The 144,179-nt window shown below is 43.7% G+C and overlaps 2 protein-coding genes and 1 non-coding gene across 4 annotated transcripts; 1 reads left to right on the forward strand and 2 right to left on the reverse strand.

Moving 5' to 3' along the window:
- Positions 1–3,618: 3,618 nt before the first annotated feature.
- LOC127683883 (small nucleolar RNA SNORA48) lies at positions 3,619–3,762 on the forward strand. Its single transcript, XR_007977669.1, has one exon. It is a non-coding gene; the product is annotated as a small nucleolar RNA SNORA48 (small nucleolar RNA).
- Positions 3,763–8,492: 4,730 nt separating this feature from the next.
- Positions 8,493–22,068, reverse strand: Slc25a31 (solute carrier family 25 member 31). Its single transcript, XM_052178736.1, has 6 exons — positions 21,834–22,068; positions 16,182–16,309; positions 12,418–12,535; positions 10,829–10,983; positions 9,875–10,000; positions 8,493–8,772 (listed from the first exon to the last, which is right to left on the reverse strand). Exons 1-6 carry the CDS (start codon positions 22,066–22,068, stop codon positions 8,572–8,574), a joined length of 963 nt encoding a protein of 320 aa, XP_052034696.1. The 3' UTR covers positions 8,493–8,571.
- Positions 22,069–27,168: 5,100 nt separating this feature from the next.
- Positions 27,169–98,758, reverse strand: Intu (inturned planar cell polarity protein). 2 transcript variants are annotated; one of them, XM_052180592.1, is made up of 16 exons: positions 98,508–98,758; positions 77,496–78,043; positions 67,341–67,426; positions 57,296–57,499; positions 54,926–55,044; positions 51,195–51,284; positions 50,557–50,634; positions 46,723–46,912; positions 43,296–43,349; positions 40,295–40,357; positions 39,022–39,243; positions 38,020–38,484; positions 36,810–36,907; positions 34,212–34,401; positions 31,987–32,144; positions 27,169–30,330 (listed from the first exon to the last, which is right to left on the reverse strand). In XM_052180592.1, the coding sequence occupies exons 1-16, from the start codon at positions 98,597–98,599 to the stop codon at positions 30,219–30,221; spliced, it is 2,769 nt and encodes a 922-aa protein (XP_052036552.1). In that variant the 5' UTR covers positions 98,600–98,758; the 3' UTR covers positions 27,169–30,218. The 2 variants fall into 2 exon arrangements, with proteins under 2 accessions (XP_052036552.1, XP_052036551.1); XM_052180591.1 differs by lacking the exon at positions 98,508–98,758 and adding an exon at positions 90,841–91,034.
- Between the last annotated feature and the right edge of the window lie 45,421 nt (positions 98,759–144,179).

The raw sequence follows: 144,179 nt of genomic DNA on the forward strand, positions 1-144,179 counted from the left end.
GAGGATAGAAGCTTCTGGGACTAAGCTTATGTTAGCCAACAGGTAGTAAGCCTTGTAGATGACAATTACTTCAGGAGAATAAACGTTACTTTTACATGCTGCCTCCAAGAAACATACCTTACCATCAACTATATGTAGATCAAGAGATGGAAAATGGTATCCAAGCATTGGGAACTAAAAAGCACAGGTGTATTTTAACATCTGACAATAAACAGAGTAAATGAAAACTAGTCAGAAGAGATAAGGAAAGTCTCTTTATATTCATCAAAATAATATTACAATTCCAATTTCATTTAAAAAATTGTACTTCAATACAGTGATACTGGGCCACAATAATAATCCATTCTCATCAAAGACAGGTCATCTAAAAAAAAATTAAGCAGAGTTTAAACACTGGAGTTAAATGATAGCATAAATTATAGGGACCTAAAAGGCAGCTACAGAACTTGCTGTCCCAAACTTGATAATACACATTATCTCATCAGTCCAGTGAAACTTTCTCCAAAAGAGATCAAATATTTAGGAGATGAATCAAGTCTCAACAAATAACACCCAGCATTCTACCTGAACACTGCAGATGCCAACAGCCAGGGAAATTGGAGAGTGCACACATAAACTCATTTAGACTCCATTCACTATTGAAGAATAAACGGGTCATCAGTGAAATCAAGAAGGCAAAAATGTAAAATCCTAGAACCGAATGAAACTGAGAACACAATAAACTGAAAGCTATGAGGAGCAATGTGGTCAGTCTTAATGTTTATAGTGCTAAGTGGCTGCACCAAAAAGTCTGAGCGATCCCAAGGTACCAGAGAGAAACAAGGGCAAACAATGCTCCAAAGCAGATGCGGGAAAATCAAATATTAGAGGCAAAATTAATGAAATAGAAACAAACCCCACAATCAATGAGATAAAGAATTGGTTGTTTGAAAGATTAACCAGATTGATAAACCATTAGCCAAATTATCTGAGGATGAGGAAGAAGGAAGAGGGGAAGGGGAAAAGGGGAGAGAGGGAGATGGAGTGAGACAGACAGGCAGAAAGCACACAAACCCAAATCAAAGGAAGAGTTCAGAGGGGACATATTACGACAGAGACTGGAGGAATTCAGATAATCACAAAATACTTTAAAAAATTATATCCTGTGGAGGCATGTTCATGCATGTCTCTAAACTCAGGAGGCAGAGGCAGGCAGATCTCTGAACTAAAGGCCAGTCCAGTCCACAGAGCAAGTTTCAAGACAGTCAGGGCTACACTGAGAAACCTTGTCTCAAAAACAAATAAAAAATCATATTCTAATAAACTAAAAAAAATTTTAGATAGATGAATTGTTAGTACATATGACATAGCAAAGTTAAGCAAACACTAATAATTTTAACAGACCCATAACAATAAACAATATACAAAATATAAATAGAAAAAGTAATTAACACTTTGAAACCTCCTAACTCACAAAAGTCCAGGACAGATGGATTCAACAGACTTTTCAGAGAATTCTACCAGACTTTCAAAGAAAACTAACATTAACACTCCTCAAATTATTCTGCAAGACAGAAAAGGCAGGAACACTTTCAAGTTCTTTTAATAAAGCTAATATGACCCATACCAAAAGCCAGATAAAACCCAACTAAAACACAGGCTTATATGCTCCAAAGCAGATGCGGGAAAATCAAACATTAGAGGCAAAATTAATGAAATAGAAACAAATCCCACAATCAATGAGATAAAGAATTGGTTGTTTGAAAGATTAACCAGATTGACAAACCATTAGCCAAATTAACTCCCTGTGTTTGTCACACGGGAGTTGAAAATACTTTCAAACTGAATTCTAGAACATGTCCATCACAATCAAGTTGGTTTTACTTCACAGATGCAAGGAGGGTTCGACATACATCAATAAATATAATCCACTACATTAATATAATCAGAAAAGTTCAGTAGAATTAAGGCATACAAGTGACATATAAGTACAAGGTGTCACCATAATAGAACAACATGCAACAACCGCAGAGATAGGCTCTAAGCATTTCTGCTAAAATCAGGAACAAGACAAGGATGTCTCCTCCCTTCTACCGTACTAGATTTAGTACCTGAGGGCTTACAAATTTTTTTGTATTGTTTTATGTGTACTGGTGATTTGGCTGCATGTGCACCCCTGGTGTTCACAGATCAGATGAAGGTATTGGATGCCCTGAACTGGAGTTACAGGTGGTTGTGAGCCACCATGTGGAGGCTGGCTATAGAGCAGCCAGAGCTCCAAACCACGGAGCTATTAACTCCAGGCTCAGTCCTTGAACTCATGTGTAGAACATCAAGATAAGAGGTGACTAAGGAAATATAAATAGGAAAGGAACTTAAAGTATCCCTATCTGCAGATGGCATCACTACAAGAAACTTCTACAACTGTTAATTATCAGATAATTAATTCTTCTAATTAAAGATATCCAGCTTAATGAGCATCATTTGTTAAAGACGCTATCTTTTCCCCAATGTGTATTTTTGGCCTTAAAAATCAGACGGCTGTAGGAGTGAAGGTTTATATCTCGGTCCTCAATTGTGTCTATTGCCACAGAACCAGTAGTGAGAATTTTAGTTTCTTAAAAACCCAGCTATCCTATGTGAATGTTTTTGTTTTAATCCTTTCCCCCTCCAACCTTCTTTCTTGCTTACCTAGTGCTGGGGGGGTTGGAAGGGATTGGGGTGGTAGATAAAAGTAGCTGAAAAGTATGGTCACAGAACCAGTACAATCCCCACCAAAATCCCAGTGCAATTCTTCACAGAAATTGAAAAGATTAAGCTCACAATAAAAACACTGCTAGAGGAATCATCATCCCTGATTTCAAGATATATTACAGAGCTACAGTAATAAAATCAGCATGGCACTGGCACAAAAACAGGCACACTGATCAATGGAATACAAATGAGGACCGAGATATAAACCTTCGCTCTCCTACAGCTGTCTGATTTTTAAGACCAAAAACACACATGGGGAAAAGGGAGCATCTTCAACAAATGATGCTCGTTAAACTGGATATCTACAAGTATAAGAAACAGATCCTTATTTCTTGCCTTGGAAAAACTCTCAACTCCAAATGGATCCAGGACCTGGATGTAAAACCTGATACTTCAAATCTTACAGAGGAGAAAGTAGGTTATAAGCACAGGAAAACACATTCTGAACAGGATCCTGGTAGAACAGGCTTATTAACACCTGACAGGACACCTCAGGATCCTGGTAGAACAGATTTATTAACAAACACCTGACAGGACACCTCATTACATTATAAAGCTTCAGAACAGCAAAGAATGCAAACATTCAAATGAAGCGTATCTTCAGAATGGGAAAAAATCTTTACCAATTAGAAATCTGACAGAGGGTTGGGGTCTACAATACACAAAGAACTGCAAAAACAAACAAACAAACAAAAGCAACACAACAAAAACAAAGAAACAAACTAAAAAAAACCTTCCAACTAAACATGAAAGAAGCAACCAAATTAAAATTTAAAGTATGGTATTAAACAGAGTTCCAAAGAAATACAAACAGCTGTGAAATATTTTTTCAAATGTTCAACATCTTTAATCATTAGGGAACTGTAAACTAAAATTATTTTTGAATCTCCCTGGCAAGGGCAAAGAGATACCTTGTTGTTGGTGTTGCTCTTGTGTTACCCAGGGACATAGCAGATGGCAGCCCTTTGTTCATCCTAGCTTGATGCCTGGGTTTGGTGGCCAAAGCTGTTTTATGCCTAGGACTCATAGAAGTGGATTTAAGTCAAAACCAAATCCACATGGCACAGCCTGGGAGGAGGAAGACAGTGACCTATCGGCCACCATGTTATCCACAGACCTGCCTTCTGGAGCATGACACAAATGAGCCATTAATACCCGATTTTTACCATGCCACACAGCATGGATGGAGGATGTCACCCTGTGACCTGCCAGCCATGGCCAGCCTGCAGCAGAAGCCACCACAATGTGTGAGTCTGTGTTGTACAAGTGGGAGAGAAAGAAGTGGAGCAGCTTGAGCATTTTGGAGAGGAAACTGGAGACTCAAGGGTAGAGAGGAGTAGCCTATTGTGAGTGTCCAGCCCTGCCCGCTAAGGCCATGGTGAGGTCTGAGTCTGAGGTGACTGAGGACCATGTCTGGTTCTGTGGCTACACAGTGGCAGGGCTCCATGCTGCTGTCTGGTTCATGTTACCACTAGAGAACATGAGGCATGTCCTGAGTGTGGCAGCCACAGGGGACCACGTGGATGTGCAGAACTCATGCTGCTCATCATGGATGTGGCACTCAGGAGAGTGGGCCCGGAACAGTGGAGCTGACCATGGTGGCATGTGAGTGAGTGAGCAGGCCCTGAGGGCAGGAGTGTGGGAGATTTGACCCTGGCACTCATCTGGCATGGCGGGAACACAGCAGAGGTGATGCCCCTGCTACCCCAGGCAGTCAGAAAAGCCGCCCACAGGGTCATGAGCTAGCTTTGCCCCTCACCAGCTTCAGCACTTGTGGGACCCTGCACCTCACCTAGACAGCAGAGTAAAACTGACCCTGGGTGGTAGGAGTGCAGGCAAGCCAGCCCTGAGTGGGAGAGCCGCCCTGCCACTCTTCTGCCAGCGGTGGTGATGCCTTACCCCCATTGTCCCTCAACACCTATGGTAGTAGGGAGAGCTGGCCCTGGGGTCCTGAGAGCAGGAGAGCTAGTTCTGTCCCCTTGCTGGCTGCTGCACTCAGGAGAGCGGGCCCTGCTCCCCACTTGGAGAGCAAGGAAGAACTGGTCGTGCCACTAGTCGGCTGTGGTGTGGGCACAGGGGTGACACGCCACCCCACTCCGTACCATCACCACCTGTGGCAGTTAGGAGAGCTGGTCTCAGGGCCATGAGCAGGAAAGCTGGTACAGTCAGCACTTGGCAGAGTAGGCCCTGTACGTAGGCTGGGCAGCACAGTAGAGCTGGCCTTGGGGCTTTCCCTGAGGACAGGAGAGCAGGAGAGCGTAGTGTCAGGTGGCCTAGTGGAGGCAGTGCTGGAGCTCACCCTGTGGTATTTGTAGGAGAGAGCAAGTATGCTGACCAGCTTGGCCACCACTCAGGTACAGCTCCAGGACTCTGAGTTGGCCCACCCCAAAATCTGCATCATCTGCAAATGGTTAGGATCCTGCTGATGCAAAGCTGTAGGATCTCCAAGACCCAGGGCGAAAACAGGATAACCAGGAGGAGTCCCAATGAAGACTCAATATTGATGTCACAGAAGCCAGAGATCTCAAACCAGACCAATGACTCGTTGCAATGAACATTTGGGAGTGAGGACATGTGGATGGGGGGATATACTGTGGGACACAATGTGACATAGCTTGCACGATGAGATGTTCCCCATGCTTTGGGGTTTTTTGTTTTTCATTTTGGGGTAGGCTGAAAGCACAAAGGGTGGATATGAAGCTACAAGGAGATAAATGAGACTGGGGTGCATGATGCGAAATTCAAATAAAATGTTAAAAAAAGATTTGAGTTTCTAGCTTCAATCAGGAGCACCAAGATTAAAAAAAAAAATTGACAAATGCCAGTGGAAGATGTGGAAGATGGGGACACTTATTCACTGCTGGGAGATCTACAGCCACTATGGAAATCAAGCCTCTGGTTCTTCAAAACCTCAAACTAGATCTGCAACCACCCGCTCTCCCTGTACCAATCCTATTCCTGAAGGACTCCATCCTCTGAACATACTTGTTGTTCCATGCTTGTTGCTAATGTAGTCAACAACAGCCAAGAAAAGGAAACGGTCTAGATGTGCATCAGTTAAGTGGATAATGAAAATGTGCTACATATACAAAATGAAATATTATCCTGATGTAAGAAAAATAAAATTGTGGAATTTACAGGTATGGATGGAGCTAGAAATAATCATTCAGTTAGGTAACCCAGACACAAAAAGACAAATACCATGTGTACTCTCTCATATGTGGACCATAGATTTAAAGCTTCATGTATGTGTATCTAAATTGGAGTACCCACAAAAGGCAGAAAACTAGTAAGGGGAGAAGATTTCAAGGAAACAGGGAGTAACCACTTTCTGACTGGATTTAAAGCTAGCTTCACAAGGCAGAACTAATGCCTGATATCTTTACCTGCGACAAAAACCTGTTGCTGGCTAGGTCACAGGCCTGGTGGGAAAACCTTATACTACTAATCAGCTAAATGAAGATGATAAACTGCCACTCAGTTCTTATCTAGACATACAGATGAGTGTTTCTCTTGACCCTTTTCAGAGAAGCTTTTTTTTTTACAGTAGAGAGCAATTGTAATAGAGACCTACAACTGGTCAATATGTGAAGATGTCTATCTGTCTGTCTGTCTGTCTGTCTATCAGCTATCTCAAATCCCAGTAGTTCAGGAATCATGGTAGAAAAGGAGTCTCAAAGAGACTGCATGAGTTAGAGGTCTTTGCTAAAAATGGTATTTGCTAGATTTGTTATAGTTGTGATGAAATGCACAAGACCTGCACAAGATGAAGTCACTCAGAATCCAAGCATGAATGGTGGGGGTGGGGATCTTCAAGTACTACCACCTGCTGAGGAGCTACAGTAACTGGTGGCTGCTGAAGACTCAGTTTCTGAGATAGCACCCCATGCTCACTAAATGGACTCAGTGGGTTTAAAACACTTGTACAAAAGTTGGTAAAAATAGTCCTGATGAGGAGAGGGGAGAAATTGGAGGGGAGTGCATTTGATCAAACGCATGATATTTATGCATGAAATTCTCAAACAGTAAAAACAAAAGAAAACAAAAAACAAACAAAAAAACCTGCCTTCCACAGCACTATTTTATAGAACTGATTAATATATATATATATATATATATATATATATATATATATAGTTCGGGTTCAATAACACGTGAATAAATTGCACTTTGCTGAGTCCCATTCACTTAGATACACATGAACAGAAACTATACATATCTTAGTTTAAATCCACTGTTTAATTTTAGTCTGCATATTAAATAGCCCAGGAAAAATAGTTGCTCTAACTTCTCAGAGGTTTAGAAGAATGTAAGGAAACTTCTGGGACAAGATGGTGTGAAATTCACCACTGACAATCTGGTATCCACCCGAAGCAGGTTTTTGCTGTGCTTTCCCAGCATCATTCTTAATATCAACAATTCTGTCCCTCTGAAGTCTACACTGTTTTGTTTGTTGTAACTGATCTCTGATTAACAACAGGTTGGTGTCATATAGGGCTCAGTTCTGTCCAGGATGCTAAGACTCTAACTTTTCTTTCTTGACTATACCCTCATTGGAGTCTAGTAATTTAGTGGTTTCTTTGGTCTTTACCTGTGCCATTCAGAAGATTTCTTTTTTCTAAGCATGACTCCACAAGTAGTAATAATTTAGTTCATCTTTATGTGGGAAATTATTCCAAGTAAGATATTTTAGTTATTTCTTTGTTCTGAAAGAAAGTATTTCCCTTTTGTTTCTATGACTTCTGTTATATTCACCACTACAAGAAACTATGCTAACAGTTCCTAAGAGTTATTTTTTCCTTTGAGTAAGGCCATTATTTTAAATAATTGTCATTGAAATATATCTGGCATAAGCAGCAGGAAAATTTTCTACTGTTATGCCAACTTGTAGCCTGACAAAATTCCATAAAATAGTTTATCTCTACTGGCTTAACATTCTTTTACCCACCAAACTTTAAAATCTTGTGTATTTGGAATGTACGTGATTTCACATCTCTGAAAAAATGAGAATGTCCTACAAAACCTTGGAAACGGCATCTAACCCTTCTCCTTAGAGAAATGTTTGTTTTGAGACAGTGTCTCTAGGAACTGGCTTGAACTCTGGATGCTCCTGCTTCAGTCTCCTACAGTGCTAGGATTATGTGCACATTCCACCACATCCAGCTTGAAGACATCTTCTGTTGACTGGCTGTAAGCAGCTCCACTTTAACAAAAATGTTCTATGGTGTGCCTACAATAGGTAAAGTTAGTGTATGTGTCTGTGTGACCTGTATGAGAGCTGGGGAAAAAGGCTCATTACAATAGTTTTGAACTTGCTTTATTATCAATACAGAATACAAAATCTAATGTTCAGAGGAAATTTCTTTTTCAAAGAAATACTTATACTAGCAAGACTAAACATTAGCAAATAATCCAACCTATACTTTTCAAATAGTTTGATAGTGTCACTAAGTCATTATCAACTATTTCAACTATTTGTCATACCATACAATTTCTAAGAGATGGGATTATTGCTGTACTAAGCAAACCAATGTTTAAAGACACTTCCTCAGATTTCACATTATATGGTGTTCATCACAAGTATAAGAATTTTTTTTAACAGAAGTTAACATACACTACCTATAAAAAAAATGCCTCACTATATGATTCTGGGTCTAAGTGAGAAGAAAACTATTTTTGTCCTGACCTTTAATACTAAAATCTTGAAAAAAAATCTTTTCTTTATTGCAGAACAAATACTGTTAAGAGACAGACAGTAGTAACACACTATCAAAATATATACAAATGGCAGCTATGTAATTTTTATGTATTTTACATTAGAAATATGCATTTCCAAATTTAATCTCCTGATGAACTACCTCCAACATCAATGTTGAGGAACTCTTTGATTTTATCATATAACACCAAGACCAAAGCACCCCCTGTACCACGAAGGATGTTGGAGAATGCACCACGGAAGAATGCAGCAATTCCTTCATGATTGTATATTTTCAGAAAGCAGTCTATGGTTCCTTTATATTGCCGTTCAGATTCCCCACTCTATGTTAAAAAGACAAATAATTTTCTATTAGTTTATTGTCTTTTAGGACATTTAGGACATCAGTACTATAAATGAAAACTAATACTATGTTGAGCTACTGCAAATATAATACTGCGAAGAAGTGAAGAGTATTCACACTTTTCAGAATCACATGAAAACTGACCATACATCATTCGACAAATGTTATGGGATGACATGACATAAATCATAGCTTAATCTTACCACATGTCAATCAACTGAAAAACTCAGAACAAAATTAACACTAGGAAAATATGTATGTTTAGAGATTAGGAATTTTTTTATTTTTAAAGAAAACTTGGAAAACTGAAGAACCCCAGGTCTCTTTAAATTAAATCTGGGCTAATTATCATTAGGAAGAGACTGATGAGTTTTAAAAGCTTTTTAAAGAGCATAAACATTAAAAAGTAGGAAAAGCGGGGTGGTGGTGGTACAAGCCATTCCCAGCACTTGCAGAGGCAGAGAAACAAAGGAAGAGGTGGATCTGAGGTCTTGAAAGCCCAAAATACAATTACCCCCTACAAGTAGGAACAAGTAAATAAATGTAAGTCATAAAAGATGTAGGAAACAAACAACAGAGTATATGACGGGGAGATGGCTCAGGGCTTGTAAGTGTGAGGACGTGACTTCAGATCTCCCAAAGCCACCTTGAAGTCAGGGCACATCTGTCATCCTATCGCTCTTACAGTGAGACAGATTCCCAGAACTCGCATGGCGGCTCACAGCCATGTAATTCAGTTCCTGAGAATCAAATGCCCTCTCCTAGCCTCCTTGGGCATACAGGTGGTACACAGGCATACACGAAAGAAAAACACCCATACACATCAAATAACAGTTATTCAAAAAATGTAAAAAGATGAATATAGTCATCCAGTCTCTGTCATCCCGTCTATACTCCCAAGACTTCAGGAGTAGAAAGGCATTTCTGTTTTCACAGCAGAAAGGAAGGTGCTTTGCTGGCCGCTGGCTCTTTTATAGTAGGAAACAAACTGACTTTCAGCTAAAAGGTCTCTGAAACTCAAAAACACCACATTTTTGTTTGTAAGATACATACTGTGTCAGTTAAACTCACAAATACATTACCTGCATCATCATACGTCTTCTAACTGTGTCAAAGGGATAGGAGAGTATTCCAGAACAGGTAGTCACGATTTGAGCAATGATAAAAGAGACAAGAAATGGGGTTTCCTTTGGCTTTGGCAATAAGCCCTAGGAGAAAAATGCATCAAGTAAGCAATAATCCATTTTCCAAAGTTATCTTAAATTCTTAAAGGGTAGTTTTATATATAAAGATGAAATGATATTTAATGTGCAATTAAACAAAATATAAAAACAAACAACTGGAGCTGAGAAAGAAGGTCAGTAGTGCCTTCCTATCAAGCAGACGCCCTGGATTTGGTATTCAGATTCTTTTGGGAACATGCTACAGTGATTAAGAGCAAAGATGTTTTGCTTGTCATTTAATGAGTATGTTTCTTAGCAACCATAGGACCACGACGTTGTAGAGCACTTGACAAGGTTTCTAGAACTAAGTAACAGTTCAAAACTGGCAGCCATTGTTATAATCTGTCTTTTTCCTGCATTAAAAAGTGCTAATAAAGTCTGAACTCAAAAGGCAAAATACAAAGGAACCCTAAAAATACCACACAGAATCCAACAGCAACCAGTGCGAAAACTAAGCCACATTTAATTAACCCTTCCCTAGTTTCCACACTGATTTTCTGCATATAAAGTGATAATAAAATTAACATAAATCAGAAAAAGTTAGAATGTCTTTTATCTGCTAAAGATATAGAAGTTGAACAGGACACTTTCTGTGACATCCTGTGTATGATGCAAAAACCTTAAATGTCTCATTATTGACAAAATGGTAAATTAATAGTTATAACTTAACTAATTGTGACAGTGAAGGATTAATAAAATTTCTTTTGTCCTATTTTATCATTTTATGTGTTTAATTATATATTAGAATACACTGATTAGAGTAAAAAGAACAAACCATGTATTTATTAGACCCATTTAAAGTCACTCAATTACCTTAACAGTGTCATAAGCTCCAAAATAAGAGGCTCGGTAAACAATGATACCCTGAACGGAGACACCAAACCCTTGGTATAGGCCAATAATCCCATCTGACCTGGCTATTTTCATAATGCAGTCACCCAAACCCGTGAACTGCCGTTGCTCAGGACCTAAAATAAAGCGTTGAAAACTATTAGGTAACATTTATATCAAACATCTTAGTCAAAGTAATTAAACATTTTAAAGAGTCAAATGATGCAAAATTTCTAATTAAAGGACACAAATAATCTTCCCATGCAACCAAAGAAGGTTTCAAAAAGTACTTCAAAAGAAATTACCTGAAAATATTAATCAATTACAAAAGTAATTTAAGCAATATTTCATCCAAATTAAGAAATATTTCATTATAAGAATTAAGAAATATTTCATCCAAATTGTCAGGAATTATGGAAAAATTCTTCGGAGGAAACAAAGGCAATCTCCAGTGTGAGAGCTGTTTATCACCCAGAGAAAAATCACTAAAAACAATGAATACAGAAGGATCTATGATTCAAAAAGTCACAAGCAAGCTTTGGTTCACTATTGTTAAATGTTCATTTCCATTTTCTCTAATTTTAAAGTGAAAGAAAAAAGCAGTTACTCTAATCCTGTTGACTACATATCTGGTGCAGAATAAATTCTGTAGACTATGGACTGGAAAGATGGCTCAGCAGTTAAGAGTGTTTGCTGTTCTTCCAGAGGACATGCGTTCAATTCCCATGACTTAGGCTTGATGGGTCACAGGTGCCTGCAACTTAAATCCCAGAGACTCCAACATTCTCTTCTGGCCTTTACCAGTACCTGTATGCACATGGCATTTACTCACAGATACACAAAATTAAATCTCAAAAAACTTGTATTTGGTAACAATGTTGGCACACAAATGGTTCAAAGTATAAAGAAATAGTTAATGCCTATAAAGACTGTACCATGTTTAATCCCAGCACTCAGGAGGCAGAGGCAGGAAGATCTCTTGAGTTCTAGGCCAGCCTGATCTACAGAGTAAGTTCTTTTATTTATTTATTTATTTATTTATTTATTTATTTATTTATTTAGATATATTTAATTTACATTTCAAATGTCCCTTTTCCTGGTCCCCTTCACCTAAAAGTCTCATAACCCATCTCCCTCCTCCCGTTCCCCAACCCTCTTCCCCTTCCCTGTCCTGGTATTTCTTTACACTGCTGCATTGAGCCTTCCCCAAACCAGGGGCCTCTCCTTCCTTTGATGTCCAACAAGGCCATCCTCTGCTGTCTATGTGTCTGGAGCCATGGGCCCCTCCATGTGTACTCTTTGGTTGATGGTTTTGTCCCTGGGAGCTCTGGGAGTACTGGGTGGCTCATATTGTTGTTCCTCCTATGGCCCTGCAAACCCCTTCAGCTTCTTGGGTCCTTTCATTAGATCCCCCCAGTGGGGACCTGTTCTCAGTTCAATGGCTGGCTGAGAGTGTCCACCTTACAGAGTAAGTTCTAGGACAGCCAAGTCTACAGAGAGAAACCCTGTCTCAGAAAAGAAAAACAGCGCCTCCCCCCCAAACCAAAACAACAACAAAAAAAACTCTGTACCTTTTCCAATATCAACACCTAATCGTGTTCTGGCAAAATCTAGTGGATATACCACACACAAGGATGTTGCTCCGGCAGCCCCTCCAGAAGCCAGATTTGCTAGAAACCACCTCCAGAACTAAAACACAAATTTCAAAAGCATTAAACTATAGAATCTAACTGTTCAAATAGCTAATGAACTAATTTTCACAAAGGTTAAAAATGCCTAAGATTTATAAGCTGCTCTTATAAACATGTATAACAATATGCAAAACGTTTCCCTCATATCCATGCATTCCCTCCCCCACCCCACTTCCATGCTGAGGAGAGAGCCCAGGATAGCATCAAGGGATTATGGGAAAAGAACAGATTATCCAAACTGGAACTGTTAAGGAAAATGCAGGGCAGAAGGCCTTTGTAACCAATAAGAGCAAAGAGAAATAGTCAAGTCATATTCAGTCTTCTGTTACACTCAGTGCTGATATTTCTAGTGTTAGTTTTTAGTCTTGGACAGTTTGAAACTCCGAATTTTATCCTGGCCTAGCAGACAGTTGCTTTCTGTTTTAACATCTACTTCTTTTATGAAACATCTGATCTCCAGTCCTGTAAAACTCGATAGCCATAACCTCTTCCTATCACAATTTTATGTCAGAGAACTAAAGGACCAAACTAAAATGTGTCACTGTAACCAGACTTTTATTTTAAAACAGTACTTAAAATTTTCAACTGTAGTTATTTATATATACTTACATTCCTACAGATTATAATTCTTGAGGCCAATTTTTTTAATTTAGTTACAATTCGTACTTTATACAATATCTCCTTGAATACAATTCAATAAGTTAGATTCAGAGTTAAATAACCATCATCACACTTTTAAAATATTTTTATCACCTCCAAAGAAATCCTATATCCTTTATAAGTCAGTCTACATACTCCCTAACTTTGGAGCCCCAAGAACTTATTTTATCTCTATAGTGCTAACTGTGGAGATTTTATATGAATAAACCAAAACAACATGCAGAATTATCTGTGGTAGTTTTGTTTTCATTTGATAATGCTTTTGAAGTTGATTCATGTGGCAACATCTTCTACTACACTTCATCCTGTTTAACTGCCAAATGACAGTGCTTTATGGATGATACATCTGAGTTCTGTCAACCAATCGTTCCCACTGGCTGCATGCCAGATGCTTAGGTCATCTATTTTTTTCATAGAACAAGTCATGGGATTTTGCCCAGAGACATATATTCAATAAATAATTGTTTTAATGAAATAGATAGGTAATGCTAGAGATTTCCAACTCTCACAGCTCCTTTTAAATGAAATGTATCTGAACTACTGTGTATCATGTTATATAATCACAGGCAGATAGATAACTGGATCGAGAGATTGCATGAGACACTGGGGTAGCTAAAGCAACATAATCTCGCAGAAAAACATGAGCTTGTCTAGACTTTCTTAGGGATTGGACATAAGACATTAAAACATCTAGTTATTAGAGTAGAAATGGAAATGTTAATTTTTGATATTTGATACTTTTGAAGTTTTTTTTTTAAAGCTAGAGATTAAGACTTGTTTCCAGAGAGGAGGAAAATCACATATCTACAAAGATACATATGTAGTGTTTCAGGTACTGCTGACATACCATGGGTCCCAAATTAAGATCCTCTGACCTAAAGAAAGGCCATTAAAGATCACTGTGATATTAACCTTATATTGCAAACATATCTGTACATAATTATATAACATATCTTTTATCACTAAAATAGGGGAGCAGCACTGAGAAAGACTGCTTATACAAAATATACCCATGAAAAGCAGGTAAGAAGAAAGGCTCCCATAGGAGGTAATCCAGGAGATAAAGGGCGTCCCTTGAGAGGCCATTTGCTCAAGTCCAAGTGCCACTCCTCACCCCTTTTGTCTGATCAAATTCAATTCTACTTATTATCAGTCAAGCAAACATGACACAGAACATAAAGATTTATAACCTGCATCTTAAATTCTAATAAATCTATTTTTTCCTTCATGAATAAAAAAAAGAAAACTGACTTGGGGTAGATAATTGCTATTTTATTATTCAAAACAGTTCATATAGTGCATGTAGAACTTATGAAAATATGGTAGGCAAATATAAGCAAAAGGAGAGAGGGAGACAGACTGACTGTTCAGGCAGAGTAATGATCCTGAATTTATATAACTACACCTCCAACACCACATTAACCATGAAACTAAACAACCCAAGAATGGCTGTTTATCAATAAAAGTTTCAATGATTATGTTACTAATTTAAGATTTTACAATATTGCACTTTCATCCTCTTATCTTTAGGCCATTCAATTCTAATCAGCAAAGGTATTTAATATTTCAGTCTCCTTAGACGTGCTTTATTACTTAACACAAAAATTCTCCTATTCTGAAAAATGTTCCATGATACATGAGAAGAATATTAACTCTGTGTTGGATGGAATGTTATGTATTTTTTTGTTTCGTGTCCATTTGGGCTGACATGGAATTTAATTCGAGTACTTATTTACTGTTTTTCTTTCCGGGATTCCATCCACTGTTCAAACTGGGATATTGAGATGATCAAAATACATGAGTTTTGTCCTCTATACTGTTGATGCAACATATCACACCTAAAACTTCTTTTAAGTTGCACTATCCTTGCATTCTGGGATGAATCCCACTTTGTCATAAAGAACAGTTTCTTTTCATTCTGATGTGCTGCTGGACTTCATAAGCTAGAATTCTGTTGAAGGCTCCCCTCCCCATCTGTGCCCAATAAGGACACTGCCTTCTTGTTTCCTTTTTGTTGTATCCTGTTTCTGCTTGGGTATGATGGCTACAAATGAGGTGACTGGCTTACATATTTACTGTATGTTTTAGTTTAGTCTTAATTATTAAAAAGTTTACCATACTATTAAACTTCCCACACCCTTATATATTTTCTGTTTGCTATGTGTGTGTCTGTTCATGTGAAGACAATTCTGGGTGTGATTCCTCAAGTGCTATCTGTCTTGCATCCCCGCCCCCCCCCCCCCGCCCCCCCATTCAGTGTCTCTTACTGACCTGGCGTTCACTGATTAGGCTAGGATGGCTTGTCAGTAGGCCCCAAGGATAAGATTCTTCCCCAGCATGAGGACTATGAGTGCATACCACCAGGCTCTAATTCTTTTTAAATGTGAGTTGTGAAGTTTAAACTCAAACCCTGCTTCTGCAGCAAATATTTTGTCTAAGCTATCTCTCATATTATACAATTTTCTGTGGGCTTGACCTCTCTTCTTGTCTTTGCTTCTGTGTTGGATATTAATCCCGGAGTTCCACACATGCAAAGCAACTACTATTGAACTACAGTCCAACAACTCCTCTGACACTTGATTTTCTTAAAAGAAAGACAATTTACATCTTTAGGGAATAAGCAAGCCACTGGGGTAAGAAATACAAATCTGATGGCAGCTCCTTTATGCTTATAAAAAGCAGTAAGATATGAATTACATTTAATGTTTACTCTGAGGTATATGGCATAACGCATTTAGACAAATGATCCCTAGTTACTGAAGCAAAGAGATTTCATGAAACTTGTTGAAGATAATATACAAATTTTATATATTGTTATTACTTAATATATGCTATCTTTCAACATTAAATGTGTTCTATTTTTTATTATTTTTACAATTATTTTATCATTTTTACTAGAGAATCTGCACTCAAAATAAGACATTATAGGAAAGACAAATTCAATAGTTTCTTAGAAAATTTTAGACATATTGAAACATAATTACCTGTTTTTCTTTGTTAACACCAGACATGAAAAGTTGTTTGTATTTGTCCTTAAAAGCGAAGTTTAAGGCTTGTGTTGGAAAGTATCGAATAACATTTGCCAAATTGCCACGCCAATAACTTAAAAATCCTACAGAATAAAACACATAAATCCATTTTGCATTAGTAAAGAATTTTCTGAAACATTTCTACTGAAGGAAGAAAATGCATTAACTATGCAGCCCATCCCAATTTTGTTCACTTTAAACAGAAAATCTGAAGAACTTAACAAAAGAAGTCATTAGCTAAACAAATGTAACAGGATTCCTCAGAGAAAAGCAGAGCTCACTGTCAGCTCTGGCCTCGCCCTGAAGCTTGATGCCAATTCCTGCAGTAATAAGGCTGTTATCTGTGAGTACACTAGACCACACAAACAGATCCACTTATGAGTCAACAGAGCCACAGGAAGTAAAGCAGGTAACACAAACTATGCTGCCTTCTTTTTATGTTCTGGAACCAAGTTGAAAGAGGGCTGGAGTTTACCAAAAGGGTAGATGAGAAATGTTGGGTGGAGTAAAAGGAGTTGGTCCACTTTATTTCAAAGTAGTCTCTCCTGGTCTGTTGAAGTAAATAATTTCCACACTATAATTCTCCATGTACTGCCCAACCTTCATGACTCAATCAACATGTGCATAAAGTTATCCTTATATTCCAGACCCCTCTACAGTATGACAGCTAACTCTTCCATAGTCTTGATTATTTTTAGGAGATGTCAAAGTGTCAAGTGTTTGACTGTGCACTTTTGAATAAGGCATCTCTAGTCCAAATTTGGAGACTGCCCCAAACCAGGTCTTTAAAAACAAACATTCTAAAAACAGTGATTTCATAAAATGAAATGTGTACTGGCTGGCTTTGTGTGTCAACTTGACACAGGCTGGAGTTATCACAGAGAAAGGATCTTTAGTTGGGGAAGTGCCCCCATGAGATCCAGTTGTGGGGCATTTTCTCAATTAGTGATTAAGTGGGGAGGGTCCCTTGTGGGTGGTGCCATCCCTGGGCTGGTGTTCTTGGGTTCTATAAGAGAGCAGGCTGAGCAAGCCAGGGTAAGCAAGCCAGTAAGAAACATCCCTCCATGGCCTCTGCATCAGCTCCTGCTTCCTAACCTGCTTGAGCTCCAGTCCTGACTTCCTTTTGTGATGAACAGCAGTGCAGAAGTGTAAGCTGAATAAACCCTTTCCTCCCCAACTTGCTTCTTGGTCATGATGTTTGGGCAGGAATAGAAACTCTGACTAAGACAAAATGTTAACTTATTCCAGACTTGAAAATGAGGAGAATGCAAATTAAAGCCACAGTTATTTTGTATTTGAAAGCTACTTTTAAAAAGATAAAAGTATTAGTAAGTATGTAGAGAAAATGATGAACCATTGTATAATTTATGAGATTCTCTGTAAAACTAAAGGCAGAAGTACCATAGGGCCTACAATCCCACTACTTAGCACTTATACAGAGTAACTAAAATTAGGATGCTAAAGATGTCTGCCTTTCCATGTGTAGCATGACACACAATAGCCAATACACAGGATGCCTAAGCATCCATCAACAGATAAAGAAAATGAAGAATATATACACAACAGAATCATCGTTCCTTAAAAGAAAGTCCTAGCATTTCCAACTACATTTATAAACATGAGGGTATTATGCTAAGTGAAATAGGAAGGCACAGAAAGAAAAATGCCACATACTATTACTTTATGTACAATTTAAAAACATCTAATAGAAGCAGACAGTAGAATGGTGGCTCCCACAGGCTGGGCAGGGGTGTGTTCTGGGGGTAAGCAGAGAAAAGTGAGATGTTGGTTATATAGGATGAGGAAGTTTTGGATATCTAACACAAAGTATGGGAACTTTAAAAAATTATTATTTTCTTAAGACAGGGTTTCTTTGTCTAACCTCAAATGTCCTCGCACTAGCTCTGTAGACTAGGGTGGACTTGAACTCACTGAGATCTGCCTCTGCCTCCCCCTTTAAAGAAATATGACAAACTTTGTTAAAGTAAACAAATAGCTCCCACTGGGATGGGAGGAGGTCCCAGAATTGGGAATCTATAGAATGGTGACTATTGTTAATAATGCTGGTATATACTTCAAGTTTCCTAAAAAAGTAGACCATAAACATTTTGAAAACAGACAAAATGATTTAATTATATATGGTGATGAATTTGCTTGATTGTGGTCAGAGGACTGAATTAACCAGAGCCAGGCTGACTCCACAATAGGCTTCAAGCTGGCAGTTTGGGAAACTAGGCCTAAATTCTGTTTCCCAGAAATAAGAACCTGGATCCACAAGGTCAGCCAACCAGACTCGGGCAGCCAATCTGAGGATACCTTGTCATCTGGTCTTAAGCAAAAATGGGTAGCTAGAATGACTACATGGGTAGCTAGAATGAGTACATGGCTCACACACACATTGATGATCACTTTGGAAATGACTAATTTGCTGGAATTCTGTAATAATGATTACTACATCAGATGTTCATTTCACCAAACAACAGAACAGAATCTTGTAGCTTTGGTTAATATACTGAATAATTTTCATGAATAAAATATCTTTAAATCAACACAGGACCAAGAGTGAGCATCACATTTGTAATTAATGGTGTAGTGAATCTTGCCTTTCTTTTTGAAAGACTTTACTATACAGAAGAACAGGTTGTCCTTGAACTTGCAGAAGTCCTCCTGACCCTTCCTTGTGTTTCATTCTATTTTGATTTACAAGTATATTCCTCTGAACTGTACACACAAAATTTTCCAGATAAAGTTTCCTAAATGCCTGTAGGTGGCAATACTCTCCCTGCTGTGAATCATCCCTTAGCAGGGGCTATATCCTGATGCACGTAACAATGATTCACATATAAGAACAGAAAACTTCTCAAAGTTCTGCTTATGATTAATCACATCTGGGAAGGTAAAGATAATGAGGACCAGGAAAACATATAAAATTAACTCATGTTACAAGAGTCATATTTCAGTTTTTTAAAAAAACACACTTGTATTTAAAGTTTCAGAAAAAAAACTTAAAAATACTTAAGATACAATTACATTGGGAAGCCTGACTTAAACACTTCACCTAAATATTTAAAGTAATAAGTCAAAAACAGATAAATTACCTTTTTTTGAAATAAGCCTCCAAACGCAGCCTGGGTAGGCCCTTGAACTTATCCTGTTCCAATATCTATATAGGCATTCTATTTTTAAATTTTTAGTTATAAGCCTGATTTGGTGGGGCAAGCCTTTAATCTCAGCACCCAGGAGGTAGAGACAGGCAGATCTATGAGTTTGGGGCCATCCTGGTCTACATACTGAGTTTCAGGACAGCTCAATCAATACACAGTAAGAGCCCATCTAAATTTTTTTCAGAAAAAAATATTTGATGTCTATAACTGTTATGATTGTATTCATGTATGTACATTATATGCATGCCTGGTGCCCACAAAGACAGAAGATGGCATCAGACCATGGGACTAATTATAGATGGTTGTGAGCTGCCATATGGGTAGTGAGAACCAAACCTGAGTCCTCTACAAGAGAAGAGGTGCTCAGCACTGAGCTCTCTTGCCAGCCCTGCAGATGGGTATTCTAGAAACAGTTCAGATAGGCCCTACCCCTAATCTGCTCTATTCTACTCAACAGTTACGGACAGCTGTTATCACATCTCAATAAAGTGCCTTCCTCAATTCCCATTTCCTTTTTTCACATTATGCTTTGGCCTGCTGCCCAGGCTGCTCCCAGCATTTTAGTTAAGCAATACCTCCCTTGGATAGAGACTGTTGTCTTGCTTTATTTTAAGAAAACTCTACCACAGAGCTAGTAGCAAAAGAAAGGACTGCTTTGAAGTTGATGCCACTTCATTTCTCGTTCTGAACAAACAACAAATCTATTTTCTTTTTAAGGTTTCTACAGGGTTTTCAATAGAACCCAAATTACTAATGGATATTAAGATTTCTGATAAGCTGGGTTACCTAATATAGGAACCATTTTTTAGCAATGGTTCATGAAGGGTGTTCATCATTTATTTTATCAAATCATTTCAATGTTATGAAAAATCTTCACACCCAAAACATAAAAGCCTAAAAAAATTAATACTTGATTCTATGATTTGTTTGTATTTTGTTCAATGTTGATGTTCTTTTCTGTTTTACTTTGATTTTAAAATTATCATGTTAGGGCTGATGAGATTGCTCAACAGGTAAATGCACCTGATAACCTGAGTTCTATCCCCAGTACACTTATAGAATGGAAGGTAAGAACTGTCTGCTACATTTTTCTCTAACTCCACATGCATGCATGGCATATGTGAATGCATAAAGACACACAAAGTACATTTTTAACAAATTTTTTAGAACTTATAATAAAATTCTATTTGCCATGATTACTCGTACGTTCTGTGCAGAGAAGACTGCCTTATTGAAAGGCCTGATTGTCAGAGGTTCTCGAAAGTAAGCACAACTTTTCACTGATTAGGCATCATAATACTCAAGAGGCCACAATGCATCTGTATTTGTACTTCTTAGAAGCTTCCCACTTCAGGAAATATCTAAGCCATTTGAATATCACTTAACATACATTATCATGCAACCTGAGCCAGGCACAAGTACTCAAGGTACAAAGACTGACCGAACAGACCTATAGGGAAAGAGCAGGCTAGGTCTCACCAGCACACAGGATGCACTTAAGGCCTTTTTGGCCTTGGGAACCCATGTTAGATGGGTCAAGACACTAAATTCTGGCCGGTTAGTAAACAGTTTTGTAATCCCATGACTCAAAATAGGCAGGAAGACTCAAGTTCTGCATTAGCTTGGCCTACATAGAGAATTCCAGGCTAGCAAGGGCTACATAGACCCTGTCTCAAAAAACAGTGGTCCTGCACATTCACCAAAACACCACCACCCTCCCCCACAACCACCACCACAACCACCACAAACCAAGAAACAAGAACAAACAGAAACATCTGCTAGGCTACAGCTGGCAGCTGCTTGCACCCTATTTAAACACACTTTTCTGATTGACCCCCCACACACACCTTCTTTTAGGTCACTTCCTTTTCTCGTGGATGTTTTCCCTTTCCTTTTGATCACCCCTTCTCTAGAAAACATTCCTTTCCACTTAGTCACCAATTCCTCTGCAGCACCCATTCTGGTGTCACCCCACTGGCAGAGTGACCCTCTTTGAATGACCCCTTTTCCCTGGGTTACCCCTTATCTGAATGACTTCCCTTTCCAATAGGTCAATCCTCTTCCTCGGGATCACTTCTTCCTCTGGTCACCTCTTTTCTGGATGACTCCCTGATTTAAACGATAGTCCCCTTCCTCTGGACTCCTTCAGGGTCACCCTGTCCCCTAAATGGCGTTCTCTAGACGACGCTTTTTCTGCTGTGTCATTCTCTTCCTCTACATCACCCCCTCCTCTGGTCACCTTCTGTATGATTCCCCCCTTTTGGTGACCCCTCTTTTCTCCGGGCCACCCTTTCTCTGGATAAAGCCCCCTTTCTTCTGGACCACCCTGTCAGCATCACCTCCTCCTCTGGGTGACCTCCTTTTCCTTTGGGTCACCCATCCAGGTGTCACCCCACACCCCGGCCCCCCACCCGTGTCTGGGATGCTAAGGCTCCACGCGTACCTTGCTCACGAGGGATGCGCACCAGGCAGTCGATCATGCCCTTGTAGCGCGCCTCGGGGCTTATCTGCTTGGAGGAAGCCTGCACCTGCAGCAGCAGCTTCACTCGCTCGATGGGTGCCACGGCTGTCTTCGACACGGCGGCCGCGACCCCGCCGGCCAGCAGGTCCTTCGCGAAAGACACAGGGTCGAACAACGCCTTCTTTGAGGACTGCTTCTTGGAGGATTCGTTCGACATGTTGGACGGAGGACAGGACAACCGGACAGCTGCAGCGCCACACCAACACCCAAGCGACAAGGGCGAGAACCGGAATACCGCTTCAGCTTTATCCTGGCGGGAAAGCAGCGCTGAGGATGCTGGGAGACCAGCGCATCCGGCACGGGCCGAAGAGCTGCGCAGGCGCGCCCAACGGCCTTGGCGCCTGGCGTGGGGCATGTGACCACAACACGTGTTTCCAGTTGCGCATGCTCAGTGTACAGCGGCTTTTGCAAGTGGTGCAGGGGGCATTGAGTGCTCCTGCTAGCCCGGTGGGCCTTCAGCCTACATATACCCTGCGGTTACCTGAATGTTATTGAGTCCTCGGTTAATTTGCCTCCTGCTTTACTTACCAGGGAGCACATGCTGGCCAGATGCTGCATGCCTGTAATCCCGGCAGGTGCAGACGCTCATGGCCACACGGGAAATTGGAGGCCATCCTGGGCTACGTGAGCCTGTGGCTTAGACTAGACGTCCACATTCTGTTTTATCAGGGACTGTTTGTCTAGTCACCCTGGACTCGCTGGTTCCTCCTCAGAAGTCAACATGTTCCTCTGTTACATTTTAATTAAACTGAAATGTCTATTGAATAGTGGTTCTAGATTGAGATGAACTTTGAAGGGAGATAGGACGGTCAGTGTTGTGTTGTTGGTTTGTTTAATGTATTAAGCTAGGTCCTAATCATTAAATTAGATTTTATGGAATATTTAAATCCCCTGGGGGAACTTTAGTTTTGTTTAGTTTAGTTTAGTCTCTTTGTAGCCCTGGCTGTTGAGAAATTTGAACTCCTAGAGATTACAGGATTAATGGCTTGCGCCACCACGCCAGGGGCTCCCTCCGGGGGAATTCTGCTTTGCAGGTTTAAGAACCAATGACTTTCTAAAAGAACAATTCGCAAGCGTTTTTTTCCCCTCCACAGAACCTTACTTTTAAAACGTATTAAAGTCGCCCTTGTGGGGAGCAACAGTGTCAACCGGCCAGACTCCTCCAGAGCTCCCGGTCTGGACCACCAACCAAGGGAAAGCACATGAAGGGACCCATGGCTCCGGCCGCATATGAGGCAGAGGATGGCTTTGTTGGACATCAGTGGGAGGAGAGGTCCTTGGGCCTGAGGGTGTTAGATGCCCCAGAGTAGGGGAATGCCAGGGCGGGAAGGTGGGAATGGGTGGGTGAGCACTCTCATAGTGCCGGGGGGGGGGGTGGAGGGGGGAGAAGGGAGCAGGAATCTGAAGGGGAGACCTAGAAAGGGGATAACATTTGAAATGTAAATAAAGAAAATATTCAATAAAAGAAAAAAAAGAATTAGGATAAAAGTATTAAAGTCTACAGAAAACTTTTTTGTTGTTATTGTTAAATATGCTGACAAATACATTAAAGATCTTTTAAAATGTATGCGTATCCTGTTAAAATAATGAGAAGTCAATTGCAAAGTACATTCATAGATTTAGAATCTTTCATCATTTTTAAAATTGTGAATCAGGATTTTACTCCAGCCCTGGCTGGCCTCCAACTTACAGCAAAATTCCCATCTTAGCCTCTGGAGTGTGAGCCACTGTGCATAGTTAAAAGTATATTTTTATTTTTAAATAATCTATTCTTTGATGGTTTCCTATATTTAGTGAATTTTAATCGTTTTCACCCTGGTTCATTGAAGGGAACCATGGCGTTGGCCTGGTCTGGCTGCCTCACGAGGCATGTGTCATAGGTTTTTCAGGTTAGAGTCCTTGGCTCTTGGGACAATGTTTCAGGAGAAACTAAAGTGGTCCTCAAGTCAGGGAAACATTCAGGCCACACTGTATTTGTCTGTGTTCCCTAGAAGTCAGTGAAGCATACAGAGGCTTGACAGGACAATTGTATTAAACATGAATGTTTTTTATACCTTGTATGACCTGCAAACATCATTGCATCCTGGCTACTTACATGGTATTGATCCTGGCAACCACCATTATACTCTATTTTTGATAAGGATATAAACAAATCTGATAGCTTGGAATAAACTTGTCATATTCTCAGTCTTGGTGTGTCTTACAATAAACCATACCTGATTAAGATTCATTTCTCATCAGCCATCTTTCCTCCCTCCCTTTCCCCCTACCCACTCCTCTACTGATTTGCACTCCACTGATTTGCTTAGGATTGTTTGTGTGAGCATGGGTGGGAAGAGCAGGGACTACTTTTCAGTGGTACACCTCTGAAGATAATGGCACTCTCACCCCAAGAAGCTCTTAACCAGCATTTGCCTCTTGAGGAGGATGGGACTTCACGAGCCTCTTCCAGAATCCAAGAAGAGGCAATGTTGGCATGGCGCATCTAAATGCAGGTAATTGCAACTGCAGTGGGTTCATGAAATGCACTGCTAGGTTGTGTCCAGAAGATGGGGATACTGAGGCATGCCTCATCCTCTGGCTCTGACACTCCTGCCCCTGGCCTGTCATGTTCCCGGAACCTTGGACGGGTGACACAGACACCTTACCTAGGGCCAAGCACCACCCTGTCACTCATTCTTAGCACTCAGATCAGTTCTGAGTTAGTACCGTGTTAACCACCACCTGCAGCTGTAAGAAGCAGCTGATCTAGGGGTAGAAATGTGAGAATGTGAAAAGTTTTTTAAATGTCCATTTAGCATCAGGTGGTGGTAGCACATACCTTTAATCCCAGCACTTGGGAGACAGAGGCTGGTGGATCTGTATTTAAGTTCGAGGCCAGCCTGTTCTACAGAGGGAGTTCCAAGACAGCTAAGGTTAAACAGAGAAACCCTGTCTTAACACACACACACACACACACACACACACACAGAGTCCATTTAGCAAAAACAACAATAGTAGGTTCCTCCACTAGGGCCCATGACTCCCTCAGCCATGGGTTCTTGACCGGGTATACAGCGCCAGTTGCTTCTTGTGAAGTGGACCTCAAATCCAACAAGAAAGCACTTGGTTATGAAGTCACTACTACATACCTGTGGGCACATCTTTCATTGTACGTTGGCATTCTAACAGGGCTCACTGCTGTTTGAAACTGTTGGTGGCTCATCTCCCCACGCAGGCTGTACAATATCTTCCTGAACTATGGAGTCTAGCCATCAGGTAGGAAGCCTAAAAATACATTTTCCAAAATTTAAAAAAAAAGTGTGTAGGTGTGTGTATATATATACACGTGTGTGTGTGTGTCTCTGTGTGTATAGAGGACAATATTGTTCTACATTTTTTAAAAATTTAATACTTGACAAAAAGACAGTTGAAGTAAACACCTTTGCTTTTGTTTTCTGCAATATTACACATGTAGCTCCTAGAAAATTTATCCCATTGTATCATTAGAGCAGAATGCCAATAAAAACAACCACTCAGCACTCAACACCATTCAGAGAACAGTTGTAACTTCATGGACTCCTGAAAGGGCTCATCTCAACAGGGCTGCCCTTACCCCACACTTGAGGCCTCTTCAGAAGCTGACGTCATGTTCCAAGCTTCCCTCGGTGCTACCCTGAGACTGTCTCATTCTTTCCTATCTGGCTTTTCTTCTTCTTTTTTTTTCATCCAGACCCTATTATGGCAGCACATACATATTCCTAATTGCTTTCTAAAGCCTGTTTGATATGTCTTGGTTGATAATCTGTCTTGTGTTTCAATTGATACGACCTATCAAGAACTTTGAGACACTTTCATTGGGAGCTGGATGAGTTTTGGCTTTTTTGAACAAAAGGATCTAATTTTCATTGGTATCTCAAAAATGTTTGAGATACCAATGAAACCTTCCTAATTTTTGTGTCTAGTGAAGAGGTGGGGTCAGGACTGTAGACCAGGAATCTTGTTAACATTCCGATTCCTGCTCGTGTCAGTTGGCAAGCGTCCCTGGCTCCGTGTATCTCCATCTGGCCCTTCCCAGTGACTCACTAGCTCCGCTAGCATTTTCAGCTGGTATCTGTATTTCATATAATGTGTCTAGATTACTTTTCCTTAAGCAACTACTTTAATCATCACCCATAGATTTATATTTTAATTCATCTTATCACATTGATTTTATGTGAAGTCCACTGCAAATTCTAGAAATGGTCAGCTTATCTGCCAAGACCTGTAAGGTGAAATGTCTCAGCCTCTTACAGAATGAAGCACTTCAACAAGAGAGTCACAAAACTTTAAAGAGGCATTCCTAAATTACTCTCCGAGTGAAACAGGACTTCTAAGGCGAGGCTCTATCTCTGTCACAGGGGCATAGAATCTCTGAGGACAGAAAACCGAGTCTGCTGCCTTCTTCTGTGCCATTTCTTCTGCCTTACCCTCCACACTCACATGTGCCCCTACAGCTGGCAGCATTGTTGCTTATTCTTCTAGATATCATCTGCATCCACTTACCTGCGTCCACATGACCAACGAGAAAGGACTCGCTTAGGAACACTACCTACGGGAACTTAGTCAAGTTTTCCAAGTTTGGACCTGAAACTGATTGATTGGCTGTGTGTCAATTTCCTGATTCAAGGAAGGGACAGAGTGTTGGTGACTTCGTGGATACAGAAGGGCTTGGGCTAAGAGCCTCTGTGCTGCTTCCTCCTCTCTCATCAGTCAGCATGGCTGCGTTGTTTCAGTTTGGTCTGAGGTCCCTTCAGGAAACCCTTCCCTGGCCACCCTGTTTGCCAGATTCACCACACTTTCTTATTTCCCTGTTAATTCTCTTAGCATTCGAGAATATACTTTATCTTTCTTGTGGTCTTCCTCTGCCATAGGAACACAAACTCTGTTAGGAAGAAAGCCTTACTCTGTTCACGGCTACATCTGCAGTGCTTGGCAGTGCTTGGCAGTGGGTAGACAGGAAACACTTGGGTAAGTGTGTATAAAGGCAATGTAATGATAGCAAGATGGTTCAGTGAGTCAAGGTAACCACTGCCAAGTAAGATAACATGGTTCCAGCCCTAGGATCTAGAGGGTAGGAAGAAACAAACTCTAGTTGTACACCTTGCCACTCGGGCCATGGTGCTACACACACACACACACACACACATACACACACACACACATACACACACACACACACACACAGAGACACAAATAATTTTTAAAGGCCAAAATAATACTGCAAACAAACCTCCAAAACATTTTTATTTAAAACTCTGGGTAATGTAGAAAAATAGCTTTAATTGCATACAGAAATAAAACTCTTCATAATTAAATTAGCTCATATGGTTTGGTGTGTAGGTTCAAGTTTTAACAGAACTTACCATTTCAAAAACAGTCCAAAATATAAATCCTTATCCTTAAAACTATAGTGCGAAGTCATTTTCTCAGATTGCTGCTGTCATGTTGTGGTTGTGCAGTAACAGGTAGGTATGACTTAACTGTGGCCTTTTGGTTCTCAAGCCGTGACCACTTAATGATGATAAATGGTAGCCACAGGTTACGCTTCATCGTTCACAACATGTGACAACCATGGTTTAGGGAGAGCATACGGAAACGAACAATGGTTAAGGCAGACTAAACTTAGTAGACTGGTTTCACGGTTTTTTCATTTTGTGTCAGAAATATTTAAAAGGTATTATTTTACAATCAACCTGTATCATCGTCCAGAGTCCCTTGGCCCCTTGGTACAAAGCGTGAGATGCTCCCTCCCTCCCTAGGTACAGTTCTCTGACAAGACAGAAACAAAGAAAGCTGAGGAGTGAGAGAAGAGAAAGAAGAGGGAAAGGAGCAGCAAGAGTCTAAGAAGCGTGAGCCAGGAGTGAGAAAGTGCTTGTGGTTTTATTGCTTGTTACAGAGCTCAGCCTGCCCTCTGCCTCAGCTTCCTGAACACTGGCGTCTAGGCATGAGCCACCAAGACAGAACCATTCTATGCATGCTAGGCAGACAACGCATTTTACTTTCCTACAGTAATGTTCTTCATAACATTACTACCAGGATGTGATTAAAACCTGACTCAAGGAGGTTTCTCTGAAGGCCATCATTATAGGATCTTCAGTTGACATTGTCCCTTCCCTGAAAACAAGACAGACAGGGACTCTACTGTCCAACAGCCAGACCGATTGGCTTTCAGATGTCAGTCTGAATTTAATTACAGACATGGTCTGCTAGGTTTACCTTCAATATTCACTTGGAAATGAAAAGGAACACAATACTCATTCCTTAACAATGCAATGTCTCTTCAACATGGACTTAGGGTTCACATGTACTATACTGCCAATGGTCCATCTTTAACATCCATGCTGTGTTTGTCTTTTACATCACGTTTTGAACAGTGTGCTCATGGCTATCTGACACAAAGAAAGCACCAACAGATCGAAATTTAAATGGAAAAAAAAGTTCCCTCTATTAAAATCCCAAGTCTTAAGTTTGTTCTGTTTGAACACCTGAGGTGATCAATTACCTACATTCATCATCATGATCAGCAAGAGAAACAGCTCAGGATTTGAGGCTAGATCCAGAAATGGTAAGACATTCAATAAGTCAGTTTTAGAAACGCTGTAACACAAATGTCTGCGGTCCAAGACAGAGGAGAATCTGAACTAAGTTGACTCAGTTAAGTGGGGAGATATTTCAAACTGGTTTTCTACATTTTCAGGTGCATAATTTTCTTATCTGACTTGAAAGCCAAAATTTAGGTCCAGAAGTCATTGGTGATATAAACAGCCGGTATCTGTCACCCACACTGTGATGAGAATCTTACAATGATGACCAAGGCAACTGAATATTTTGTAAGACCAAATGGCTCAGGGGTGCACTGGTATGTTTTCTAGTTTTAAGCTGGAGGGCTCGTGTTTGAGGGAGGGAACATGTAGGGACCAACTTCAGATTGGCTTTAGATAGCTTGCCTTCCAACATATATAATCCCCGAAGCAGAAACTATCCAAGACTGTAAAATGTGGGGTGATATTGAGCCTCTGGGATGTCTACCTGGGTAGATGGTAATTATAAGTTTAGTATTTACTATACTTTTCAACACACTAAATTCTCACAGCCCAAGAAATTCTGTCATGTCAGCCTTCTGTAATGCTGAAGCTCACATTAGCTATAGTCAGGGAAAGCGAGTCCTCTCCTTTGGGAAAACCCAATACAGACTAATGCTGCTTTGTAAGACAAAAATTAGTATTTTATAGAAGAAGTTACATATGGTATCTTTAGCACATCCCCCCCCCCCCCAGTGTTTTAAAAAGGATTTCACTTTCTAATTGTGTGTGGGGGTAGCTGAAAAAGACAAAGGGCTCCCTGGAGTTACAGGTGTTTTTGAGACCTACTGTGGGCTAGGAGCTGAACTCAGGTCTCTTCCAGTGAGGTACCTGCTCCTGGCCTCTGAGCCATCACTCTAGCCCCCATTCAGTGTTTTTAGTATGATTTGATAAGAGTTGATATAAATGTATGTGAACCAGAAAAAAAAGCAATGGAAGTTTACAGGTGATTACAAATGTGCATCTTGAGTCAAATAAAGTTTACCACAAAGAATAAAGAGAATCAAATAAATATAAATTAACTTTAACTGTCATCCTCTCCCTCTTCCTCTGTGGTGAGGTTATCTACTAAAATAAAAAATCTACTAAAATAACAAATCAATGCAGACACTTTTGATTTGTTAAGAAATTAGAACACAGGCACTGTATATTTAGCTACTGACCAATAAGCAAACAACACGTTTTTCTTAACTCCGAGTTTCAAAATCCTATTGCAATAACAATATGATTAGTCCACACATACTCTGAGGTGTAACTGATGCAAGGGCTCGCTCACAACACAGCACTGACTACAGAACAAGACTACAGAACCTTGTCATGTCTTCAAGTCATGATTCCTTCACCATCAGTCAGTACTGGGTTTTATGAAAACAAACAATGATAAAGATATGACCCCTAAATAAACATCTCCTATATTAATTTTTATTAAAGAATTCACATTATTTAAAACTATTCAATAAATTAGCATGGTAGACCAAAATGGCAATAAATTAGCAATCTTGTCTCTGAATTTTGATCAAGTATCAGCTCAGTTGTCTTATATAATACCACACATGAACTGCTGCACCAACCCAATAGTATCTCAGTATTTAACAGTACAGTACTGGACAATGAATGCACCGCGGCTTATCTCTGCATGATGACTCCTGCCATTCTGGCGCTGTCCTGTGGTCCATCTATGTGTCGCTTGGCATCACAAACACAGCTACAACGTGAGCCCAAAGAACAACTTAAATGCCATTTCAATGGCAATTTCTGAGACCGAGTCATGAAAACAGACATAGAGTTCCTGAGGTTTTGGGTTAAGGAAGAGTCTCCTGCAGAAAGAAAAACACACGGTACTTTCAGATTATCAAGGTGATACAGGCCCTTCTGTTTGTTTTCTTTCAGTTTTGGGAGAACCAGTCGTAAACTGAAGACAAAAACAAAACAAAACAAAACAAAACAAAATACCACTGCCTCCAAAAATTCATGAATCTAAATCTACAGAAAACAGAATACAGCCCAGTTTTTAAATAAATAATATATGTCTTAATTAACATTACTGTCTTAGAGTGTAGAAACTCCTGTTTAATCAATGCCCATCACCATACCCCTCAGTCTTAAATAGGAAACCTATTTATTATTACCATCTAAGCAATACTGGACGTATCATTTGAAGGGAAGTGGCCATTAAATATTCTATTGGCCCTTATAATTTAAACTGCTATTGTTGTTAAAAACATTGTATTGTAACAGTGATAACTCATTTGCAGATAAGATTGGACTAAGACTATGAGAACGTCTTCAGGAGTCCTGTAGTATGGCTGTATGGTCTAATCTATTATGTATGCATATATATCATTCATATTTACATATAAATACATAGATATATTTCAATATTGTATCTGTAACACATAGTGAGTGCACATATTTCATATTCCTTTTACAAGATGTAAGGCTGGAGATGACGGCTTTCTCTGCCTCCGGGTTCATCACCCACTCACTCACCCGCCCGCCCCTTTTGCCCAACACAACTCCATCTCCTACACCTTCATATTTGACCAAGTTTCTATTGAGCGCCAGGACCAGCTACAGACAGACATCACTAGTGGGGAGGACGAGTAGAAATCCTGGTTTCATGAAGCTGGCCTTCTTGTCTCTGCAGCAAGGCACCAGACAAGAAAGCAGAAGGCAGAACCAGAAGAACTGCAAAGGGGGTGGTGCAGGGAGACAGGGCGCCACTTCCGCTTCCGTGGGGTAGGGTAAGGAGGCTCTTCATGGGTCCCCTCTGAGAAGATAACCTGTCAGTGACGATGGATATAAAAGGGGAGGGGGGACCCTCAACAGAAGGAACATAGAAAGAGCTGCCCAGTGGCAATGAGGCTGGCCCACAGTGGACAAAGTGACACAGACAGAAGGGTCTTGAAGGAGTGCACGGAGGTGAGGGATAAAAGGGAAGAGGGAAAGAAAGGAGAGTGAAAAACAGGAAGATGCAATGGGACAGAGCAAGGAATGTGGGAGTGTCCTCTTAGGGATTCAGGGAGGTCTCTGAGCAGCCTTGATCCTGATTTTCCCTCCTCCTTTCCTCCCTTCCTCCCTCTCTCCCTCCCCCTCTTCCTTCCTTCCTTTTCTTTCTTTCTTTCTTTCTTTCTTTCTTTCTTTCTTTCTTTCTTTCTTTCTTTCTTTCTTTCTTTCTTTCTTTCTTTCTTTCTTTCCTTCCTTCCTTCCTTCCTTCCTTCTTTCTTTCTTTCTCTCTCTCTCTCAACTTCAATGTTTTTTGATTAAATCCTTCCCCCAATCATCCTCTCTTATCTCCACTGAAGGACACAAGGGAGGTAATAGGGAAAAAAAAAACCCTCAAAATAAAAAAAAATCAAAACTCTAAAATATATTAAGAGATTTTTATTTTTATTTTGATGAGCCCCAGGCTGACCTCTGCTTCCCCCCATCCTGACCCTATTTTCCCATCTGTGCACTTTCCCCACACTTACCCTACCACCCAGTACGACATGACTGGGGGTGGCTTTTTCTGATCAGTCCAGTTTTCAGGTGAGCATTCAAACAGCACACCATGTTCTTTCACAGGGCTCAGAGAAGACACTGAATTTGCAGACTCCGAATGATCTCCACCACTTAGCGCTTTCTTTTTCTGCAAATAAGCATCAATTATGAGTGCCAACTAGTATTGATAGGGTGATTTTGGAATGTTTGGAACCGGGAATGTAGCTGAGTGGTAGAGTGGTGGTCTGGTATGCCCGGGGCCCTGGTTTAATCCCGGAAACTAGAAAAATAAAATGGTTTTCTATGTAAAAATGTTCATGTAAATATTTGACGATGATGATATTGGCTGATTCTGGTACTAAGAGTCTACAATGCTATTCTTCTTGTTAACCTGTACAAAATTCCTATTCTTCTTCAATTCTTGATTTAAACGTTATCTCTCAAGACAGATTATAAGCTTTCACCCTAGGCAGAGAGCAAGCACTACTTGTGCTTCTTTTTTCAAGATGGACTCCACTATATATATCCCTGGCTGGCTGGAGCTGGCCCTAAGTTCGCTTACTGTCTTTCATTCTGCAGTGGTTGGCTTAGACATGTGACATCATGTTTGGTTTATTATTATTTTTCCTTTTTAGAGATAGATGTATGTGTGTGTGTGTGTTCTTGACATAGGATTTCTCTGTGTAACCTTGGCTGTCTTGGAACTCCCTCTGTAGAACAGACTGGCATAAGCGTTCACGCCAGTGTGTGCTCACAGTGGCCAGCTGTTCCTCAGAAGCTGTGTCCCCCAAACAGCCACACAGCCTTCTCCCTCTCCATTCATGTCTGTTCAAAGCTTGCTCAATGGGGTCAGAGGGAACTTGTAGAACACTAACCTGCATCATTCAGCCTATGATTAAAGTCCCTCTTTAATCCACTGGACTTTCTATTTATTAATTTATTTAGCTCCACCATTAGGAGGCAGGCTTCAGGGAAAGGCTGTAGTTTGCTTCCTTTCATAGCACCTATGATAGGGTCTGGTGCAGAGGATGTACCTTAACAAGTAGTTTAAAAGGCCAGTTTCTGTTGTTGAATATGACCACGTAAGGTGAGAACATTCCCAGAGCATCCGCCACTATCTTAATATGGGAGGAAAGAGCCCCAAGAATTGAAAGCAGGAAGGGCTCGCTGGTCCAGCATAACCTTGTTCTAATAGTTTCTAAGAACCTGAGAGCATGGGAGACAGAACGATACTGTTGAATGGGCCCCGAAATTGATGTAATCTAGAGTCAGGGCTGCTTTTTCCCAGCCCAGTGTTTGCTTAAACCCAAGTTCTTCACAAAATGGGTATGCTGCATACATCCCAAGTGTTTTCGGAGGGGTGCTCCTGGACAGCTGATAGATTGGGTACAACCCCCTCCTCTTCTCCCTCCCTTCCCTTCTCATGATTTTAAAGATTTACTTTTTATTTGTGAGCATATGTGTGTGCCTATGTGAGTTTACAAGCACCACATGTGTGCAGCAGGTGCTTGAGGAGGCTAGAGACCGTCAGGTCACTTGGAGTTGAAATTACAGGTAGTTGTGAGTTGTCTGATGTGGGGCTGGGAACAGAAGTTCAGGGCCTTTCTGCAAACACAGAAAGTGGTCTTAACTGCCAAGCCACCTTTACAGTTCTCCCTTCTGTGAGACAGGATCACACAGCTCTGGATACCTTCAGACTTACTGTGAGTCTGGAGATGATTTTTTTGAATTTCTCATCCTCCATGTCAGGAGCGTTGGGGATCACAGGTGTGTACCAGTTTATTCACAGTAGGAGATGGAACCTACGGCTTCCCAGATAAGATAAGCACTTTACCAACTAAGCTGACAGCTGCAGACCTAGCCGTAAACCTCTCAATATGTTTCTATAATCAGAGTTCAATACTAGTTGCTTGGCCACCACAAGAATTCATTCAAGTGATCCTTTAAGTATCTATACTATTACTATTTAAGCATGGGGTGCAACATTAAATGAAATATCATCCCAGATTGAAAGAGTAGCCACCAACTAACAAGTGGTGAAACTACAAATATTAGATGGGTGGCTAGCTGGTAATATAAACTACCTTTTCGTACTTCACCATGGGAAGCTCAGTCCACTGTTTCCAGAGGTGAGATTCCAGGCCACAGAACTGGACTAAGTGAAGCACTGCTGGGCGCACTGACTGAGGAGAGCAGAGAGCTGGTGTTTGCTTACCTCCTCCTTCAGTGTCTGCTGGAAAACTGCTCGGATAGAGAGACAGCAGCGATGGAAATTCTTGATTAGTTGAGAGTGGACAGAACCCCCGAGCTGAGCCACCTCCTCGTGGGTGGGGGTGATGAAGATGCCTTGCACCGTTTCTAAGGCAACGTAGTGGAAGAGTGTGTTCTCAGGACCGGATGTCAATCTTGAAAAAGGGAGAGAGAAGGGAATTTAAGTAAATTTAGAATAATTACTTCATTTTGAGATTTGTAGAGTTCTCACAAGACTATGCAGAATCCTATTAGCAGCATGGTTATAGATGGAAAACTGAGCCAAATGTTCAATTCCCTGTCCTTAGCTAACGCACATTAGGCTGGTGTTAGCTCCTTGATGGAGACGAGCAAAGCCAGCTATGGATGGATAAACGCCGAGTCATTTGTAAGGAACTTCAAGTCTCTTCACTAAACAACCAAATTGGCTAAGCCCTCTTTGTCCATGGCTCGTAATGGATAACTGAGCTCATGTTTGGCACGGATCTCAACGAGTCATAAAAATGGTCTCAATTAAGAGCAGGGCACATAGAGAATTATCGCCTAGCAAACTAAACTCATTGAAATCAGCAGCACCAAACTTCTTTGCCATGATAACAATACTGACGATCCTGGAGAAATATAAGATTATGAGCACAGCCACCTAGGGTTTGCCTGACCCTGTAGCCTGTTCTTTCTGTACCCTGCCTCTCCTCTCCACTGCTGAGTGTTAGGAGTTGGGAGACCAATGTAGTAAAGCCAGGGACCTTCATGCAAAGAGGTAACATGGAGAGAGGGGGTGGGGTGGGGGTGGAGGGTGGGGGCAGCTGGGATTGTAGAAATAGAGAGTGGATGTGACTTTGCCATTGAATAAAATGCTTGGTGTAAAAGATATTTTTTACGTCATGTATTTACAAAGGTGGCACATACAAGTTAGAGTAATACAATACATTTATCTAATAAAATGCTTTTAAGATGAACTCTCCACATCTTTGGTGAATAGATTAGACATGTTCGGCATCTTTTAAAGAAAGAGACCCTATTATATATACATGTGGATTTGCAAAAGTCATTAAACTTGAAAGAAAGTTTCTTTTTACTGGACATAATGCCAAAACAATGTGTGTATTTTAAAAAATATGGTATGTCAGTAATGAAATGACCTCAAAATTTGAAGTTAACTGCTAAATGGAAGACTGGGGTTTTTAAAGGGATTTCAGCTTACCATAGAAGGTTGGATTCACATTTATTTGTTTAAAAGTGTTTTAACTATTAAAAATTAAACACACATGTAAGTATTGAATACCAAATTCCAACATATTAAATTTTCAGAGTGCTATTTTAATCAGACAAGCATTTCTTGGCAACTGCTATTGCACTTAGGAGATATTTCTATGACGAAAAAGGTGGTCATGCATCCACTTTCCTGTGTAAATGAATTCTCACTCTACATGTTTCATTGCTTAAGTGCAACTACTGTTCTTTTACCAGCCGGTCCCACACATGACATCAACATTAAACACCAGGCAAGAAGATTCTGGCAGATTAGGTAGCTAACAAAATAGCCATAAAAGAAGATCTAGCTCAGTCAGTGAAATGCCTTACAAACATGAGGACCAGAGTTCAATTCCCAGCACCCATGCTAAAAACTGGGCATGGTGGTGCACCTTTGCAACTTCAGCTGTGGAGAGACAGAGACAGGTGGAGCTCTGACCTCACTAGCCTAGCATGCTTGGTTAGCACCAGGCAGTGAGAGACCTTCTGTCAAAAGACAAGCCAGAAAGATCCTGAGAAATGACAATCAGCGTTACCCTCTAGCTTCCACAGCAGCATACACAAGTGCACCTGACTGTATGACACTTTATAAGGTAAACACTGACTATATAACACTTTATAAGGTAATTGTACATTCCTTCTTTGTTTAGGTCTTTTTTTTTTTTTTTAAACCTCGGAATTCCTTGAACAGTGTAAGCTGGAGTTTTATCTGTTTGCTCAGGACCAGATTTTAGGACTCATATTCTGAAAGGGAGACACACGGGGAGAAGTTAGTGCAATGTGTTCCATGGAACCATAGAAGAGGAGTGAGTGAAGGGAGCAGAGAGAGCAGCGACCTGGGCTGCCACAGAGCTCTCACGGCGTGCCAGCTGGAACCAGGAAGCGGGGATGGCCTGGCCCAGTTGTCTTGAATTTGGGCAAATGGCCAACCCTTTGTTCTCTAGAAGTCAGCATTCTAGGCTGTAAGGCATTAGCAGATATCACTTCCAGGCACAGGATTAAGGATAACCAGGCATCTACTAGAGTGTAAAATTAGTCTTTAAATTCTAATTTAAAAAGTAGACATCGAAAAAGTATGTTGTCTGTGGGAAAGAGGTAAAGAGTGACTCACATTTTAAAATACTACTTTTGACGTTTCCATTAGAGTATGAATATATTCATTTACCTAAATGTGTAGTGAAAGATTACAAAAACACTATAGATATGACCTCATATCTGTGAGATATCATAATTACACTCCATGGATCACCACTGCACTTTGTCAAAGACAAGGAATTTTATGGGAAAAGGCATGCTAGAAGGTTCTTACTTCATCATGTTAGAGACTTCCGATTCTTTTTCTGAAAGTTCTTTTTTTGAAGTCCCCAAATGAAACGGATTTGGAAGTGTTGACTTCTTTTTAGCAAGCTGTAAGATAAGTTTGTCAGTTTGTATTTAAGAATACAAGCGTGCAGCAGAAATGATTCGAAAATTTAAAACCTAAGAGCACTGTTTGTGTGCCGCTCCCTTTAAGTATTTTTTGGTGCAAATCTGCATCTCTTATTCTTTGCTAGAGAGGTTTCCAAGGTCAAGTCACAGTGAAAACTCTCTCTCTCTCTCTCTCTCTCTCTCTCTCTTTCTCTCTCTGTGTGTGTGTCAGACCCTAGTCTCATTCTTAGCAGCTGATTGGAGCTTCCATACATAAATTATCCAAATCCTCACGATCGCTGTCTGTTTCCTGCAGATTTTACCAAGTGAGATAACAGGCCACAGCTAGGGCGCAGAACACACTTGGAACAAACACATTCTGGGCTGGCTCCAACGGCATCCCACTGCTCTCCGATGGGAGAGGGGTGAGCTATGCTTGTGCCTGTCACAGCACTCAGAAGCACGGGCGCCCATTTGCTCTGGCATCATCTCTAACCTCCTGACAGCAAGTTGCAAAACCATGTGGAGAGACTATCAGCATCCCGGGAGTAAGTGTGAAGCTCCCCAGGGTGGTGATGACTGACAAATGTGGAGGTATCTTAGAGTGTGTGGGGGGCGGAAGGTCAGGGAAGTCATAGCCTCAAGGACGAACATTCTCTGCTCCACAGTCACATGTTTAATGTTTGTGACATTCATAAATGCAGATTAAGGACCTTACTTATTACAAATAGGCTTCTCTTCTTCCCCATTCCCATCATCCGTTTCTGTTAAATGTTTACCCGGCTACTGACCCAGACTGCCACTGAGACTGCCCCACAGCGAGGACACCCTTCTCAATGCAGAGGAACGGCTGATGCGCGACAGTGTGTGTGGCTGAAGCGTCTCTACCTGGAAGCACTGTCAGAGAACTGTCCTAGGTGCCACGGGCTTACGTCTTGGCACTGGATCTTTCTTTCTCTTTTCAATTCTAGGTCTTTGGGTTTTTTTGTTTTTTGTTTGTTTTTTTCCGTTACTGGAAAACTCCCACCATTTCAAATAAGGAAAGCTCTCCCTATTTAAAAATATTCTCTAAGTTACTGCTCACAGTGCAGACATGTCCAATGGGCACACACCTTGAGCAAGGCCACACTGTCGTCTTCGGACTCCCTTTGCTTCCGCACTGCGTCTGGGGTAGCGTGTGGGCTCAGACCAACACTTTCGTCCCCTTCACCAGGCTCACGTCCTCCACCGATCCTGGAGGGACTGGGCTTCCGAGCCTTGAAGGAATAGTCACTGAAAAGGGTTCTTCTGCATGTTGGAGAGGTTGCTGTTTTAGAAGGCCCCTGCAGTCTACTGAGGATAGGCGAAGTAGTCAAACCCTCTGCCTTTTCTCGGGGCACGGTGAGGAACCAGTCAGCACCAGACAAGCAGGGCCCCGGGGGTGTGGCTAGCTGTTCCTCCAGGCGGGGGTCGACTCCTTCCAGCTGGTGAAGGGTTGCTCTGACCTGATCTACATAGATGCAGTCTGGACCAGGGTTCCCGGTAGCTTTAGATGCACAGCCTCCAGCTTCTAAGAGCACACACAACATATAATGTCTCTGCAAAGGAAGATTGGTACATGCTCAATTGAAAATATTTAGTAAGTCCATATGTCTGTACATGCTTGTAAATACTAAAGGCATATGGGCCTTTGCACATGCTCTTCTCTCATTCCACCTAAGACAACTTTCAAACAGCCTCCGCTACCACTGCCCTCATCCACACAGGGCTTCCGGACAGGAGAGCCCAGGCTGGCCTCACACTCAATCTCGCAATGCTCGTGCCCCAGCCTTCCAAGAGCTGGGATCACAGAGATCACTGACATGGTGGGCTTGGCTCTATATTGGTTCATGAAAGGATAAAACCTCTATAGCAGGGAACAAAACAGCTTCAGACGCTGACAGATTCCTACACTGAATTTTACTACTATTTCTTCATGAGTATCAAACAGATACAGAAAGGAGAATAGAGGAGCATTTAACATTTTCTTGGATAAGTAATTAACACATGTAACTGAGCATGTTTGTTTGTGTTCTTCAGCAAGTAAGTTTAAAAAATATATAAAATGAAATTCAAAAAAGAAGTACATTACTCACCAATCCGACAATGAGTAAGAAATATCTCCCTTCAGGTTCCTGGAAGGCCTCGGGGTCTGAGTCTGCAGGGGGCTGGAGGTGGTGGCGTGGGAACACCTCTCTCCATATTATCAGCTGGCCAATCCTTTGCTTTGCTGCTAACGGCAGCAGGCAGTACTGGCGGCAGTACGCAGCGATGTCCACAGCATCGTCCTTAGGCAGGTGGCTGCACACCATATAACCCTGGGATGAAATCACGGAGAGCCAAAGTCAGCTAGGAGCAGAGAATAATGATCTCATATTTCTAACGTTGCATAAACACCTCAATAGTAGGCTTAAAATAATGCAGTTTTAAACAACCTAAGCTAAGACTCGTCAGAAGTCCATGCTATTATTGATCTGAGTCAAGCTACAGACCAAGTTTGACAACTGAAGGGACAGACAGACAGACTACCGCACAAAGCGAGGTCACCTCAAGTAGGACAGATTATCTTGGTTAAACTGGGACTAGAAGGAGAAGTGGGTCAAGGCCAGCACGGACATTCTCATCTGTGTGCCTCCTGGACCATCTGACTCTGCTAAGTATGTTACATACTGTCTTTATCGATATGTTTAAGTGAAATACTTAACTGTCTTAGATTCCTTGAATGGAAGGAATGCTACAGGATGCAATATATTTCACTTCTGAAGAAGAGGTTAAAAAGAGCAAGAACACTACTGCAAAAGGAAATTAACAACATATTGCTGATCCCAGGAGCCCCACACAGGAGAAGGAGAAAACAACTCCTTCAAGTTGTCCGTGGCCTTCATATAAGTCTGTGGCTCACATGTGCACATGCACTAAATAAATGTAATTTTTAAAATTCTGAAGACAGGAACATTCTGCTCTTCTGTTTTATCTATCTTTTTCTTCTCCTCCTCTTCCTCCTCACCCTCATCCTTCTCATCCTCTTCTTCTCCTGGAACTCACTCTGTAGACCAGGCTGGCTTTGAACTCAAATATCCACCTGCCTCTGTCTCCCAAGTGCTGGGATTAGAGGCATGCGCCACCACTGCCCATCGTATCATCTTTTTTTAAGTAGCTTTTCACTTCTACATGCTTGGAAACGCCTTAGCATACAGTAAAACATGAATATTCATCATATTTACAAATCTCTGGGGTCTTATTTCCAGATCATAGTCTTGTCGCAAAGTGGTAACATTTCTTCCATGCATGTAAAAGTTTAAGAAAATCTACTTTAGGTCTATGTATATAGCAGTTAGATATTGATAAATCTTTTAAGCTTCAACTTACTTTGTAAAACAGAGAAGACCCCAAAATCGTATACAGCCGTCTCATGTCATAGTAATCCTCGGACTGGGGGGAAATTCACAGGTGATTTATAATTAGTATTTATTTATTCATTTCACGAAGAAGATAAAAAATATTCTGGACGAGTTGCAATAGTTGAAATAAAGATGATATTCATTAGAAACAACTTGTTACAGTACCTATGACATCAATGCTAGAGGACTGAAGTGAAAGGCCTATGTGTTTACTTGTCTGACAGTTTTACAAGTAAACACATAGTAGAACACACAGCATTTGCTATTTCATAAGGGACTTTGAAACTACCTCTGTTGTGACAGGAAAGCTCGTATCAGTATTTGATATTACCATGCACTACTTTTGAAAGCACAAACTGGCACACTCTGTGGGAGAGTGTGCGGTATTCAAAGAAATCTGAACACATTTACTATCTGAGTAATCCCTCTTCCAGGGATCTACAAGATGACCGAGTGAATCAAGACATTTTTGTAAAGGTTAAAAGTGAATAATTTGGAATACAGAGAAATTACAGCTAACGCTACATTCAGCGATGGAGGGATGAGCAGCTAAGTTTGATGTTGTGTTGGAGAACAGCACAGGTTTTGAACTGTGCGGGCATACAAGTTACCGGATGTGGAAAAGCGAAGTTCCAGAACAAAGCAGCACCACTGGTGTTTGTTGAATGTTGTGTACCTTCCCACAGCTACGTACAATACGCAGGACTAAACACGTGGGGTTTTGCGTAGGAATGTGAGGATATAGGAAAATCTAGAAACATCCATTCCCAACAAATGCCTGGGATGCCAGTGGAAAGGATGAAGAGAAATATTTGTTGTTGTCTCTTCCTGTAACATGCATCTTCTGGTTTTATACTGAACGGAGAGGAAATGGAAAAAACCAGAAACAACCTAAGTATCTTTGAAACTGTCACATCCATATGCACGGCTACTCAGCAGTTAGAGGACTGAGCGGAGCTGGGCGCGGTGGCACGTGTCTGTAAGCACAGTGCCCGGGAGGCTGATGCTGGGGCACTGCAAGTCCCCATGCGTGAGAGAGAACAGCACCATCAGCCCCTTCGTGTCCGTGACCACTGAGTTTGAGCAGGTGAGTGTGGGCTCATAGTGTTTCCTCATGTCTTGCTCTTTCCATCTCTCTTACTGAACTATTTCTAACCCATCCCAGACACTCTTGTTTTGTATGTGACTTCGGAGTGTACTCTAAGGGGCTGGAGAGGTGGCTCAGTGCTTAGGAGCGCTCCCTGCTCTTGGAGGGGACCCAGCTTCAGCTTCAACAGGCCTGGAGCACAACCACCACCGGCAGGCAGCCCACTCAGGGGCTCCTATGCCCTCTTCTGGTCTCTATGGGATCAAGGTTATACATGGTATACAGACATATACTCACATACACACAGACACATAAAATAATTTGAAAAATAAGTGCTTGGCTGGGCAGTAGTAGTACACACCTTTAATCCCAGCACTTGGGAAGCAGAGACAGGAGGATATCTCTGAGTTTGAGGCTAGCCTGGTCTACAGAGTAAGTTACATGACAGCCAGGGCTACACAGAGAAACATAAACCCTGCCTTGAAAAACCAAAGAAAAAGTGCTCTAAAACAGAAGAAATCTATTTATCTGTCTATCTATCTATCTATCTATCTATCTATCTATCTATCTATCTATCCACACACACACACATAATTCCATTGTTTAAAGAGTTATTCTTGTCTTACATATAGCCATTAGCACTGCATTTCCTTAATTGTCTCATAGATGTCTACTTATATATTTATTACTTAGAGACAGGGCTCACTGTGTAGCCCAGGTCAGTCTTTAGCTTGAGATTCGACTGTCTCTGACTCCGTAATGCTGGGATCAGCGGTGTGTGCCACCATGCCCTGCCTCATGGATGTTTTTAACAAACTTGTTTGATGAGAAGCCAAGGGAGACTGCACACTGAAGTTGGGTCACATGGTTAAGTCTCTTTCAGGATCTTTCTCTGCCTCTGCCGCCCTCCATCTTTCTCTGATTCATTTGTTATAGAGAGAAACTTTCCCATGTTTCCTAGTGTGGATTTGACTGATTATACCTTCCCTTCCACAGATAGCCTTGACCTGCCTGTTACTCACCAGCGCTAGATGAGCTAAGGCTTCGCCCAAGTATTTCATGGTGATTTGTGTGCTTCTGCACTGTCAACAGTGTTTGCTGTCAACCTAGGAATCTAAATCGTGTGGGAGGTAAACTTCTAGGCATGTTTGGGGGGATTTTCTGGAGTATCTTTACTGACGTAGGGAGACCCAGCATAACAGTGGGCAGTCCACTCCCCTCGCAGGGGTCAAGGACCACATAGAGAGCGGGCTGAGCACTGCACATACACACTCTACTTGACCATCTGGCTGGGTCACAGTGCAGTCAGCACCCAAGGCTCCTGCTGCTGGGACTCCCCTCCGTGACGGACCCAGGAGCCAGAATAAACCCTCTCTCTTGTCAGTATTTTACCACTGCAACAGATGAAGAAGTTGAGGCAGGTACCGGTAATGTGCCGCCTGTCATCTTTCTGTCACCTCTATGTGGTCACCTTGAAGGACCTAGCTCCCTTCAGTGGGTACTGTTGTTTATGTGGCTTGAGTGCTAACGAGACCTACTGTCTATTGACAACTTATCTGCTGGTCTTTTCATTGGGGGGCCGAGGAACTAGAAATTTAAAAAGCTGAAAGCCACACTGTCAGGTCTACGCTACATTCACAACTACTGCGTTCTCAAGTCATCAAACAGCCTCTATCTCTGCCCTCACCAAGCCCCAGCACTTGTTAGGCAATCACTGTGCAGCTAATGTCTTCAGCTGAATACAAAGCCTTGGGCCAAGCAGACATTAGCCACTGTCAAACCAGAGGCTCAATGCTCTAAGTCCGCCTGTCAATCACTCAGAATGACTGACTACAAACTGGAGCTCAAGGCTGAGCCTCCGTGGCGATCCCCTTCCTCTTACCAGTTCTTCGAAGTCGGCAGCCTCGAGGTCACTCAGCGCTGTGTCCAGTTCCACCTACGTGAACACAAGAAGGGCACTCAACTGCCTGAACGACTAAACAAGTATCCTTCTCTGTCACAATCTTAAGAAATATCTCAACAGAGAACATGTTATTTTTTTAAGCTTTGCAAATATAAAACAGTAACTTATTTAACATACATGTTTTTTATTAAAAGTTGCTGCAAAATGTTAAAAACCTAATGATCAACATGAAACAATTTATGGGATTAAAAGAACACTTTATTTTAAGTTAAAATTTTAACTCGTTAAACGTCTCAAAGCAAACTGAAAAATCACTATTAATGTGGCTAACCTATTTTAGGTCGCTTTTCTGCTTCCTGTGTATTTTTCGATTCTTGGAAAATACCAACATTCTTCCCTGTCTCTCTCCTGGAAACAATGTTTTGAATAAAAGCGTTGCCAATCGTTATTCAGATTAAAACATCGAGGCAGGAGTTCTCCTGGGATCTGGCAGAGCCGAACTTCCCCACAGAGTTATTAGACAAAAATCTTTTACATAGGATTTGGCTTTTGTCTTTATGGAAATTGCTGGAACTTTTCCTTAAAGCATCCACAACTTAAAAACAGAGTAAAATTAGCCTGTAATGCATAAATGTGTATACATGCAAAAATAGTTACCTAAATACACAGCATACACACCACACGATGTGTGAATAAGGATCCCCGTTTCTCCCAGCCCCCACCCCTTTCCCTCCCAAGCTAGACAACCCTCTGTGGGGCTCTCACACTGCGTTGTACTGAGGACTAGAGCTCCTGAGCTATTAGTCATGCCTTTCAGCACATTCACACAGTGTGACTTATTACTCATTTGTGACCCACAACTCTCTGCATCTAGCAAATACTTTATGTTCTCTTGATTGGTGAGAACCCTGCACCTTGAGAAAAACTGTCAGACAAAGAGACCAAATACTTAAGATTTTTGGATTTTGCTCTACTTGGTCTCTGGGCTGATACGAGACTAATAAACTGTTTCTATTAAGATAGGTGAAATACTGTCCCTCTAATAACGCCAGTGTGACCGGGCAAAGCACGACTGAAGTTCCCAAACACCTGGGAGAGAAAAACCAAAGGGAGACCCCACCGAATACTAAACACAAAATACATGGTTTCCAAGTAAAAACCAAATACTTCCACTGAACTGACCATACTTCACTGAACATGCGCCAGTCTGCCTCACAACTACTTTTTAAACCTGAGTCCTTTTATGGGATTAAATTGCTTACTACTGTCATTACAAGATAGGCTGTCAATGAAAGCTACTAATCTAAGACAGTGACAAAAAATCCCAAAGAAAAGAATGAAAGGTTCTTTGAGCTTTTTGTAAATCACAAAAGCTTTGGGGCTTCTGGTTCCTGGTCTCACGTGCAGAAAGCCTGAAGTAGGAACTCAGCCCAAACAAGTCAAGGGCTCAACAGAATAAACAGTCAGCTCTTCTGTGTCTGGAAGAGGGGCAAGAGTGCAGCAAACTGCTGTCCCCAAGACCAGACAGACAGACAGACAGACACTCACATCAGACACCACCATCAGCGAGGGCCAGCTCAGGAAAACCTGCAGTGCAGTTGGCACGCTGCCAGAGGCTCCGTGTGGGTGGGTAAGTTCCACAGCTGAAAATTCATGGAAACCCAGGCCATGGGTCCCCCAAGCTTTTGTGAGTTTTCTCACCAGGAGCCTAACCAGGTTGCCATGGTGAATGCCCTCCTGATTCTAGGAAACACTAGGAAAGAAAGGGAACCAGGGAGCCATACTCGAGAGCACTGGGCTGGCTTTAACAAGGCCCGTCCCATGGCGAAACTAGTTAACTACAGAACAACCCCATGGGATGTGGCAGGGCTGGGGTGAGCACCGTCAGCAACAGCCTTCCTCAGTGCAGAAGAGGACCGTGTAACCTCCTGTGTGGGAGGAGGGGAATGCCCAACTCCAGCTCATGCAGGCTGGCTGCCCTGTGCCAGCAGAGGGGAGAAGTAGCCTCACAAACGATGCTGAAGTCCACAGCCCAACAATCTGCATACCTCTCCTGGGTTAAAAGACTCACAGTGGGCATGAGATGGGCTTTGGGGCCTGGGTCCTTCTATCTTACAGGCAACATTATCTAGTTCCTTCCTATGTCAAAAAGGATGTTTTCTCATGAAAGCACTGGTGAGGCCAACGGTCGAGGTTTGCTCTGTTGCTGTGAATTGCAATGCTAAATTCTGTAGGAAGTCTGGGCCTAGAGTCACTTCTCACAGTTGCAAGCTTTACTTGTGCAAATAGTTCAAATAGATTTGAAACTATTGGTTAAATAAAATTGGCTACACCCAATTACTGGAGGAATTAGAGGCTGCTAGGAGAGAGGGACAGGGACAGGGACAGGGACAGGGACAGGGACAGGGAGAGACAGATGAGAAGAAAGAAGAGAGCGGGAGGAGAAGGAGAATGGATGGAGGGGGAGGAGGAAGCTGCCGAGAGGGGAGATGAGCACGAGCACGTGGCCAGGAGACACAGCAAGTGGCCGGGCACACCACCGGGAGGTCGCCAGGCCAGCAATTAGAAAAGTAATCGTTAGAGACAAATAAAATAACCATAGTCTGAGTCTCAGACTTGAAAGCTAGTCGGGGTTAAGCTTAAAGTGGTTGTGCTGCAGCCAACTGGTATGCCTGCTACTTTTGAGTTTGATGTGCTTTAAGAAAATGAGGTTGGGGACATCATTTCTGGATATAAGAGGCTGAGGGGTCAACCCTCAGAATCAGAAACAAAACAAAGAATTATTTGCCGTCAGCAGACCTTGTATTCTTAAGAACAATGTTAACTCAGCGACTGCAGAACACCGAAGGGTTCGGTCAGTCTCCGTCTTTCACTAGCATCAGGGAAGGAGACACTCCACAGCTTCAATGTGGATGGAAACAAAAGCTGACCTTGTTCTATAAAATCAGAGCCACAAAACTGCCAAGTAAGGCATTCAGCTTTGATTTCTGATGAGAATCCTGAGTTTGGAAAGCTTAAATATAAAATATGATGAGAGACCCAATTTCTATTTTTAAGAATCATTTGTTGAAGTTTACGTCATTGGGCCTCCTACTTCAGCAGTTTCTTCAGTTGTCACCTATAATCCTGAGACAAACACACACACACACACACACACACACACACACACACACACACACACACATCCTAAGGAGAAAGGGAGAAGAGGGCCCCTCAGTCCTGGAACCTACACAGAGGTGGATAGAGGGACCAAGCACACTGACCTATCCAATGACCCGCTCATAGCATGGTGGTAGGCGTGCCCCAAGTATAAATTTAAAAAGTTATTTTCCAAAGGAAATGAGACTGCTCCAGGTGTAGAACAAGGTGGGTGACTTGGGTTCTTATTTGGGACCCCTGAGGTTACCTTGAGTTCCTGTGGAAGAATGAGCCAGCGGACTCCAGGGAGGTGGTCCAAGAGCACAGCACTGGCTGCGTCGTACTGCTGGGCGCTGGGGCTGGCACTGAGGTGCAGTTTACCGGGCCGGAGAGCTCGTTCAAAGAACAAGCTGAAGAAATGGTCCAGACGAGGCGCGTTCTCGACCTGGCAGAAGGCGCTGGGGAAGCAGGAGGTGGAAGTGAGCCCAAGCCATGGAGAGGCCCGGACCTGCCCTAGCTCAGGGACTGGCTCTGCCCTAGCATTGACGCTCTCCTCCTCCTGTTCCTGTAGTTACAGCTACTGCTGTGGGGTGACTGGAGGAGGCCGACACAGGGCCCTGTGCACAAGAAAAAGGGCCGAAGTACGCAGTCCTTCCTCTCTAGCTCCCAACCTTTACCTCCCAGTGTCTTTCAGGTAATGGAGGACACGAAAGAGATTCTGAACTCTGCAGTACAATAAATAGATTTGGCTCTGAATTGTTCTTACTAGGCAACTCTTATGTGGCCAATCAATAGGCTTCTCTCTGAATTTTGGTTTCCAAGCTAAAACTGGGGTTAATGTGGTCCAACTCACCTTCAAATCACCTAGCACTCACTACCCATGACTTCTTATGGTGCTTATTAGGACTAGATGGGAAATACAGAATTTGGAGCTAAGTTATATTTCTCCTCAGTTGAGGCACAAGCATTGGAGGGAGAAAGAGAAGGAAAAAGGAAGGATACAGAGAGACGGAGGGGACTGGAGAGATTAAATAGCTGATTTTAGACAAGCAAGAGCAGCCCAGCATTGATCACAACTGTTCTTTGGACCAGCTCAGGAGATGACATAATGGCCGGCTTGTATCGTGCCCAAGTAACATTCACTGACTCATCCTGCAAATATTTAAGGGCCTACTTTGTTCCAGCCACTGTTCTCTTTGCCAGGAGTACAGCAACAGAATCAGACAGAAGACAACGAACGCCCACCGAGCACACAAGCTCAGTGATGATGGTGGCTGCTCAGAAGGTCAGGTGTCTATTCATGTTTTTATTTTAAAGAGACAATCTGCCTGAACGTGTGAGGTCACATGTCCCTTTGGCTTCCCAAAGAGCTGTGACTGTGAGCATGTAACTTTGTACCCAGTCAGCTTGCTGCTTTAGAGGAGATTAAGAAAAACACTCTGAAAATAGGCTGTTTCAGTTATTATCCCTGTATGAAGAAGACCCAGCGGGAGGAAAGAGCGTCTGTGGTGGGCAAATATTGCCAGTGTATAAGCAGGGTGTGGGTGTGGCTTAAGATCCCATCAGACAGGTAGGGCCCAGGTAGGGATGCTAGTCATTCTAACTATTTTACGGAAATTAAGTAATGGGGCAGGAATAGAGACAGAGACCCAGTAACAGTTACTAGAGTCCCACGCAGCGGCTGCTGGGCAGGAAAATGGGGAGTACCATTTTCTACAGTGGGCAGGCACTGCAGACAGCAGGGATGGGGCAGAGGAAGGAAGTTCAGTTGTAATTCAATCATGCTGCTAATAGGAACTTGCTCACAACTTTAAAATAATCATTAAGTCTTTGGACCTTTGCAAAACCTTTTTGAAATGTTTTTTATAGAAAAAAGCTTAATGAAGAATTGTTACAAAATGTCTATTAGTAGCTGCTTACATCCATGTGCTTCTTAAAGAACACAGACATATTCCCATTTGTTTTCCTAATTTCCTGTTTGAACAAGGAAAAATTAATTAAATTTGCTGTATTATAGAGAAACTTTTATATCAGTAGAAGGTGAACTGCAGAGAAACTGGGTCTCTCTGCTCTTAACCTACTCTGCTGTGTGGTCACACAACACCTTCAGTAGTTCGTTGACATGCATGGAATCGATTGCAGGAAGTTGATCCTTGACAATCTCTCAGTTTGTGCAAACAGCTCAACTAGGGCACAATACAGCAAAGCTTGCCACTCTAACAGAACATTAAAAAGGCAATTAAGACCACGGTCTCATGCGTCATCGATTAAATCATATTAGCAAAGGGGAAAGGCACTGTGTTTGGATGAGCAGCCTTTTGCACCTCATTTATTAGGAAGTCCTGGTAAGTAATCAAATCTGGGGGATGTGCCTCCTCACAGGTTCCTCCAGCAGAGAATGTGATAAAAAAATGATCTGTCCAGATTAACAAAATCACAGAAGTTCATCCCTGATGCCTTGAACACAGTCCTTCTAAAGTTTCCCCATAGATAACCAGAGAAAGATACCACCATGCTTGGGAATGTACATGAACTATCCTTCAGTTTTTGTACTGGTATACTCAGGTGTTCAGAGCAGAAGTATCACTTTTGTCCCTAGGGGTCTGCAGATCCCACTGGAGAAAATTGTTTTCCAGGCATAGTTCTGTATATTCAAATGGTTAACAGTTACCGCAATTTTCCCCTTCAAATCATAGTTTATTATAAGGCTAAAAACCAAAATATTATAAGGCTAAAAACCAAAAGCACCTACAGCAGTCCCCAACCCAAGCGGTGAGCACTTGGTTCTATAGGACATCCATGCCGTCCCCTCCAGGGCTCAGGTGACATCTCGGGAGAAGGTGAGACTCAGGTATGGAGGGAGACATGCAGGACAGAGGTGGCCTCTGGATCCAGCAGGGCCTTCACACGCTGAACTCACTACAGCTACAGTTATCTGCACAAGACCAGTACAAGATCCCACCTGTGGGCATTTCGTCCTGCATGGGGAGGGGCCCTGAGGGACCTTGGCAGGTGACGGTGACGGCTGCTTCAGCGGGGCAGCCACTGCTTTAGTTGCCCATGCTCAACCCTAATAAACTCAGTGGGTCACATGACATCAAAAGTAGGAGGGGGCTTGCTGGGAGGAAAGAGGGTGTCAGTAGCAGTAGTGGGGGGAGGTGACAGAGGGTCCTGAAGAGAAACATGACTACAAACTTACAAGAAAACAGAAGCAGGACAGAAGCATGAATGGCACACACATTCATATTGTACAGAGAATACACGACAGAATACACACAGCACCTTAGCATTCCACACTGGGCATCTGATGCCTGCTAACTGTGCTTTGTTTATTTTATTTTATTTTATTTTATTTTATTTTATTTTGAGACAAAGTCTATAAGTCAGACCTGAAAACTACTTACATAGCCTAGGTCAGCCTTGAACTTACAGTCACCCTCCTGCCTCAGACTCACAAATGCTGACATTACAGATGTGAGCCACTATGCTAGCTAAATGCACATCTTTGATTAAATTTTTGAATAAAGAAACATTAGGGGGCAGTATGAGAGCAATGAAAACACAAAAATTTACTTAAAATCTTCTCTTGTCTGTATGCTATGCAGACATGTGCTATATAGTTGCCTCTAAACAAAAGAAGCAGTATGTACTGGTTACTATACATCGTAATATAGGACTTGTAACCACTATATCCTGTACTAATCAGTAGTTTACATGAGTTTCCACATGGTAGATTATGGGATATAACATGGAAGGAGAAATAGCATCACGGGTTCACTAAAACCCAGGTGCGGTGGTTCATACCCTCAGCCCCGGCTTCTGAATCCCGGCTGAGGTGGCAGAGTCATGGGCTCTTACTGTCCCAGGCTACAGAGCAACACAGAGCAGGCCCAGGCCACTCCAGCTACACAGCAACATGCTGCCTCAGAAACTAATTCATAGTCGAATTAAATAAAAATTTAAAAAGAAAGAAGACCTGAGGGAACTGTCACAAGGCAAGGAACAAACCAAAAAGCCTGCTTCTCAAGCAAGAGGCACTGTTAGACATGGAGGAAAACTCAGAAGACACCGGACATGACACAGATTCCAGAGAAACACCCACCTGTCTAAAGAACCATACATGAACTTTAGGGTTTGGGCAGCGTCTTCTATCATGTTCCTTAGCTGGGGAAGAGGAACTCTTAAAAAAAAGAGAGAGAGAGAAAAGAAAAGGAGTTATTTGTGAAATGACCTGATGACACCGACCCCCAAAGAAGCAAGATGTCTTTATACGTATGCACTTGCACGGTTTAAATCAGCTGTGGGCAGAGCTGTAAAGGGTGCTTACCCCACTAGTGAGGTCACCCGGAGGTAGGAAGCCACTTTGCCATCGCAGAGTCACTGTTTTACCAGAGACATATAACATCTGGGACAAATACCCTGACCCCCATATTCTCCAGCGTGGATAAAATGCAGGCTCACTAAATCCAAAGCAAACCCTTGTGAAGTCGGAGTGGAAGAAAACACCCCAACCTCTGTGTTGTCAATGTTGACACCCCCAAAGACCTGGAATAATACATCCCTAGTGCAGCACCTTAGGATCATGAACCCATCATGAGGAGTTTGTTTTTTTGACAAAAGTGCCATGATTGCAACAAGGCAGGCCTTGTTACCATTATTTTACTTTTGTTGTTGTTGTTGTTGTTGTTGCCATAGTTTCAGAAATGTTATTTAAAGGGGGGGAAAAAGATCCCAACTCACTCTTCAGCAGGCAGGCCGATCAACAGCAACTTGTCAGACTCTTTCAAGTAAGCAACATGAATTTGTTTCCCACTTAAACAGAGGGATGAGCTAAGAAAAACATAAATTCAAGATGCGGTTAGAATAGCTGTAACTGCTACGGAGTTACGAAAATATCCTTAGAGGGTTGCACATGGGATAACTTAAGAACTGAATTGCTTAACAGGCAAATTTCTTGCCACACACCTAACTGCCACACGGGAAAGGCAGGGGTCTGTAACAACAAAAATACATTTGGAATTATCTCCAAACCTCCAAGACACACAAAAGCAGAATCATCACATGTCTACAATCCTGGCTTTCAAGAGGTTGCTGGTGAAGGATTGTTATGAGTTTGAAGCTAGTTGGAGTGACAGAGTGAGTCCCAGGCCAGCAGGGCTTACGGAGGGAGACCCTGTCTGAAACTCTGGTATGTGTGAAATGTTTTGTTGACATGAGGTCAACAAGACACACAGTTTATGATATTTTTAAAAGACTTTGCATCCTGGCTCATTAACTCCACAGACCCTTTGGGATTGCCCATGTATGGGCATAAATCGCTAATGAGATTACAAAGAAAACAAAACAGTGATTCTACCTGGAGGATGACAGCCCAACATGAGATACAGGCTAGAAACAAGTGATGAAACTTGAGTCATGTGCACATAGGTGCTCAAGGGACAGGCATGTGCACACTCTGTGAAGGCTACGAGAGGAGGGCGCGCTTCTGTCAGAAGCTGTTGGTATGTACATTTCGCGCATGGGCAATGTATTCTTAATTATACTTCACACAGCTGCAAACAATTAGATAACTTCTCAAAAGAAATACAATAACCAATTATGGAAATAAATATAGAGAACACAAGTGTGTGCTACTTGAAATATGAACTACTAAAAAGATTTCTTTTTCCAAACAGAATATTGTTTTTATGTTAAAGTTTAAAGGTGCACATACTTTTAGGCAAACATTAGCCTCTTTTATATCATACTAATATTATTACAGTTTTTAAAAAAGAATGAGCAACAAGAAACACGTATTGTTAAAGAACCCTGAAGACGACGTTTCACATTCACTGTTTCCTTGAGAAGGCTTTCCTAGCTGTCCTTATTGCCTGCACAGGTTACCTCATGCCTTATCATTCCTGACAAGATCTAGTGAGTGAAATGGCAGCCATCCTGCACAGCAGGGAACACAGAGCAAATCCACATGGAAAGCCGTACGTTTTGTTCCAGAACACCACTCCAGAGCTAGAGAGATGGCTTGGCAGGGAAAAGCACTTGCTGCTCCTCCAGGGGACACACAAGTTTTGTCCCCAGCACTCATGTCAAGTTCACACAGGTGCCTGTAACTCCAGCTTCAAGAAATCTGATACTTCTGGCTTCTGTAGACGCCTACACTCATATTTGCAGAGGCACGCACATGCGTGCATGCACACACACACACAAACACACAAACACAAATACAAACACACACACATACACACAAACACACACACATACACACACACACACAATTTAAAAAGTATTTTTAAGAAACAAATGAGCACTCACTTTATGATTCCATGCATTCAAATGTCTACTGTAGGAACTCTACCAGACAAGGCTAGCAAGCCAGTGGGTGCCTGGGGCTTGGGCTGTGATGTCCAGGATGACAATGGCCACAGGGCTTCTTTCTAAGGTGATAAAAATGTTCTGACATTGACCATGGCCAATATCTCTGAATATATTTGAAACTATTTACTTGTACACTTAAAAAAAAAAAGACTTACTTGTTTTTATTTTCTGTGTTTGATTGTTTTACCTCCATGTTTGTCTGTGTAGCCATGTGCTCACCTGGAGCCCCCAGAGGCCATAAGAGGGCACTGGAGTCTCTGGAACTGGAGTGACTTGCCATACCATGTGGGTGCAGGAACCAAACCCTGATCATCTGCAAAAGCGGCCAGTGTTCCTAACCTCTGAGCCATCTCTCAGCTCCAACTTACACACTTTAAGCCTGGGTAAACTGTATGATTTACGAAGTAAAGCTGAGCAAAGCTGTTAAACAATAAAAAGAGAGGCGCTCAGGGGTACAGGGCCTGTGACAGGCTGGGGCCTAGCTCAGGGGTACAGGGCCTGTGACAGGCTCAGGCCTGGCTCAGGGGTACAGGGCCTGTGACAGGCTGGGGCCTAGATTAGGGGTACTGGGCCTGTGACTGGCAGATGTGAGTTCCTTTGTGATCCCTACAGTGAATGAAGGAAAGAATAAACAGAAAAACAGACAGAAGTTTGACAAGCTGCTTCTATAAATATAAATTCAGGTATGAAATGAAGTCTCAAGAACCATTGTCTGCAAATCTATAACCAGTCTGTCCATATATAAAAAGCCAGAGACTTATATCTCACTTTCACTTAGGAAAACAAGTAAATTCCTCCCATTATTTTACACATCCCATATCTACTGAAGCTTTTTTTTTTTTTTTGAGATAGGGTTTTTCTGTGTAGCCCTGGCTGTCCTGGAACTCACTCTGTAGACCAGGCTGGCCTCGAACTCAGAAATCCACCTGCCTCTACCTCCCAGAGTGCTGGGATTACAGGTGTGTGCCACCACCGCCCGGCTCTACTGAAACTTTTAAGTGTAATTTTTACGAGGAGATGGGAGAACTAAAGGCAAAATCTGGAAAATCCAACTTCATATTTTATCAGTAACACGGAAGCCCTTAAAACTTGAAATGAGCTTTTTTCATGAATTTTAGATTACTTGAAATATTAAATGTAGAAAAATGACAACAATTTATTTTATGAAAAACTAAACTCAAAAGCTCTGGGCTCTTCATCCTGTGACTTAACAGTGACATCTAAGTCAGCCCTGACACTCAGTGTGGGGTTCTCTACTGGCTAAGGAGTTCTCCTGCCCTCTCCTTCCCCTGCCCCCTCCTTCCTCCCACCCCACCTCCTTTCCTCACCCCCACCCCTCACACCCTCCACACACCCCCAGACACCTCCACACACCCCCACACCCCCGTGTTGGACATGGACCCAAGGCCACCTGCTGTGTGCTGACAGCAGTCCCATCACTGCTGGACAGTCTGACTTCTGACTTTTGTCTTTTTCATCACTAAATGAAATTCACATGACACTGAATTCTGAATTCTAAAACACAGTCTATATTTCTCTATTATTACTGTAAAGTCAGAGTATCTTCTAACCATGCGAAAAATTCAGCATATTGCTTAGAGACTTGACTATCACAATAAAAACACAAGGAAGCCAGGGTGCATAATAATGCCATGTTTAAAAGATAAAACTTTCTTATGAAGTGGTTATGGTGTGTGTGTGTGTGTGTGTGTGTGTGTGTGTGTGTGTGCGCGCATGTGTGAACTATACTTTGAGTGTGGAGGCTGCATGACAATTTATAGGAGTCTGTTTTCTCATTCCACCATCTGGTTCCAGGGATTGACCTCAGGTTGACAGCAAGCGCCTTTCCCCATAAGCCATCTTTCCAACTCAAAGACAACATTTTCATTAAGAATTGTAACTACAGGTCAACAGCCAACTCTGTTAATTAAATGATGCTGGAAACTCCCAGACCTGTAGCTGAATTAAACACACACACTTGAGATAAAATCAGTTTGACCAAAACAAATGCACAGCTCTCCTCCCCACAAGAGAGTTCTAAGGTTTTTATCAGAGATAACTAAAGATGAGAACATGGAGAGAGAGAGAAGCATTATTACCTAGTGACTTGTGTCCCAGTTACACTTTCCAGCATGTCACAGAGTGTGAGAAAAATCCCCCTCACGCTCTTGAGTTTCTGAGATGCTTCAGACACTGGATACTGGTAAAGGATTTCCTGCTGTTGGGGGAGGGAAACAGATGATCACCCTCCTAGACGCTCGAACCAACATTCATCCCCAAAATTCCAGTTTTGTATTAAGAACAAAACAGGAGTCCTTTCCGCTTCAGCTTCATTCAGTCACAGGACAGAGTTATGCCTGGTATGTTAACACTTCAAGAAGCATTCAGATGCTACACTTGAAAGTCAGTTCAGAGACTACACAGACCCATCTCTACATGATTAATTGAATTTACTTATTTCAAATAGTGCTCTAAGGTTTTATCCCCACACGGAACCCATGGGAGTCTATATACTTTCTTTCACACTGGACCTTAAAAGATAATCATTATTTTTGGTGATGTTATTAAATATTTGCTTAATTTACAAAGTGTGAGAATACAAAACTGAAGAAGACAAATAGGAAGGAAAAAGCATCACAGGATTATAGAATCCCTGGCTTACGTCTGAGAGGACTTAACTAGCACAAACTCATCTATGTGACAAGGCACATTTGTTTTAAATGATAGAAAATGCTAATTTTCAGGATAATTTACACACTGCTGACTATTTTTCGATTTTCAGTGAGAGCCTTTTTCCGGGAAACAGAGAGCTCTAACAGAAATAAACTAACGACCCTCCAGGTAGGCGCTCCAGTGTGCCACACTCCAAAAGCAGCGAGAGACAGTGTGAGCCTCGCTTCCTGCTGAGACTTAGGCAACAAGGCCTCTTCTCACACAGCTTCTAAATAGAAACCATGAAGAATTCGGAGTACCTTCCAGTTGCTCTAATCACTACAACGGTTACAACAGCAAGTGTGCACTCCTGCCCATTACTCTGGCCTGGTTTCTTTGGTCCTCTCTCTAAAGATCGTTAAACATCTCTATGAGAAATAGTTACCTGGTGTGGGGTCCATGTATTCACACTTTTACACTATCACAGATAGGAAGATTATTATTAGGAAGATTATTACTACTATTAGGAAGGTACACTGCGCGTACCTACTGTTTATATTAATTAAGAATGCCTAAGATATGCAAATTATTCAATATATGCTATGGGATATGTTTGCCAAATACACTGAATAATAATGATTCAAATGTTTTTTTGCAATTTTCATTATGAAAATAGCTACAAAGTATTTCTTATAATTTTATTATTTATCTCTAGAAATTAAGTCAAATGAATTAAAATCTTCTGTGATGTAGACGTAATAAGTTTAAACCACGTCCAACAGATACTTCCATCCTGTTTTGTCAAAATACCAAATGCTGCTTTAAATACTCTTTGACTAGCTTTTTACAAGTCTCCATCTTGTCATTTAAAGACAAGCTCTGTATCAATTATGTAACTCTCAGGGAAAGAAATGACCCTATGACATTCTGTTGTAAAGTATTACACTAGTAAAAAAAGGCCATTTAAAGACGTCTCCATAGTAGTCTGAAAAGCCTTGTTACTGAAGGGCTGGCGCGCTCGCAGTGCCCGACCAACTTAATTAGTTGTATTTTTAAAGCCCTTGTTAGGAGCCTGCACTTACAGATGCTTCCACTCTGTGTGGTAAGAATAAAGAGCCTCTCCTAACTATGGTATTGATGCAGAACTGGCCACGTTGCATCCGCACACTTTCCCAGGGAGGGACGGGCAATGACTGTGGGCTCAGCAGTCTTCTGACTAGAAAGGTTCAGAACAGTACATCAACACTGGGGGGGCAGAATAAATGCTTAAAGGTCTTACTGGTTCTAAAGATACAAGGAACCAGCAAGGTGTAAGACATTAGAATTCATTCTTATCGCTGGGTGTCTGTATTTCCCAGAGCACAGACAATACCAAGCAGTACATCTACAACTCGGCTAATCTTTACCATTTTCAGTTTGTCATTAAACAAACAGAAAGAAAAGAAAAAAACACAAGAAAAAAAGTGCACCACATTACAAGGTACAGAAGGGCACAAAGGGAGCTTTTGGTCTTTCTCTGATGCTTAGAATACCTGAATGGTGCATCTGCTTTTCTCTTGTTTATTTGAAAACGCCTATTGTATCATGTGATACACAAATGGACAGTGACAGGGCACAGCCAACTCAGGTAATATAGAGCATAGCATGTGATATGCAGACGGCGACAGGGCACAGCCAACTCAGGTAATATAGAGCATAGCATGTGATATGCAGACGGCGACAGGGCACAGCCAACTCCCTCCTGTTTCTTCTCTAAGTCTAAGATCGCAGGATGCAGGGTCTCCCCGCTTCCTCGGCACCTGTGAGCAGACACTCACCTCCTCCCTGGCTGCCTCTGACTGGAGCTGCAGCGTGAGGTACATGATGATGTGTGGGACGCTCAGGGGACCGTGCTGGGCGGCATCAGCCTCCGGCCCACAGAGGAGTTTCACCAAATCCTGTGTGCTCGACTGGGCCTTTTTCTTTTTGGGTTGGGCTGTTTCCCTTCTCACAGCATATGCGTTTTCAAATGTCAGCTTCACCTGAAAGGAAGAAAACGGTACGTTTGGTTTTTCAACAAGGCAAATAGCATTTTATTTATTTATTTTAACCAAGGAAGACATGTGCCACAGGTATAGTCAGGAGTGTACAGGATGGAGATGGCACCTCAGCACATGGGCAAAAGGTAAGGACAGTGTGTTCCCCTGAATCTGTATCTAGCTCCTCACACAGTGGTGGGTACATTTATATAAAATCACAAGTGTTTATTGATCGAAAACACAGTGTTCCAAATAAAAATTCTTTCATGCAAATATAGTCACTGACTACACAAGAAGTACCACAGAAGAACAGAAATCCACAACCTTTTAGTGTAGAATAGTCAGTGTATGTCTTGAATGCTAATGGCTATTACTTCTCAAATGCAGTAGAGTTCAAGTGGGTTCAAGGGCAACCTCACACACTGGGAGCTGTCTTTCCTTCAAATGTGACAGGTTTCAAATATTCTCCTCTCAGACAGTCTTTACAGCCCTTTCCTGTCCAAAGACAGCTGCATCAAACACCCAGCCAGTGGCATGTGGCACTCTGCGCCGCAGGAGGATTAGCTGTCACTTTTATCAGCATGGTTTTAATTTCACAGCCTGATGTCAAGACTGGTCAGAATCCAGAATGTGGCTGTTTTCCCGCCGCTGAGAAGCACCTTCCACTTCTCAGGTGCCTCCTTGGAAACAGACACCGACCGAGTGCCAGCTGGCCAGCAACAACCCACGCATTTCAAAGATGCGCCAGTGTGAGCATGTCACCATAAACTGAGGAGCCACACAGGGCTCTGAATGTTTATATTTAAAAACTGTCCCCTTAGAGGGAACAATTCATAAAGTCTTAAATTTAGAGCCAAATTTAATCTTAAAATAAGAGTAAACTGGGCATGACAGCTGTTCCCTTTAATCCCTGCGAGTGCAGGTGGATCTCTGTGAGTTCAAGGTCAGGCTGATCTACACAAAAAGTTCTAAGCCAGTCAGGACTATACAGCGAGACTCTCTCTAATTAATTAATTAATTAATTAATTAATATTTGACCAAGAATAAAAAAGACCAGCTAACGCTTGAAGGCAGATAACATTGTATTAAGGCAGCAAGTTACGTTTGAGCAAAACATTTAAAGAGTAGAAACAATACTAAATAATTCCTATTTTAATAATTTATTATGAAGTACCATTCTAATTCCAAGAATGTGGTAAGTACTAACACACTTGATCACTTTTAAAAAATAGCTTTTATATATGTTCATTTAAATATTAAATATGTTAAAATAAATATATGTACTATATATAAAAATATACTATATATATATATATATATATATATATATATATATACACACACACACACACACATATATATTGAAAAAATCTTCCAAAAGAGAAAAACATTAGGTATTCCTTTCTGGCTGGTCAGGAAGTGTTTGGGGCTGTGTTCAGTGTGCTCATCTGGAGCTGGTAGTGGCTTTTACCAAAGTGAACTAAGTTAGACACACACATTTTTTCCTAAGACTATTTATTGTATAGGCAAGTTTCTTTTTTTTTTGAAAAGTGCTCTCAAAAGTTCACATGATAAAGGCCTGGTTCATGGTGTAGCCAGTGAGAGGCTGGAAGGCCTTCATATAAGGGGGGGAACTGCAGGAGCCTGATTCCTATTCCTTAGAGTTTACTGAGGGGAAGGCTCATCCTGGATGTGGGAGGCACCATTCCATGGCCTGGGGTCCCAGACTGAATCAAAGGGAATAGAGAAAAAACACCTGAGCACCTGCATTCCCTCTTCCTGGGCTGCCTGAGGGAAAAGTCTCTTCATAGGCTCCAGCGGCCAGGGGCTCTGCCATGCATTTCCTACTGTGACAGACTTTCTCCTTTCAAATCAAAAGCCAACATGAACCCCCCTCCTGTAAGCTGCATTAGGTCAGGTGTTTGGTCCCAAGTATGAGATGAGTAACAAATACAGCTGATCACAGTGGAGAACTTCTAAAACTATACGCCACAACGAACTGCTCTCTGTCAGTCAATGCCTAAGATATTTACTACAGGGACGGATGCTAATCTTCATGGAGTGGAGAAAGAAGTTCAAATCCATCTAGATGCACACAGGGAGTGAGGGTGACGTGTGCTAACACTAACAGGGACTTAAGTGGAGAGCAGGGAGCGAAACTTCAAATCAGAAAGCCCAGTGTCTATGGAATTAAAAAAGAAAATGTTTGTGGAAATATGGGCCCTTGGTATCTGGAGACTATCAAAAAAGTAGAAAATTAATGTATGGTTAGAGAAAAGCAAACTGAACAAAAATTTTAAAAATTAGCAAACCCACAGTAAGAAGGATCAAGTTGGTTTTTTCTTTTATTTTTAAACTGATGAAAATTAGCATATAATTAAAGTGAGAAAGAGTGGAGGGCATCCAGTTTTAGGAATGCTCGTCTTAGATGGGAGCTGAAGGTCTGGGGATTCTGTGGGTGAGCACACGTGCCTTCACGCCTGAGGACCCGAGTTTGATCTCTGAGACCCACTCGAGAGAGAATCAGTGCCTGCATGCTGTCCAACTGACCCCCAGCAAGTGTGTGTGGGAAATAAGCGTCACAAGAGCAGGACCTGGTCTAGGGTTTAGACACACACAGATTACATGAGTAAGCAGTATTTAGTGTCAAAGATGATAGATATTCTGTGGTGTGTGTGTGTGTACTCATAGTAGGAGGATTCATAGACAGGAACCCCAGAGAAAGAGCCATGGCCCACACCCTGGCTGGGGGCATCTTCTCCAGCTGGGGTTCCTATGGATGGGAAGGTTTAAAGATTGGCTGTGACCCCCCCCCCCCCCCAATGACAAAAGGGAAGTGGATTGGTAAACTGGAAAATTTGCTGATTTATAGAAGCAGCAATAACCTAAAATTTAATACCACTTCACTGCCTTGTGGAGGGTGACGTGTGCTTTAAAACTGATTTTGATAGTATATTTTGTAAATGCCTCTTTTCTGTGGTGCAAGGACCGTTTACATCTTGCCATGACAACAACCCGAAGAGAAACACACACCATTGACATTCTTTAAGGAACTGTTTTAGCATCACTCTGATTTTCAGAAAGGTCAGTTCTATCATGCAAATATAATTACACCTCAGAAAGGCATGTATGTCTAAAGGCCAATATGGTAAACATCTATAAATGCTGAGAAATTTGGCTGCCTTGGTATAACATAAGGGGCAATTTATAACTAAATAAAAAGACAAGCACCATTTAAAACAAAGGTTAATAGACCTTAAAGGCACTGCGTGGTTATAGGGATAGTCTCTTTAGCAGTATCTAATAACCCTTATTTCAAAGTCCCTTTAGTTTTCTGATGTTCTTCCACAGACTTTAACATGCATCCACATCTCCTGCTTCCTTACTTGTGCAATGTCCCCAGCCTATGTTACTCCCTTCCGGGCTCAGTAACGAAGCCCTGGTCCTCGGGGCCTAGGATGAGATCTCTATAACCCATCCTTAGTCCAAACCTTGTAGCTTTGGTCATCTCCTCCCACTTGTGTCTTTAACCCGTGCTAGGTAAGAAGCAACTCCTCTTTCACCTCTACCAAACAAATCACTTTGGTTACACCCTCTCTGCAGGGGCACACTGGGGCTGTGAGGGCCTGAAGCAGGCAGAGCTGGCCTGCCTAGCACCTGAGAGTCAGCATGGGCCCTTCCACAGCTCCAAGGCTCCGGGCTATCTTATCCATTCTCTTTCAGAAGGCAAGTGGCCCTTTCAAAACTCCTCATGAACAATGCTTAAGGAATTAGTCTAATTGGCTCAGCAAATTCTCGTCCAGCCTCTTCCCCCTTGGGCAATCTCATTGAGTAGTTTAAGGCAAAGCTTGGAAAGTTCCCCAGGGGTCTCTCTAAATCTGAAATGCTGTAAAATTCCAGATGTTTTAAGCATCAATTTGGTGCTTTAAAAGTTTTGCATTTTAAGTATTTAGGGTTTCAGGTTGCTCTTCATAGGAAGGTTCTGCCACACAATACTCCCAAATTGAAACAATTGTGCTCCCAAACTCTTGCGCTAATTTCACTTCTCTCTCTCCCCCCCCCCTCCCTCTCCCTCCCTTTCGTCCTTGCCCAGCATTCAGCCACTCCTGATTGCAAGCCTTTTTGGTAAGGAATACTCAGCTTATCCTACTATTTAGTACATCAGTGCAGTCACGCACTGTTCAGTGTAGTAGTTGTCTTAATGTGTAGTAGTTCTCCAGCCTCTTTTTCGTGATGCTGTGTGTGTGCTGAGCTTTCTAAGTCTTGCATATGCGAATTGATCCATCCTTGTCTCCTTGTACTAAGCTCAAATCCAAATGGATCAAGGACCTCCACATAAAGCCAGACACTCTGAAGCTAATAGAAAAGAAATTGGGGAAGACCCTTGAGGACATCGGTACAGGGAGAAAGTTTCTGAACAGAACACCAATAGCGTATGCTCTAAGAGCAAGAATTGACAAATGGGACCTCATAAAATTACAAAGTTTCTGTAAGGCAAAGGACACCATCAAGAGGACAAATCGGCAACCAACAAATTGGGAAAAGATCTTCACCAATCCTACATCAGATAGAGGGCTAATATCCAATATATATAAAGAACTCAAGAAGTTAGACTCCAGAAAACCAAACAACCCTATTAAAAAATGGGGTACAGAGTTAAACAAAGAATTCTCACCTGAAGAACTTCGGATGGCGGAGAAACATCTTAAAAAATGCTCAACTTCATTAGTCATTAGGGAAATGCAAATCAAAACAACCCTAAGATTTCATCTTACACCAGTCAGAATGGCTAAGATTAAAAATTCAGGAGACAGCAGGTGTTGGAGAGGGTGTGGAGAAAGAGGAACACTCCTCCACTGCTGGTGGGGTTGCAAATTGGTACAACCACTCTGGAAAGCAGTCTGGCGGTTCCTCCGAAAACTGGGTACCTTACTTCCAGAAGATCCTGCTATACCACTCCTGGGCATATACCCAGAAGACTCCCCACCATGTAATAAGGATACATGTTCTACTATGTTCATAGCAGCCCTATTTGTAATTGCCAGATGCTGGAAAGAACCCAGGTATCCCTCAACAGAAGAGTGGATGCAAAAAATGTGGTATATCTACACAATGGAGTACTATTCAGCCATTAGAAACAATGAATTTATGAAATTCTTAGGCAAATGGATGGAGCTAGAGAATATCATACTAAGTGAGATAACCTAGACTCAAAAGGTGAATCATGGTATGCACTCACTAATAAGTGGATATTAACCTAGAAAACTGGAATACCCAAAACATAATCCACACATCAAATGAGGTACAAGAAGAAAGGAGGAGTGGCCCCTGGTTCTGGAAAGACTCAGTGAAACAGTATTCAGCAAAACCAGAACGGGGAAGTGGGAAGGGGTGGGTGGGAGGACAGGGGAAGAGAAGGGGGTTTGCGGGACTTTCGGGGAGTGGGGGGGCTAGAAAGGGGGAAATCATTTGAAATGTAAATAAATTATATCGAATAAAAAAAAAAGAAAAAAAAAGTCTTGCATATGCTAAGGACATGTTCTGTCATCTTACAACCTAACGCCCTCATGATGGTAACACTTTGGAAGCTGGGGCGGGGGCGGGGGGGACCCCACCTAGTTTTGAAGTGTTAAAATGGGCTTTTTTTTTTTTTTTTGTACCTCTGGATCTTACATCAGCACACACCAGTAGAGCTGGAACTAGATTTGAAGGCATGCCTTTAGACGCCCTCTGATTACAGCTGAGAGAACCCGCAGAGCTGGAACCTCTATGAGGTGTTGCGTGGAGGTCTGAGTGTTTTCCCAGTGCCTTTCTTCCCACTACACCGTCTGCTGGAGGACAAGAAGCTGGAGAACACCATACCCGTGCATGTTTAATATGTCACTGCTCGGTATTTTTGGGTTAAAGTCTCTAGCGGCACTATTTATAAACCTGTGTTCCTCCTCCCTGTTGCTGGAGGGATTGTTTTACACACACCACAGTCACAAGCCAGTAGAACAAAAAGCCTCAGGCAGGGCTATCTCAGTCAGGTCTGGAATCCACACAGATTAAAATGAAAGGAACTTGCTTTGAGTTAGTTTGAAAAAGAATTAGTACTTTCAATAATTGGTTCTACAACCTATGGAACACCATCAGTTTCTAAATGCTCTCTTTCTTAGGATCTCATTGAACTGCTAGTATAGCTCACAATCCTCCTGCCTCAGCCTGCTGGGTGCTCTAGATTCCTTTTCTTTAGGTATAAAATAGGAAGACTAACCACTGGAATCTTACAGGTGTCTTATAGTTGGGACCTAAGATGTGAGAAAATCTGACTGAAGAAGTGGAGACATACTGGGAAGCCCTGCAGAAGAGGGGGCAGCATGGCTGGAAGGCCGAGAGTCTGCAACCAGTGTCTTCTGGACCAGAAACTGCACTCTGGAACTCACAGCAACTGGGGTTGCCTGCACAAGACCTGCAGAGGATCAAGTCAATCTGTGTTGCGGCCATGGAAAGGTAAGGAGCACAAGGCCCCACTCCCTGAGGAGTTACTGGCAGCTGATGGCCACTGAGGCAGGAGTGGGAGGAGTGAGGGTAGTGGGGAGGGAGGGTGGGTGTCATCTTTCTTCATTGGTGTCATGGTGGGCTGACCTTGTTCCACACCCATGCAAGCTGCTCTAATTGGACTGGAGGGGGGTGGGACTAGGAGGGGGTACCTGGGAGGGAGTCCAGGAAGACTGGAGAGATGAGGGAGACAGGATGAAAAGCACTGTTTATCCATGACATTATTAAACACTAGTTTTATTTTTTGTTTTTTTGTTTTTTTTTTGTTTTTAAATTAAGCACCTTTAAAAAGCAGTAGTTTGTTGCTGTGCCATCTATACCTGCTGTGGTTCAGGAGCCTGGGGAGTCGGTTTGCAGGAAGCGGAACAGGATAGAGAGGCCTGGGTTTTCTAAGCAGGTGGACAGGCAGTGAGCTAAGGACTTGGAAACCAGAAGCCTGACAGAAATGTAAAATGAAGGCAGCCAAGACCAGGCTCATTAGGTTTCGGGCATAAATTGAGATTCTGTTGGTAACTGGGTGGCAGCTCAACCTTTTACATGACAGGAAAGAACGAGAACGCATTTCACCCAATGCACCCAAACTCTGTGAGAGGCTGAGGTAAAGGGGATAGACTAGCCAATCTAACGGGAGATCTAAAGGCTACACAACATCCAGGTGTGGGTGTTGATTGCTGATTTTAGCTAGAATAACAGTGGGAACCGGGATAAACGGAACAGAAACATTTGAAAAACTTGCATTTTAGCTAAAAATTGAGTATGTTTAAAGTTGCTGCCAATAAATATGGCGGAGAGACTGGCACTATTAAAAATGGGGGCACTCAGGATTGAGCAGGACCCCTTTCCAGCTGCACATCCCACCCCTTACATCCAAAGTGTCAAATTAGAACTCCTTTCAAGAAGACAGCTCTGAAAACCCAGACTGCACAGGGGTGTTTAGGGTACCGCGTGTCTAGGACTCTTTATCTTATTAGCTGGCAAAGCTAAGACGGCCCTTTTAGTAACCATGGCTCAAGCGAGCCTATCACGATTTTGACAAATGGCAGACCAGGTGATGATAGTTTCACGCAGGCAGACAGAACGCTAGAGTCGTAGGGCCCGGGAGGCTTCAATCAAATTTTCAAAGGCAAGTGAGGGAGGCCATGCAGTGTGAGCGGGTCTGTAGTCTCTGTAGGCAGCTCCTGACAATGAGTTGGGCATGAAGTTATGAGAGTGAACATGAGGCTGAAATGGAAGACCTAGAAAGCCAGGAACATCAGGAACATGGAGGAACTGGGGGAAGCTGCAGATGGGTCAGCAGAGCCAGCCTAAGGCAGTGGCCACAGGGGCTCCGGCCAGCACGGCCACAGGGGCAGGACTGCCAAGGCTTCTGGAGTACAGCAGCCCACTGTAAGGCCCGGTGGAGGACCCGGCTACTTGGCTCTAGTGCTGCTTAGGTCTGACGCTTTCTCACTCTGTCCTTGTTTCTTCCTGTCTAATGAGAATGTTTATGGCACCACCTGGGAAATATGCCGTTTATTCTCATTTTGATGGATTTGATGGATGCTCCCAACTGAGTTTCATTAAGTCTTGAGGAGTGTGTGGATTCATGCTTTTGAGCAGCTTTGGAAATTCTTCTGGATGAACTAAATGCACTTTTGTTGTAATACAGGCACATGCCTGTGAATACAGGGTGTAAATCTACGTATTGGGCCTTAAATGCCTGCTGAGTGCCCACAAGCTGAAGACTTGGTTGCCAGTTGTTGACACCAATGGGGGAGAGTGGAGCCTCTAAGAGCATGGAGAGAAGAGGCATCCCTGGGAGAATGCTCGAGGAGACACTGGACCCAGCATTGTCCTCCCTCTCCCCCCCATCCTCTCTCTCTCTCTCTCTCTCTCTCTCTCTCTCTCTCTCTTCTGCTTCTTGGCTATAAGGAAGTAAGCCATTTTGTTCTATAGCTATCACTTACAATAAGGCTCTACCTGCCATGGCCTTTCCCCAGTGTCCTCCTCAACAAAGCACAGAGCCAACTGGCCATGGACTAAAACCTCTGTCACCATGAACCAAAGTGACCCTTTCCACCTTCAAAGTTGCTTTCCTCAGGCAATGTGTCACAGTGGTAGAAAGCCTAAGGAAAGTGGTATTAGAAGTGCACACAGTCGGCTTACTGCCACGGGGAGTTGCTACAAGCTCGTTCTACTCTCCTGCCTGACATACACTCATAGTTTATGAGGCCTAAGAGAACACACTAGTTAGGGTTTGTGATGGTTTGGAAAGGCATGGACCCCTGAGACTTGTATGTTTGAATGCTTGGCCCATGTGGAGGGGCACTATTAGGAGGTATGGCCTTGTTGGAGTAGGTGTGGCCTTGTTGGAGGAAGTGTGTCACTGCAGGGGTGGGCTTATGCTCTGGCTCTGCCCAGTGTGGACCCAGTCTCCTTTTGCGGCCTGTGGACCAGGATGTAGAACTCTTGGCTCCTCCAGCACTGTCTGCCTACAAGTTGTCATGCTTTCTGCTATGATGATAATGGACTCCACCTCTGAATCTGTAAGCCAGCCCCAAATAAATGCTTTCCTTTATAAGGGTTGCCCTGGTCATGGTGTCTCTACACAGTAACAGAAACCCTGAGACAGGTTTTGAAACAACCAAAGACATATTAAGAAACAACAACAACACCTCTAGCTGGATATGGTAACACCCACTCTTAACTCTCAACACTTGAGAGGCAGAGGCAGAGTCAGGCGGATCTCTGTGAGTCCCAGGACAACTACACAGCTTCTATGTGCTTCCATAACTTAAGAGATAAACTTCTATAATATGAGGGATTTTAAATTGGAGAATACGAAGTCCACAGCTTATTTATTTATTTACTTTTTTTTTCTTTTGATACAGGGTTTCTACATAGTCCTGGCTGTCCTGGAACTCACTATGTAGACCAGGCTGGCCTCAAACTCACATACCTGTCTTTGCCTTGGGAGAGGCACGCACCGCCATACCTGGCCCACAGCTTCCAAGGGCTTCTTCTCAGAGCTGTGCTGTCAGCGGCAAACATGGGTGCTCTAAGGATAAGCTCACAGCCATGTTTACCTTTATTGCTGATGCTGCCTCCTTTACTTAGGGTGAGTCTTACTTGTAGCTGTCCCTCCTTTTAGAACAATGCCCCAAAGGCAGGTGTCAGCCGGAGGCGAAGCTGCCTTTGCAGCTCCAGCATGGGTGGCCCTCACCCACAACACGGGAGGAAAACGTCAGCATCCTACAAAGGAAACAGCACAGAACGCATGCACTTTAAACAACACTGTACACAGTATAGGAAGGGATGTCCACACCTGCATTGGCCCAGGGATGCAGGACAGAACTCTTTCTATGTTTTCAGAAGTCACATCTACATCATTCACAGCAACAAGGACATCGCCTAAAAACAGAAAAACAAAAAGACGACTGTTATGAATATTCCAAACCAGAAAAGCTCCAGAATTGCAACATGAGAAAACAGCTATCCAGACTTCCTCAAGGGTATAATGGAAAATGTGGTGCATTTGGGGACTTATCCAAGGTTATACCACACATTAGCGACACAGCCAATCTTCCAAACACTGCACCAGGACTTGATGCAACCCATGAATACTTAAAGATATGAATATGTCTAGTCTTGGTGTAACTGGGTGAGTTATGTGAACCCAAAGGACAAATGGAAATTTTGTTAAGTATTGAACTTAACAAAATTAAATCTAACCACTCAGACCCATAATTTTAAAAAATCCAGCTGAAATTTTAATTAAGTCCATGTGGTTCATCTCGCTGCACTGTGGTGTCTGCTGCCATTACTCCCTGGTGTCCCCACTGCAGCTTCTGACAGCATCAACACGGCCAGCACACGTCAATCAAAATCCTCTCTTCCATGACTGTTCTCCAAATGCTTCTATTTATCCCATTTCAAAATCAAGATCACTTTTAAGATGAAACTTTACATTCAAAGTACTGATGCAAAACATAGCTCTCACCCAGAAGAGAGTAAGAGTCAATTTATTCTTGAGTTAAATGAGTGATCATAGCCCAGGGAATGGAGAGTGGGGAGCCGCACACATGTTCTGCTGTGGAAGTGGTTACATGACCCAAAATAACAGGAATTTGTAAATCAGCGCAGTCAGCAGACTTTCGGGTGAGGATCCCAGGTAGGTGGGCTAGCACACCATGGGAAGCTTCCGTAAATATTACATGTTTTTCTGGGAATGGTCGGAACTGTGGGGTTGGTGAAAGCTCATGCTTTGGTAAGAATATACTTCAAGGGGGCTGGAGAGACGGCTCAGTGGTTAAAAGCACTGACTGCTCTTCCAGAGGTCCTGAGTTCAAATCCCAGCAACCACATGGTGGCTCACAACCATCTGTAATGGGATTTGATGCCCTCTTCTGGTGTGTCTGAAAACAACTACAGTACATTTATATAAAATAAGTAAATCTTTTTTTTTTTAAAAAAAGAAGAATATACTTCAAAACTCTTGCCTGACTGTCAAAAGGCTGTAAGTGGGAAGTCATGTGAGCCTGAGAGACAGACATGGAGTGGCTGGTGACCAGGGCTAATGACAGTCCAAGATAACTTGGGTCTGTGTAGTGCATACAAATGACACAAATGGTCTCTTGTGTTTGATGCTTGGCCCACAGGGAGTGACACCATTAAGAAGTGTGTCCTTGTTGGAATAGGTGTGTTCTTGTTGGAGGAGGTGTGTCACTGTGGGGGTGGGCTTTGAGCTCCTATCCTCACGTGTGGAAGAGACCCTCCTGGTGGCTGCCATGGATCAAGATGGAGAACTCTCAGCTCCTCCTCCAGCACCAGGTCTGCCTGGATGCTGCCATGCTTCCCACCAAGATAATAATGAACTGAACCTCTGACACTGTAAGCCAGCCCCAGTTAAATGTTGTTCTTTAGAAGAGTTGCCTTGGTCATGGTGTCTCCTCATAGCAACAAAACCCTAACTAAGACATGCTGCATCGGCAACACCCCGAATCAGCTCAGTCATGAAGTTCTAACCAATCACTAGGCCTTGGATCTTGTAGACTCTTCAGCCATGGGTCTATCTTTTTTCCTGGGACCTTCGATTTACAAGGACATAATTAAAAAGAACTATCAAACCCCTGGTGAGCTGTGTTAACATGAATATATGTAGGATACTTTCTCATAATTTCAAACTATGTAAGTTGCATCTTGTTCCAAAGCACTGCAGTAGAGAATCACGGAAAGGTTTAAGGAAGACCAACTCTGTACTCTCTGAGGGGGAGGCAGTAAGCATGCATGTGGGCCAACAAACATGGCACATGCTTCTCCACAGGTCGCTCAGGTTTCTGCATGTCTTACGAACCAAGGCACTGGGTCCACATTCTGATATCTCTTCAAGACTATCTGTACAGTGAACAGCTACAATGTCAGAGAAAACGTCTGTCTTGGACACAGGTCAAGTCTGCTTACTGTACGGTGACAAGGATACACACTGTCTCTATGAAATGTAAAATGTTAAAAAGAAAGCCTCCACCGTGGAAAGCTGAGGAGATGCTTGCATGGGATCTGTGGCCTACCAGTGCACAACTTCACTCCACAGTAGGTTAGAGCAGCACCGCAAAAATGCTCAAAATCCGCGTGGCACTACAGCTGCGACTACTTCTGGACAATAAGTCTAGTGTTTACTATGTTCTCCAGAGCGAAGGATACATCATTTATATTCCTTGAAGCCTCTCAGGTAGCAGAAATGTTTGTGCTGGTACAAGTTTATAGAATTGTAATTTTATTGGTCAGATGACATAACTTATAGTGTAAATATCCATACACTTGTTTGACATTTTTATAATACTTTAAATGCTGAAGGCACTGATTTGTAAGTGTCTTGATAAACATTTTTGTGCTTATAGTTTTTCTCCCTCCATTTGTATATGTTTGTGTATGTGTGCTAGATGCACACATGTATGTTGTCCTGTGTATCCATGTGAACAAGAGGACAGGGGGAAGAATCAGATGTCCTGCTCCATCTGTCTCTGCCATAGTCCCTTGTGACAGTTTTTACTGAACCTGGGGCCAGCAAACCCCTTAGATCCTCCTGTCTCTTTCTGCCCCATACCAAAGGGATTACAAGTGTATGTGGGATCATTCCTGGGCGGACGCGCACGCACGCACGCACGCACGCACGCACATACTCAGGTGTTCATGTTCTCACCCCCTCCCCTTTATTCCCTATTCCGATCTGTGCTTAGCGAACCTTTTCTGTTAAGGACCACACAGAAAACACTCCATGCTTTGTTCGGCCGCTCAGATCTTCCCACCACATCCATCTTGAACTCAGCCAGACATCAGATAGGCAGGTCGGGGGGCTGTGCACAATAATATTTGATTTGGGTTCTAAATACTTTTCCTATTCCATAAGTTACTTAAGCCTTTCAGGCTCTTAAACACTGGTAGTAATCCCGATGTGACCTGCCAGCTCTAATTTGCCTATCTGCTCTGGAGGGTTTTTCAAGGTTTTTCAAGTGATACTTATATCTAAATTATGCTTTGAATAGAGCAAATAAATAGTTTCTTTTCCTCTTCTTTTCCCCCCATCAGTGTAAAATGACTCCTCTGGCCCTGCCTCCACCTACTGGAGCAAGTCACACAGCAGGTCAGAGTCTTGAGTGGGAGTCAGAGCCAGCTCTATCGGGAAGAGCAATTTGCCCCTAAGGAGTCGCTGTTGACACCTCTGTCCACTTATGCAGAAGGAAACAACTGCCCCAGCGGCTCCCCAGGAAGGAAGCTCCGAAATTCTGTCCTTCCAAAAAACTCTGGCTCCAGCGTCCTTCTGACAGCAGGCGAGCACGAGAAGGAGTGCTCTGGGAGACAGAATGCGGCAGAGACAGAAAGGCACAAGGAATACTCACAGGGAAATGGAAATGCACAGAGAATGGTTCATAAAAAAACCAAACCATCTTTTAAAAAAGCATTCTGAATATCTTATTCGTTAAAAAAAGTTCAACAACAATAATGGAATGAAAAAATAATTCATATAAGATAGACTATTAGCCAAGCATGGAGGAGATGCCTGCAATCACAGCACTTGAGGACTGGGGCAGGAGGACTGTAGATTTGAGATCAGCCTGGGCCATAGAGAATTCTAGGTTAGCTTGGGTTGCACAGTGAGAACTGTCTCAAGGAAACCCCAGAACTAAACTGAAGAGACAACACAAGTCTACACGGCAGCCACTGGGACTTCACTCTCCTCTCCTTTTAAAAATGACATCTGTGTGTGTATGTGTGTGTGTGTGTGTGTGGCAGGGGGCAGCATGCAAGCCACAGTATACACATGAAGGTCATAGGACAACATTCAGGTATGGACCCCAGCCTTCTGCTTTGCTTGAGACAGGGTTCTTGTTCGGCCCTGGCCACGAGCTTCCAGGGATTCCCACTCACATGCCCTCCTTGCATATGAGCACTTAGATTACCATACACATTGCTGCATCTGTGCTTACATGGGTGCTGGGGATCTGAACACAGGATCTCAGACAGCGGGAGCTTTAGTCACTAAGTCCCCTCTCTAGCCCAAGAGGAATATTTCTCATGGGCAGTTTGAGTTAAAGAAAAGATTATATATATATACACACACACATACACACACATACATATATTATACACACATATATATTATACACATGTAAAATGAGATATAGGAGAATATACACATATGTATACACACACACACATTTACTCCCATCCACACAAAGTTGAATAATAAATTAAAGGAATTCTATATTATATATAGAATAATTATATAATTCTATATCATATATATCAGTTATATATATTATATAAAATGAGATACAGGAGAATATATCCATATGTACACACACACACACACACACAATTTACTCCCACTTACACAAAGCTGAATAATAAGCGAAAGCAATTCTGTTTGAAGAAGGCTCAAGGCTTCTTGCTGACTGATTGTGAACATGCAGCAAAGCCTTCTGGGTCCTGAAAATGTTCATTTTTTGATCCAAGGAGGCCATTACACAGAACAACACACACATCAAAATGATCAGTGTACACTTATGAATGGATGTCATACCTCAAAAACATTTCTGAAAAGTGAGCGCACATTTTCAAACATTTTAAAGGAAAATGAAAAAAAAACCACGTATGTAATAAAAAATAAATCTATAGTTGAGGATGTAAGAAACTATACAAAATAGCATGGAATTAAAATTTTCATTCTATATCAGAAATAGTCTGCAGATGGGTAATCTGGAGAGGTAATATATCAACTGGGATTGATGGCGTATATAATCCCAACACTTGGAAGGCAGAGGCAAGAAAATCAAAAGCTTGAGACCAGCCCAAGGACTATATAGTGAAATATTTTCTCAAAAAAAAACCCCAAATAAACAAATAAGCAATACAAATAAACATTATTTATAGTTAGTTAGATAATGTATGATTTCTTTCTCCCTTCTTAACCTTAAAAAAAAAAATCCAGTCATCTACCTTTGACCCAGAGGCCAGCAAGATGGTAGAAGTGGAATAGAGGAAACATGTCCTATGAGCAGCTGGTACAGTTGTACAGCACACACCAGAGGCAGGGCCCGAACCATACCTCATATTGGTAGCAGCACTCACTACTCAAACACCTGAGAAAGGTCGAGAAGGAGGCACCACGGAGCCTCCAAGTGGCGAAGACTCACTTGAAGGACTTGCTCATCCTGCTCAGGACGGCAGGCAGTATAGGGAGGAGGGTGTGTACAACAGCAAGACTTTCATCCAGATGGAAATCAAGCTAGACATGGCGGACCACTCCCTGGGTGAGTTCTCCAACACCTACAAGTCCACGAAGCCCAGCATCCGTGCTACGCACTCCTCCTGCCTCATCCCCTTTGCATGAGCTGCTTTTGTGTCAACTAGAAAGAAGCCAGGGACAGCAGAGAGGTAGGAGCCTCAGCTGAGGAAATGCCCCTACATGATCCAGCTCAGTGGCCAGTGTTGGAGGGCTCAGCCCATGCGGGCCGTGCTGTTCCTGCGCTGCTGGTCCTGGGTTCTATAAGAGAGAGCAGGTGAACAAACCACGGTGAGGCACGGCGGTAAGCAGCATCCTTCCAGGGCTTAGGCATCAGCTCCTGCTTACAGGTGCCAGCCCTGTCTGTCCTCCTTCAATGATGGACTACAATGTGGAAGTGTAAGCTGAATAAACCCTTTCTTCCCCAATTTGCTTCTGGTCATGGTGTTTCATCAAAGCAAACAGAAACCCTAACTAAAACAAGTTGGTACTAGTATCATGGGGTATTGCTGTGACAGACCTGACCATGTTTTTAGAAGGATCGTGGAAGGACTTTGGAACTTCAGGCTAGAAGAACCATTGAGTGTTGTGATCTCAGTGGGATGTCCTTCAGGAGCTGGGAAGATAAGAGTGTTGCGAACAGTGCTGGTGATGAAGGCCTGGCTTGTGAAGGTTCAGAGGGAAGTGGTGTATACTCCATCAGGAGCAGGTCCTGAAGGCACAGGCAAGTTACATGAAGAAGTTCCCCAAATGCCTATGGTTTCCACTCCTGTTACAATTACGGTGCCATCTTCTGCCAAGAGTGTACCTATAGCCCGATGCGGTGTTCCTTATGATCAGTTAACTGAGGAAGATAAGACTAGAGCCTCGTTTATTGATATTTCTATACACTATGCAGGCAGAAGTAGACAGCTGCAGCATTACAACCCCTTTCTGAAACAATCCTGAAACACAATGGCAAAGGGAAATTTTTCATAGTTGGCAAAACTTCAGGGAGTACACTTAGTATTGCAGTTTGCTTGGAAGGAGAAATGGCCAGATATGCAACTTTTCACTGATTCCTGTGCTGTAGCCAATCAATAGGCTGGATGGTTAAGGACTTGGAAAGATAACAATTGAAAAACTGGTGAGAAAGACATCTGGGGAGGAGGGTGACTACAACTCTCCAAATAGATGAAGAATGTGAAGTTACATGTGTCCCGTGCAAATACTCATCAAAAACGTGACATCGATAATCAAGTGGGTAAGATGACCCGTTCTGTGGACAGTCAGCCTCTTCCCCAGCCATCGCTGTCATTGCTCCAAGGGCACATGAACAGAGTGGCTGTGGTGGCCGAGACAGAGGTTACGCTTGGGCTCAACAGCATGGACTTCCACTCACCAAGGCTGATCTGGCTACAGCTGAGTACCAGCTCTGCCAACAGCAGAGACCAACACTGAGATGCACATATGGTGATCAGGTGGCAGGTTGGATACATTGGATCACTTCCTCCATGGACAGAGCAAGTCTTCATCCTTACTGGAATAGATCCTTATTCTGGTTATGGATTTGCCTTTCCTGATCAGCTAAAGCCACCATCTGTGGATACAGCACACCTTATCTACTGCCATGATATTCCATGCAGTATTCCTTCTGACCAAGGAACTCACTTCACAGCCAAAGAAGTGTGACAGAGAGCCCATGATCACGGAATCCACTGGTGTTACCATGTTCCATACTATCCTGAAGCGGCTAGCCTGACAGAAAGATGGAATGGCCTTTTGAAGACACATAACTTTATCCAGATCTTGAAGTGAAGACACACCTTCAATCTGGGCCACCCACATTTGCTCAAAGTCTGACTAAGGACATGGATGACAGAAGCGTTTACTCGCTGCCTGCTGGCCCTCACCTTGCTAGCACTAGCACTGCAGCTGACTCTGCAGGATGCCAGCATGAGACACCCAGTCTGTGGGACGGAGCAACTCCTAGATCCTTGGACTTTCCATTCACAGCCATTGTTGGATTAGCTGGACTGCAGCCTGTAAGTCATTCCAACAAATTCCCCTTTTACATACTATATACAGAGATTCATTTCATAAATTCTGTGACTCTAGAGAACCCTGACTTCAAGTAGCCATGGCCCAATAGACTCATATTTAGTCTCTGGAAAAATATCCAATTATGATGACCAAAATGAAAAATACTGAAGAAAAAAAGCCCTACCAAGGCACTGGCAGCTTCTGCCACGTATGTAAGAGAGTGAACTATTTGATCTGGGGTGAAGATGCCCGCTGGGCTCTGCTTTCAGTTGACTGTCAAACTCAGAGCTACTCAGAAACCATTGGGAGCATCAAAAACTTCGACCCCCCACCCCCACCCCCCCAGAGCGGCAAGTCTGCAAAATCTGAGCAAAGAAAACGTGGGACGGGCCCTGTTGTTGTAAAAGGACACACATCGCTGGCCTGACTGACCTGCTACCAGCAGGCGCAGTTCTAACCACTGTGAGCAGACAAGCCACACTCACAAAGAAAGAGTTCACAGGCATAGTGCTAGAGCCGGTAGCTGTACAGTGTCCTAACTGTGGTCTAAGTGAAATACTGGGCCCAAAAATCTGTTACTGATGGAGCTGAGATCTTGAGAAATCTCAAGTTATCAAATGCAGGCACAGGAAAAAAAGATACTTGACACTTTAAAATAATAGAAGAAAAAAATATCTAAAGATTAAAAACAAAACACCCCCAAAGCTAAGCGGAAGGTATGGCACGTAGAGAAGTATACGCACGACGTGGACAGACCGGCACCAGAGCTTGGCAGCCGGCCCTCTCCTGTGATCGCAAGCTGTCTGAAGGTTTCGAGTCATGATGAACAGCAGCTTATTTTAGGGCACAACCCTTGGAGTTCGCATACTGTCTCTGCATGGGGCTGCTCTTTCTGACGCTCCTCTACTCTGTATGTACCAACACGAGCATTCCGCACTAAACGTTCCCATCCTCAGCCCTCCCTCGAGTGCGTTCCACACGCGCTTGCTTCCAGACTGCACATCTGGCAGAAGCTGCAACGGTGATGGAATGACACTATTGCTTCTTTATATACTGCTGTGTCTTTATACACTGCCACACACTTCACAAGCCATGCTTCTTTATATACTGTTGTGTCTTTATACACTACCACACACTTCACAAGCAGCCGGTAACTTTGCTGGCCGCCTCAAGCGAGGAGGCTTTCATATGTGAAAAGCTCCTGGAGTTGCGCCTGCTAGATGACCACCAGTGCGGACACAGGACACACTGGAAGGTAAATCCTTTTCTCAGAATTCAGTGCTCTACCTCCCTCATGTGGTCTTTTTTCCCATGAGTACTGTGATCGTGTGTGTGTGTGTGTGTGTGTGTGTGTGTGTGTGTGACAAGCACAGGTGTGTAGGTATTGTTCCAATGTACATGCAGAGGCCAGAACAAGGAGTTGGCGGTCTTCCTTCATCACCTTCTGCCTTCCTGCCTGGAGACAGGGTCTCCCAGTGGACTGGATGCCTGCTGCCTTGACTAGACCACACCTCACTGCACAACGATGTGGAGATGCATTTTGGAACCCATGCCCTCACAGACACCCTTCAGACTGTCTCTGGAGGATTACCTGTGTGACGCTCTGTCATGGAGTCTGTCCCGCTGTGACACTGCCTATTTCTGATATGCTTCCTCCACTATTACGTGAGCTCCTTTGCATGACTGCCATATCGTCATTTGCCTGCCTGGCACTTAGCGTGAGCTCCGATATGTTCTGACTCGATGAACAAACGATAAAATTTAGACTTCAGGCCAGACACGGTTTAAAATGTTTCTAAAATTCCTGCCTTAAGCCGGGTACACTGAGAGGACTGGAACTTTTAGGATGATTACAAGTTTGCAGTTTCCTTAAGAATGTATTTTCCAGGGCAGAAAGATGCTCAGTGGGGAAACGCACTTGCCAACAAGCCTGGTGCGCTGAGGCCTGGACGTAGGATGGACACACTCTAACAGGCCGTCCCCTGACCTCCGCACATGTCCGGGAGCGTGTGCTCAGGCACAAATAAATAAACAACTACAAGAAAGAACATATTTTCACATTTGATTATCTCTTTATAAAGTAGAATAAAGTTGCTAGCTAGCCCATACATTATATTGTGTAGCTTAGAATCAACAATGCAAAAATGCTCAAAATGTTCAGAATAACTTGTATTTTTCTGCTCAAAACTTGTGGGCGACGTCAGACAAGTGCCTTCACAAAGGAGCTTATGTATAAAAGCACTGTCCCTGAGAGGGTCAGCTGAAACAGTCTACAGTCAGTCCAAGAACTTGGTGTCCTCAAGTGCAAACATGCAATTTAAAAGTATTTTTATTCATAAATTACATATTTTGTATCGTGTTATTGGATACAGCTGTTACCGCCTGAATGATCACTGTATAATCAACTTACTTTCTTCTTGTAGCAAACAAGCAAGATGAAATAAAATTATATTATTCAAAACTCGAAGATTAACTGGATTGCTTGCCAGTCTGGACTAGAGGCATGTGTCGTTGGTGCTTGGAAGCCACTGTTTTAAGACCAGGGCATGTGGGATACCATAGTACCCACTTGACTGGGAGACTGAAAATTCTGTCTTCCACCCCATGGCTCACAGGCTCCGCCCCTCACATATCTCTGCAAACAAGGCCAGGAGGGGAGCTGGCTGCAGCACTTACCAACCAGGACCTGACCGCTCTTCATGGCAGAGCCTCCTGGCAGCAGGCCGTGCACCACGAGCCTCTCTCCTTCGGCCTGCTTGCCGCTCCTTCTCCAGCTCCTCTTGGGCTGGTGGATGATTCCCACCAGCACTTCCAGGAGTTTGACCTGCTCCCTGGCCTTGACGGCCGTTAGCTTTCTGGGGTTGATATAGACAGTCACATCCTTGTACCGCTGCTGCACGGTGACTCCGGTCTTCTGGGTGGGCTGATGCTTCAGGATGGACACGGGCCCATGGCTACTGCTGTTCTTCTTGTGGTGCCGCTTAGGTAAAAGGCTTTTGCTTTTCAGGATCTTGGTGAAGCGCCTGAGCTTGGGCTCGCACTTCTTTCTCTCTCTGGCGTCGTCCTCTTCGATGATGACCTCCTTCTCACTGAACCTGACGTGGTTCACGTGGGTCACAGCCGGGGGCTCCGGGAGGAGGCTCTCCTCCTCATCCTCACTCAGCTCCAGGTAGAACAGCTCTCCGTTCCTCTGCACGCTGTCCAGCCACTCAGGCTCCACATCACTGTGGGAGAGAGAAAAGGCGCCTGAGTGGTCACCCTCCTGTGGAGGAGGAGCAGTCTTGGCAGCAGAGATGGAGGAGGGGGTGTAGGATTTTAAGCAGTCAGAGTGATACCAAAGAAACCAATAAAGGGGTGGGGGAGGAGGAGGGGAGGAGAGAAACCTTTCTTATAATGTATAGGGCTGTATTTTAAAAACTAAAACTAATTCAGACTCACACCTGTAGTTCTAGCACTTGGGAAAACAAAGCAGCAGGACTGCCATGCATTCAAGGCCAGCCTGGGCTACACAGTGAGTTCCAGGGTACAGGGCGAGGCTGTCTCGAAAGACAAAAGTAATACAAAACCACAACCACAAACCACTTCAGAGGCTGGGAAGACGCTCGCTGCATTCATCCGGAGGTGCGAGAGCGCCTGCTACACAGCCTGGCGGGCTTGGGCCCAGATGCCCCGCACACACAGGAAAGCCAGGCTGAGGGAGGACATTGGCTAGCAGTGTCCCCTGAATTGAAATGTTCCCTCTAGGAAGGAAGAGTAGGCTCCAAGATTTCCCTCTCACTGGAGATAAAGAAAATGTCACATGCCTGGGGAAGTAAGAAACCTGAAAATTCTAGAAGGCCTAGCCTTACAGGAAACGCACAAACTGCTAGGGAGAGGCCCTAGTCAGCAGCTGCACAGAGTAGATTCTTGGGCACGTGGAAGTGGCCACAGGCTGTGCAGAGGGCTCTAAGGCTTCCAAACTTCACCAGGGCTGGAGTGGCACACTTGCTTTGGAGCTGTCCCTGGCCCTTGTAATTAACCCCTTCCTAACTCCCATTAGTGACCCCAACGAAACCTCACTCCAGGTCACCTGCTGCTCTCCAGTCTACCATGGGGTCCCCTTCTGGGGTGAGTAGAGATGTAAGTGTGTGTCTCCCCAGAAAAATGCCTCACATGACAGCGTGATGGCACGTCCGGCTCAAGGGGTGAGTGCCAGGCTCTGTGAAAGACTAACTCACAAAGTAAGACAGAGTCCACTAGGGACCACCGTGTGTGTTACCTCCAACCTCCCTGTGCACACCTGGGCACACCCACATTCACAAACATGCACATTCTCATCCTCTCTCTCTCTCTCTCTGTGTGTGTGTGTGTGTGTGTGTATGTGTCTGTCTGTCTGTCTGTCTGTCTCTGCCTCTCTGTCTCTCTCTCTCTCTGTCTCTCTCTCTCTCTCTCTCTCTCTCTCTCTCACACACACACACACACACACACACACACACACACACACACACACACACAAATGCATCCCCTGGGCAGTGATAGCTCACTTTGGATATCTCAGAATTCACATTAGGCATTGAAAGTGTGATCACACGCACAGTAGCCAGTTGTGTGAAAACATCCTATGTGCATGGTGTGTATTTAGGACTGCTTCAGGCCACAATGAGCCTAAGTATCACATACTTTGTCCAGATAACAATTTTCAGAAAAGCAGCCGTCATCTTTCCATAAACCGCAACCATGGCTGAATCACACCAGCTATAATCATAGTTCATGATGAGCGGGGCTATAACCCTATAATTCCTGCACAACTCCTCATTAGCAGTAATAGTAAGAAACGCAAGCCAACACTTTACATAACTCATCCTGTAGCTATAAAGAGGGCAGATGGGAAGCTGGCTGTTGACCCAAATTATTGCCACTAAGGCTATTGAAACAGCATCAGAGAACGACAGCGTCCATGAGCAATTGCTGCCCACTCTGTCCTGTCTGGACTTAGTCAGCCTGCCTTCTGAGCTGCCAGTCTGTAAAGGGACACTTGTCTCCTTGTGAAGCCAAGATGTGGGGAGAGCCGTAGGACGAGCACTCCGGTGGGAAAGGGTGCACTCCAGTGGTTCTCAGCCTTCATAATACCTGGACTTTTTAGTACAGTTCCTCATGCTGTGGTGAACCCCCACCTCAACCGGAAAATTATTTTCATTGTTACTTTATAACTGTAATTTTGGTACTGTTATGAATTATAATGTAAGTATCTGTGGTTTTGATTTTTTTTAAGGTGACTCTTGTGAAAAAGTCATGAGCCACAGGTTGAGAAAGGCCATGTAATCTGTGTTCTAATCGTTCACCAAACAGAAACAGAAAAGTTTTCTCTGCTTTCTTTCTTTCTTTCTTTCTTTCTTTCTTTCTTTCTTTCTTTCTTTCTTTCTTTCTTTCTTTCTTTCTCTCTCTCTCTCTCTCTCTCTCTCTCTCTCTCTCTCTCTCTCTCTCTCTCTCTCTCTCTCTCTCTCTTTCTCTTTCTTTTCTTTTTTTTTTTGAGACAGGGTTTCTCTGTGTAGCCCTGGCTGTCCTGAAACTCATTCTGTAGACCAGGCTGGCCTCGAACTCAGAAATCTGCCTGCCTCTGCCTCCCAGAGTGCTAGGATTACAGGCGTGCGCCACCACCGCCTGGCTCTGCTTTCTTAAGTGTTTATAAGTGTTTATATCTTAAGTATTATTACTTAAGTTCTTTAACTTCAATTTTTGTCAAATACTGATTTCTGAATACCATAAAAATGAGTCTCCAAAGTACAACATCCCAGTACTGCCCTGGTCTGTACAGCTGATTAGTAACACAAAATTTTCAAGTGTATGAAAAAGGGACACAAATGTCTCAGAACATCACAACTGATGCTTCACTGGTCTAGCTGGCCCCCCAAACTTAGCATCCTTTTAGATGCCCAGCATCACTGACCACAGGTCACCAGCCACGTACACTGGCCAATTCAGCCTCACCTTCTATCTTCACACAAGTCAGTGCTCAACCATGAACACTGCAGCTCTGTTCTTGAGATTCCAAATAACTATGTACCTATTGTAAGCCTTTAGGCAACAAATGATCAACAGTTCTCATTGGCACACTGGGGACAGTAGGATCCTCGCTGGTACACTGTGGACAGACAGTATGATCATCACTGGTACACTGGGGACAGTAGGATCCTCACTGGCACACTGTGGATGGACAGTAGGGTCCTCACTGGGTACACTGTGGATGGACAGTAGGGTCCTCACTGGCACACTGAGGATGGACAGTAGGGTCCTCACTGGCACACTGTGGATGGACAGTAGGGTCCTCACTGGCACACTGAGGATGGACAGTAGGGTCCTCACTGGCACACTGTGGATGGACAGTAGGGTCCTCACTGGCACACTGTGGATGGACAGTAGGGTCCTCACTGGGTACACTGTGGATGGACAGTAGGGTCCTCACTGGCACACTGTGGATGGACAGTAGGGTCCTCACTGGGTACACTGTGGATGGACAGTAGGGTCCTCACTGGCACACTGTGGATGGACAGTAGGATCCTCACTGGCACACTGTGGACAGTAGGATCAGGTTTCACTGTGATCTGCCTATTAAGTGTTCCCAAAACACTGATGTAATAATGTTTGTTGCGAAGCAGTGGACTAGAGAGAGGGGGGAGACCATGAGGGTGCCATCCCCTGATGGACTCAGATGGCAGGGCTCTGAGGTGAAGGGGTTGCTAGGAGCATGCTCTCAAACTATGTTCTGTGCCCTCTCGTCATGGCTGCCATGAGGTGATCAGCTTCCTCTCCATCATGTACTGTTCCCCACCGGCCCAGACACAGAGCCAAGAAACAATGTCTTTGGAATTGGAAGTCAAAATAAACCCTTTCTCCCTTAACTAACCTGTCACAGTGCTGAGAAGTGACTGATCCCTAATAACAGAGGTTCATACCAACGTCAACAGTGAGTGGCTTTTCTGTCTTATCATCTTCTCCTTGCAGTCTGCCATGCTCTTCATATTAGATTCAAGAGTACTTTCTCATTTGCGAGCTACAAGGCTGGTTCATCTGAATTGTTATAATTTGGGTATGAATTCACCTTTCGGTTATGCTTTAAAGATCCATGTGGCAAATACACAAGACCGGCCACTTGGTAAATGAAAACACATCTCTGCGACATTCAAGACCACCGAGCAGATAAACCAGCCAAGCCAGACGGCATGAGTTCAATGCCTGGCACCCACAACGCAGAGGGAGAGAACAGACTCTACAAACTTGTTCTTTGTTCTCCGCATATGCTACATGGCACGTAAGTAGTTGTATACACACACCGGCAAATATACACAATACTGATAAACAAAACAAGATCAAAGTTAAAAAAAAATACCTTTGCTTTGTGAGGAAGAGAAGCTGAGAAAGAACCCAGGATGGTGATATGGTGGGTAAAAGACAGAGGCATGAAGGATAAATGGCAGGAGAGGGTTAGGGAGCAAAAGAAAAGAACTTCATAATTGGAGTTCACAGAACAGGGTACAGGGCAGACATCACCCTAACCCAGAGATGGATGCTAGGAGACCAGGCATGGGCTGAGAAACTGTCACGAACCACAGGGGATTAAGACGAACTGATGACGGGGACAACCTGATACGCCAGGGGAATCCTGGAAGCAGAAGAGAACAGTAATAGAAGAGCGGTCACATCCAGACCAACGCTGGAGCCAGCTCAGACCGACGTTAACTTCTTCCTGACAAGAGTAACAGCTGTGTAGGATGTTAACATCAGACAGGGCAGGCTTCACAGAGGACAAGGAGCACCCTTGCAACTTCTGCAAGTCAAAACTTCTCTCAATGAAGTCTAGCTGTTTCAGTTCACATTTGTGTAGCCCATGGGTCTCAGGAGTCGGCGGTAGTGCACTGTTAACACCTCTGGGACTTCCATGGTACAAGCCAGGAGGTCCTCACTACATAATGTTTCATGTGAACGCCACCGTTGTTTATTTTATCTTTTCCTAATCAGAAACAACCTTAGGTTTACAGGCTGTTTACGGGTCTAAAGGTGATTTGAGTGGTTTCCAAGACCCTCAGTGATCATGTATACAGGAGCAGCACCCTGCCCAGGGGAAGATTTGCCAATGTGAAAATCAGCACATTCACTTAGAGTTGTACCATAATATGTCAAAGGAAATGGACTTAAGATAATGTTACTAGTTCTCAACTCCTAAAGCATTCCAAAATCCTTAGGTTCATGGGAGCCCTTTTATTTCCCCTTTCTGAAAGTTAGGTCTTCATTTGCATTAATGCCAGAATTATTTTTTTTTCATTTGAAACAGCATGGCAATTTCCTTAACCACTGCAAGGAGAGCCACGCAGTATAGAGCCTGACCCTCCTACTTCCTCATTTAAGGAAGACAGACATTTTCACCATCCCAAAGAATTACATCCTCCTCCTCTTGAAAGTACACGGCATTTTACCAAAGCAGTCACCATGTAGTTATGTGACACTAACAGGCATAACAGCAGGACAATTTTAGGCACAGAAAAGAACTACACAGAGTAGAAGACAAAGTGATGGGGTGATATGGGTGATGGCTAATCTCACTTGCCAGCGTGATGCGGGTCAGCCCTAGATCCAGTCTGTTGCTGTGGGAAAACACCCTGACAAGGTGTGACCTTAAGGGAGAAAGGTCACAGCTCCAGGGGGACAGAGCCCATCAGACTGGGACGGCATGGCAACAGGAAGCAAGGTGTGGAGGCAGGAGCAGGGAGCAAACTGATCAAACGTCATGTGCACACAGGAAGCAGAGGCAAACAGGGCCACGCCACAACCTCAGGACCCCACCTGCAATGACGGACTTCCTCCGGCAGGTCTCCTCCTAAAGATTCTATAGTCAACCCAGATAGCATCACCATCGGGGGACCACATGTTTAAAGACATGAGCCTGTAGGGGACATTTCATATTCAGAACACAACAGGAGCCAGAGTCAGGTAGGGGACAAGTCTCTGTCATAGCTGGGACTGGCTATCTATATTGGACTAGCCTCTGGGCACGCTTATGAGGGATGGTCTGCATTCGGTTAACTGATGTAAAAGCACCTACTGGAAATGTGAGTGGCACTGTTCCATGAGCTGGGGTCTTGGACTGAACATGGAGGAGGAAGACAGCTGAACATCCATTGATCTCTGATCCTTGGCCCTGTGTGCAACTAGACCAGCTGCCCCAAGGGTATGCTACTGTAATGTCCTGTTCATGATGGACGGCACCCTCAAACTATAAAGCAAACACAGCCTTCCTTCTTTAAGTTATCAGGTATACTGTTGCAGTAGTGCGACAAGGGGCTACTACACCCTGAGCTTAGTATGGAGAGCTCTGGTACACGTTCAGCGGGCACCAGGCTGCCTAACCTTTTCTGTCTTCTTGGTTCTCTGTCTCCTGAGACCATCTGGATTTCACTTCTGAAATCCGTCATCCTATATGCCTGGATGTGGCAACCTCAGATGGGCTGGTGCTCTACTAGCCTCAGTCACCATGGGAACAACAGAAAGCATGTCAGAGAAGACAGCGGGAGGGAGTAGCTGAACCCATGACTGAGAACTCACAGCATGTAGTCTAATTTCTGTACCACAACTGCAGCTCTGCTCCTAAGGATCCCACTCTCACCTCTCACCCTGCAGCTGACGGGGCACACCTATATACTGCTAAAGTAGATTGTAATCCAATACTGGCAGAATAAAAATCACAGATCAGCCACACATGTATGCTATGCTAAGGCTTTATTGCACTTTTATTTTATTCATTTTGGGATGAAATCTTGCTATGTGGCCCAAGCTAGGCTTAGAACTGCAATTCTCCTGCCTCAGCCTCCAGAGTTGTCAAGATTATAGACAACAGGTCACTGAGACTAGCCTTACCATACTTTTGAAGATATCAGCTGGTTCAGAGAGCTAATCAAATAGCTAACTACACTACAGTAAACACATACACATACACATACACACACACACACACACACACACACACCACTACCACCACCACCAACAACAACAACACCACCAACAACAACTACTACTACTATTACTACTACTAGAGGGTAAAAGGCAGACAAACTCAGAAGAGCCCAGTGAGGATCTAGGAAAAGGTAGCATTTGAGTGAGGCTCTTCAGCGATTTTGACAAGTAGAGAAAGAAAAGGGGTTTCAAACCCAAGGATCAAGGTGTATAAAGCTGCAGGTATGAGAGAGTGTGTAGACATTGTCAGTGCAGTAGGAACACAGGTAGCTTAGAAAATGAAGCTGGGTTCTGGGGGGAAAGATGGTTCAGTGAGGACCTGAATTTGAATCCACAGGGATTGTGGAGGAGATGGTATGGCCACTCAGGCTTCCAACCTGTCTTAGTATGGGTTTCCATTGCCCTGAAGAGACACCATGGCCAAGGCAGCTCTTATGAAGAAAACCATTTAGTTGGGGCTGGCTTACAGTTTCAGAAGTTCAGTCCATTGTCATCACGGTGGGAAGCGTGTCAGAGCGCAGGCAGACATGGTGCAGAAGGAACTGAGAGTTCTAGGTCTGGATCCGAGGGCAGCAGAAGGAAGCGGTGCTACACTGGGTATCACTTGATCATAGGAGACCCCAAAGCCCATCCCACACTGACACACTTCCTCCAATAAGACCACACCCCCTAAGAGTGCCACCCTCTATGGGCCAAGCATTCAAACACATGAGTCTATGTGGGCCATTTCTTTGTTATGTTTTTTTAATAGAAAATATATTTTCCTTAGTGGTACACACGATTTTTTTTTTACAGTATACTAGTAGACTATATTCTTTTTTTACTTGGATATTTTCTTTATTTACATTTCAAATATTTTCCCCTTTCTGGGTCTCCCCTTCAGAAACCCGGTATCCCGTTCCCCTTCCCCCTGCCTCTATGAGGGTGCTACCCCCCAGCCAACCCACCCACTCCCGTCTGCCTGCCCTGGCACTCCCCTACACTGGGGCATGGAACACCCTCAGGCCCAAGGGCCTCTCCTCCCACTGATATCCAACAAGGGCATCCTCTGCCACATATGCAGCTGGAGCCATGGGTCCCTCCATGTGTACTCTTTGGTTGGTGGTCCAGACCTGGGAGTGCCGGGATGGAAGTGGAGGTCTGGCTGGTTGACACTGTTGCTCTACGTGGGCCATTTCTATTCAAATCACCACAGAACCTCAGCATCACTGGGGTTTACTGACTGCCAGCCTGCCTCTGGGTTCAGTGAGTGACCCTTTCTGATAGGTAAGGACACCCAATGTCCACCACTGGTCTTGATGAAGACAAGGGCACATACACACCTATATACATCTACTACACACATAACAAAGATGAACTAAACTTGGAACTTTCAAAGTTATCCTAGGGAAGCTAAGGATGGGGAGCCGCTGAGCTTTTGAGTAGAGCAGGAAACATGGTTTACAATGGTGTTGTCTTTTAAAGATTTAAATACTTTTATTATTGACAATTTCACTTAACTTTATTTTGACCATATTCACCCCAACATCTCCTACTAACAGCTCCCAGATCAATCCTCACTGGAATCCCTACAATTTTGTCTTCTTATTATTTAAAGAATTCATCAAGACCAGTAGTGCTACTACCTATTCCTGGATATGGGGCCATACATTGGAGGTGTACACTCTTTAGGGACCACACCGTTTTGCAGAGGCCATCAACCATCCACAGTACCTCAGTTCGGGGTAGGAATTCATGAACATCTTCCCCTTGAGACTGGAATGTTAACTTGCTTGATCTTATGGATAATAGTGACAAATCTTAAATCTGTGTGCTTAATTTGGAGTGACAATAGAATCCAGAAAACCAAAAAGAGATCATTGATGGGGAGGAAAATTGTGTGTGTGTGTGTGTGTGTGTGTGTGTGTGTGTTTCCTTGTGTACTAGAAATCAAACTCAGTCTTCCTCTAGAACAGTACATGGCCATGCTCTTAATTACTGAACCATTTTTTCAATCTTTTTTGTTGTTGTTTTGGGTTTTAAAGACAAGGTCTCCCAGTGTAGCACTGCTGTCCTGGAACTCACTTTGTAGACCAGGCTGGCCTTGAACTCACAGAGATCCTCCTGCCTCTGCCTTCTAGGTGCAGGGATCCAAGGTGTGCACTACTATATCTGGTTCATCTCTCCAGTCTTTAGAACTGTGCTTGAGAAAGTAAGTGCTTGCAGCCAGATGGGAGAATGCCTGGAAACAGAGGCGGAGCTTCAGATCTGTTAGGGGTGCCGAGCGCCCACTCCCAGGGAGCGGAGCATGTGAGAGACGAGAGGCAAGCCCTCGCAGTAAGGCAGTGTGGAGAGAGTGAGGACTGGGGTACAGTCCAGGGTGTGCGCACAACAGTCAAGTCTAAAAATGTAAACCAAGACCATGGCGACAGGATGGAGGGAAGGCAAGGGAGAGAGTTCCCTTTAATACACTGAACTACAAGTGGCGTGAGGTGGCAGCTGGGAATGGCCCTTCTCAGCACTGACCCACTTCCATGTTCCTCATCTTATTAAACCACATGAGTTTATAAAAGAACTAATTAAAAGAAATCCAGGGTTCAGAACAGGAGAAAAGGAGAACTCCAAACAGAGTATAATAATAATATGGCACCATGAATATGATCCCATAAGTCACTCCTGTTCAAGTCAAAACCCAAGAAAAAGGGAAGTACTTATCTAGACAGGCAATGGAATTGTACTCAGAAGGGGGGGGAGAGAAAGGAGGAGGGGGGAGGGGGGAGGTAAACTACAATAGTAGCAAAATAAAAAAAAAAAGATAAAAGAGACTAAACACTGCACCTTTTCAAAACTCTGGAAAATACAAAGCCACCTAAAGTGGCAGAAAGCAAGTGAGAGAGGGACCACACGGTCTCACACATCTGGAGAGACATCTGGGTGAGACACAATACACGGTCTCACACATCTGGAGAGACATCTGGGTGAGACACAATGCGCCACGCCGATGGATGGATGGATGAAGTGAAGGTTTCCACATATGCCTCAGTAAAGGGACTGAAAGCCTCAGGCATGGAAAGGAAGTATTTGCTTTCTTCTCTAGCCAATCTTATTTTAGGTAGAAGTTTCTTGGCTACAATCTATTTCACAGGCACCCCTCTTTGTGCCCCTCTGCCCTAGTTTTAAAACTAACAATGACAAACAAACAAAACAAAAACCCCCAAAAACAAAAACAACAACAACAAAAAACACTTCCAAAAATTAAAGACTGATGTCATAAAATTGACAGCTTCTGGCCAACACAATAGCAAATCAATGTTGCTTCGATGAACTGGTAACTGTACACTAAAGCAAAGACGCCTGCCTGGCTTCACTGCTAAGGAAATGCCTGGTTTATTATCTTAGTCCTGAGGCAATCGGTGGATCCCTTAACCCAATCCTCTTGTTAGTTTTGTCTCTGAAGCCTCCCTGAGGTTATGTCCATGTGCCAGGTTCAGATGTAGCGGCATCTTCTGTCTAAAACCTCCCTCTACCCTACAAAGCCTAAAATAAATCGACTAAAAGAACAACCTGGGGTCAGAGAAATGCCTCTGCAAGTGAGGGCACGTGTATGACCTTCGTGGGATGCCCTGAACCACATGGGAGGGAGGAGAAAATCAACTCTTCCAAGTTGCCTTCTGACCTCCAAACCTGTGTCATGGCAACTGTGAACAAGCACGCACACATGTGCACACAGACACACACACACACACACAGAGGGACACACACAGGCACATATAGGCACACACAAAATATTTTTTAAACCCTAGCAGAATGTTACCCTAAGGCAATTCCATCTCAAAAATAATAAACTTACTAACATGATCATATGCAGCTCAAACTGCATTTTGATTACAAACATGCATGAACTGATGACTTGCAAAAGGAGTGAGTCAGCAACGGGAATCTTGAGAGTTGAGGATATGGAATATGTCTCTCTGTCTATGCTTCATGGACTCCTCCTGGGTAACAGGCAAGGCTTATCTCTCCAATTTGAAAGGTTCAGATTCATGGCCCTAAGCCTTTCAGCGGAGTGGTTCTTCCCAGAGCAGGATGACCCAGCTTGCACTGTAACTGTAGCTATGGTAGTGAATACCTAATATTATAACAAAGTATTTGAACAAAACCTTCCCAAGGCAGGTCCGCAATTTCCCCTTCATTTTACACATACCGATAAGGGACAGACAAAAAACCCTAAATTTTGGTAGGAAACAACCAGCCGAACACTTTACAATAAGGGTGTATTATCAGGACAAGGACACTGGAATATTTGGAGTGACTGGTAAATGACTGATAAACACATAGACTCATGTATTGTAGGCCATGAAATACAGGTTTTCCTACAAGGTTCTCAAGAAAAATCCCACTGGATGCTGAATGCCCTATCAGGAGTTAGTGTTTCTGTGTCCATAGTAACAGTACAAATTATTTCCAGGATAAGTGTGACTATGATGTGGAGAAATCAAGCAAGAGAACTCAGTCTAAGGCCTCCATTGCACAAGAAGGTTGCGAAATGTCCATTTCCTTCCAGGAAACCCGTGAAATGGCCATGTTCTGGTTAGTATTAACCGCCAACTTGATACAACCTAGAATTATCTAGGAAGAAAATCTCAACTGCAGAAGTGCCCTAAATCAGATGGATCTGTGGGCATGTAAGGGATTGTCTAGATTGATAATTGATGTAGGTCCCCTGCCACTGTGGTCTGAAAACTACGTAAGACAGCAGGCTGGGCGTGCTTGCCCTCCCTGCTCTCTGCTTTGCAGCTCTGGCTGTGAAGTGGGGTCTCAGATTGGAAGTATTGCTATGAAGAATGGCAAAGCAGGCCTGCTTCCAGGTCCTGCCTTGAAGTCCTTCACTCGTAATGGACCCTGACCTGGGATCTAAGTTGCCTTTGGTCATAATTTCTTATCACAGCAACGGCCACGTGAATCTAAAACCACAAAATTTTAGATCATTTTTTTAAGATGACAACAACAGCTTACAAAGTTGATATTCTTACATTTGTTCAAAGTTTTAAGAATAGAATCTCTCTGTAGTAAGCTTCTAGAGTGGATTTAAGAGGTTTTCCCCTTACTTTTAGTGGCAAAAAAGAATGTATTACATACTGTTGGTTGAAGAGGGTCACAATTATTTGTAACTGCTAGTTCTAACCGCACATAAAACGTTCTCCTAAAGCTATGGATGGAGTTTGGGCACACAGTGGCCTGAATCCTTTCCCTGACAATCATTCACTGTAAGCTACCAGTAGCTTTTCCAAGAGGTCCTTAATCCAATCCAATAGGGATAGATTCCTTAAGAATTGAAATACAGCCGGGCGGTGGTGGCGCACGCCTGTAATCCCAGCACTCTGGGAGGCAGAGGCAAAAAGAATTGAAACACAGTGACTCAAAATAACTCATTTATGTTATTACCAAGGATTCTGGCTTGGAATAAAAAACTCTGGGGTTGAATAGAAAAATACCACATGACTATCCTGAAGCCAGAGAGGATGTCTGGATGCCAGTGAGGCTCCTCTTTCTGCTATCATTTCCACAAGAGAAAAAAACATCTCCTCAATATAAAATAGTTGCTCATACAGTGTGTGTACGGTGTCTCTCCCCGGTAAATACTCAGGAGTCTGAGGGTGCAGAGTGTTTGCTGCTCTCGGTCAAGACTGGAGTTCGGTTCCGAGCACCAACACGGTGGCTCACAACCCGGGGAACTCTAGTTCCAGGGATCCAATACCCTCTGCTGGCCTCTGTGGGCACTAATGTGCAGATACCCACACAGAGACACACAGGTACAGATAATAAAAAAAAATAAATAAAAATAAATTTTAAAGAATGCTCTGGAGTCTTAAGACACAGTGAGGTAAGAAGGCAGTGCTACAGGGTAAGGTTCAGGAGCACCACAGAGATTCTTCACAGCACAGAGCCCACCAGGAGGCAGGGACCCCCTTGTCGGGAAAGCGCAGCAAGCGGGCCAGCGCCCCATCCCTGTGGTGCGGGCTCAGGACAGAGGACCCGCAGTCTCCTGGAGCCTTACGTGTCGCTGCTGGCTGAGGAGGAGCCCACGCTGCTGGCCCCGGCGTCGGAGTCGCCTTCCTCCTCTTCCTGTGAGGACAGGTCTCCAGGGAGCTCGGGCGGGCGCCCACGCGAGTCTCCCCTCGCAGGGTCCGCCATCCCCTCGTCGGGCGTAGAAACTCAGACTCCAAAGCCCGCCAGCGCCGCCATTTTGCCAGGCCGGGCCACGTGACCCAGGTATTCAGCTTCGATTGGCTGGGGCGCCGGTTGCTCGGGAGATGGGGAAGCGTCCCAGTACAGAGGCGGAGCATTTTGGGGAGCCAAAAAGTGCTCTTTTCACAGGCTCTGCAAACTTTCGCTTCTTAGCGTTTCCCTATGGTCTTCCATATGGTGGAGAGCCAGGCAGAGATTCTTTTTTCCCTTTTCTTTTTTTCGTTCCATATTTTCAGTTTGTACACCGTCTTGTTTTCTATTATGTTTTAAAATTGTGATTCAAAAGGAGAGGCTCCATTTGGCTAGTGTTTGTGGTTTTGACAGTTTTATTTTGGCAAACAGTGCCTTAGAGGTAAAGACCTTCTGCATTCATGCACCTCTAGGTGCTAATGCAAATACCTCAATTTTTTTTTAATTTGTGATTTATGAATAGTTACATCAAATATGTTTAACCTACATAATAGCTATCATTGAGTCATCCATTGCTGGCTCTATTTATATGCATTCTAAATATTTGCATACAGCAAAGTAAATAGTTTTCCATATTTAAATTAAAAACTTGGGCTTAGTGAATTAAGAACAGGTATAAAGCTAGTAGGTGACATAGTCAACCAAGAAATGACATTTAAGCATGACAGTACACTACATTTTCTCCTCAGGAGTCACTTCTCCGGATCTCTCTATCTGGTTTCATTTTCCAAGATCAGCCAAGGTGAGAAAGTATTAGGTGATAAGTTCCAGAATTGAACAACACATTCTAGACTGTACATTACTCTGGGTTATGTGGGGGAAAGCTCACACAATCTTGCTCCATCCCACTTGGTAGTAAACCTTCCTTTGTCTGGTGTGTGCACATTGTATATGCAACACATCTGCTAGTCACATATAGCAGCTGGCTTTTTAGAAGACAGGCCGCCAACAGTACAACAGTGACTATGTTTCAGTAAGATTATCAACTGTAGGCTACAATGGCTAAATTATCCTCCTCATATCACTTTGTGTCTAGAAAAAAAAAAAAACACCAAAGAAGATGCCTGTGATCTCAAAAGGTATGGAGACTTCTTCCCACAAGCAAGCAAGCAGCGGACAGCAACAGCATCCAGTGAACATCAGCAGAGTCCATGAAATCCAGTGGACATCCAATCCAGTACTTTTGAAACTCAGCCCTCACATGTTGAGGATCACTCCTCAAGACTGCTACCGCCTTACTGCCCTGTGTTTTAAGATGGCAGTCACAAGCTCTGGCTTGTTTTTAACTTGTCTACTGCCTGAAAAAATAAGAGTTCCATAACATTCTCCTTGCACTTGACTAATCTATTTGAGCGACTCACAGATTCAGGAAAATTCTATAGTTACTCTTTTACTGTACGTCTTACAAAGAATATAGACAAAAATACTCACAGGGTGAGGTATGGGAAAAGGGATGGCGTTTCAGGGGCTTTCTTCAGTGTTCTCTCTCCAAGCACTTCCACACGCTCATCAATCTGGAAGCTCTTTAACTAAACCGTGTTCATCCTTTTGGGTTCTTTTAGAAATGGAGTCGCATAGGCCACACTGCTAACAGGCTGAGTCAGAAGATGCAGTAATGCCTGCATGTATCTATTCTTTTGCATTACTTTCTCCTGGGGATGAGGCAGGGCCCTTCTGAGATGACAAGTGTCTTATGGCTTACTGTCAGACAGGGAGAGGTCATTGTAAGGGGACTTTCCATAATAAAGTTAATTTTTGTTTAAATATGTATACCTTTCATCACTATAATCTGAAACAATAAAATATACCCAAGATTTTATTGCAAAATAAAAGTGCTTTAGGCACCTGTTTGATAAGTTAGCTATTTGTTTGTTAACGTATTTATTTGGGACAGGGTCTCATTGTGTAGCCCTGGCTGGCCTGGAACTTACTATGTAGACCAGGATGGTGCTATCTATCTATCTATCTATCTATCTATCTATCTATCTACCTACCTATCTAAATATTTATTTTTTATTTTATGTATAGGATTGCTCTGTTTTCATACACACCAGAAGAAGGAATCAGATTCTATTACAGAAGTGAGCCACCATGTGGGTGTTGGGAATTGAACTCAGGGCCTTTGAAATCTTTGGGCTTTTTGTCTGTATTTTTAAGATTTACTTTTCACACACACACACACACACACACACACACACATATATGTTGCTTGCATGTATGTATATGCACCATGTGTATGCCTGCTACCTGAGGAGGTCAGAAGAGAGTGCTGGATCCCCTAGAACTGGAGTTACAGATGGTTGTGAGCCACCATGTGGATTCTGGAAATTAAACTGGGTCCTCTGCAAGAACAAGTATTCTAAACCTTAAGCCATCTCTCTAGCCCCTGAATCTTTATTTTAAGTGAGGGCCCCGAATGCTTCTTCAGCCTTGGTAAATGATGCCCTAAGCTTTACCCGAGTCGTGTGCTTCTTTGGAGCAGGAAGGCTGTCCCTTTTGAGCTCTCTGCCACTGCTCCCTCTTGGAGAATTTGAACCCGGTTGGCATGTCTCTGAAGCTCTCTACAGAATCCATATCTGTGCTACCCCCAGCACACCAGTCTCTGCATGCTCCACTTTCCTGTTCTCTAAATCCAGAGAGTAGTCCCTGCTGCACAGGGCTGTTGGGAGTCTGGAGTTTGCACTGATGCATATAAAGCAACTAGTGCAAGCATCGTCTGCATACTGAGCCACTCTTGAGACTTACGGAAGTCTCTTGATACATCTGCATAATGCATTTGCTCAAATACAACTTTTCTCTCTAAGACACAGTAGCTTTCTATACATCTCTACTGTCTGTCTGTATCTTTGTTCTTCAATCAAATATCCCATGAAATTCATGCTAGAGAATAGCTGTCTCTCAAATATATTTGTGGTTTGTATTTATATGTGTGTATGTATGTATGTGTATGCATATATACTACCAAATGACAGTCTCCTGGAGATATGAGATGACTGGTTGTTTCTTCTTTAAACTTTTCTTTTTTCATAAACTTAAATCACAGAAAAAAGGATAAAAGATACCCATAAAAGCATATTGTCTAAGACAAATTCATTGCACTAGCTACTCAGTGTATCAGCTTCCTTGGCTAAGTAAGTTCCACCTGTTAGCTGATAGGGAAGAAAACTGGGGGTGGGGGGAGGTGGGGGAGGGGGAGGGGATGGGGGGAGGGGGCGGTGCTGGGAGGTGGGGAGAGAAAGAGAGAGAGACTATCCTGCTTGATCTTTTGTACATACCCACATACATCATAACCACAATGATTTTTTATTATTAATTTAATTCAGGGGTGTGTGTGGTATCAGCAAACAGTTTTTCTAACATTGTTAGTATTTAGTATCCTTATATGTGTTGGGAAAGAATGCAGAAGGAAAATTAAGGTGGCATTTTCAGGGCTTTGTGGTGATACCTCATTAGTCTAAGGGCTGAATAAATGGAAATCACAAGAAAACTTTAAAGATGTAGACTGGGGGTATAATTCTCATTTTCTATTTTTGACTGTATAAAAATAGAAGCCTAAAAATGTTTAGTTGAATTCTTAGGAGATTCAAAGTCCTTATTTCCATTGATTACCATCTCAATCAGGCAAACAATACAATTCAGACATAAAATACGCCAGATAAGAACATAATTAAATATTTATGAGAGTAGCAGGCCGGAGGCTCTTTATTTAGTAGCAGGAGAAGCTAGAAGTGGAGGACAAATGGAAACAGGACCACAGGGGTGGTATTCATTCAAACCACAGTACAAAATTATATGCAATAGAGTGTTATTAGAAACTAATCAATATTGCCTTACATGTGAACACAGGAAGAATACTTCATCACTTAATAATAGTTATTTAAAAATGTTCTTAAGATAATTACTTTTTATAATGATGCTAGATAAATAAATATCATTTAAAACATCATGACTTTCTAACTTTGTAAATTTTGGAGTTTTCCAAAATTTAAGATAAAATCATAACAAAAGACACGTCTGCCGTGCCAAATTTATATAATGAACTTACAGTCTGAAATTTTAATTTTCTCAAATGAAACTGGAATCCGTTTCTGTATAGGACTTAACTGTTGCAAGATCATTTAAATGAGAAAATAACATAGAGGAGGCTCCAGAGGCCAGCCTGGACTGAGGTAGCTCAGTGGTGGTGCTTGCTTAACAGGCACAAGACCATGGCCTCACTCCCCACTTCTGCAAAAGTCAACAAGGGCATTATATTATTCCCACTGGGTGTAGCACATCCAGTGGCTAGAGGCGATAACACACCATTCGAGCACCAGGCCTGATTCATCTATTTTTTTTCTTCATTCTCTCTCTCTACTTACAAATTACAATGCATTTGGTGAACCATTTTGCCAGCCAGAAGGAAAGGAGGCCTCTACTGTAGGAATGTGCAGCCTGGAGAATTACTGATGGCCACAGTCTACAGGTGAAGAGAAACGGAAGAAGCAAAGAGCAGACAGGAGAGTTAGGAAAGGCAACTGCCATCACCTGAAGCGACCTGCAGTCACCTGCAGTGACAGTCAAATGCTGGACAGTGCAGAAGAACCATGCCTTCCTTGGTCAGAGGTTTGTGTGCTCTGAGTCTAGAACTAAGGACAAATTAAATGTGGGCAAAGCTAAGTTTTCTTGTGTGAAGACAGCACTAATAATTTACCCACCACGTGGTGGTGTTAAAATTCAAATGCCTCAGAGCTTACAAAAACAAAGAAGTATACATTTACATTGTATTTCCCTAAGCTTTCGATTTTATTATTATTTATTTTTTTTAACTTCCAGAGTTTAAAAAGATACAAAGCGTTAAACTATGTTACGACTGTCAATCAATAGGGCATACTTTACTTAGTTTTAGATACTTGATACATTTTGAATACACATATTTTTGCTCTTGACAAGAGTATGAACTTTAGATCATGCAATATTTTTATCTGTCTGCTGACTTGGGTATCCACAGAACCCTTGCTGGACGTCTCGTGTTATTATTAACCATGAGACAAACTGACTTTGCTGAGTTTCTGGGAGTCTCTAAGAATAGGCATCCACCTGTGCTTTGTTTTACAGCTCAGGGGACAATGACCAACACCACCCCTTATGTCTGAAAGGACTTTGTGTTCATAGAGCCTTGCTGTGATGACAGTACCATTCTGCTGTGGGCGTTGCCCATGTTGTGGAAGAAGTTACTATATTGCCAAGTTATGTGGCTCTACACCAGAAATAGCACTCTGAGAAGAATGTTAAATTCACCAGCCATGCGCATACGCTGTCCAAAAATGTTTGAAAAATATTAATTTTCAAACAAAAACATTAGCTTGCTTAAGGAAAATTAATTGGCAGATACCATTCTGAAGCCTTTCTCCTGACAGACCTCCTCATCAGAACAGGCTAGCTGAAGTCCCCGCTCACTGCTCAGTGATGGTCACTTCAGTACTGGTGTGTTCCTTCTAGATCTTTCTCAACTGTAAAGCAATCCAGTGCTGTGGGTTTTGAAAACCATATTTGCAATGGAAAACACAGGAGTCACTAACAAACACCTGGAAGGCCTAGCTTTTACATTTAAATGTAAAAATAAAAGGAAATACTGTATTCTTTCCTTTAATATGAGTTTCCTATGGTCTCTTTAAGGCAATTGCTGAAACTTTGTGGATGATTTACAAGGTATTTGTTTCTTTTTATTTCTAGACAGTTTCACATGCATGTAATGAATCTTAGTTTGTTTCACCCCCTGTTATCCTGCCTCATCCCCTCCCTGCTAAGACCCTTTCTCTACTTCTAAGTAGAGTTTCCCACCCTCCTACTTTCAAATCTTTGAGTGTGTGTGTGTGTGTGTGTGCTAGTGCGCGTGCACAACCCACTGGGTTCCCTGCACACCCAAGAGATGTTTCTAAAAGGAAAACACAAAACACGTTTTTAAGACAATTTTAAAACTCAGATTAGGCACTGACCTAGTTCATGAGAATTCGGATAGACAGATGAATATGATTTCAAGGTTTTTCTATTATAGCCATACAAATCTTTATATGTGTAAGCAAAGGATATTTAAAAGGATGAATATGTTGGAAAATATACCTTCACCAAGGACGAGAGAAATTGACATGTGGCAAGCTCTTAAACAGGTGTTTTGAAAATGCAAAATGACAATAAAATACTGACTAATAGAACACACAGTCAATGCAATGAGAAGCTGAGAAAGATTTTCATATGCTGTTAGGAAGAAATCAGTCAACCGTGGTACTGACAAACAGAGCTTCAGATTCCGTGCTCCAGCAAAGGGGGCATTATCTGTAACTCAGATGGAGTGGCCTTTCATTCTAATGCTGAGCAGGTGCATTCCAGAAGTACTTATTCTGAAATGACCACCTCAGTTTGAGGGTTAGAGTATAAACTGCCCCCTCTCCTTCATTCAGGTGATCTTATGCTTTCGATTTGAAGTCCAGTTGTGTTAATAAGCTTGGATTTTTTTTTCCTGCTTGACATTTCAAACAAGAAAAATATGAAGAAATTCTGTTGCACTGGAGTCCGGTGCCTAAAACAGATTTCCTACCCAGGTTGGCCAGCCTCATGGCGTTTACAGTGAATATGACTCAGGGTCGCTCCTCAACTGCATGCAACCTTATCAAACGCAAGGGGGAATCGTCCTTGGGAATTTAGCTCCTGGGTTGACAATATTTCAGTTTACATGGCAACAACTGTCTTGCGTGGTGGGGGGCGGGGCGGGGAGTGGGGTCCAGAAAGCTTCAAGTTTCGGAAGCCAGCTCTCAAGTCGAAGCAATCCAATTTTAAAACCCTTTGCATAATGCTGCCTCCTCCCTCATGCTTCCTACAATTCATATGGTTTTGTACAAAGACTTAAAAGGGTCACTTGAAACGTTTACAGATGACAGAACTCACGTAAACCTCCTCTCCCTTACCACATCGTGTTCAAGAGAAATTCATTTACTTGGCGTACCCCTCCCGTCATATCTCATTAAAGCCAGGCCTTCTGAGTTAACAGTGTTAACTGCCACGCGTTTAGCCCATTCACTCATCAATTCAAATTTGTTCTCTTGGATTCTTTTCTCACCAATAAACTCACCGCCTGCGATAGGCGTGGGTTTTAATCTTTGTTCGTCTATTTTGCGTAAAAGATAGGGTTGGACAAGCTAATGGAAAGTTGGGGTTCTCTTCCTTAAGAGAACGCCTGTGCTGTGCGGTTAATGTTCCGCGGTGCTAAGAGGGTGGGGCGAAATTAGATTTATTAAAAAAGAAATTCTTTCTAATTCCATACAAAGTCCAGGCAAAGCTTTCCCCAAAATCCATGCAGAAAGTGCAGAGCGGCTCAACAGAGAGCTAAGTGTCTTAGAGTCCGTTCCCTATTGGCACTGGGCTAGAGTCTCGGAGTCTCCCCAGAACCCACTCCAGGAGAGGAGCCCAGCACCTAGCCGAACCCCGCCTCTGCGCCCAGCCTGGTTGCATCCCCAGAGCCACACTGACCTGTGTAGCAGGACGCGCTGCACCGAGTCCAGGTCCTCTAGGTTGCGGGGCGCAGGCTTGGAGATGCTGGTCCTGCCGCCCCCTTGAAACATTCCCGTAGGGAGCCGCCTCGAGGGCGAACCTCGGGCGGCAGCGGGTGTCAGCGGGTCCCCAGCTCGGCTGCACGGGTGTTCGGGTGTCACCGTTGGTCTGTAAGCCGGGGATCGCCCGAGGGAGCGATCGCTCAGTCCTGGCAGGTGGGCGTTCTGGGAACGCCGCCCAGGTTCCCAGGGTCGGGGTGACGCGCGGCCCCTCTCTGTGCCCGGCGTCCCCGAAACCACTCTGGCAACTGCGCTCCAGGGGCGCCCTCTCGCCGCCTATTGCGCGCTCCGCGCCTCACCATAAATTTGCCTACCTTAGGCGGCCCCAGCCTAGGACACGGGTGTCCAGACGCCGCCCCAGGGAAGGATACTGTCACCTGAGGCCACCAAGGAGCCCAGAGAGGAGGAGATGCTTGCCGGACTGATGCGCCTGCCCTGGGGCTGTGCTGCAGACTGCGAGCGTGAGTTGAGAAGAGAAGCCAGATGCCCCTGTGGGTGGGAATTTAAACACTTTAACCATATGCGTGCTGTGCTGGTGGCGCTCTCCTTTCTTTCCCCCACTCAGAGGCTGAGGCAGAGGACAGTTACCAGTGGGAGGCCAGCCTGCTCTATGTAAGGAATGCCAGGCCAGTCAGGGCTACATAAACGAGGCACTGTCCCAAAACAAGCATGCAAAAATCAAAACAAGTAACCATGTGCATGCGTACGGTGTGAAGAGTGATTTCAAGCCTTTTATCCTCCGTGGGTGATAGACTTGAAATATACTTGACCTCAGTTGTCCCCTGTTTCCAAAGCAGTTTTGCACCCTGTGTCAGGAGACAGAGAAGGAGAAGAGGAAGAAAAAAATAATAAATGGAAGCTTAGTTCAATGTTCTGTGGGGGATGGGGAGTGGGCGTGGGGGGCAGGGAAGGATGACCCACAAGTGACTTCAGGTTCTGTCCCGAACCGGGAGTCAGAATCAGACAGAATGATAGGGAGAATGAATGGAGAAGCCAGAAGGTGTTTTCAAATATGCCATATCACTGATGTCAGAGATACAGACGAGAATTTGATCATAGGTTAATTTTCATCCCCCAGGTAGATGAGTCTTGACTTGCATTGTAGCCAAGTCATCTGGGGTAAGTTTTGTATTCCTGGATGAGTTCCCTGGTTCTGGCTGCTAAGTGTGTGGGAGAGGCAGGTTTGTCACAGTGTATATAAATCTTTGCTCCCCTCTCTTGGTGTTTCCTTGACTGATGTACACACTCCCTCATCTGGCGTTCTCCGACTGAGTTTCTGGGAAACTGAAGTGTTTGCCTTTTGACTCAGAAATTAATCCGAGGAAACAAAGAGTGTGATGTTTATCAAAGTATAATTTTTCATAACAAAGGTGTGAAAGATATGTATTAATAATCAACAAACATCATAACAAGTATTAAAAATTAAGAATAAATATGCATAATTGATCGTTTGATGGCAATAAAGTAATTATGATTCAAGTTTATGTGCATATTCAAGATGCAAACTCATATATTCAGTTTGTATTAGCTATGTGTCTCCTTGCTGTGACAAACATACCTGACAAGGGCAATTTAAAAAGGAAGGGTTTGTTCTGGGTGGCGGCTGGAGGCTTCCTGGGGAGCAAGGCTCAGCAGCTGAGCAGGAGAAGACAGCTGCTCACATCTGGTTCCCAGGCAGAAGACTGAGCCTCGGATACTGGCGCTCAGCCCACTGTCTCCTTTTGACTACTCTTAGTATCCCAGATAATGGCACGGAGCTGCCCATCATCAGAATGGGCCTCCTCTTCTCAATTAAACCTTCCAGGAAACACTCCTTAGACATACCCAGACATACCCAGAGTTGTGTTTCCACAGTGATTCTAAACATAGTCAAGTTGTCAGTGTAGATGATTGGTCGCAGTCTTTTGCTAGCCGTGGAAGCAAGGGTCTTCCGGTGCTATTCTAAGCTGACTTGTGTCTCTCTAAGTGTATGTGGAGTTCTTAACTCCCCCTACCCAAATGTGTCTTAATTCGGAAACAGTCTTTGACGTGTAACAAAAATGAGATTATATTGAATTGCGATGATCCTTAATCAGTCAGGGGTCTGGGGAGACGGCTCATCGGTTAAGAGTTTTCGCTGTTCTTGTAGAGGGATTGGGTTTGGTTCCCAGCACCCACACAGTGATTAACACAGTGATTAATCTGATGCCCTCTTTTGCCCTCTGCTGGCATTGGGCACACACGTGGTGCACAGACATGCATGCAGGCAAAACACTTGTGCATAGATACACACGCAGGCAAAACCACATACACACATAAAATATAAATAAATATAAAAGACGCAGGAAAAAAAGACATGGAAGGACGTGCCAGCACACAGAGAGGGGACACTGGTGGACAGCAGTGATGGAGTGGCGGATCTGTGCATGCGCCAGCCAGTCTCCATAACTAGCATGAAATACCTGTGAGAATTGACTTATAAAGCAAAGGAAGTTTCTTTTGGCCCATGGTCCCAGCTGATGAGCAGGCAGACCTGCTGCCTTTAGGGATGTCAAATGACTAGCAGCAGACACTTGGAAAAGCAAATTACTCATTTCATCTCCAGAGAGTAGAAGAGAAAGAGGCAGAGACCCAGGTCCCAGAGTCCCTTAAAAGCCAAAGAGCTGCCAATGACTTAAAGAGTCTCATGGGTTCAAGGTTCTCCAATAGCGCCACCTTGGGGGCTAAATCGGAAACACTCGAACCTCTCGGGACAGTCAGTGATCCTGCAGAAGCAGCTGGCAGTACCAAAACACCAGAAGCCAGGCACACAGCCAAGTGTCCTTTAGAACTCCCCCAGAGGAGCACAGACCTTCACACGCCTTCATGTGAGGCTTCAAGTCTCCAGAACGACAGAAAGACACATTTCTGGTGTTTTAAGCACCCAGCATATAAGTGCACGGAGCTAGCTAGTACAGCTAGCTTCCTGTGTGTGTGTGTGTGAGGTGAGAGACAAGGTCACCTGCGGGCGATGGCAGGAGTCTGAGGCAGAGGTCTGAGGAAAGCCACGGGAGAGGTGAACTGTGTGGGCCAGAGGAAGACTGGACTTGCTGATGGAAAGAGCGGGCTAAGATTTTTGAGAGTTGTGAGAAGCAGGAGTTCTCAACCAACCTCTTCCCAAAGATACCACACTGTACTCCACGGGGCCTGGAAACGTGCGAGTCATCACACTTGTGTTCCGTTAATCCTCGTGGTGCAGCGGGCGATGCAGTGTGGAGACTATTCTGTGAGAGAGACCTGAGAAGCAGAGAGCTCTGTGATGGCCAGGGAGAGCCGAGAGGGCTGGAGAGATGTGTCATTGATAAAAACTCGTGCCTTAGGCTTACACAGGGACGCATACTTGATAGTCAGAAGCTGTCACGTGTTTTCGGTAGCCCTGTTTGTAGTTCCAGCCCTGGGGAAGCAGAGATGAGTGGATCCCTCCCTGATGCCTGCTGGTTACCCAGCCCAGTTGGAGAATGTGTGGAAATCTCTGTCTTAGCAGCTTCTCAAAGCGTCTGACTGCTTTTGTTTATTAGTAGTAGATGTGCTGATTGTAACCCTGGGAGATGAATCTATTCTACTCAAGGGCCTTTTGGACCTCTGTAGGAAGTTGCTGCGTGAACTGAGCGGAGTTCTGTGGAGCACTGATGGCCTGGGGCGGGGGGAGGGGCTGCACGGGGACCCTCTAGCAGCAGAGAGTGGGAGAACTGGCCGCGTGCCAGGCTGCAAATGGGGACGTAAGTTTCACAACCACAAAACAACTTCATGCTGCCAATGTGTGTGTGTAAGCTTGGAAGAGAATGTCCCCTTTACCCACCCGTAACCCTGAAGGGCTACAACCCAGGGAAGCCTTGATTTTGTTCCGAGAGACTCTAAGCAGAGAGCCCCCGATTTCACTAGACTTCAGAACCAGTTGTCGAGTACTGCAATGTTTGTGCCTTTTCTATATATCAAGAGAAAACAGACACAGCGTGTTTCCAGGGGTGCAGATGGCGAGCTGCCCACGCACGGAGCAGACCCCGCCCAGTTGGGTCTGTGGGCAGGCCTAGCTGCTTGGCAGCTGCAGCACAGGCGCAGGCGTGGGCCTCTCTACCTCAAGCTCCCCTGAGGTTCTTGCTTTTGTGTTTTTTCTGGTTCTTTTCTTTTTCCTAAGCTACAGAAGTTGGGACTCTCCCTCTCAAACACCAGCAAGTTCCTACAAAGTTCCAAAAGGCTCTCCCGTAGACTGGCTTCATCAAACCCACCTATCTCCTGACGGTACAATCAGGACAGAGTCTCTCCCCAACTGTTTACTATTAATAAACAAAGGCGGTCAGACCCTTTGAGAAGCTGCTGAGACGGAGATTTCCACATATGAAGTTTATTGGGGGAGATAGGGGGTGGGGGAGGGGAATGAAAGACTCACATGGGCAGGAGGAACACTTAAACTACAAATACAGCCTTGATAAATCTTCAGCAGATTCCATGCCCTTAGCATGGGAAGGTCTCGCAGCGCCTTGTCCTGAACTCAAGCATGCAGGAGAGCATCCAGTAAAGACATTTGCTTAGGTGATTCTTTTCCAGTAAAGGCTGTTACTAGGGACCCCGCAGAGAATCTCAGCTGTCAGTGTCCTCTGCAGGATGAGGAATGGATGGGTTCTGATGAAAGGGCAAAGGGGGGTGAGGGGTTAAAGACAGGTTCCACAGCGTCTTACGGAATAAACAGAAGCTCACTAGCCTGTATGTGGTGGTGCATCCCCTCACTCAAGACAAGGCAGGCAGATCTTTCGAGGGCAGGCTGCGGTAGAGAGAGACACAATTTGTCTTAAACAACCGAAGGGGATATAGAGGAAAGAGGCCCGAAGTAAGAGGGGGTGGGGAAGGACGAGGCGAGGCTAGCTCGTCTGACGTGGGCTCACTACCAGAGGGTTCATCAATAGAGGTTATTGCAACACCTGAATGTTGCACTCTGGGGTCCAAAGCTGAACCGAGCAACAGCAACAGGTGGAGTCTGGGTGTCTTATGTCTTCTAAGTCCCATCTCCAGCATCGTGATGGTCTCTGATGTCCACCACTGGCTCACCCACGCAGCAGCATTACGGCAGTGACCACGTGTGTTTTCTGTGCCTTAGGAAGAGCATGCAGCCGGGACAATGAATGGTCAGCAGCTCAGTGTGCGACACTTGCCTAAGCCGTGCAGAGCTCTGGGTTCCATCCAAAGCAGAGAAAAGGAAAACCAAAGTCTTAATCGCTGGCTTCTCTCTACATGTTGGAGGCCACTGTGCCCTCTGCTGCAAGGGCGGCATATACATAGCAAATCTAGATCTTAATTGTATAAGTAGCCAGGGGGATGTGTTCACGTAACTAAGAATTGAAGAAATGAGAGGAGATATAAACCGCCGTAAGGCGGTGGCTGCCCTGGAAGCAGGTGTCTATATGGTCACACTACACTTACAAGCAGAGGTTATAATAACTTGAAAAGCACTTCAGGTCGAAATACAAGGTGAACGTCTCGGTGCTTCGAAGCACATAGGCGTCTTCCCAGTGTGCCATCCGCTGTGGAGCTCAGATCGCCCGGACCTACAGGGCACCGGGTTCTTCCCAAACCACCCAAACACGAAGCAGAAGCTGGATTTGTTCCTTTTGAAATTTCCCGAATAGAAATACATTGGGGGAGATTAGTGATTGGCTTTCTCAGAAACCAAAATATTGAAATCTCACTTTCTTTTAATATACTAACTCACTTAAGGGTGCAGGGTAATAGGATATTACACCAAGAGGAGAGAGGCTCAAAGTATTCAGAAGGAGTGAGTGTAAAAAACCCATTGAGGTGAAGAGTCACAGGCACTAAATGTGGATCCTGTATCTCAGTGTTATTACTGTTGTTTTAATTGTCTACGTGCCACCATTTTGCCTGCGTGTAAGTCTGAACACCATGTGCATGCAGTACATGAAGAGACCAGAAGAGGGCATCAGGTCCCCTGGAACTGGAGTTTAGGATGCGTGCGAGCCAACAAACACTAGAGCTGTCAGTACCCACTGGACACTATTATTTTAATGGATTTAAAAAAAAAAAACAAATGGATCCTGCCAAATCCGTTTATCTTGCTTGGATATTCCCAATTTTTCAATACATTTCTCCTTTGGTTGTTGAACACTCATAGACTGGTCCTTTCTGTTTAACTCACACCATGGAGTTTTCCCATGGTTCTTGGGGGAAACAAAGACTTCTTAGTTTTGTTGGAAGACCCTCAGCAATCCGGTTCTCACAAACTCCTCCGATCTGTTTTGTTCACTGTCCTGATCAGTTCCTGTCAGTTTGATACTACCTAGAGTCAACTTGGCTGGGGAACCTCAACTGATAAATAGCCTCCATCAGATTGGTCAGCCTCCATCAGATTAGCATGTCTGTAGGGCATCTTCTTGGTTACTGATTGATGTGGGAGGGACCACCAGGAGGCTCCGCCCCCTGTGGGTGATGTCATCCCTGGGTAAGGGACCCGGGGAGTATGAGAAAGCAGGCTGAGCTAGCCAAGGAAAGCAAGTCAGTGAGCCTTGTGTCTGTGGTTTCTACTTCAGTTCCTGCCTCCAGGTTCCTGTCTGGAGTTCCTGCCTCGACTTACCTGGATGACAGACTGTAACCTGTAAGCCAAATAAACTCTTTCCAAGTTGCTTCTGTTCGTAGTGTTCCTTACAGCAGTAGAAAGCAAACTGTGCCATTCACCTTTCCCCTGAGAGCTGTTTCAGCTCGGCTGAAAACTCATCTTTTAGAATTTGACATCCTCTCTCACCTGCCATTCTCTGTAAAAGAAAATTCCTCCTTAAAACCCTGTATTTGAATTTTAATTTAATTTTAGTTCTGTTCCACACGCCTCTTCTGTGGCGTCTCGGGTCAGGTGGAGTGTAACTTCACGGCTCTTTTCTGTCTCCTAGGTGGCCTCAGCTGTTAGATTCCCCTACTGGGGCTCCTGAGACGCTGGCTTCCCTCGGCACACATGCATTATCTCACACTGTGCCCGTGGTCTGTGTGTGGTAAATATGAGCTGAAAGTAAAAACTGGATTTCTAAGGATCTCCATCCTTTGAAGGTCTGTCAGTGGTGTCACTGATTTTATTTTGTATTTAGGCATTTTTTTATTACAATATTCTTTTAAAAATCTTTCCCTGGGATGATAATGAAAGCGCCCTAAAGCGCAGCACAAATCATCCCCCTGCTAACACATTCCTTCTCCTGGCCCAGGCCAGGGGCAGCAGTGTGTGTTTTGTGTGCTGCCTTCTTTGGGAAGTGGGCACAGAGAGGTTGTTGAAAATATTGTGCTAGGTCTGGGGAGACAATGCAATTGAAAAAGTGCTTCCCTCAAAAGCATGGAGTTCTGAAACACATCACTTTTCACGCCAACCTAAAAAATTAATTTAAAAAGCAATATTATCTATGACTTTATTTTAGTGATTTGTTTATTTTGTCTTGTTGGCTTTTAAAAAAACATAACATTGCAATTTGATCAGTCTGTGATAACTGGGAGAAAATCAGGTTTACAATTGTTTGTAAATGCGATGTGAAACCGTTCATGTGATTTTTTAAAAATTTTTTAATTTCATTCGATATATTTTTTATTTACATTTCAAATGATTTCCCCTTTTCTGGTCCCCTACTCCCCGAAAGTCACATAAGCACCCTTCCCTCCCCCGTTCTCCTACCCACCCCTTCCCACTTCCCTGTTCTGGTTTTGCCTTATACTGCTACACTGAGTCTTTCCAGAACCAGGAGCCACTCCTCCTTTCTTCTTGTACCTCATTTGATGTGTAGATTATGTTTTGGGTATTCCAGTTTTCCAGGCTAATATCCACTTATTAGTGAGTGCATACCATGATTGATCTTTTGAGACTGGGTTACCTCACTTAGTATGATGTTCTCCAGCTCCATCCATTTGCCTAAGAATTTCATGAAGTCATTGTTTCTAATGGCTGAATAGTACTCCATTGTGTATATATACCACATTTTTTGCATCCATTCTTTTGTTGAGGTTCTTTCCAGCTTCTGGCTATTATAAATAGGGCTGCTATGAACATAGTGGAGCATATATCCTTATTACCTGCTGGGGAATCCTCTGGGTATATGCCCAGGAGTGGTATAGCAGGATCTTTCGGAAGTGACGTGCCCAGTTTTCTGAGGCTGATTTCCAGAGTGGTTGTACCTATTTGCAACCCCACCAGCAGTGGAGGAGTGTTCCTCTTTCTCCACATCCTTGCCAACACCTGCTGTCTCCTGAGTTTTTAATCTTAACCATCTGACTGGTGTAAGGTGAAATCTCAGGGTTGTTTTGATTTGCATTTCCCTGATGACTAATGAAGTTGACCATTTTTAAAGATGTTTCTCTGCCATCCGAAGTTCTTCAGGTGAGAATTCTTTGTTTAACTCTGTACCCCATTTTTTGGGCATATTCTTTTTTTAAAAAATATTTTTATTTTCTATATTCTTTGTTTACATTCCAAATGATTTCCCCTTTCCCGGATCCCCCCTCCCCATATGTCCCATAAACCTTCTTCTCTCCATCCATTCTCCAATCACCTCCCTCCTTTTTCTCTGTCCTTATATTCTCCTCCAATGCTAGATAAATCCTTGATCTGTACCCCATTTTAATAGGCTTATTTGGTTTTCTGGGGTCTAACTTCTTGAGTTCTTTGTATATATTGGATATTAGCCCTCTATCTGATGTAGGGTTGGTGAAGATCTTTTCCCAATTTGCTGGTTGCCGATTTGTCCTTTTGACGGTGTCCTTTGCTTTACAGAAACCTTGTAATTTTATGAGGTCCCATTTGTCAATTCTTGAGCTTAGAGCATACGCTATTGGTGTTCTGTTCAGGAACTTTCCCCCTGTGCCGATGTCCTCAAGGGTCTTCCCCAGTTTCTTTTCTATTAGCTTCAGAGTGTCTGGCTTTATGTGGAGGTCCTTGATCCATTTGGAGTTGAGCTTAGTACAAGGAGACAAGGATGGATCAATTCGCATTCTTCTGCATCCTGACCTCCAGTTGAACCAGCACCATTTGTTGAAAGGGCTATCTTTTTTCCATTGGATGTTTTCAGCCCCTTTGTCGAGGATCAAGTAGCCATAGGCGTGTGGGTTCATTTCTGGATCTTCGATCCTGTTCCATTGATCTGCCTGCCTGTCACTGTACCAATACCATGCAGTTTTTAACACTATTGCTCTGTAGTATTGCTTGAGGTCAGGGATACTGATTCCCCCAGAATTTCTTTTGTTGTTGAGAATAGTTTTAGATATCCTGGGTTTTTTGTTATTCCAGATGAATTTGAGACTTGCTCTTTCTAACTCTATGAAGAATTGAGTTGGGATTTTGATGGGTATTGCATTGAATCTGTATATTGCTTTTGGCAAAATGGCCATTTTAACGATATTAATCCTGCCGATCCATGAGCATGGGAGGTTTTTCCATTTTTTGAGGTCTTCTTCCATTTCCTTCTTCAGAGTCTTGAAGTTCTTGTCATACAGATCTGTCACATGTTTGGTAAGAGTCACCCCAAGGTACTTTATACTGTTTGTGGCTATTGTGAAGGGGGTCATTTCCCTAATTTCTTTCTCAGCCTGCTTATCCTTTGAGAATAGGAAGGCTACTGATTTGCTTGAGTTGATTTTATAACCAGCCACTTTGCTGAAGCTGTTTATCAGCTGTAGGAGTTCTCTAGTGGAGTTTTTTGGGTCACTTAGGTAGACTATCATATCATCTGCAAATAATGATAGTTTGACTTCTTCCTTTCCAATTTGTATCCCTTTGACCTCCTGGTGTTGTCCAATTGCCCGAGCTAGTACCTCAAGTACAATATTGAAAAGATAAGGAGAAAGGGGGCAGCCCTGTCTAGTCCCTGATTTTAGTGGGATTGCTTCAAGTTTCTCTCCATTTAGTTTGATGCTGGCTACCAGTTTGTTGTATATTGCTTTTAACTATGTTTAGGTATGGGCTTTGAATTCCTGTTCTTTCCAAGACTTTAAGCACGTTCATGTGATTTTTAAAAGATGATTTAAGAGCTTTCATACAGTCAGCCTAACCCATGTTAAATTAAAGGGGAAAAAAAATTCCTTTTTGTTTAAAAAAAGCAAACGAGCGCCACCTCGTGGTTTGCGGAAGTAATGCCCAATTGGTATCTGCTGATTTGGAATCCTCTACACTGTTGATGCAGTTTCTGAATTATGGAATTAGTCCACCCTACTAATTATCTATTTTGGGGGGAAAGTATCTTGTTTTAATATCGGAAGGTTCTAGAGACTTTTCTCTCACATCTTCCTTGCACACCGTGTGTGGTGGAGAAATCACACCAGACAGTAGGGTCCCCACTTACAAGCTGTAATCCCTACTTTCTTTAGCTACTAGTGAGGCCATCCTCCTGCCAGGCTGCTGTCCCCAAGGACCTAGCACAGGAGGGCAGAGATAGACCGCACCCTGGGGGAAAGGTGGACTCTGCCTGCACACTTAGGACAGCTGTCCTGGATTCTTAGTTCTGCTTTTCATGCAAACATTTCCCTTTACAGAATCCTTGTATCCGACTCTGCTTTGGTGCCCGCTTCTCTAAGACCCAGCACTATCTTGAGATCCCATCTGAGAGTCACACGGAAAGTGAGGATGTTGAGGCAGGAGGCTTAGATTCTAGGACTTGGACTGCCTTGTTATCAGTGCCTAGCGCTGAAAGGGCAGGTGTCCTAGGATGGGTTTAGAAGACTCAGGCCACACACAAGCTATACTTCAGACTCGCCTCACAGTTCACTGCAGCCACGGGGGCCTTCGGAGAGCCCTGAGGATGCATCAGGACCAATGCCTTTTTGTTAAGCATAAGGGCCAGTTCCCTCTGGGGAGTCAGAATCTTTGGACTTTAATCACTGAAATGGGAAGCATGCAATTGTACTGTCACTGAGGACTGTCCGTGTTGGGCAGGGGCAGAAGGTTTATGGTACTTTATAGGAAAGCCAGGGTAAGTTACAGCTTTTAGAAGCCGCAGAAAGGTCTAGCATCACATCGTACTCTTGCTTGTCTCCTGACACAACATAGCAACAGGACCCTAGGAAAATAAGGCTTCAGGTTTTGTCTTATACTGCTACACTGAGTCTTTCCAGAACCAGGGGCCACTCCTCCGTTCTTCTTGTACCTCATTTGATGTGTGGATTATGTTTTGGGTATTCCAGTTTTCCAGGCTAATATCCACTTATTAGTGAGTGCATACCATAATTGATCTTTTGAGACTGGGTTACCTCACTTAGTGTGATGTTCTCCAGCTCCATCCATTTGCCTAAGAATTTCATGATTTCATTGTTTCTAATGGCTGAATAGTACTCCATTGTGTATATATATATATATATATATATATATATATATATATATATATATATATACCACATTTTTTGCATCCATTCTTCTGTTGAGGGATACCTGGGTTCTTTCCAGAAGTGGGAAGGTGTGGGTGGGAGATCAGAGGGAAGGAAGGGGGCTTATGTGACTTTCGGGGAGTGGGGGACCAGAAAAGGGGAAATCATTTGAAATGTAAACAAAAAATATATCGAATAAAATTTAAAAAAAAAAGAAAAAAAAGAAAATAAGGCTTCAGGTCTAGGGGCAGAGACAGAAAGCAAACACGCGACACAGGGCGGAGAGTTCGGACAGTCTCTGCTTTGCTGCTGGGTGGCCTCAAGCCTGGGTGAATCACAGGTCGATTTAGCCTGTTTCTGTATCTGCCAGAGAAACAAATATCCATCGTGGATTTAAGGTAAAACAACCCCCCCCCCAAAAAAAAACCCAAGACCAAAACCAAAAAAAATTCCACTTGAGAACATTTAATCTGAAGCACATTGTCTGCTGAGGTTTTATTATTATTCCTAATTTTATTTTTATGAAATTATCTGCTAAAGAAATAAATAGGCATCTTAATCTTTTATTAGGATATTTTTTGCACCCCACTCCCTCACACCTCCATCCCTCTCCCCGTCCCCCCCATTCCCCACCTCTGCAGGCAACACAGGCTTTGAACTTACTGTGTAGCTGGGCATGGCCTCCTATTCCTTCTGCTTACACCCCTAAGTGTTGGCTTTACAGGTACGAATCTGACTCAGAAATTTCTTGGAAATATTCTGAATCAATTATTTAAACGGGAATAGTGACCTTACTTTCCTTCTGCTTGATGATATATATGGATTATTTACTAATAAAAATCATCTTATTTAATTACACTTGAAAGGTTAAGATGGAATAAATATGAGTTAACTTGAGTGCCTGACCCGTAGGAAATGGAAAAACAAGGGGGAGTCATTTCGTACTGCCTGACCCCTGAAGCCAGGGGTGAAAGCAGACATCTTTGTAGACAAGCAATGAATACCATTTTTTTTCTCTAATACATTTTTATGGTGTCCTTTCCTAGTTTCTTTTTAAAAACATGTTAATACTTTATCTCTACAAATTGTATTTTGACTACAGTCTTGATATTATATCCCTGCATGACTTATTCAGTTGTAATTAAGACATAAAGTGATAGCACTTAATTCTTTCTGTCTTCTGCAATCTTGAATTGTATGACATTATTATTAAGTACTCGATGCTGTCCCCTGCTTAATCTAAGTGGGACGAGAGTGACACTCTGAGACGCTCAGGGATGCACAGGTCTCGGGGGGCACAGGGGATCAGCTCAGGTCATCTGGGGAACACCCTCTCCCTCCCTTTGCTTGGTCCAAGCTCTGTATTCCTGGGTTAGACTCTGGCCAAAGTCATCTTCTGAGCCCACCCCTTGGTCCTCAGACCGGGAAATATCAATTCCACGGAGGATGAGAGGCAGGGTTGGTATTTCATGTTCTTCTCACGACTTCTTGGAATGGTTGCTGGTGTGTAGAGACTTAGGCAAGGCACTTTGGGGTACTGCAGTTTGGCACCTTCGCAGGTAAATCATATCTGTTTCCTGTTTTCTTTCTCCACCACAGCCGTTACCACCGAGGGCACTCCCTCCTCACGGATGCTAGATGCGTGTGCGAATGGAGTTCACATCGTAGAAATAGAAGCTCTTTGTAGGCATACGCAGGGGTGGCTTCTGAGGCAAACCATATGCCGCTCCTTTGAGAATGTCTCTTTAGGGTGGTGTCAGCAGGGAAGGAGGCAAAAGGAGTATACTATGTGCATCCAAAAAATTCCCAGGCGCCACTCTGATCTTCACCACTTTGCATATAATACTGTACTATTTATTATTTAAGCAATGTACCATAATATGTAAAGCACTTTACTAATTCAAATTTTATTATTTATGAGTTATCTATTTGTTTGTTTGCTTTTGAGACGGCCTCACTTCATAGCCTATGCCATCCTGAAACTCATTAGCCCAGGTTGGCCTTCTACTGGTGATCTCCCTGTCTCGGCCTCCCGTGCACAGGGACTATAGGTGTGAGTCTGGAAATTTTTAAGTACTTTTGAAATCTTCCTTAAACAGACAACTTATTTTTCTCGTCTTCAAACAAGTATTCCAACAAACACTAGAGGGCGTTCATCGCTCTTCTTAAAAAACATGAAATGCTGTGGCTTAACAAAGCTGAGGAAATCAGGGTTTTCTTCACATTTTTATCTTGAGTTTTTGTGCTTTTACATACATTTTTTTCTCCAAGTTGGATAGCTATGATATTAACATATCCCTTCCCAGCCTTCGAGAACTCGTTATTTCCAATTAGATCATTTTGGGATTTGGGTTCGGTCTGTCAGCCAAGTGCTTTCATTTGTGAGGACACAGGATAACTCCCGGGGACAGCGCCCCTCTTTCAGGTGAGCGCTCTCCTGAGGAATCGCAGTCTGCCCGGTGGAGAAGGTGGAGGAAGAGAAAGGCCAGGACAATTCTCTCTCTCTCAGATCAGGAGCTGGGGAGCAGTAGCCGTGAACCCTTATGTTTTATCTGACTGGACATCTCAGGCTAGCGGGTGAAAGGAAAGTATCATGAAACATTTACGGCTCTTGGGCGTCATGCTTTTGTGTATGGAGTATCTGTTTACAGATCATCTACCACGTATCCACTGCGTTCCTCACTTGGCCGCGTTATAACCTGTTTCCTAACTCTGTAGACCAGCACCAGCTGACAGGATTAAGGATAAAGCAGCTTAGACATAAATGGAGGTCAACCTGCTAGCATTCCAAACCAGGTCAAAAGAATGTGACTTGGATTGTTCAGAACATGTGGAGAATCTGCTGTCCCAGACTGAGGCAGGAGGATGATCTGAGTGCTTAAAGCACTTGAGTTTGAGACTAGCCTGAACAACAGTCTCCATCTCAAAGCAAAACTAAAACCTTCCAAACCAATGGTAGAAAGTGCATAAATTCAGTTTTTTCTTTGAGGGAGTGGGGGTGGTGGGGGGAGGTGGGGTTGGCAAACTGTTGTGCACCGGCTATGTCTTGGGTATTCTGAACACTGAAACATGCCTGCTGGCCTCATGTTGACATCAGCTACATTCCAAATCAACATCATGGACCCAGCCATCCCCCTGTGTGTGGCCCAGGCATTCCCGGCCTGGTGAGACATTTAGACCTCTCCAGCTGTGTCCCCTTTGGTCTCTTGGGTCATTACACTGTTACTGATCTGTCTTAACATATTACTTATGTTAAAATTCTAAGAAGTATATACACACACACACACACACACACACTCACACATGCAGGCACACATGCAGACACAGACACACAGACACACACAGACACACAGACACACACACTTCCTGTAACAGGAAAATCAGTATTCTAAAATTGCTGGCTATAAATTCAAAAGTATTATTCTGGGCCAAGGACCTTGTAATTCTATGAAGCCATCTAATCTTTAGACTGCTTTTGCCAGTCCGTAAAGCCATCCAAGTCGCTTACATTCCTGTGCCGTGCCAATATCAGAAATTAGGGCAGGGATACGGGACCTGCCTGATGTCCTTTTAAGGAAGAACAAAAACAAAGGCCTCAGATTTGTAGGGATTCTTTTATGTAAAGATAAGAACCTCTTGGGCTAAGTTACTTATTTCATACTTATATATTTGTGTTAACAAATGTTCTAAGATATCGTAACAGAAAGTTCCGTCTGCATATCCGTTATTAGAATTTACGAGGTCTGTAGACTGGATTTTGGAACTGCGAGTGAGGATTGCACGGAGAGGTTGTGTGCATTCCTTTAGAATGTTCCATGTTCATTGGTAAGTGAAAAATTCACAGCAAATACTGTGTATCTTTTGTTAACTCAATCATGCATATAACCTGCATGTTTGTGTGTTTGTAACACATTTTTGTGCAAGTTGCAGGTTATGTGTATATAACAACGTACACTCTGTGTTTATAAACACTTTGTACTATTATTATTTAATTATACAAAGTACTTTAAATATTTAAAAAACTTACATAACTTAAACATAGACAGTGAAGCAGGCAGACAAGCAACCACGTGCATGCGTGTGCAAACACACACACACACACACACACAAACCACACCAGGTGGTTCATATCTGTAGTCTCAATATTCAAGAGATAGAGGCAGGAAGACTATCAATTCAAGGGTAGCCTGGGCTGCATAGCACGCTGTGTGTGTGTGTGTGTGAATAACTTGCTAAGTATACATGTAGCGTGTAAAGAATCTCAAAAAAGCAAACAGATGAACATGTTTGTCTCATAAGTGGATGGAAGAAATAAGGTAGGCAGGATTCTGGACTTTTGAAAAAAGAACAATGACTATTAGATTTACAGGAAGGTCTTTTAGATAGAAAACATTCAGTCCTCTGGGATGCATGGCTGATTTCCACATGCCTTGTGTGGTTGACGGGCTTGCTTCTCACTGATCACTGCTTTCTTCAACTCTGTCATTCCCTCTGTCTTCACGTTCTTCTTTTTCTCTCTAGGCTGCAAGAGTTCAGCACGGAGGCAGGGCTACTTCAGATTTTCCGGTTGTTTTACTGTTCTACCTAAAAGTGTAGACATAAATGACCTAAATAAAACCTGTTATGTTCTTTGTCATTGACAAATATAAAAGGATGCGTACCATCAGAAGCATTCCCCCTTGTGACTGATGGTTTTTTAAAGTTTCTTTTCCTTTTCAATTATGTGTGTGTGTGTGTGTGCCTATGTAAATATGTGTATGAGTGCTGACAGGAAGCCAGAATTGTGTCCCCTGGAGCTGGACGTGCAGTGGTCATGAGTCTGCTGTGTGTCATGGAGTCAAAACTCAGGGTCTCTGCGAGAGTGAGCTCTTAACCACTAAGCCGTCTCTCTGGGTCCACGTGATATTGGTTTTGAGTACCCTGAGCTTTACTCTTGCAGTTGTGTATGGAGACAGTTGGAACACTACCGTGGGTGAGTGTGGGTACACACATTTCATGGTACATGTGGACAGAGGACAGGGCAGATGACAATCTTGAGTATTGGGTCTCTTTGTTGTTTCCTTCTTTACACGCAAGCCTGGCTGGCTTGTGAGTTCCCAGGGATGCTCCTGTCTCTGCCACCATCAGTCTGCAGGGCTCCTACAGATCCCTGATCCTGGGAGTAGAGATGCTTGTGCTATAGGTTGGCTCTTTTACGTGGGTTCTGGGGATTCAAACTCAGGTCCTCATGCTAGTCCATGGCAAGTATTGTACTCACTAAACCATCTTCCTAGCTCCCAGAATAAATACTCATCCCTTTGAGGTCAGAGCTGTAGTTTTACACTGACACAGTTTTAGTACCCAGGCTGCTTGAATTTGGGGAAATGATTTCTTTTTTCCTTTGTTTGACCCTAAAGCCCAGGACAGTGAATACCATACTTCTGGGGGAAAACAGGCTCCAAGTTGACTGTCAGAACTGATGGGTCTTAGGCCACAAGCCAAAGCCATTATAGTCCCATTTAGTGTTCTTTATAGGATACCAGCCCACTCTTTGATCCCAAACCCCTGACCCATCTAACTATGCAGCCCTGGCACACACGATGGAGTTGGGGGTGAAGAAGAAGCCTTTCTTCCTTAGTTGGCCCCACTGCCAGGTGCTGTCTTCAGTCACAGCCAGCCATGAGTAGTTACTTGAATCTTGGTCAAGGTCAACATCACAGTTTTCACTTGCCCTGAATTATTTTGCCATATTGAGCTAGGAAGGCTTCCAAATTAAACTACAAAAGATTAAGGAGAATAATTCTCTCTGTTGTTTTTTTTCCTCCCTAAGAGTTATACACTGGGGGTGAGAGAAAAGGCAGGGTGCACTTAGTGGTGACCAGTGCAGGCCGCACTGTCCTGCCAGAAACCAGCCTCCTGTTTAATTGTTTTCCTGTCTCCAGAGTCCCCACTTTAAAGAAAGCCAAGTGGAAAGACATGTAAGTCATCATCTTTGGAGAGGAGAAATATGTGTTATCTGAGCAGAATGGCTGGAATCATCATTTACAAATGACACGATAATCAGCGTAACATGTTGAATCCAAAAAATAGCAGGTTAATAATCTTGCATAGTTTTCTTTGAATCTTTGCTGTGTCTTTGTTTTGTTTTCCTTGTGGGAGAAGACTGCTATGTATACATCCCAAAGGATTCTAGAGAGTTCTTTCTCTGTCCACACCTGGCTGAATATTCTTTGGAATTCGACAGCTTTGGGAATACTTGAATTTATTGACCAGCAGAGTGTGGGGGGTGGCTGTGTCAAAAGAATTTGATCTATTGGTTTTCTTCAGTCAACGAAATGATCTGGATGATTCCAAAGACCAAATGGTATTTTGCAAATTATAAAACAGAGGCAGCAACATCACATCTAGAGATGTTTACCCAGGAGGTAACAGAACAAATAACAAACAGGATGATAAAGGTGATGACAAGATAAATCTTAATTCATTTATTTCATGGAGTGCTACTCATTCATTAAAACCTGTGTAGATCTATATTTCCTTAGATAACAATTTACAGTGTGCTATGTGTATATGAAAATATATGTAGATGTTTATGCATATACACAGAGTAGTTGTGGTAGTTTTGGGGCAATTAGAAAGACTAGTTTTCTTTATGAAAACTAGTCCATGTCTTTAACTCTTCTCTACTAAAAACTTAGATTGTAAAAGCTTTAATTAGCCTGAAACCCAAGTACTTAAAACTGTCTCCCACAGATTTCACCATTTTCTTCACCCAAGTAAGATGCATCTGAGTGTGCACTCTAGTGTAGAAACCCAACACTGGTCCAACAAAAACCTATGCAGCATCTTAGGATTTAAATTGAAGAAGGGGCTTGTTGTCATCTGTGCTCAGTACTATAAACTCCTGATTTGATGGTGTTTTGCTTGCTACTCTCTCTCTCTCTCTCTCTCTCTCTCTCTCTCTCTCTCTCTCATTCTTTCCTTTTACTTGCTACTTAATAAACTCACTCAAAATCGCAGTGTAGTAATTATATTATCCATCCTCCAATCTGTAAAGAACAAATGTCAGGTGTATCACTGACAAATAAGTATAAATTCTTTTAAAACATTAGGAAAAAGAACCTCAAACAAACAAACAAAAATTTGGGCTAATGCCATGACAAGGGACTACACACACGCGCGCGCGCGCGCACACACACACACATCAACCCTACCAGCGATCAATAAAACACAAAGAGAGATAATAAGATTTTATGATTCATATGGAAAGGTGCCAATAAAGTAGAAACACTTAAGGACACGTTGGCACAAACCCTGGAAAACCTGAAATCATGCAGCCATGTTGAAAATTTGTAAATCTTTTCACCCAGTGGTTACATTGTTTTCCTCAGACATGGAGGAAGCTTGCACCTGTAGCTCAGGAGATGTGTCCAAGAACATCCACAGAAGCTGTTTCTACAAACTGCATTTATAATCTCTTATGTACTGTATGGAAGCATCACTTGTCAATAAAAAAGCCTTTGACCTATTAGCTTAGGCAGGAAATAGGAGGTGGGAATTCTGGCAGGGAAGGAGGATTCTGGGTAGAGTCCGGTTCAGGACTGCTGATGGAGAGGGTCTTATGAACCTGAGGAGAGGAAACTAGCTACATGGCAGGATTTAGAATAAACCGGATAATTGAGTCATGAACTAATGTGACTGAGCCAAAGCTTTTGAATTAGACATTGATTCATAAATCATTCAGCCTCAGAGTTGTTTAGGGAACTTGGGTGCTGGTGGAAACGCCCATGGTTACAGTGTTTATAGCAGTCCCAAACAGAAATCAAAGCCCATATTCAGCAGGAGGAGAAACTGTAGGGAATTCAGGGAGGAAATGAAGGACAGACAAACAAAACGCGGAGTGGAAAAGCTAGTTCCAGAGGACGAAGCTAAGCAGTGTATTCGTGGAGAAATAAAGATATGTGCTAAAGCATCATGAAAAACAAAGGGGCGATGGGCAGAAGTAGAGGTAGAGGCGGAGGGAGAGGGGGTTGGCGAAGGGCTGCCAGGGAACGGCCGCAGGGTGTGTCTGCCTGCTCTGCCACACTCTTGTGGTGATCGCTGGGGTTCTTCATCAGAGAGGAGATTCCAGGACAATGCTTACCATCTCTGTCTGGGTAGTTAAAAATATAAGTGTTTTCACATGTAAAAGAATTAACAAAATGGAGCAGAAACCCCAGCATTCATGAGACTGAGGCAAGTGGTTCATATGTTCAAGGCTAACCTGGGCTACATAGTGAGATCCAGTCTCAAAAATTCAAAAAAGATACTGGGCTACTGTTCTGGTTAGTTTTGTCAACTTGACACAGATTAGAGTCACAGGGAAGAGAGATCTCCACTGGAGGAACTGCCTTCCTCAGAGCAGCCTGTAGACAAGGGGCTGTGAGCAGTTTCCTGCCGGATGGGTGTGGGCGGGCTCAGAGCACAGCGAACACGAACACGACGTGGCACTGGGCACTGGGCTGTAGGAGAAAGCGCACTGAGCACCCGCGGCAGGCAAGTCATCAAGTCCTGCTCGCGCTCCTGCGTGGCTCTCCTCCGTGATGGATCAGACCCGAGAGGTTTGATTTTTGTTTGTTTTTTTGTTTTTTTTTTTAATTTTCTTCTTTTGAACAATTTTAAATATTAGTTTTTCTTTTCTTTTTCTTTTTTTGTTAGATATTTTCTTTATTTACATTTCAAATGTTATCCCCTTTCCTTGCTTCCTCTCCTAAAACCACCTATCTCATTCTCCATCCCCTGCTCACCAATCCACCCACTCCTGCTTCCCTGTCCTGGCATTCCCCTATCCTGGGGCATCAGCCTTCTCAGGTCCAAGGGCCTCTCCTCCCTTTGATGTCCAACAAGGCCATCCTCTGCTGCATATGCAGCTGGAGCCATGGGTCCCTCCATGTGTACTCTTTGGTTGGTGATTTAGTTCCTGGGAGCTCTGGGAGTACTGGGTGGCTCATATAGTTGTTCCTCCTATGGGGCTGCAAAACCCTTCAGCTCCTTGGGTCCTTTCTCTAACTTCCCCATTGGGGACCTTGTGCTCAGTTCAAAGGTTGGCTGAGAGTGTCCCCTTCTGTATTTGTCAGGCACTGGCAGAGCCTCTCAGGTGACAGCTATATCAGGATCCTGTCAGCAAGCACTTGTGGGCATCCACAATAGTGTCTGGGTTTGTTAACCGTATATGGGATGGATCCCCAGGTGGGGCAGTCTTTCCTTCAGTCTTTGCTCCACACTTTATCTCCATATTTGCTCCTGTGGATATTTTGTTCCTCCTTCTAAGAAGGAGTGAAGTATCCACACTTTGGTCTTCCTTCTTCTTGAGCTTCATGTGCTATGTGAATTATATCTTGGGTTCTAAGCTTCTGGGCTAATCTCCACTTATCAGTGAGTGCATAGCATGTGTGTTCTTTTGTGATTGGGTTACCTCACTCAGGATGCTATTTTCTTTTTTTTTTCTTTTTTCTTTTTTTTTTTTAAAAGATTTATTTATTTTATGTAAGTACACTGTAGCTGTCTTCAGACACTCCAGAAGAGGGAGTCAGATCTTGTTATAGATGGTTGTGAGCCACCATGTGGTTGCTGGGATTTGAACTCAGAACCTCTGGAAGAGCAGTCAGTGCTCTTAACCACTGAGCCATCTCTCTAGACCAGGATGTTATTTTCTAGTTCCACTTATTTGCCTAAGAATTTCATGAATTCATTGTTTTTATAGCTGAGTAGTATTCCATTGTGTAAATATAACACATTTTCTGTATCCATTCCTCGGTTGAGGGACATCTGGGTTCTTTCCAGCTTTTGGCTATTATAAATAAGGTTGCTATGAACACAGTGGAGCATGTGAGCTTCTTACATGTTGGAGCGTCTTCTGTGTATATGCCCAGGAGTGGTATAGCTGTATTACCTGAGGACCCGAGAGTTTTAAGATGAAATAAACCCCTTGCCCTGCAAGGTGCTTTTGGTGCTTTGCCAAAAGCACCAAACAGAGAATGTAACCAGAGCATCTAGGAATATGGCTCAGTGGTTAAAATTCTTGCTGTATACGTCCAAAGACCAGAGTTCAAATCCTTAGAACCCATGTGTGCATGGCAGTGCAGCTGCAGTTCCAGCCTGGAAAGGCGGAGATGGAGGACTTGGAGAAAGCTGGCTGTCCTGACTGTATTAGCGAGTTCGAGGTTTGAACGAGGAAAACTGTTTTCAAAAACTAGGGTGGAGGAGCAGAGAGGAAGATTTTCCATGTCAGCTTATGTCCTCCAAATGCACTCTGACACACACACACACACACACACACAGAGAGAGAGAGAGAGAGAGAGAGAGAGAACAACACTGGGGGGGGGGCGCCAATATAGACCCTGGCTCCTCACTCCCGCCCCACCTCCACTAGAAACCACGTCATCTTTGGCTCGCCACTTAGCCTCACCGGCGTCAGTTTTAAATAAATGGTTTTAAGGAAGCCAGCCTTACCTTCTCATAGGACTGCGTGAGGATCAAGTGTGCTTGAAAGCACTTGGTGCTTTATTGCTGAAAGGCTGTGTCCGCAGGCAATATAGTTTTCCACATAGGAACTCCGAAGGTCTATCTGTCCAAACTAGTGTTCAGAACCCACATGACGAGAGGTGAAAATGATCAGTTTAATCTCGCTCCTCCCCGCCCCCGCCAGCCCAGCTTTCTGTAGAGTTGCTAGCCAAAGGCTGTCCGAAGCTGTTAGCAGGAGAGGCAAGCGCGGCTGGCCTTGGGGAGTTTCAGCCTTGGAATTAGAAGAGAAGGTTCTGAATCTGGCTTCGTCCTTGACTGGCGACTGGCTTCCTACCTGCTCTCTTGGATTTCTGAACCGGGATCTCCCTCGTCCTTCCTACCCGCCTGGGTGTACAGGAAGCAGCAGGCTCTTACCCCCTTGTTCTGCAAACGGTGGGGGTGGGTACTCGCTCAAACCGATGGCTCTCTTCAAGCAGGGGATGGCCTGCCCCGCCTTCTCGGTTTTGACATGCAGGGGTGCAGATGCGAGGCAGAGCACAAGTGCCGAGTCTCTCACCCCTCTGCGCGCCTCATGAACCCTGCTCACCAGCAAGTAACCCAGCAGGGGGGTCGCTAGTGCTTTGACCGCAAGCTAACACAAGCATAAGGTTAGGTAAAGGCACTTGCCTGACAACCTGAATTCTGTCTCCAGAACCACATGGAGGAATTAGAGAACCAAGGCCTGAAAGTTGTCCTCTGAGGTCACACACACATCTTAGTATGACAATGTGCACACACACATACATACACACTCAGCACACACACATACAGCACACATACACACACCCATCACACATACATGCACACACACAGGGCACACACATAGCACACATATACGCGTGTGCACACACACAGCACACTCACACACATACACACACAGCACACACACATACACACAGCACACACACAGCACATACATATCCATGCACACACACAGTACACACATAGCACACACAACATACACAGCACACTCACATACATACACACACAGCACATACATATACACACAGCACACACACAGCACACACACACAGCACACATACACGCACACACACAGTACATAAACATACATGCACACACACAGCACATGCATATACACACATAGCACACACATAGCACATACATATACATGTACACAAACAGCACACACACATACACACAGCACACTCACATACACACAGCACATACACATACACACACAGCACACACACAGCACACATACACACACACAGCACACATACACACACACAGCACACATACACACACACACATACACACACGCACACACATGGCACACACATACATGCACACACACGGCACACACACACACAGAACACATACGCACAGCACACTCACACACATGCACACAGAACACATACACACAGCACACATAGCACACACACAGCACATACACACATGCATACGCATGTGCATGTGCACAGAAATAAATTTGATAAAACATTTCAAGTGCAGTGAAATGTAGCAACAAAAAGCTGACAGAGCCAGTGAGCCTCAAGACTTGGTCAGGTGTCATCTCTGCACTGCTTTTGCAATCCCAAGAGGCCTGTGAAACTGCCTTGATGTGGTTTTAACGCTTTCCTCTTCTCCTAATTTGAACATCTCTTTGTGCGTTTTTTAGATACACAAATACCCATGGCATGCCTTTTGTATCTTTTATTCATCTTCTAATTGAATTTTTAAAAATTGTTTTTTTGAATTTTATGGATGTGCACACACATGAATGCTTCTCTCTCTCTCTCTCTCTCTCTCTCTCTCTCTCTCTCTCTCTCTCTGTGTGTGTGTGTGTGTGTGTATGTGTGTGTGTGTGACAGCCTCTGCTGTTGGTCTGCAGGAACTATCTACCTTTTGAGACATTGGTCCAGAACTTTTCCCAGTGGCCTAGGCTAGCTGACATGTGAGCTTCCCGCACTCTACCTGCCTCCAACTTCCGTCTCAGTATTGAGGAGACCACAGGTGTGCACCACCACACCCAGCATTTCTAACACGGGTCCTAAGACTCCAGTATTAGGTCTTCACGTCTTTGGAGGCAAGTGCATCTTCCATCGACCTCAGTGGCCCCAGCGGCTGACCTCTGAGAGACGCAGTGTCTAGATGCCCTTAAGTGTTGTGCCGGTGTCGTCTCCCCATCTGCAGCTGTTCCCTCCTCGCTCCCCATAGGGCACGCTGAAGAATGGGAACTTTGACGTATGATAACGTGCAGTTTATTAAGCTTCCCTCACTTGCCAGGATCCGTTGGCTGGCTCACCTCTAATGCCTTCCTTCCTGTAGCAATGTTCTGTCCTGAATTTGCCAGCTCGTTTCTGTAAATTCCTAGAGCATATAAGTCCGTGAGACGCCAACAGATTTCCAGCAAGTGGCTTGGCACACAGTAGGCCTTAAGCATGCATTTTCTAAATGTCCAGCAAGTCTCACTGTGTGTGGGATCTTTGCTGGTTCTTTAGGCTTAGGAGCTCCATTTGCGATTGGAGCCATCTCCATCCTCATTCTGAAGACAGATCCGCCCTCTTGGTTTATTTTCTACTTTGCGATGACTTACCAGCCTTCCGTTGAGAACATCCTTTGATGGCCAAATGCAGAAGAATGACATTGGACTCATATTTATTACCCTGCACAGAAATTCACTCCATGTGAATCAGGGACCCCAGTGTGAAACCTGGATTGTTGAAACTGCTGGAAGAAAACTCAGGCAGGACCCTACAAGGACAGTATAAGAAAGAACTTTCGGAATCGGATTCCAGTTTGTTCAGGAATTAAGGTCAATAACTGACAAATGGGATCTCACAATGTAGAGAAATGTCTGTATAGCAATGGAAGGAATCTACTGAACGAAGGAGAAACTCACAGGGCGGGAGAGAACCGTGGACAGCTATGCGTTTGCGAGAGGATTAATGTCTAAAATGCCCACAGATCTCACAAAGGAGGTTCGTGGCTGAGCTGACAGAAACAGGCTACAGATCTGGACACAGAGGTCTCAAAATAAATGGAAGAGAGCAAGAGTCACGCCTGGGAGTGTCAACATCCTTAGCAACATGGAAACATCCACTAAAGCAGCTTTGAGATTTCATCCCACCACAGCCAGGCTGGCTAAGATGGAGGACCCAACTGTCAGCAAATCCTGGGTGGGTGCAGGGACAACAGACACTCGTTCACTGTTGCTGGGAACGCCCTCTCTGGTGGCCACAGTGGACATCAGTGCAGAAATCCCTCAAAAAGCTACAAATAAATGTACAGCGTGACGCTGCTAAGCTGCTCCTTGGCATCCACCCAAAGCCCCCGGCCTGCTGCTCCACAGACACTCACTCGGCCACGCTTGCGGCTGCTCTGTTCACGGCATCTAGGAACCGGAAACAACCCACGCATCCTTCAATTGGTGAAAGAAAGATGAAAATGCGGGATGGGTACACAGAGGGGCGCTCTTCAGCTATAAAGACAATTGCAATAAAACCTTTGCAGGTAAATGGATAAAAATAGAAAGCCTACTGAGTGAGGTAACCCAAACTCAGAGAGAAAAATGCCACGTTTTTAAGGGAGTTTGTAACTGTAGATGTCAGGAGCCGTACAGGGAAGAGGCCGGAGTGGGCAGGTGCTGGCAAGGATTGGCTCAAAGGTCCAAGCGCTGGCCCTGGGCCTTCGAGGCCTCTGTCTCATCGCGTGCTTACCTAGTTATCTCTTGGCACTTTATCACTCCTCCGCACTACAAGGATGACGCCCTGGTCACTCCCACTTTAAATGCAGTGTGACCAGATGGGCTGTAAAGGAAATCAGGAAGAGAAACACTCAGCGGCTGCGGCGCAGAAAAACAAACCAGAGCAAACAACCGATGAACTCAACGAAATCGCCAAGTTTCCCACAAATGTATTCATAAATATCGAGGACGTTGTGCTAACTTTCAGGCTAGTTTTTTAATGAAACTTCAAATTTAATTTTATTTGATACACGAACATAAATATTACTCGTATTAATGAGGTATCATGCCACGACAACGCACGCAAGCATTAAGTGCAACCCAGGGAAGAAGCTCACGCAATCCTTCTACTCAGTGATGAGTATATCCCCAACTCACCACTAAATGATCTTTGCTTGCCGTTTTTTTTGTTTGTTTGTTTGTTTTTACACCAGTGCAGACACTGCAGATGGTACTTGTGTACTGTGCATCTCAGAAAGCTAGAGGAGAGGATGTCGAATGCTTCTGCCAGGCCGATGTTTTAAAATCCGAGGGCATTTGCAAAAACTCATTCAAGACTGCCGATCATCTGCCGGACAACTGGAAATTTCCATTTTGATTCTCGGGGGTCTCTCTGAAAGCCACACAGGATATAAAACACACGGAATGTCTTGGGAAAGGGTATTGCTTATTTTGTACGCTTCTGGGTTGACTTTGGAAGTCATTTGCGACCCAGAAACGCGAAGGACAGTGTGGGCTGCCTTTCATCAGGGAATTCGCCATCTCCTCCCGGAGTTGTTGGGCTGTACCCACTAGGAATGTTTTTGAAGTGGTATCCTTATTAAAAATCTAAAACCCAGAAGACGCCATAGGAGGAGAACACTGCAAATCACTCCTGTTTACTTAGGCTGGGTGACACCACTGCGTGGGCAGAGGCTCTATTTTTTTCAGTTTGAAGTTGATCCCTTGAAACCAGAGCTAGCCTCTTAAGATGTTCAATCAGCAAGCGATTTGGTGAGTGCTCAAGTAATATATTGCTGGACATGGGTGGGTGCATGACAAACCTCAAACCTCTGCCCTAGAGTCGTCACACACAATTGTGTCTGTGTTAGTATGTGCAAGTGCGTAACTATGTCATGTGCCTGTACTTGTGTGTGTGTGTATGCTTGTGTGTGTACATATGTGGTGGTCAAAGGACAACCTCAAATGCCTTCCCCATTTGTATGAGACAGGGTCTCTCACTGACCTGATAGTTGCTGAGCAGGCTAGGTTAGCTCTCCTCTGTCCCTCTCTCCTCATCCCTGGGAGTACAGACCTGTCTCACAGGGCTTAGCATTTCTATTTCGCTCCTGGGGCCTTATATACAGGGCCATCTCCCAGACCAAAGCTTATAGGAAAAATTAATGTGTCATCAAAGTAGTTGCGTAGTTATAGAGATGCATGTCGGGGAAGGAATCCGTGAGAGCTGAGTTACTGGGATGAAGAAATGAGAGAACCAAGAGACTAAGACCATGGTGTCTGACCCTGATCTAATCTTCTCTTTCCCCCGTTCCCATGTAGGGTTGGGAGGGATGTCATAGACAGGCTGAGGGTTATATGACCTAAGGACTCCAGTGATGTGCGATCAGGGGCTGCAACATTTCGCACTGAAGGAAATATCATGCGCAGCTCCACGGCAGTCACGAGCCACTTGAGCTGTGGCCGGCCATGCCACTCCAGGTGCCACGCTTCCGTTGAGTTGAAACGAAAACAGTCACATGTGGCCGTTCTACTGGCCCTCCCAGGACATGACAATGATCCGCCTCTGAAAAGTGGAAACAGGAAGAGCAGATCAGGAGAGCTAGTGTGGGCTCTGTGACTCAGTACCGGACTGAGCTTGTTTTTGGAGGAAAGGCTCCCGGGTTAGTCAACGTCCAATCGAGAGACAGAGTCATACGCTTTCTGTATACTAATGCCAACTAGACACAATACAAACTATTCATCTTAGGACTTTCACGGTATTTGCACAGCTGTCTCTTTTCGGGTCCTGACCATTTTATCTTAGAAGGAAGCCTCAGGCCTGTTTAGAAGTTGTTACCCTCTGATTCCTGTCTCTGACCCTTAGAAATCACCACTTAGGGTTCATCAAGGACTTACCTTTCTGTATACGTCTTATGAGCAAACTCATACCATATGAGGCTTTTCGCATTGAGTTGTCTGTTCCCATCCTCATTGTTTACAGTAACCAATAGTTGGAAACAGCCCTCTCTCCCAGGGAGACTCCTGCATCCCATACGTACGGGAATAGTACATGCATGCAAAAAGTGCTACTAACATATGGCCATGAGAAAGAACCACCCAGGTACTTGGACCAGAGGAAATTTAAGTGCAGAATTGTGAGCTAGATATAAAATTGCCAACTTGGTAACTGGGAACGGGCGCCACAGAAGTGGCTCCTTCACGATGCAGCCATTGCCCCTGGGGTTGGAAAGAGAGGTTGGCATCTTAAAAGGACAGAAGACTGAGGGGTTCCCACAGAGGCGAGGCTCAGACCTTTGCAGGTAGGGTGCTAATTAGCTGGGGCTGAGAGTCTGAGCGCAGATTCAGGCTGTTTCTGGATGTGTTAGAAAAGCAACAAGGAAGATCCAGTTCTAGTCAAGGAGAGGAGCTGCTGCTGTGGGGCTGACATGAGGCTCTGTGAGACGACATCTAGAGAGCAGTGAGCAGACAGCAAGCTGACACCACCAGCGTGAAGGCAACTCCGCCTCTAACCCTGTGCCTCTCCCTTCTGCTTCCTGTCGGAAAAGCTTAGGATGGAGTAACCAGCAGATTGTGGCTTATGGGGGGGGGGCAAGGGGGTGGAGAGCAGATCTGTCAATCAAACCCAAAGCTCTCATTATGACTCTTCTCAGCCAACTTGCTCTCCTGTCTCTGCTTCCCGAGGCTAGAATTACAAGCAGGCAACCTGACATTTACGTGGGCTTTGGGGATCTGAACTCCAGTCCTCCTGCTTGCCTATGGGGCAAACCCTTGAACCTCTGAGCTGTCTTTCCAGCCTGCGTCTGGCTTATTTCAGCCTATTTCTGAGGTATCACTTCCCACCGTAACTGAGAAAAGAAAACAGAACCCACATAACTAATCACTTAAAAATGTGTACCTCAGTGGTTTGAATGTATCTTTACACCAAGTGCTGGAGGATTTTAACCCCCGAAAACCTTCACTCTAACATTAGCTTGTCATTTACTGTTCCCCTTCACTCTCCCTCTGACAACTACTGATCTACTTCCGGTGTCTATGGATCTTCTAAGTTTCCTGTGAACGGAATCTCAGTGTGACCCCGGTGCCCGGCTTCTCTCAGGTGGCGGCACGTTCTCATGGCTCCTGTGGCATCCATTGTGTTCCTTTTTCATAGCTGGAGGTTATATCGTATCTTGTCCATCTATCTGTCTGGTGTTCATTTTTTGACTCTTGTGAGTTTCACATAGGCCTGAGTCTTTTCATAGATATGATTTCCTTGTCTTGAATATACACCTGGGTGTGTAGTTGTTAGGCCATATGGCATATTAGTTTTCTGCTGCTATAACAGAAAACTTAATAATCAATAATTTTTATAGAGACATTTATTTTGATTCTGTTCTTGATTCTGGGACACTCCAGAATGGGCAGCCTCACCTGATGAAGGCCTCGTGCTGTGTCTGCTCGTATGGTGCACTGAAGGGTAAATGGGTGTACACTCATTTTACACAAGCCCCACCCATCAGATAATCCTTAACCAAGCCACAGTAATCATTACTATTCACTTTTTGGCAGGAAACCCACATATCTTTTCCTGGGATGGCAATAGCTTGCCACATAATCAATGTTTTCAATTCTGTTAGGGTTAGATAGGTTACAAAATATACATAGGACTATATCCCAAGACAGCATTTACATGGTATGAAGCCTGAAGGAGAGTTAGCTTGCAATATCTATTTCTTTGCTTGGCTGTCCCTGCTTTGGGAGACTCTGCGTTGCAGGATGCAATTATTGGTACGGAGACATGTATGTGAGGACATTATAGCAGCAGTGGTCAGAACCTTGGAGACAAGCCTTCGTGTTCATCAATAGTGGGACTGTTGGAGTGTTTGCAAAACATTTTACTGCAGCCGTGGGAAGCAAACTGTAGCCATATCTGTTGTCCAGAAGGGCACCCAGCCTCTGTTGTTTAGGAAATCCACCCTAAACTTGGAGAAAGGCAAAATGTTTGGCTCCTGCTCTAGCACTGTCTAGTCAGTCTGAGGGTGTCTTGTCTTTCTCCCAAATATAAAGACACTTGGCCTCACCAGTGCTTACAGTGGATTAAGGCCAATGTCTTATGGCTTTGTAAAAAGCTAGAGGCTGCCCTGTGGGACTCTAGGAAGAGATTAAATTTATTAGTTTTTTTCTATATGGTAAAGAAGATAACCTAAAGTTATGACTTTATTTCCCTGTAGGGAAGTGACCAATTTTCCATTTAGTCTAGTAGTAATAAAGTATTCACATCTCACCATGTATATAAATCCAATTCTGAAGTGCTTATAATTGTTAATGTCTGTGTGGGACTTTTTATTTTTAGTTGTTTTGATGGGTTTTAATGATTTTTAAATAAGAAAAAGAAAGTTATTATAAATATGCTTAGTTTGTTCAATCATATAAAAATCCCTGCTCATATGTCTTCATGCTGGTGTGTTTGCATGTGTGGATACACAGGTAGACAAATACAGAGTGTCAGTACGAGTCCTGTTACCTTAGGGAAGCTGGCTAGGGAAATGTATTTATCTCTTTATGCTCTCTCTCACACTGACAAAAAAGGTTTATTTTTATTTTATGTATGTAAGTATTATTTTGGCCTGCTTGTATATATGTGCACCACATGCATGTCTGGGGCCTGAGAAGGTCAGAGAGGATACTGGCTCCCCTGGAACTGGAGTTACAGATGGTTGTGAGACACAACTTGGTTCTTGGGAACTGAACTCTGGTCCCTTATAAAAGCAGCCAGTGCTCTTGACTCTGATATAACTCTCCAACCTCTACCTCTATTTTATTATGTCTATTTGATCTATCTTATGTAAAACCTACTTCTATATATCTACAGCTTTCCTTGTATACTAGGTGGTGGTGAGCTGATTTATACGTTTTGGTAAGGGCACACTAGAGCAGTAGGAAAGTAGGAGGGGCCTGGCCTTGGGTGGTCTCCCTCTTATATTTTATATTATGAATCCTTCAGTAAGTAACTTGTTTTTAGCTCTGACCACCTTCCTTTTGGTCTGGGTCTTTTGAGACAGGGTCTCACTGTGTGGTGGTCTTGGTTGGTCTGGAACTCTCTGTAGATCATGCTAGCCTTGAACTCACAGACATCTGCCGGTCTCTGCCTCCTGAGTGCTAAGAGTGTGCCACCATGTCTGGTGAAAACGTTCAGACTTAACCCTTGTATGAGGTGCTAATGTATGCAATGTGCCTCATACGTGCTTGGCACAGATCGTGCTGTCAGAAGTGGCCAGCAATCTTCTCGCCTTTCAGGGCAAGAGGTCAAATGCTTCCAGAAAGGGTCTGTAGAAGACCCCCTATGCCCTCTTGGCACACACACACTGGGACGTCATTTTAGTACCAGTCTGTTAGAAAACCCCTCATCATTTCATATTCAACACGTGTTTGTAACGACCGCCGCCTGCTTTATTGATGGGCCACTTCCTCCTATTAGAGATGAGACAGGCCAGGGGAACTCTGGGAAGGGGTCTGTCCTGCTGAAGCCAATGGGAACTTCACAAAGACAAGCCCACTAGCATTAGCGATGCATGTGGCTATAGTTTGGGTGGTTTAAAAATGTGCAAAGAATCCTTTTTATGGGGCTCTCTGGCAGTTGTACTGGAATAAAAAAGAGATAGGGAGGTGTAGGGTTTAGGGGTTGACTTTGGCAAGGTCATGTTTAGTGGGTTATTTTAGTTATTTCTTTTATATAGAATGCCTGGATGATAGAAGGTTATTTTATTTATTTATTTATTTTTGTGGTGCAAGGAACCCGATTATAGATGGTTATAAAGCTCTGTTTCTGAGTGTACCTGAAGTGTTCACATTGTGTCATTCAGCCAAAGGCTGGGCAGTGTGAGCGGCTATCGTAGAAGTGCACTCGGGAATACACACATTAGGGTCTCATGCAGACTCTGACTCCTTTGATCAACTCTGAGGCATATTTGGACAAACAGGCAATGCTTAGTGAAATAATGGAAATGTTTAGTGAGCCAATCAGATAGACGTATGAGTGATGCTTGAATTCATGAAGGGCTTATTGGTTTCTTTTAAAGGACTTCCAGATGGGTTTGCGTTATTTCATGATTTATTACAGCCCGTATTATAACATTTATAACTAATACCGAGAATTCTTTAGGAGGTTATGCGACATGTAATAAGCTGATGCACGCCAGATGGCGTTAGGTAAGGGCAGACACTGGGAAAGTGAAGGGCCTGTGTCGAAGAGGCCTTAAAGCACTCTCAAGCCTCTCATAAAATACCACATATGTAAAAGCAGAAAGTATAACTTGCTTCTAAAACGGAAGCTTTTGTAAGTTTAATCAGATTTCCATCTCATGTGTGATTTTTCCCCTTCAGTTGCAGTCAGGAAAGACTACCGTATCAGAGGCTTTACCATCGAGTCTGTAACTTAACTGTGAATGAATGACATGGGTTCCAAAGATCTCCTTTCTAAACCGCGAGACAACTGTTCATAGAAAAAAGGGCTCATTTCTTTTTCACAAGTGTGTCTCTGTTCTCTATCAGCCAAGGAAGCACCGTGAAGCACATTGTATGTAGCACACATGACTACACGCACATGTGTGCTTAGACAGTCCGCAGCGTGTGCAGCAGGATGAGAAGAGTGAGCGGAAGAAATCTCACCTGAAACGCAGCACGTGGATCAAGCTTATCTACAGAAGCCACTGGAAGGCTCTCGTGACAAATAATTTCACAAGTGACAGCCAAGAAAAAATGTTTAAAAAAGAGACATTATCTTTTGTAAAACAGCATGCTGACAGGAAACACATTAGAAGTATCCTTCTCTGGGCTCTGCATACGTTCTGGGCCATTTTTGGAGAAGTGACTAATTTTGTGTCATCACTTAAAGCATACTTTTATGATGGTATTCTCTTTGTGTTGATTATTGTGCTGATAAGGATGTACTTCATAGGTAGCCATGTCACACTGCGCGAGTGTCCCCCTCCTGAACTGTCTCCTTGTTCGTTGAGCAGTATTGACATGTGAACAAAGAGGGAGGGGTTTACACACATTACTATGATACATGTGGTAGTTTTATATTACTAATAACAAATTAAGATGTTTTCAGTCTTCAGCCTCAGATTGCAAAGCAGACTTCCATCTCTAGGTGAACACCGGGCTCTGACCACAGGCGTCTTTCTACTCTCTTCATAGCCCCAGGGCTGCCTTCGCTGGAACCAGGCCATTTCTCTGTCAAATAATTTACTACTTTGTTTCCAGTTTAGGAGCCATTTTAGGTCTTAGCACTGGTGCCTACACTGCAGAAAGAGCGACTGAAACCTGTGAAACCCTTACCTAGGGATTTACATGCTGAGGTGGATTTTATGGTGAGGTGTTTGCCTAGAGCTTGGGATTCACATCACACATCGGGAGTGACTTCGATTGCTTTGTCCTGGTGGTGCCTGTCTATAATCCAAGCATTCAGGTGGTTTTGGAGAGTAGATCATGAATAGATCTGGCCTCAAACTTGTTATGTAGCCAAGGTTGACCTCCAGCTTCTACCTCCCAAGTGTTGGGTATAAGTCATCATACCTAGCTCATTTCCCCTTTATTTCATTCTTACGTGGAGGACATAGAGGCGGGGGGCACAGACCTTTTGAGGGCTATGGGTCAAATTTTATCTCTTCTCAAGTATCTAAACGACTGTTCCAACCAATTGGGAGAAGCTTTACTTTTCTTATGGCGACTTCAGATGCTATTTTATCCAACATGGAAGTTTAATATTTACACAAGTCCTCCCAGTCTGCCTATCCTCCAACAAAGCCTCACCTCTTAATCCTTTCAAACAGTGCCACTCCCAAGTGACTAAGCACTCAAATCTATGAGCCCACGGGGGTCATTCTCATTTAAACCTCCACAGTGGGCGTCTGTGTCCTCGGTGGTTGGCGAGGTTCTTGGCACAGGTAGGAGGAGGACAGTCTGGTCCTTGGGTGTTTTACACTAGCGTGTGCATGTCACCTGACATGAGACTTTCCTTTGCAGTCTATAACTCACTACACCTGCTGACATTTATAGTCCCTGCAGGTTTTGCATTGGTCACAGCTCCTTGTTCATGCCATCAATACTCCGTCTGAGGAAGACGTGGCTTTGACCAGATCCCCCTGAGCTGCACAGCTATTTCTTTGGCCGTAAGAAGGTAATTGACTCCTGTGGGCCCATTTTGTGGTTACTCCCACATCTTCCTGGGTCTGGGGACTTCAGATGAGTCTCCATGATTTCTTGGGTTTCACCTTGTAGAGAAGGCCAAGGTCTCCCTCAGCCATTGGTCCAGCAGCCATTTCCCTTCTGTTCTGAACTCTCACATTGTTTGTGTGAGACCCAACATGCATGTCATACAGCATCCGTGCTGAATTCACACAGGAAATTCTAGTCTTTTGTAATCAGATCTTCAAATCTGTTTGAATGTCAGACGCTGAGTGACTTTTATGCACTTTACTTTGAACGAGAATTAGTCCTTTCATCATCTTTCATTTTCTTTAATTCTACCGAGTGTGAACTCTATGCAATAAATGTGTCAGGTTTTGGCTCTTAATATTTTCCTGGCTTAGAACCTGACTTTTGCATTCAGTGGTCTTATGACTTCAGAGATTATCATCTCTACTGTAGTTATCAAGTTATCTGTTTTGGAGTTCAAACTCAAGAATTTGAATTTTTGTTTTGTTTATAGATATTACTGAAACACTAAGTCTTGTTTTTATGGTCTAGTTTTAATAGGGAAGATTTTTAAGGAAAAGAGAATTTCCAAACAAAAGTAAAATAAAAATATAATTCATTTTAAAAGTTCCTCTTATGAATTCCTAAGAGAAAGATAAACTTACCAATAGAAAAACAGCCCCAAAGCTAACATTATCCACAAATGGAGATGTCTGGATGGCAATACATATGCAAAATGCTTTATTTTTAATAGGAAAAAATGAAACAAACACCTAAAAAATATCACTTTTTAATCTTTAGTAAAAAAGGTAAGAGAAAGGATATAGTAATGCTCATGGTTACTGCCACAGTCAAGTCATCAACTTGACATCCGTGGGAATAGAGAGCCTCCCCGAGGGGTGGTCTCCATCGGGCTGGCATGTGGCGCATCTGTGAGATACTCCCTTTCCTTTATTTGTAACATAATATGATTATTGATTATTTGAGGATTGTACACCCTGATCACTCCCTATCCTCAGTATGCCTGGGTCTCCTAGGAAAAAATGTAAAAAACAAAACAAAACAACAAAAAGCAACAACAAACCAAGCATGGTCACACTCCTGGTAGCCAGCCTCTTAGAGAAAATGCAGTCCTTCCTCCCGCCCCCCTCTCCCACCAGTAGCCTTCTAGTATCACTTACATGAATAAGGATATGAAGTACACTTCAGTATCCTTATCACAATTTTAAAGAGTCCCATGACTTCCTGTCTGAGTTGTGACTTTTGGGATTAGGATGGGAGATGGGGTTGTCACAGAAGTCTTATGTCTCAACTGTGAGTCTATGCAGATGCCCATGGTCTGTGCTGTCACCTCACAGGTCATCATGGAAAGAGGTCAGGGCGGGAACTCAAGCAGGGCAGGAACCCAGATGCAGAACCCGATGCGGAGGCCACAGAAGGGTGCTGTTTACTGGCTTGCTCCTCATGGCTTCCTCCAGCCGCTTTCTTATAGAATCCAGGACCGTCAGTGCAGAGGTGGCCCCACCCACAGGGGCTGAGCACCCCACCCCCTCCCCGTCAATCACTAATTAGGAACATGCTCTACAGGCTAACCTACTTCTTATAGAGACCCTTTCTCAACTGAGATTCTGACCTCTCAGATGACTGTGGTTTGTGTCAAGCTGATATAAAGCTATCTAGTAAAATAGGCCCCCTTTTTTGTGGGGGATATTAGAATTCAGTCCACAGTGTGAGAGACAAGTATCAAATGTTTTCTCTTGTTTGTGGGCCCTAGATTTTAGAGTGGTGTATAAAATCTCACCTCCCCCACACTCACACCCTCCCCCACCCCCCTCACACCCCACACATACACACACACTCCACCACACACACACACACACACACACTCTCTCTCTCTCTCACACACACACACCCTACAGCACACACACACACACACACTCCACACACACACATCCCCCCACTCACCCCACACCCCACACATACACACACACACTCACAGCCCTCCCACAGTCACACACACACACTCACACTCCACACCACACACACACACTCACAGTCCCCCCCAACTCACCCTGCTCCCCCCCCCCATACACACACATCATGAAAGTATGAGGAGAGTCCTCTGAAGGTATGAAGGTGACTAACAAGACAGGGAGGGAAGATCATGGTCAGACATGAGAGGTTGGGGGAGGAGCGGCACTCAAAGTTGTGCTTCCATGAAAATGTTCCCGCGACACCCAAGACTGTGGATAGCCAGATGATCTCAAGTTGTACCTATTCTGTAAAATTTCTGGACTTTAGGCTACTATTTTACTTCCATTTTCACTATCCTTTTCTGTTTATAAGGCTTCTAAATGATTCACTTTTGTTTATAAAAGAAGTCTTTCTCAACATAGATAAACAAAACTAAAATTCTTTCAGGGTAACACGGCAATATAAATATTTGATGGCAATAAAACAGACTCTTAAAAAAGTTACATTTTATGCTTTTTTTTTTTTTTAAAAAAAATCATAACTTACAAGGCAACTTTTATGCAGGACAACATTTGACTGGGGCTGGCTTACAGTGTCAGAGGTTCAGTCCATTATCATCATGGTGGGAAGCAGGGCAGCGTCCAGGCAAAGCTGGTGCTGGAGAAGGGTCTGAGAGTTCTAGAACTGGATCCGGAAGCAGGCAGCTGAAGACCTGCTTCTGCAGGAGCCAGGAGACTCTCTTCCGCACTGGGCGGAGCTTGAGGACTAGGGGCCCTCAGAGCCCGCCTACACCGTGACGTACTTCCTCCAGCACGGCCACACCTCCTAATAGTGCCTCTTCCCAGGGGCCAAGCTTGTTCAAACCACCACAGACAAGAATAGTCTGTACCAATCCTGGCGATCCCGAGAAGAGCAAACTCAAAACCGCCGCGTGCTGCAGTTTCTCTGGGTGATTGGCGGCTTCCTGAGATTTCCTCTTTTGTTTACATCAGTCAGCTGATAAAAGCAAGTGAGACGTGTCTGCAGGGACTCGAGGTCCCGAGTAAAAAGCTGGTACTGCGGGTGAAGAGATGGCTCAGCGGTCAAGAGCTCTTACTGCTCTTGCAGAGGATCCCGGTTCTGTTCCTTGTGTCCCCGTTGGGCTGCTTTACTCCAGTTACAGAGGCTCTGACACTGTCTTCTGGCCCTGGAGAATATCTAAACACACACACACACACACACACACACACACCACATTTTAAAAAAAGCTATCTTGGCGTGGGGCGGCTGCCTGGAAGAGCTTACCAAGTGCGGCTGCCGCCCGAAGCCATGCTAGTGTCTGGGTCCTGCTGCAGCCCGGGGCTGTGTTGGTGTCTGCAGCCTGTGTTACACTGAGGTCCATGCTGTGTATGCACTCAGTACTATACTCAGTACTACCTCCCGAAGCCGTGTCCACGGACTGGGGCGCTGCTGGGGACCGCGTTGGTGTCTGTGGTCTGTACTGTCACTGCAGACCACGCTGAGGTCCGTGGCTCGTGCTGACGACAGATGGGTGCCCATAGTTCCTGCAGCTGCCAGGTATGGTGAAGAAGTTCACGATCTGCCGTCCTGATTGCTGCAGAGGACACGGAAGCTCCTCCTGCAGACTGCAGACTCACCGTTGATAAAGAGTGACACGGAAAGAGACTTCTGTGACTACCCCACAAAAAAGAAACAACCTAGACAGGAAGCCATTGAAGAGACATCTAAAAAACTGTGAGAAGAATGCTGGAATATAGCTTTCCACAACAGATGGCTACTGGGAGGAGTGAGCTGGTCTGTGGCCAAATACCTAATATGACCAACCAAGAAGGGAGGGGAGTTGGCTGGCTCAATTCATAGCGTCGGAGTTTTGACTTGAAACCTTGGCCTTGTTGATTTGAGCCAATGGGCATTCAGAATCTTATGACAGAGGGCATCCATCGCCCTTATGGTCCTGGAGAGAAATCAAGGTCCCCCTCCTTCAAACACACATATATTCCTGTTCTTGATGATGAAGTAAAAGTTTTTGGCAACTGGTTTAGCAACCAACAGCTGCAGATTAAGGGGTAGGCTCAAATTGAGTAAGAATTCCTCTTTACGGGCACCAGAAACGAAGAAAAAGAAATTGTCTTAAGCTGACCGGGCAATGGAGAGAGTTTAGTTTTTGCTGATTTTCTGCTAATTTCTTGGTACCAGTTAAATCTTTAGAATCTTGTCACTTCAGCCCCGTCTGGCCTCAGATTTAGAGCTGTCATTATCCTTCAGGGGAAGCTAAGGAAACCCCATACCCGGCTTCCAGCTTCTCTCTCTCTCTTTCTCTCTCTCTCCCCTCCCCCCTCTCTCTAACACACACACCTTCTATTTTTATAATAACAGAAATCTCCCTATCTTAAAATAGACTGCAAAGGAAGTTGTGAAGCTGCCATCCATTAAATGTTACCCCCAGGATCGCTAAGAAACTCAGCAGGACAGAGGAGAAGGGCCTGGGATTGGAAGAAGTTCCTGCAGAGAAGAAAGACAGCAAAATCAAGGCAGGGAAACAGAGACCCGTGACTGGGGAAGGAGGAGACACTTTTTTCTTTTAATTGGAGAAGGCGTATATGAAAGCCACGACTCCACATTCCAGCAGTCCCCTGGGGCTGTCTCCATTTTAAATATCTTTCTTCTGTGAACAAAAAAAATTCCTAGAAAAAAGCCGTGTCTGCAGATGCTGATTCACTTATGAAAACTTCGCTGATGTGGAGAGGTTGTAATAGTGCAAGTCCAAAGCCTAACTATAATTTATTGTGGGTGATCTTTGACCTACTAAATAGTCATTTCTTGTCCCAGTTTTGTCTTGTATTTAACATCCTATTACTAATAGATAAAAACAGACCTAATATTCTCATACATAGATTAAAAACTTGGGTATGTGTGTATATATGTGTATATATATATTTTTTGATTTATTTATTTAATTTATATGGCTACATTGTAGCTGTCTTCAGACACACCAAAAGAGGGCAGATGGTTGTGAGCCACCATGTTGTTGCTGGGAACTGAACTCAGGACCTCTGGAAGAGCAGTTAGTGCTCTTAACTGCTGAGCCATCCATCTCTCCTGGCCCCCAAACCTTGGTATATTAACTTAACAGAAACCCTAGCTTTCCATCAGCCAAAGGGCTAAGAGAGCTGTCACACAGCGTCCAAGCCTAACCCAGAGTTGTCCATCCTGCTGGGGCTTGATGTTCCCAGCAATGCATTTGCACCCTGTCTTTCTTGTTCTAGCTATTGTAAAGGTGTTTACAATATCCTACCTCAAGGGAGTGTTGTTATCAGGGGATCTCAGTAACCGTTCCCAGGCCACGGTCACTCATATATTGCCCAGAACAAGCCACAGCTTTTATTTCTTTGAAGTAAAAGCTGTTTGCTTAGTTGATATTTCCTGATCCACACTTTACCCAACCCAAGTCTCACAGTGTCTATAGAGTCTTGGAGTGTTGTGTTTCAAAGCTGTGGTAAGCTCATGAGGGAACACCCTGGAGCAACTCAAGAGCCTGATATCCAGTGTGGAAATCATTGGTTTTGTGTCTTGGAGTCAAGGCCTTCCCGAAGGCCGCCTTTGCAGGACAGGCCTCACCTCTAGGACTGCTCAGAGGGCACATTTTCATGCTTTGATAGTTCTTTCTCTTCTTTCTCCTCTGCCCACTCTTTGTTCTTTTATTTATTTATTTGATTTAATCTATTTTTTTTTAAATTAACTGGAAGGTGGAGGAAACTGAATTGTGCAACCCCAAATAAATTCTCCTTTGACATAAACATGTTTTTGAGTCAAAGATAATTAAGAAACACCAGGTGGAGTGTTGGAGGGATGGCTCAGTGGTTAAGAGCACGGGATAGGATTGATTCTCTGCACCTCCTCCTTGGTGGCTCACAAGTGTCTGCAACTCCAGGACGACGGTGTTTGGCGCCCTCTTATGGCCTCTGAAGGCACTGCATGCATGTAGTGCACTGACAGCCAGATTCTTCCCAACATGTGGTGTGTGTGTGTGTGTGTGTGTCTGTGTCTGTGTGTGAACACAAGCATACAAACTTGTACCGGTGGAGGCCATAAGTGGGCATAAAATACCTTGGAGTTGGAGTTACAGGCGCTTGTGAGTTGCCCAACTTGGGCACCGGAAGTGAACTTGGATCCTCTAGAAGAGTAGCTAGTGTTCTTCACAACTGATCCATCTCTCCAGGCCCTCAAATGAGCTTTAAAATGACTTTTAATAGTCTATAGTTTTTTTCTGAGGAATCCATAAGTTTTAGGTACAGTTTTATGTCTGCTAGGTTCACTAATGGAACCCTCCACAGTCCCCATCGTTACCCTTTCCTGCATAGCGTCAGGCATACTATTTAAAAAATAGGTGAAGCAGAAATACTTATAGCCCCAGCACTCAGGAAGCTAAGGCAGGGGCATGGTGAGTTTGAGGTCAGTGTGGTCTCCATGAAAAAACAATGTCTCAGAAAGCAACACAACACTGCTTGCCAATGTGTGCAGTCTTGGGAGTCGCCGTTATCCATTGGCCCGTCTCCTGTGCCATTGTGTGCGCAGGTGCATAGGAGAGACTGGGACCCGCACATCAGCACTGCAGTAGAGGGAGCTCTGAGAGGGCTCTGTGGCCGAAACATAACAGCTGGTGGTTTCAGTCACTGTCTCCTCGTACAAGAATATACTATACTTAGCATTTCTAATGGAATTTTAACTTTGATTTTAATTTTTGTATCTCAGGTTGATATTGATCTCAAAAAAGTGCACATTTTATTACATTCCTAAGAGATATGCTGCTTCAGAGTGGATTTTAGTGACATATTACCACCACAAACCAAACCAAACCAAACCAAACCAAACCAAACCAAACCAAACCAAACCAAAACATCCTCCCAAAACCAATCCCCCCAAAGCCCCCAAAGCCCCCCAAACCAAACCAAAACTACTCCCCTGTTTTAGCTTGGGTTTTATTGCTGTGAAAAGACACTGTGACCAAGACAACTCTTTTTTTTTCTAATTGGATATTTTATTTATTTATATTTCATATGTTATCCCCTTTCCCAGTTTCCCCTCCACAAACCCTCTCTCCCATCCCTCCTCCCCCTGCTTCTATGAGGGTGCTCCCCATCCAGAATCACAGCTCTCGAATTCCCTTACACTGGGCATCAAGCCTTCACAGTACCAAGGGCCTCCCCTCCCATTAGTGCCAGATAAGTCTTATCTTCAGCTCCTTCAGTCCTCCCCCTAACTCCTCCATTGGGGTCCCTGTGCTCAGACCAATGGTTGGCTGTGAGCATCCTCATATGTATTGGTCAGGATCTGATGGAGGCTCTCAGGAGACAGCTGCATCAGGCTCCTGTCAGCAAGCACTTCTTGGCATCAGCAATAGTGACTGGGTTTGGTGCCTGCATGTGGGATGGATCCCCAGGTGGGGCAGTCTCTGGATGGACTTTCCTTCAGTCTCTGCTCCACTCTTTGCCCCTGTATTTCCTTTAGACAGGAGCAATTCTAGGTTAAAATTTTGGAGATGGGTGGGTGTCCCCATCCCTCAACTGGGGGGGGGCAGTGGCGCATATGGTTTCTCTGGATATGGTTTCCACAGGTTCTCCCTCCCCTTTGTGGGGTATTTCAGCTAAAGTCATCCCCTTGGGGGTCTTGGGAGCCTCTTGCTTTCCGGGCATCTGGGACTTTCTGGTTGCTACCCCCAGTTCCCCATCCCCCATTGCTACACACCTCTGTTCAATTTCCTGACCCTCTGTACATCTCCCCCATCTCCTCCCATACCTGATTCTTCCCCTCTTTTCCCCTCACCCTCCTCTCTTCCTCCAAGTCCCACCCACCCTCTACTTCCCTTGATTATTTTGTTCCCCCTTCTAAGTAGGACTGGAGCATCCACTCTTTGTTCTTTCTTCCTCTTGAGCTTCATGTGGTCTGTGAGTTGTATTGTGGGAATACCACGCACTTTGCCTAATATCCACTTACCAGTGAGTACATAACAAGTGTGTTCTTTTGTGACTGAGTTACCTCACTCAGGATGATATTTTCTAGAGCCATCCATTTGCCTGCGAATTTCATGAAGTCATTGTTTTCAATGGCTGAGTAGTATTCCATTGTGTAAATGTACCACGTTTTCTGTATCTATTCCTCAGTTGCAGGACATCTGGGTTGTTTCCAGCTTCTGCCTATTATAAATATGGCTGTTGTGAACATAGTGGAGCATGTCTCCTTATTACATGTTGGAACATCTTCTGGGTATATGCCCAGGAGTGGTATAGCTGGGTCTGCGGGTAGTACTATGTCTAGTTTTCTGAGGAACCACCAGACTGATTTCCAGAGTGGTTGTACCGGGTTAAAATCCCACCAGCAGTGGAGGAGTGTTCCTCTTTCTCCACATCCTCTCCAACATCTGCTGTCACCTGAGTGTTTGATCTTAGCCATTCTGACTGGCGTGAGGTAGAATCTCAGGGTTGTTTTGATTTGCATTTTTCTGATGAATAAGGATGTTGAACATTTCTTTAGGTGCTTCTTGGCCATTCGGGTTTCCTCAGTTGAGAATTTCCTGCTTAGCTCTGTTCCCCATTTTCTTTTTTTAAATAGGGTTATTTGGTTCTCTGGAGTCTAACTTTTTGAGTTCTTTGTATATATTGGATATTAGCCCTCTATCAGATATAGAGTTGGTAAATATCTTTTCCCAGTCTGTTGGTTGCCATTTTGTTCTATTGACAGTGTTCAAAGCAACCCTTATAAGGGCAAACTTTTGATTGGGGCTCGCTTCAGAGGTTTAGTCCATTATCATGTTGGTGGGAACCAGACAGACATGGTGCTGGAGAAGGAGCTGAGAGTTCTCCATCTTGAGCCATGGCAGCCATCAGGAGGGTCTCTTCCGCACTGGGTGGACCTTGAGCATAGGAGCTCGAAGCCCACCCCCACAGTGACACACCTCCTCCAACAAGGCCACACCTATTCCAACAAAGACACACCTCTTAATAGTGCCACTTCCCATGGGTCAAGCATATTCAAATGACACCCCTGACCCCAAGAAACAATAACAACAAAAAACAAAAAGCAAAAACAAACTAACAATCAAACAAAAAACAGGATGGTACTCAGAGTGCTAAAGTTCCTAAAAAAAATCCAAAAGATGGGGTCAGTGTACTAAAGGCAAAACCATAAATTTAAATTAGAAATAAAATGTGCTTAAATTATAGAAGGCTGGGGATTTAGTCTCTTGGAAATATAAAAGATGCTCAAATCTGTCAGTTTCTCATTGATTGGTGCACGCTTTTCTTTAAGAAATAGACTCAAGGTCTATTTCTCCCTTTTCCTTAGAGACTTTTTAATCAATCTTTTTTGTTTTATCCTACAGGGTTGGGAGATTTGGTACATTTGCTTTATGATTCTTCCCTGAATGTACATAAATTCCTCCACTTAGAAGCTGCTCTCTCAGGGAATACAGAGAGATCATCTTTTCTGGCCTCTGTGCATGTCTGAGCGCCCTTCCTCAGTCGGGAGGGATCCCCTCCTCTGGCCTCTGCGCATGCGTCATCTCCTCTGGCTTCTGCGCATGCGTCATCTCCTCTGGCCTCTGCGCATGTGTCATCTCCTCTGGCTTCTGCGCATGTGTCATCTCCTCTGGCTTCTGTGCCTGTCTGTGTACACTGTTCGTCTGGATGAAGGCTGTGCACGTTCCAGCCCGCCAAGCAGCCCCATACTCCTCAGCACTGGAGACTGATTTTCAGTTCTGTCCTCCGCTTTCTGGAATGTCCTTTCAAAGCCATTAAACCTCCTGCTCATCTTTCAAAACCCTGTTTATGAATCTGTTATTTGGAAGCCGCCTTTCCCTTTAGATCCTGACTCCCCATACCCCGACCCTTAATCTGAGACCAGGCTCCACATAACTTCTGCTCCCATGTCTTCCCACAATGCACGCACTCCTGAGAGCACATTTATTACCCTATATTGTGGTTAATATAACTTCACTCGGCATTCTGGGACAAATGGTGACCTTTCCAATGTCTGTAAGCCATACCCCTGCACCTCCAACAAGCCGTCTCAATAAGAAGTTATATGAAGTAACAAAGTATAGTATTTAATGAGGGCTTTATCAATTCAATACTATAAACACTTCTCAGCATACATTTCTAAAACCAGGCTGCATTTTGAACTGGATGGAGTCTTAGGTTTAATGAAATATGTGGCCCTATTACTTTTAAAATCTTTAACAATATGCCAGCGATCTAATAGATAAGTATTCTAGTTTATGGATGAGGTAATAGAGGCGTGGAGAGGTTAAATAGCTGGTTCTATTTGCGCAGAAGAGCAAGTATGCAAGCTTAGATATGTTTTCTCCAGCATCCCTGTTCTTAACTACTGTGTTTGGGGAAATTGGTCAGAATGGAGATAAACGTATTTTGTATCTCTGCGTGTGGCAGCCACTGTCATAGGCACTTTGTATTCTGTTTTTCATTTTACTTCCTTCAAACATGAGGCAATCTTATATTTGTATGTTACAGACAAGAAAACCCAGGTAAATGTCAGAATGCTTGTCTAACATTCCAGAGTGAAGGGCCAGCACATCTCCTTTCTGCACAGCGGCCTGAAGCTCCGGTTCCTGCACCTTGTCCTGAGTGATGGACCGTAACTCTCAAACAGACTCTAAACAAATCCTTCCACTCTTAAGTTGCTTGTTGGAAGAGAATTTCATTCAGCACTAGACAGAGGCACACCTATAACAGGCTGCATTTATCCAGATCTACCCAAAGACGGAGGAGAAAGAAGGGCCAGAAGACATGAAAATCCAGCTTGGCGAGAAAGAGGCAGATACTCAGCTAAAGCTGCAGACAGAATGTGCAGTTAGGTGAGGAAGGGAGCCAGAACCCGGTTAAAGCTCTCTAGAGGGCAAGTGCGGACGAAGCGGACGGCACTGTCGAAGGGACTAGTGATATCAAGGAGAAACCATGGACTTAGCTCTCGTGGTCGGAAAGACGCCTTGAAGGGACCACTCCAGCCCTTCTGGGTTCCAGAGTGTCAACGGTGCAAACTTGCTTGAAAAAAATTTTCATTTGAAAAGTGGCTGTCTTAGTTCTATTGGTGTGAAGAGACACTGTGACCAAGGCAACTCTTACAAAAGAAAGCTTAGCTTGCCTGGGGCCTTGCGTACATTTTCGGAAGCTCAGGCCGCGATCATCATGGCTGCATGCAGGTATGGTGCTGAACAGTAGCTGAGAGATTTGCATACTATTCCACAGGCAGCAGGCAGAGAGAGAGAGAGAGAGAGAGAGAGAGAGAGAGAGAGAGAGAGAGAGAGAGAGAGAGAAACAGTGCGCCTGGCATAGATTTTTGAAAATCTCAAAGACCACTCTCAGCGACGACGCCTCCTCTGACGAAGGCTCTGATGAAGGCGTCACATATCCTTCAACAAGGCCACACCTCCTGATCCTTCACCAACATTCTGCCAACTGACGACCGGGCATTCAGACACATGAGTCTATGGGTTATTTATGTTGTTATTTATCCAGCACAGTGACTGTACAAAGAGAATCTTGAGGGCTTCGTACTCAGTGATCAGCCACCTAGAAGAGTATACTTCCTAGTTCAGAGTCAAAAGCACACAGAGGCTACCGCAGTTGTGAT

This window comes from Apodemus sylvaticus, chromosome 4 (genome assembly GCF_947179515.1).
Source record: "Apodemus sylvaticus chromosome 4, mApoSyl1.1, whole genome shotgun sequence".
NCBI classification, from domain to species: Eukaryota; Metazoa; Chordata; class Mammalia; order Rodentia; family Muridae; genus Apodemus; species Apodemus sylvaticus.

Excerpts from the sequence above, each read along its gene's own strand:
- Slc25a31 (XM_052178736.1), bottom strand. The coding sequence starts at position 22,068 with ATGTCGAACGAATCCTCCAAGAAGCAGTCCTCAAAGAAGGCGTTGTTC. Across the intron at positions 12,536-16,181 it reads GTGTTAACAAAGAAAAACAG|TTCTGGAGGTGGTTTCTAGC; the intron begins GTAATTATGTTT and ends TTTGTGTTTTAG. Across the intron at positions 8,773-9,874 it reads GAAGACGTATGATGATGCAG|AGTGGGGAATCTGAACGGCA; the intron begins GTAATGTATTTG and ends TTTTTAACATAG.
- Intu (XM_052180591.1), bottom strand. The coding sequence starts at position 90,977 with ATGGCGGACCCTGCGAGGGGAGACTCGCGTGGGCGCCCGCCCGAGCTC. Across the intron at positions 38,485-39,021 it reads TCTTACTCATTGTCGGATTG|AGACATTATATGTTGTGTGT; the intron begins GTGAGTAATGTA and ends CTTCCTTTGCAG. Across the intron at positions 32,145-34,211 it reads AGCAGACACTGAAGGAGGAG|AAAAAGAAAGCGCTAAGTGG; the intron begins GTAAGCAAACAC and ends GCTTATTTGCAG.